Raw genomic sequence first — 106918 nt, forward strand, 5'->3', positions numbered from 1 at the left:
ACATTGCACTTATCAGTTCTACAAGAAACTTAATTTCCCCATATATGTATGATTATCATATGTATTCGAATACATACGCACGTAGCCCAAGCTGATAACAGGAGTCACCGGGCGCTTTCACCCATTTAAATGGCCGTGAGGAGCGATCCAAGTGGCCAACTGTCAATTCGACGGCCATTATGCAGGCCCATGCAATCGTATTTAATTAAATCAAATAAAATTCACAGCTGGCCGTCGAGTTCCGAAATAAATTCGGCCCCCGGGCGACAGGGGGATGTCATTACCATGGGATGATCTCGAGCACTGTACGAGTATGTAAACCCGGCGGTTCGCTGGGAACCACGCGCCCCTCAACTAATAACAGTTGCCTCAAAGGGGCGTACTGCTCTCCACAACTATTATTACGATTCAGAGGAGGCGAGTCCTTAACTGAGGGTTAGATGGCAGGGTTAAAAAACAGAGGGTCGCAATCGGAAACAGTGTTTATGCGAGTACCCCAAACAATGGTCATGATTACCATCTCTACCTCGCTATAGAGTTCTCAATTTCTCTCCCCCGGCATTCTGTTTTTGTTGTGTTATTAGGAAAATTATACAAACTATATATGTGTACAGGCTGTGTTGGGTGAAAATTATATTAACACCCTGAGAGCGTGTCAATGGCCAAAGTCAGGAACCGAATCTGTTGGGTATCTCAAGTTACCCGAGGGTTTGGGAATGGGAAGTGGCATTGGTGCTGGGACTTTGATAGGAAAACTGCAGTTAACGATTACATAATCGGCCTGCTCAAGGTGTCAAATGTATGGCTGCCGGAATTCGCAATATTGTATAAATTGTGAGCTCCTCGAGCCATTTATTGTTTGAAATTCGAGTTTCCGGCTGGGACTCGAAACGAGAATGTGATATGATGTGGGGCATTTTTTTCCATTTGGCGTGTGTCATATGAGAGGACACTGTAGGCCAAATCCTTTAAGGAAATATAGGCATCTAGGGATTTTATCTTGCATTGCTGAGGCCTTAGCAGTAGCTCAGAGTTATGATATTATCTATATATATTTAAAAAAAATCTTAATTATTGTCTGTTTGTCCCCAACTGTTTGCATCTGCCTGTGACACAACACAATTCTAGCAACTTGCCAGCAGAGATGTCGGCTAACAAAATGGCAGCCCAGCAGTCGCACACAAAGTTTCCTTGAACTTTTAACAAAATTTCACGTTTCCCTGGGTTTCCGGTCGTCGGTGCTTGCTTCTTTACTTGGCTTTTTCCGCCAGAGGAAGACTTCCGCCGCAAGAAAAGCAAAATGTAATTTCATGGCTCGCTGAACGAATCCGAATACATGAGACTTCAAAGTTTCAGCTTTTGGTCCTGCCGAGGAGCGAGAGAGACGGCGAGTCTCTGTCACAGGATGCTGGCAGGACTTGAAAGCGCAGGAAGTTATTTAATGAGATTTTCTTTGCGTCAAAGATAAGTCGAAGGAGCCCTGCCGAAGCCTGCAATCTTGTAAAACAATATGCAAATGGGCGGGCGCGGCGGTGGAGTGTTTCTGTATCTGCGATTGTTATTCTCGAGTTGGCTGAGCGAGACGGAGAACGCTGAAAAGGATAAGCGCAGGACCAAGGACCAAGGACGCACGACAATTGTTGCACACACTCGAAATTAAATTAACTTTTTTCGACCCTGTCCATTTTGGAGTGCCGCCGTCGCCTGCATTGTTCGTGGCCAACTGTCGCTGACAGTTCCAAGTTCCAAGGGGAGATTGGCCGGCGCTGGGGGGGGACATTCCGACCTGGCTAACCCATGAAAGAGCCACTCTGCGAGGCCTCCACACAGAACTAGAGACAATCGAGACTCCAGCGATTGCTCAAATATTGGCCTGGGGTCGCGGCACCGAAAAGAAACCAATCCAAAACCCAAAACCCAAACACAAAGCAAACAAATCGCAATCGAACTGTATGAATGGGGCAATGACGCAAGGAAATCTCATTAGCCGCATGTCTTCAAGTTTCAGTTTTAATTTTGTACAATATCTCCATCCGCATGTGTGTTTGGGTGAAAAGATCTTTCTCTGTATACACTTTTTTTCGGGGGTCTTGATCAAATAATTTTGCGGCCACTGCATGTTAAATATTTGTCAACATTTTAAGGCACTTTTCCGTTGTCCCCCCTCCAGGTCCTCGCCCTACCTTGCCCGTTTTTACCCACTGAATCAGAAGCAGTCGAGTTGGCCACTTGAGATGTCCACCCGTCGGAGTCATCAAAAGAGCGCTGAGGTGCCGAGCTGGAGGTATGTGGTGGCCGAGTCAAGACCTGGGTTAAGTAAAGTAGCAATGATCCCGGAGTGATTTCAACTTTCCTCGTCGAGGGCCCAGCCAACGGCTACTTATTACACCGCCGCCATGCGTATCTTCGATTCAGGCCCAAGACCAGCGTTTCCTTTACTCGATCAGGCAGTTTATAATTCTTATGGGACTACCTATATTAAATACCCTTCAGAGTATTTATTTCACAAGATTTTTTTATTATTAATAAATTACTAAAGGTAATCCTGAGCTGGATAATATCAAACCTTAGGGCCATTTCGTAATGAAATGATATAATATTCTAGTTAATACAAAGGAAATCTCGGTCCTTTTTAATGATTATCTGATTATCTTATAAACTGGTTTAGGTTAGTTTTAAGACTTTATAAAAGATTGTAGTTAACCCTTCTATACAAAGTATTGACAAGACTATTTGGTACTTAGCTTATCCCTTTTTTAGAATAATCAATCTGTATCTGTATGTTTTTCCCGCTCTGCAGAGCATTTATAATTCCTCCAATCTCAATTGATTGATTTCCATTTCTTGCTTTGATTTTTGTTGATTTCGTTTCCATTGTTGTTGCCATGCTGCGCATGTTGCCTTGGCTGTTGATTATTATTGTGTGCCACTGTGTGCGCGCCTTATATTGTTTGTATTGGACCGCCGCCAGTTCACCCCCTCTCTGTCGCCCTTCCCCCTACTCCACCCTGCGTACCGCCAGCCCCTCACCCGCCCCTTCCGCCTTCAGGGGCCGCTCAAGCGTGAAGAGAGCCAGCCAAGCCGACGACATAATGGACATGTTTCAGCTTTTGTTGTCGACACTGCACAGAAAACAAAAGGGTGTTGTAATATAAGTTTTAAATAATTATTTAATTTTTTTAAAGTTTACAATATACTTTCATTGATGAAATATTTTTCTTTAATATTTAAACCTACTTTTATAATAAAATAAAAGTCAAAAGCATTTCTTATAGATGGTATTTTTGCAAGTATAAAGCTCTTAGGATGTACAATTTTATTGTTCGATTTTTATTAAATTTAAGATGGTTTCTATACACTGTTATTTCTAAAGAAAATGTGAAAACGTTGTAGATATTTCGCTCTGTGCAGCAACAACAACCGAGTAAGTTGTCATCTCCAGCGCTGCTCAACTAATTTGCATATTTGGTCGCAGTAAAAACACTTTATAAGTGGCCACCCAGGGCAGCTGTCTCCGTGTGTGTGCGTGTGTGTATATAGGCGTACTTTAAACAAAGTTAAAATGCGAGAAATTGGCCCTGCGCAAAACACCAGTAGCTCCACGGTAGCAGCAACACCAACAACAGCGGCAGCTACATCAACGCACGGCAGCAACTTCTGGCCATTTACTGTTGCCAACAACTGTGACCGGGCCAAAAAGACGACGTCAGCGGAACTGGAACTGCCCCTATTTTCCGTAAGTGTGTGTGGAGGTCCTTAGGCCACTCACACAAGCACACAGCAGCACAAACACAGACAGACTGGAAACTTGTTTCTTTTGGCCAACTTGTACAACATTGTTGCCGCTTTATGTTCTTCTATTTTCCCAGTGTGTGTGTGAGCACTGTGGCTCCTCCTCCTTTGTGGGCGGGGTCTCTCACAGAGCGAGTCTCTCAGAGAGCAGCCCAGAGAAACTGAGAAACCGAGAAAGAGGCAGAGCATTTCCGGCGGATTCTGAAATTCCAGGCGCGCGCAATGTCGCTGCTCCGCTCGCACACGCGACTGTCTCGCTTGCTCGGCCCTCGTGCTCAGTTTGTTTCAATTGCAATTATTTTGTAACATTCCAATAGGTCGGGGCCGCCCACCTCCCTAAAAAAGGAAATATAACAAACCCCCCATTTCAACGCAGCGGGGAACCAACCACATTATATAAAGGACTCCTTAGGTAAAATAAATGTCTGCTTTTACATTATTTTTTAAATACTTTAATGTAACAAGTTTATATCGAAATGTAATTACTTATATTGTTTTCATTTCTTTATTTTTTATTGGTAACCCTTTTTTATTGCTTCCTTAAGCAGGATTAAAACAATAAACATAAGGTGTTCAGTAAAACTAACAACATTAACATTAAATTGGGAACACTTCATTGTAATTTTAGTGCTTGACAAGTTTAGAAATCGTTAAAATAGTGATTATTTAATAAATGTTACACAGAATAAAAAACTTATCGAAAGCAGAAACTGTTTAAAAATTTAATTTTTAATTCATTTTTCCAGATTTAATATAAAGAAAATATATTTTGGTTTCTTTCTACTGAATTTTTAAAACATCTTATTTTCTTAAAATCCAAATGCTTTTTAATGATCAATTTAATTGTTTCATAAAAATCTTTTTAAAAGCAAGTTATTATTTTTCATTAAATGAGTCTGCATTATAATGTAGGTATAATAAACAAAACTGGTATTATTTGTGCACCTGCTCTTGGAGATTTTATTCATGGGGATTTCAGCACGCACTTCAGACATTTTTGAGCGGCGGCAGCTGGAAATGTGCCAAAAAGCAAAGCGGAAATTTAGTTTGGCAAAGCCCTACATAGCTCAGGGGTCTGGGAACTTCAGGTAGTGGCTCCCCTTCCCCGAAAAGCCACACTACACAGTGTCAGTTGAGTGCGTGCAGAAGTGTGTGTGCGTGTTAGCCATGCCAACCAGCGGCGAGGTCGCAACAACAACGCTTTTGGTTGGCTATTCCATTAGCCGAAAGCCCAGAGCGCTCTCACATACAGCGGGGCAGAAAAAAAGGGAAATTGTGAAACAAAGGCAACAAAGAAAATGAAAGAAACCCCAAACAACCACCAGAGCACCACCACTGAGGCACTGAAGCAGCACCACCACCACAGCCGCAAGCACCGCACCACCACCAGCGCGGAGCCAGCCAGTCCGGAGTGCTCGCCCTCCTCCACATTACTCATACGCCGCGTCGCCGCCTCGAGTGCACAATTTTGTATACAGTACCAAATTAGATTTGAAACTTTTTTCTTAATTGCCAGCCCTCTGCCGCCGTCGGCGTCGGCGTTTTCCGAGGGGCAGCGCAGCCGACGGCGACGCCGACGCAGGCAGCTGCGCCACACAAAGGTGGTTGCAACACTCTCCGAATCCCTCGGTCCGCATCCTCCAGATACATGTGCGTATATACACACGGGCACTTTCAACCCTCGTTTGCCGAGCCGCTTTTGTATTGGTAAATGTTGCCGCTTGCCGCCATTGCTGAACGCCGCCGTCGACTTTGCCTGGGCCGCCGTGCGCTGTGGCGTTTTTGGCCAAAAAGTTGAATCAGTTGCAATCGAGGGCTCAGTGTGTCATGTCGTCAGCGCGCGTGGTTCCTAAAAGTATGTCTCACCTATAGGAAAAGCGGAAATAAATTGTTTAGAAACCAAAAACAAACCAGAAATAAAATACATCAAACAATTAAAAACTATATCCAGTGAAGTGTGTGCTTGAAAGTGCTTTAAAAACTCTAAATAAAACCTGAATAAAGGGTTCTTAGACCGTAAAACCCAATCTCCAATTATGAGTCTGCCGTCGGGTGTGGACATGCAGAACCTGATGTCCCAGCATCCGGTCCTGGGAGCACTGCCGCCTGCTTTCTTCCTCAGAGCCGCCTCCGAGCGCTACCAGAGAACGCCCAAATGCGCCCGCTGCAGGAACCATGGAGTGGTACGTTCCTCGAGGCCTTACCATCTGGAATTTGGAGATTACTAATCAATGGATTTCGCTTTCTTTCGAACCCTTGCAGGTCAGCGCCTTGAAGGGCCACAAGCGCTACTGCCGCTGGCGGGATTGTGTCTGCGCCAAGTGCACACTAATTGCGGAACGCCAAAGGGTCATGGCTGCTCAGGTGGGTCTCACTTAGATTTAGAAGGAATAATCCACAGGCAGTTGGAAAAATAACACACATGGGATAAACAAACTTAAATCATGAACCACCATTAAGAATAAAACTGAAATTTTTAATTGGCCTTTCATTATCCCATCAAAAACATATTTTAAACTAGTCAAAATCTCTCATTTAATAGCAAAAGAATATTTATCTAAAAGAAAGTGGATGGTGGAGCAGACATTATGCAATATTAATCGAGTTTCCTGTTACACCCAACTGATCAAAGATCCGTTTTCCGCCATTTCCCTCTCTCTTGCAGGTGGCCCTCCGTCGCCAGCAGGCCCAGGAAGAGAACGAGGCCCGTGAGCTGGGGCTCCTGTACACCTCCGTTCCTGGCCAGCAGAACGGCAGTGACAGTGCCACGCCCACTCCGCACAGCCCGAATCACAGCGGCAGTGGGGGATCGGCCAGCGGTGGATCCGGCCAGAGCAGCGTCTTTCATGGCGGCATTCCCTCGCCACCGAGCGACGGCTTCGAGGCCAGCTCCACGCCCAACCACCACCAGCAGTCGCAGCAGCAACAGTCGCACCACCAGCAGCCACACAACCACCAGCATCCGGCCTCCCAGCGGTTCAATGGCAATGAATCCGACACGGATGGACGCACCCGTTCCGAGCACCTCAGCGTGGGCTTCTCGCCCACGAGAACCGAGTTGGACGAGAGTCCTGGTAAGTCGACGACTTAGTAATAGAAACTACACCGAAAAAATCCCAGAAAACATATGCAAGTTCGCTTAACGATTGTGAAAAAGAATTATAACAATCCATGTTAAGATCTGTTAAAATATCTTAGCTTTGCGTCGGCATTTCAAAGCCATTTTTCCCATTTAACTAAAGAAAAAATTATATTCAAATTGTAAATGGGTTTAATATTTTTATTATTATTTTTGGACTTATCAATATAATCAAAATAAATCGCGTTGCAGTGCAGCCCCTTAAAAAGCCCTTTACGCGTGGCCTCTGCGAAAAGAGTTGTTCAAAATCTTAAAATCTTCAAGCAGGGGGCAAGTTAAAAGCGCGTTAAGAAAAATTTGTTTTCGATTGTTCAAAAACCAGCGGTGCATAAAGTGCCACACTCGCGGTTGCATGTGCATTTGGCTGCATACGTGCAAGTGGCGAAGTGGTGCTAGTGTGTGGGGCGTAGGTGTTGTTTTGACAAACATTTAGCCAGCCAAGCTGCAGTCCTGCACTTTGCCAAACAGCGCGTGAAAACGGCCTGGGGTTGCGATTGAGTTCATAGGGGGACCAGGACATTAAGGAGCTCAAATTGCAACAATTAAGTTAAAGTTAAAGTCCTCGTTAAGGAGTCAGTTCTTGACTTGCCACGCCATTTAAGAGGTGATTTTGAAGATATAAAATTAGGCTTTAAAGGGAAACCTAGGAATGTGTAGAGCTCCATTAAACAATGATTGTTTTGGGAATATCATACCATATTATCAAAAAAAAAGGGCTAAAAGAGTGCACTTGCGTTATAAATCTAAATGGTTTATTAAAATCATTCGGCAACATCAACCTTTCTTCTATTATTTCCCTCATAATAAACCCTCTCAATATCCCAAGAGCTGAACAACAAAGGTTATTGAAACATTATCCAACATTATTTGTTATTATCCGAACTAAGCCAATCAATTTCGACCAGATCATCCCAGCCAGATTGGCTTACCATCCCATCCAAAACCCTGCCCATCAAACGCCAAACAGTTACAAAGTCTGTCGAGGATATCAAAGACCTTCGGCCTCACCCACTCATTAGGAGTATCTGCTGTCCTTGGGGGTAAGACAACCCCAGGCTGAGGGTCCTGGCAGGCGAGTAACGTGAGATACTTTCCCCCTGCCTCACCTCACTTGTCTTTATTTGTTTGCCCTTTTAAAGGACGAGAAAGAAAAACACACCAGGATTCTCACGCGAATCAATCGGGAAAACCTGTCCGTTTAAGTACCAGACTCTTTATTTGCAATGAAATCCAAGACGATTTCACGCTTGAATTTTTATTTTCGGTTACAGGGAGTTCGGTATTGGGTATTGGTATCCACGCACCCTCGACTTAATTAAATTTTCACTGCGGCTTCGTCAACTGCAAAATCAAACAGACTGAAAAGGGAAAAATAAAGCAGAGGTAGCTGAAAACAAAAAAATATCATATAGCTTGTTTCATTTGTGAAAAAACAGCAGGTTGTCCCTTGTTGGCATGTCAACGCATCCTGATCTCCCCAAGCCATCCACCACTTTTGTTTGCCATTCCACTGATTACATTTTTCCCATTTCTACATTTGATACTTTTATTTGCTCGGAAATTTCAAGTGGAAAACCGCACAGTTTTCACTTGCTACCTGAATCACTAGCTGAGGGGAAACCGATATCAGAATTGGCGTAAATAATTACTTACTTAGAAAGGAACTACAAAGTAAGACAATGTAATAAATATATTTGTATGCTTATAATTGAAGTCCATTATTAAGTAGGGAGCTTTGTAACGGATGGAAAAAATACTTTATACTTTACTTGCCTAACTTATGACTAACTGTATACATTTCCTTCTATCTGTTCTTGCAGTTTCCAAGCGTGGAGCTGCCCTGTCCAACGAGACCGACCAGGACACGGGCTCCGAGTCGGGATCGCCGAGCAGTCCGCGGCCCAAGGTCGCAGGACTCTTCAACCTGACAGCCAGCTTGTCGCCCGCCCGCACAGGACCGCCCAGCTCGCCGGAGTCCGACTTGGATGTGGACTCGGCGCCGGATGAGGCCACGCCGGAGAATCTCAGCCTGAAGAAGGAGGACAGCCAGTCGCCGCCCAATACGCCCGCCGAAAACCTGCACCTTCTGCGATCCTTTAGCAGCAGTCATGCCCAGGGCTTCCTGCCATATCATCACACGCAGTTCCTGGCCGCCGCCGGCCTGCCCGCCCACCACCACCCACCGGCGCACTCTCCGCACCACCAGCAGCAGCAGCAGCAACAACAACAGCAGCAGCAGAACCACCTCCCCCAGCACCACCAACAACAGCAGCAACAACAGCAGCAGCAGAGATCCCCCATCGATGTGCTCATGAGGGTGTTTCCCAACCGCCGGCGCAGCGATGTGGAGCAACTGATGCAGAGATTCCGCGGCGATGTGCTCCAGGCCATGGAGTGCATGTTGGCTAGCGAGGATTTGGGGCAGACACCGCCCCAGGTGCCGCCTTCGCCGCCCTTTCCCATGAAGTCCGCCTTCTCGCCCCTGGTGCCGCCTTCTGTTTTCGGATCCCCCACCCATCGGTATCACCCCTTCATGCAGGCCCATGCCAAGAGATTCCTCACTGCTCCCTACGCCGGCACTGGCTATCTTCCGGGAGTGCTCAGTGCGGCGGACATCGAGCAGTCGGAGTCCAATGGAGCAGGTGGCATTGGGTTGGATCGCACCAGCAACGCCGGGGACTCCCAGGATTGAGGCAGCGAGGTGGAGGCCAGCGGTTCCGCCGTTTTCAGGCCTTTCGAGTAAGATTCTCCTCACCATCCTACACTGCGGGAAAATAAAACACTTTCAAAGCCAAGAAAAATATGTCTAAGTTGCCATTATATGTAATCCAACTTAATAATCATGGGTTTCATTAAAGATATATTTTCCATTTCAGTAAAGTATTACCTCCCTGATTCTTTTCCAGAAATAATTCTATTGATTTTTTAAAATCATTTTCCCCAGTGTAAGCCCCCAGTTTATCCTAGCTATGCCTAAAACTAAGTGTAAATTATATTTACCATTGAACTTCTAGCACAAGTATTGTAACATAGAGACCATAATAATAATATGTTTAATGAACTACAAGTTAAGAAAAACCACACAGTCGACCCCAGTTAAGAGCCATAAGATGTATTTGTTTAGCTGAAATTATAATGCAGACGATGAGATTATTGTGTAAGGGTTTGTTCGATTGCAACCAACTAATTGAGATATTCGTGTGTACCATATAAATACGAGCATATATTATAAATAATAAATATCATATTATGTCTTAGATAAAGTACATTTCAAACACTGTGTTAAAGTATTTAATAAATCAACAAAATAATTCAATAAAACTAAATGATGAAAATAAATTGCTTTGGTTTTAATCTGGGAAACTCTTGGGTGAATATTTCAGTTTGGAAAATTATGTTTTACGATATAGGAAATCAATTAATATCAGTCTCAACAATTTCATTTGGTATTATTGAAAAAGCTAAATTTAGAATACCCAAATACGTAATCCATGCTTTGAACAGCTTTATAATATTCCAATTGTTTGGCAAAACGCATAGTTCATCCCTTTATTGTTCTCAATCGCTAAGGGACCCAATTAAATCGTTTTGGCCTGACTAATCAGATCAATTAATAAAAATATTTAATTTAAAACTACTATTGTCTGCCAATCGCCCAAGACCCAAGGGATGGCTAAGTAAATATTTAATTTTCACAGCACGTAATTTATAATCGTGAGAAGTTCACCCGAGAACAATGGGCTACCCACAGACACCCCCAACAAATACAAACTACTGCAATTATAGAGGCCACCCACGAATCGAAATTCCCAATTGGTCATCACAATGGACGATGGCCGAAATAATAATGCGAAGCGTTAATCCGTATCATCATTATCTATTCGCCACTATTTTGAGGGCAATGCCACACGACCCCCCGAAAAACACCAGGGAAAACTATTCCGCATGGCCGTGTGCGGAAAAGTGTGAAATCCCTTTACACACAAACGGGTCGAGCTGTTTTTGTTTTCCCCATACGGACACACGACACGATAAACAAAATTATAATAAAACTAATGCCCACACCGCACACACATGACCAGTACTTTGCAGAAATTTTACAATGGCCAAAGGACTCGGCGACCCACACCCACGAGGGACAATAATATCGGTTACACACATGCCGAGTGCAAATTACAAAACTATTTTCCAACATGCGACTGAATGGATAACAAAATTAAATTATTGGATATCAATTTGTCCATTGTGCGCCTTGCCAAACTGGAAAAGTCAACAGCAACAAGGATGGCCAGGATGTGTGGCCGGCTATATCAGCTATACGATGCCGATGCCCATGCCCATGCCCATAGCATTTCCATTCCCAATCCCATTCCCCCCTGTATTTATGTGCCCAAGCCGAACAATAGCCTCTATGTACCATTGTCAGGGGCCAACAATGCCGGTGGGTTAGGATAGCGCAGCCACAGGATCCTCAGCTCGAGTGGACAATGGCCGGCACAAAGGCAGGAAGGACGAGCAGGTCGGCAGGGGAGTGCAGGACTCACTGGTGAGCCCGGCCAGTCAGTCAGCCGCTCGTTGGAGGACGAGCTGTCGATAATATCTTAGAGTAGCAGTGGCCCATGTAGTTATGGCCGAACAATGAAGCTGGAGGAGAGCCAAGAGTAGTGATGCTAGCTTGGATATTTTCTGGAAGATGTGTCCTCTTCTAAGCGTTTAACAAAGTATATGAAATTTGTTTTCTCCTTGCTTAAAATATTATATGTAAATGGACAAAAAAATATAAAGAGTACATAAATTATTCAACATTTTTTAATGGACAGAAAATAAATAGCTGTATTAAAAAGCCCAAGTACTTTAAATAAGATTAAAATTAAAAGAAGGAAGTATTTAAGATACGTGCTATATATAAAGATATACATTTTAAGAAAGCTTTTATGAATTAGTTGAAAAATGTTATATTTTTTATTAACTGCCGTATATTTTGTGTGCTAAAAAGTAGCCAAATCTCCGCTAGCAAAAGGACATAACTATCTCGTCGAGAAAACAGGAGCCAAACCAGCAGCAGAAGCAGCAGGCAACATGCATATGCTCCTCGAGTGGCGGCACAAAATGCATACAATGTCAGGCATGGAAATTCTTGATAATAGACAATGAATTAATAGCAGGCGATTACCAGAGGGGGTGACACTGAACCAACAAACAATCCGAACCAATTCTGGAAGCGGAAAATAGAAAACCGACTGGCAAATAGACAGATCGAACCTCAGATACAGCCCAGAGGCAGTGGGAACGAAGTACAAAAAATAGCAGGAGTTATGCCTAAAAAGGGGTTCCTCATTCCTTCTGCTGGCAGATGGCACATGCCTCTTGCGGTGCCCCAGAAGTGCCGTCAATTAAAAAGCAAAGAAACGCCCAAGAAGTGGCCCACCCCAAGGCCACTAAACGGTTTCGACCCAAAAGGGTTGCTTAACAGCTTAGGATTAGCCGGGGCATATGTTTTTCCTGGCTAATTCGAGGGTGGTCCACCGCAGATCTCCCCCCGAGCATTAGTTTCACTTATTTGTTATTATTTGCTTTTCCACATCTCGGATGTGGAAGACGCAGTCCCATGATCACAAGATGCAGCAATGAAACCCAACCTGCGGCTTGTCAAACGGAGGGTCAGAGGCCATATAGCAACAACTAATTTGGAAGCCCCCAAAAAATACAAACTCCTCCCCCAAAAAAAGAAAAAAAACGAAGCTGTTTTGTTTTTCCAACAGACAGCGCGGGGAAACAGCCGAAGGATGAGTGAAAAAACCTAGAAAAGAAAACAAATGCCATTTCAAGTAGCAAACGTGTAAAATAGGTGGCCAGACCTTTTGCCGAAACTCAAAAACACAGTGGAATTAAAATTAGAATTTTGATAAAAAATCTTTTCATACTTTAAAAATAATAAATGTAAAACATTTAAACAAAAAATAATGTATAAATGCCCATCTATTTCACAAAAATTGATATGGAAGCACCATTCAATAAAAAGATATAAGCAAATAAAGAGTGGCATCTCGCAAGCAGCAGACTTGCTGCATGCATCTATCTATCTCTCTCGCACGAGTATCTGAAAGTCGAGCCCTCTGTAAAACTCCTGTTTTTACCACTGTGCCTATTAATATTTCGGGGGCCGGGGCATTTTGTCAGTCAGTCACAGTCACAGTCGGCTAATAAGCAGAGAGTCCATCAGAAATAGTGAAACCTGCGCGGCTTGTTGGGCAACCGCCAAAACGATGAGAAATCAATTTTTTGGATTCGTTTTGGGATCGCCTGGGTTTGTTTTGCTTTTGATTTTCGGGTTGTTAGTTGTGTTTGCCGCCCAAGCAGCCAACACATGATACGACCATTGGATTTCCATGTGCGCAACTGTGAGTGCGGCATCGCATATGATTTAATACAGTAGCTGGGACGGATGCCTAATGGCTCGCCCCGAAGACCTGTTCTTTGATGCACTCACTGCGCGATTTGTTTACACAAAATTCATAATTTACATATTGTGTGTGCCCGTGTGTTTTGGTAGGTGTTTTTTGTACCGATGATTTTTTACATTTGCTAGGAGCTGTTCGATTCTTTTATCCCAGCCGACATGTCAAAATGGGGCCCCTCTTAGGGAAATATGTCTCGCTGATGGTGACGACGATGATGCCGATGGCAACTGTACCTTAGGATATTTTTAATTTTTTTCAGAACCCACCCAAACTGCGGGAGTTGAGGAGTGCTAAATGGATTTTAAATAGCGTGGGATGAATTCGGGGTTGTTGCACTCCATTGTTTGCATATCAACGATCCTCGTCAAACGTTTTGATTTTGGTTTTTCAACTGCGTAAATGTCACGTGTAGTCTGCGGTTGACATCGACGTGTGATTCTCGTAGGGAAGTGGCGGTGGTTGGGTGGTGCGGTGGTGCAGTGGTTCAGTGGTTCAGGATTGGTCTGGCTGTGTTGGGGTTAACCGAGTTAAGAGTGCGATAAATATCTAAATGCCGTGATTTGCCTCATCAAGGGGCGTTGATGTTTATCCAACAGTGTATTTGTTTGTTAAATTGACAACGAATTGGGCTGAGAGTGTGTCGAGTCCTTTGTGCAGGACACGCGAATAGCTGTGGTCTGCTCAGGAACGATCTGACTTAGGACTGCGAATAATTGGCACGTGTGAGCCAAGTGATATGTGTGCTGACATAATGCAGTTTGTTTGATGTTTTTATAAAGGCTTAACTTTTTAAATAAATAAAGCAAGGGGAATATAAGAAAACTGAATAATAATAATAATATAATAACATTTAATTAATTTAAATTTAAAATACAGCGAAATTATTATCAATTTTTTTTTAATATAGAAAAGAAAATGGTTTTTAATATCTTCCAATTATATTTCTCATCTTCGGCTACAATGGCGCCCAACCCCTCCAACACCTTAAAAAATAATTTACAATACAACAGAAATGGCCGACACTAAAAAGCAATTCTCTCCACTATATCCCTGCACTTGAGCCACAAAAGCCGGATAAAAAACAAACCAAGTACAATATGCAAAATAAATGCTCAAATAATAAAGAGCCAGGAGCAACCGGAGAGCACGAAGCACGAAAATGGCAACGTATCTCAAGAGCTACTCCAAAAAGCGAGTCCTGGAACAAAGGAGCAGCCCAAAATCAAAAAGGACGAAACAATACAGGCACAGATAGCTGACACACACGCATGCAAAAAGTGCAAAAAGTGTATTTAAAATAATATTAAAATAAAGCGTCAGCGTGTCAGCCAGTGAAAATAGTCAAAGGAAAAGCCAAACGATTTTAAAATTCGAAGGGGTGTAGAAAAAAAAATGCACCGAAAAAAAGGTATTCAAGAATATTTACGTACTTTATTTTTTAACCTTTTACTTATTTCGTATATATTTTACATAAAATCCCATTTTTTTCTGTGTCAGGGAAAGAGAAAAAGAGGAAGGATGGGGGCGTCAGTGAGGCGACAAACGGCCAGCGGACTAAATAAAAAATAATAATGGAAGTTATACATTTTATTTCACAGACGAATGGCAGCAGGACAGCCAAGGACTCGGTAGTCCGGACTGCGGACTACAGACTGCGAGTCCTGGCAGCCAACCCCTTTGGAATGTTGACAAGCAGCAGCGGCAACACAAAAATAAAAAATAATCAAATAAAACTGAAAAGGACTCGCTTTTGTGCGCTTTGTTGTTCGAGTAGTTTTCTGTTTCCCTCTGTGTGTGCGTGCGCTCAAAGGAAATAAATGTATTGTATTTGGAAGCGCAGCTACAAATAAAATTTTAATCAAAATGTAGTTGAGTGTTGAAGGGTTGTTCTGCGATTGTGTTCCAAGTTCTCTGTGGCTATATATACATATATATATATTTGTACTCTTGTGTTTCTGAGGATTGTTTCTGTCAATCAGCAGCTTCAGCTTCTTTTGTTGCTGCCGAAGGATACAACTGATATTGATTTCGAGTTCGCCGCAAGCACAAAGGACTCGATGCCCAGAAACGGCTGGCAGGCAGCCAATGGGAAAAGTTTCGAAGATGTGCCACACAATGGCAGCCGGAAGCGCTCACCAATACTCGTGCGAGGGGCACTTTCAGCATAGTTTCATAATTGCGAACAGCAATGGCGCCGAAATGGAAGTCCGCATCCTGACCACTTGGCATCACAACGCCCCCTTGGCCCGAAGTACACAACCATATTCCTACACATAGGGAGAAGGGCTTTAACTATCCACAGTTGTGATCGTAAGGTTAGCTGATCATTCCCATTTAATTCATTAATTACCTCATCCGTTTTTTCTTGAAATATCGTTGTTATATAGCTTTATGTATATTTAAAATCCAAGTTACATCTTATGGCCATTGAACCTTAAATTAAAATAAATATTTTAATTTAAACTCGTACTCTTTCAAAGAGATTTTTCTATGGGGAAGTATTATATACTATTTCAATAATATTAAAACCAGCTTTGTTAAATTTTGTATCTCAACAAGGTTAGAAAAATTTTTTATGATGGGATCCTATTTTTGCAATCCTTTCCTACTTATGCAAGAATGTTTATTGAGCTTTAAGATCCCGCAAAAACTTAAAGATAGATTGTCTCCTAAGTGCATAAATATATTATTTTCCCTTTAAAAAACTACAATTTTGACCTTATGTGCAGGGGGAGCACACTCGCACATAGTTTGCGTTGTTACTTCGCCCTGCGAGCGGCATGCGACATGTTTCCCTACCAGTGGCAGGATATGCAGGATATCCAGCTTCCAACTCTCCCAGCTGGTGGCAAATTTCATTTGAATGCCTTCCAAACTGCTTGTTGGCATTGCACACCAACGGGGGGTGACTGTGGGCTTTATATATATCTCCCCGATTTCCTCCCTGGCTGAAACTCAATTAAAATGGCATTTAAATCATGCGAACTTCTTGTTCTGCCAGCGCCCAACACCCCGGTGGAAAATTCTCCAGCAAGTTGCCTCAATCGACTTGACTTGCGGGCCTTTGTTTGGCACTTTTCGGTCTGGAATTGTTAATAATTTGTAATGACACGCGCAGTTAACCGAAAGCCCCCTGCTAATGGTTATCGCCTCTCAAAGCGTAACCGATTCACTTCGAGCACAAAGGATGCACTCCCAGGGACCGGGGCTGCATCCTTCGTCCTTTGTCTCTGACTCTTGCCCTGCAAATGGGCTCATGTCTGCGATTTACACAGATTTTTATTCAAATTTTGCTTAGTGTATAGATTGCTGTAGCAAAAACGATAAAAAAGCGGAGAAGAAACCCAAAATAAAAACGGCTGGGAACAGAAAAATATTTCATATTGAATTTCAATGCCGTCTGAGCGAGAACTGTTTGATTAAATCAAGTGAAGACTTGGAAATGCACTTCAAAATTTAAAAATAAACAAATTATTTGATATAAATAATTGTTTTTTCTGTATATCAGAACAAGATAAAATTATATTAATATTAAAGGTTGATATAGAACTTTAACGACTTGAATTATAACCCGGCCTATTATTTATAATTCAGACACTTTCACAAAGTCCTTTGAATTGAGAAATAAAAAGGATATCAAGGACATTAACGACTCTTCATATAGCGCCCGCAACTATGCCAAATGGCAGAATGGAAAAGAGGCAAGACAAGGAAAAAACACATTTGCATATTTATCTTTTTTCGGTTATAACTGCTGGCTGGTAGCTGCTATAACATTAGCATTTCTCAAAAGGATAATGTGCCACCAAAGGGCCCCACCTCCATTCCAGCCAGAGTCGTTTGGCATTTTTCCGCTGGCATCTCCAGCTCCACGTACTCCGTTCCTCCGTTCTCGAATCCATAAGGGGGACTTCTTATAAGGGCTAAAGTCGAGTGACAAGCATTTGTTTTTGGGAACGGGAACAGGCGTGTGCATGTGCTTAAGGGCCTCGTTAACAAAGTTATTTTGTCTTTTATCGCCCGCTGCTCAGTTCTCGCTTCTCGGCGATGTCAAAACATAATTTGCCATGTGCGGCATTAACTTCTCGGCATTATCAGGCATTTCGATTTGACGTCATGCGTGTGACATAGTACAATTTATATCCTGGCTCGTGCTGGCATCCCAGGCGTATGAGCAATGCCAATGCCGACTGCCTTTGCCTTGTCATTCTGTTGCAGCTGGTTCCCACTATATATATAGCACATATATGGAACACACTTAGTAAATAAAGGAACAATTCCTCGTACGGCCTCGCCCACACGCACAATTAATCTTTTGTCGAAGCACTTAATTGAATTGCCCCGTCAGGCCTGGAAATATCAATTACCACCACAATTATGCGCACAAAGGCCGTGGAGTAGGAAGTACTCCGCGTTTAATTGAATTACAATTTCATAAAAATCCCCAAGAAATAGATTCCCTGGAAATCGCTTAGCTTGGGTGCAGGATGCGATCGAATCGAGGGGAAATTCAAGATGCCGCGCCTGCGCAGAAAACCTCAAGACCCCAATTGCAATTGGCATCGGTTTCGGTTCGTTTCGGCTTGGTATCGCTATCGCCATTGGTATCGAATAATGAACAATGCTTACAACTTTTTAACACATTGCACAAAGGAGGCGAACAAAGGATCGATCTCACATACCACACAATAAATACTATACATACATTTAGCGCAGTTCTTTGTGGGCACTCGCGTGTTCATTGTGATTCCGATTATTGAAATGCGCACATAATGCCAACAAAACGAAGTTATGTGTAAAGTATACATGTACAATGCCCAAGTTTATACCTTCAAGTGATTCGCGCCGGTCCTCCATTGTGCCGGCTCCTCAAAACTTGAATCGTCGAATCGCCCCGCAACGCAGGCGCAGCCCTCGCATTATGGCCGCCGATCCCAAGTTAAAGATCACTGAGAAAAATACTACACATAAGAAACTTTGCTACTAATAAAGTCTAAATTTTAAAGAATAAAATATATTTTGTAACTGGTATTCTGACATAAAGCTATATATATCTATATTCTATTTAAAATTAAATCATACCTTTAAGTTTAACGAATACCTATTTTAGATTAAGAAAAGAGTTTTAAAAACAAGAACAAATTAAAACATATTTGTTTGGAGAATGATATTAAAAAAATACTTAATATAAAATCATAAATATTTCTCATGACATTTAAATCCTCAATCTTGACTTCTTGATTCCTGAACTTCCTTTCTGACTTTTTTTTTTAAATATTATTTCAGTGTAGAATTAACGGCTTGGGAGAGCGGGGGCTGGCAGTTGAAGTCGGAGAAGCTGAGGAAGCTCCGGGAAGTACACTCAATTCCAGGAAATTTAATCCTTAAATGCTGCATATAATATACATTAAAATCGTTTTCGTGCTCGAGTCGCGACCACTTCAGATGTGACTTGAAATGCAGGCAGATGGAAAGACGTTTTATGTAGCTAAATGAGAATCGAAATTGTGGAGAATAAGACCCTTACTTTAAATACGTTAAACAGTTTTCGCCTGCATTTTAATTGAATTCATTTTTGAGTAAATGTGAATATACTTAATTGGAGAGGAATAACCCTTGTGAGTGGTTTACTAAATTTGCAACAGCCTTAGAAAAAACATCTTGCCAAAATCGTATAAAAAAAATTTGGAACTGAACTAAAATTTTTAATTAATAAACTTGTCGCCCCATTGTCTTTGGATATATATCACTTTATTTTAATTACAACTCTGTATGAGGTATCTGAGAAGTAAATTTCCTATTAATTGATTATCTTCAACGCCCAAGGAGGCCACCTCCCCTATTTTATCCTCCGCATTTCACCACTGTCACATTCTACACTCAATAAATATAAGATAAATTTCAATTTTCAATGATACGCCGACAACCGCAATTTCCACCGCCCCCAATCGCCTGTTTTCCTCAACACAATAGCTCTCGAGCATAATTCAAAATGCCAGTAAAACATATTTTCCAAGTTCGAATTCAGAGGGGAGACAAGGCATTTGTGCAAAAGTATTTCAAGCGAAAAATCACACTTTGACATTGTCTGCTGGCCCATTGGAATGGAGGGGCTCGGAATTGGGGTCGCTCGAGGGTTGGCAACTGGTAACTTAACTGGGTGTTTGATCTGCCCGTGTTGTGGGTCAGACGTCGACGGCAGCCCGCCATAATTATTGCCAATAAACGTCTACCCGCTCCCCCGACTTTTCCGCATCCTCCTCAGACATTTTCCCGGCCAAATAGAACGCCCCCTTTGTGGGACGCGATGCCACGGGCGCAAAAACACTTTGTAATATTTAGGCCGGGAAGAGAGGTGGATGCCACTCGATTCTGGGATAGATGCACTGGGAAAAAGTCTAGGTTTCTGATAATAAATAATAATTCTGTTTGTATTATAAACACAGAAAAACTAGTTCATTTCAAATATATTTTTTAAACTTTTTTATCTATCATTTAGGATCCTACCTACGGAAACATTTATGCGTAATAATTCAACACTAGTTCACTAAGCTGTGTGAGTTTACTTACTTTAATGTTATCATTATTAACCATTATTATTAATCATTTTATTTCCAAATTGATAGTATTAATAAAACAATTATTTTATCTAATTTTTAAATGGTTATTAAATTATTATTAATTTCTTATCCCCAGTGTGGGCGTTCGTGTCAAAAGGCAAAAGCCAACAATGATTGGTGGGGTGTTTGTGGGTGTCTGGCATATTCCTGGTGGTGGATGGATGCTCGGATGTTCGGATGTTGGGATGCTCGGCCTCGTCGTCTGTGGGTGACATTCCCGAATTTCATTTGCCAACTCAGCTCAACCGCAAGCGCCCATCACATTTCGTCACGGAAAGTGTGTAAATAAGTTCATTACACACATTTGATTGAGAGAGAAAGGTGGAGCTCCCGCATTTTCATTCTCCGGGCATCCCAGTCCCTGGCCAGGTGTCTGCCTGGCAATTGGTAATTAAAACTCAAGAATGTATCTCGACTGGCAACACAATCATTTAATTCAATTTGCCCGCCACGCTCAACTGACTTTCCCTCAAAATACGAGCTGGAAAAACGTTTGAAAAGGTTTAAGGACCGAGGATGGGTTTGCGGTGGATTGGGCATTGTGTGCTCGTGCCCGATGGCCAAGGATAACTGTCTGTCTGAGGATGGCAAGACAAATGGGGGTGCGAATCGCCAACTCACTCACTCACTCATTGCTGACCCGAATCGCAGCCCAAAGCAGTTGCGGATGCATTTAATTTATTATTAGAATTATTTATGGCAATCGCTCGGGGAGGGGTGATAAAAAAGCGGTTATTGTTAAGTTTATTAGAGACGGCCGACTGGCGATCCGGAAAAGGGGTGCGGCCTCGCCAGGACTCTTGCACAGTGGTTGCCATTTCGCTTGCACATGGTCATTGGGAAATCCAAGGGCGCTTTGTAAATAATTCAACAGGAGATGGGAGAATGAGTATCAGTAAGTCAATAGATGAAATACCATGAAAGAACATATTGATTTTTTGGTTTTTAATCTTAAATTAAATCTTATATAATTTAACAAATTTCAAAGAAGATAAACTATTGTTTAACTAGCAATGATATAAATGTTATACAATTTTCCCACTGTAAAATATATTGTCATTTTTGGCAATCCACTGCTTTGGGGTAAAAGTTCTGGTTCGGTCACAAAAAATGATCAAAAACAGCCAAAACGCATAATTCATGCATCAGATACATGCTACTTCAGATAAATGGCAGGACCATCGAAATAACGAGCCAAACTGACCACCGACCGCAACAACAACAATGACTTGACGCACACTTGAGCCTCTGAAAGGATAACAATTTATCAAAAAAAGGAAAAAGGAAAATGTGTGTCTACACACAAACACATACCCGTTGTTGTATCCAGCAGCGGGTTGAATTTGTTTTCGATTTGTGAAAGTGAAATATGTTTTGGTGACATTAAGCTGACGGAATCAGGATTAGACGCAGCATCCTGCGAGGACAATGGGACATCTCCGGGCTTTATGTGCGGCACGTGCTCAACTTTCCACTCTCAATAAGTAGCGAATTTTTTAAACATTTGAAAATGTTGTTATCCCCTCCGCTGGAGAGTTATTTAAAATTTAATTTGGCATTTGATTCTCTGGTGCTGGCATATGCCAGCATTTCTGCCTGTAAAGGATTAGCGCCTGGCACCTTTCCTTCCCCGCAGGATCGCAGGAAAACCAAAAAACCATCACGATGCCAACTGGCAAATAACTTTCCTTTCGGCTACAAGGATGTGCAAGGAAACGCGACAAGTCAAGACATTTTTATGCAAATTTATCTCATTACGTTGCTTGGCTGGCACTTGCTCTGTTGCCGCTTGCAAAGTTATTTTCAGAGTGAATTTAATTAAATTAAATTAAATATTCAACACATGGCAGCAGAGCAAGGATAACTTTTTCACTTGCCTTCTTCTTCGCATTGACTTCAGGCTGAAGTGTTGGCTTCCCTGCTCGTTAATTAATATTTACGAGTATATTCAATATTTATGCATAATAACTACGTATCAAGAAGAGATTAGGCAGTTCGAGCACGTATATGGTGCCTGGGCTGTGAAGTAATTAAAATAAGGTGAACCCATAGATCATAACAATATTTAATAAAGCAAATTGGAAACCACAAAAGAAGCGGAATTTCAATTACTAGAGAATTTAACCATAGACGTAACCCTAGATGCAGCTTTGGGTTCTGTAGAAACAGAACATGAAATGAATTATCATTATCAATTATATGTACATTATAAGAGAATATAATATAATGTTCAGTTTACAGTTTACAGTTACAGTTTAAAGTTCAGATACTAATATTTATCAGAAATTCGAAATAATCGGTCAAAATGTTGACCATCGAATAAATGAAGATTAATGTAGATTGTGAGAGAATTGCACCACAAACTCATAGAGGTATCGCACGTCCAAATCGGGATACAATTACCAAAGTTATGGAATCTAGAAGTTCAGTTTTGGGGTCTCATATTGAAATCCAGGGAAATACGAAAAAATCGGACATGAAAATGGGCCAAAATTTTTACCCTCGAATAAAGTAACAATTTTAATGTAGATTATGAGAGAATTCCACCACAAACTCATAGAGGTATCTCACGTCGAAATCGGGATAAAATTACCAAAGTTATGGAATCTAGAAGTTCAGTTTTGGGGTCTCATGCTGAAATCCCCGGAAATACGAAAAAATCGGACATGAAAATGGGCCAAAATTTTGACCCTCGAATAAAGTAACAATTTTAATGTAGATTATGAGAGAAGTGCACCACAAACTCATAGAGATATCCCACGTTCAAATTGGGATACAATTAGCAAAGTTATGGAATCCAGAAGGTTAGTTTTATTATAGATTTATAGCTTTTCGGCTTATAGTTTTTCTGTTAAAAAACTGAAAGTGTTAATGGGTATGGCTTAGTTTTAATATTCTGTGATACCGGAAGCTTTGAGTTGTGGCTAAACCGCGATTAGAGCACCTAGCTCAAGTGCCAGCTGCCGCAGCCGTTTCCGCAGGACCTCTCGGGATACTGGAGATCCATTACCTTTCTGCCTCCGCGCATCGAGACAAAAGCCGCGGCGGGGCAAGGCCAGCAATTATTTGTGGCATTCGCTCAAAGCGATTGTTTGGCTTTTGCTATATCTTTTAAATACAATTTATAAAGCACGCGCCGCTGCACAGAGGCCGCCGTGGGAGGGAGGGAGAGGGAGAACCGCTGCACAATGGGCCAGATAAGAAGGCGGCCATTTTGTTTATGCGCCGCGCACAAAGAAATCTGAAATAACAGGAAAGTCAAGAGGCTGGCCACCGAAGGAGGAAGGGGGAAGGGGGCGTGGCGCCTCTTTCGCTTTTTAGTGCGAAAATAATTGTAAAATCTGCAAATGCAAAAGGTTTCCAGTGTTATTTCCTTTTAGCCGGGGCCACACAAAGGTGGCACAATGGAGGCCGGCTCTTCAGGAAAAACTGGCGAGGAAAACTGACGCCTTTGTGAGGAATCTCGGCCGCAGACGCTGTGTGTGTGGTAAAATTGCAATTTAATTGCAGTTAAATTGCTCGCAATTTGCTCAAAAACCCGGGAGTTTTCTCCTTTTTTATTGTACAAGAAATCAGCAAGGTAAACAAGCAAATAAAAATACGAGCGGGGGAGAAGAACTAGCAGTGGAGGAACTCGAGTGGTTTTTCATTTCGCAGGCGATTCAGTCGAGTGGAAAAAAGGTTCCACTGCATGGAGAAATGTATCTAAAGGATAGGCAGGCATCTCCTTTTCTCCGGGTTGTGTGGGAAGGTTGCACTTGAGACCCCGCCAGTTGATATCATTATTTGTTTGCCATTTGAACAGGGACATGCGAACATGTGTGGAAATGTCCCCGCAGCGTTTATTTTGATTTTCTGCCGGGATAAACGCAAATAAACAAATTGGATATCAAAACGATGGGCACCGGGCACCAGAGAAAAGATACGCATTTTTTCCCAGGCCCTTGTTGAGTTATGATCCGCAGATAAGTATCTATTAGTTGTTGTTGAGTACGCTAATTGCAGCTCCCACTCCGTAGTTTTTAACCCCTTCATCAGGACTCACAGTCCTGCCTGCAGGCAGCAGATTTATGGGCCTGGCTGCATCACCTTGGTTATTTAATTTGGTTATTGTATTCATTGACACAAAAGCCAAACCAGCCAGCCGCCTGCTGCGTGTTTTTTGGTGCCTTGCCAACTGCCAGCAGCAAATAAGGCCCGAAAAACAAAACATCCTCCCATTCCCCCATGCACTAAGCCAAAGGAATAATAAATAGCATAAGCCTGAATTAATTTCAGAGACTAGAATAAATAATATTTTGGGTTTATATCAAGAAAAAAATGTTTTATAATTTGTTTTACAAAATTGTAAATCCTTTTTACCTATATAGTTTAGAATAATGTGTGAAATATAATATTCTCTCTCATTTTCTACCAGTGCACCCATTCTCACTATCTCAAACACACAAACTCCTGGACTTAGGCAAAGCCTGCAATGTGTTCTAGTTGAGTTTATGAATAAAATTACACAGGACCAACCAACCAGGAGGTCAGAGGTTGGGGGCTTGGGGTGGCGTGCTTATATCAACGCTAGCCAACAATGCATATTAAGCGTATCCACTTAATGGTTGCCAAGGTGCCGAGGTGGAGCAGGCGGTGGGATTAATAGCATTGTGGATCTGCGAGTGCCAAACCCGCGGTCAAATGCCAGCGAACAATGCCCAGTTGTGGGTGGTGGTTTTCTGTGGGTGTGAGTACGTGTGTGCCAAAAATCCTTTGGCCGTAATCAAGCGGAAAATAGCACAATGACTATCTACAATATATCTGGGACAATGGAAGACACACTCTGCAGGCAGGAGGAAAACTGGCGATTGTCAGTTGGAAAACAAAAGGATTTTACACTCGCACTCGGGTTAATCAGTGCAGAAAGGGGTGGCGATTATTACTGGCGGAAGGGGGCGTGGCACGGCGTACAAGCAAAACAGATCAAACTGTTACAGGAAGACAGCCGGGCGGGGATTAAAAAAAATAATTATTAGATAGCTACTTTTCAGTTGATTTATTAGCTATTAAAATATTATTTCATATTTGTTTGGCAAAGGAAAAAAAGTGTTGAAAGATACATTTCATATACCCATATTTTGTGATACTAAGTCTTGATAAAACTTTAAAAGCTGTTTCATATTTGTATTACATTAAATATTTTTCTCTCTTAAATATTCTAACGATATCATCTTTTATCTATCATCTATTAAATTTGGAAATGAAATACGATGGCCTACCCTCTCAGTGTAAAAAATATCAATAAGTTGCAGGCAAATTGTAGCTATCTCTCTCGCCCTTCCGAAAAGCACCGCCACTTGTCTCCGATTTTCTACTCACATTGCGCATACGCCGCGTGGGTCTTTGAATATTCGTATGTGCAATGTACATATATTGCAGCCACATAAGTGTGTTTGCTTCTGACTGCAATTGTTGCCTTTGATTTGAAGTGCAGACATTTCAAGGTATATTATGCGGGTGCATAATTGATATGTGTTTAGCAAATAATTGGACTTTTATGCTGGAATAACTCTTTACTAAGATGGTTGGATATTGATTTTCCTTTATCTTTATTTGTTTCAAGTGTTTAGGGGGTATTTATTTTCAGCACACACATTGATTTAAATTTGGAAGTCTAAGGTTATTAAATAAAAAATTACATTTCCAAACAAACAAAGTTGTATATAAGTTTATAACCATCTCTTTATGTGGAAATAATATTGTTGATTAAAAGTAATTAAAAGTGCTAGAGACGAGATAAAATGTAAAGTTCTTCGCAAAAAGGGCTGCATTCTTGGAAAGATATTCCCGGAATTGCATTTCGCTGCCAAGTTCTGCTAATTGCTCTTCCGCTAATGACTCTAAGCTGAAAATACTGGCCGCTAACTACCGGCCACGCCCACCCAGGATCAGGCCCAGGACCGCGTTATTTGCCAACTGCCATTTGCGGCAACTAAGCGCAATTAATTAACAACCCAGGCGATTGAATTAAAACGGGACAAGGAATAGAAAAAAATTATACAAAATGTTGGTACTTCATAATGGAGAGCGTCCGCGACTGCCGCTGGTGGCCATGTCCCCGCCCACGATCACGGAGAGTTGGCTAAAGAAAATGCAGCTTAATGCTGAATTAATTCCAATTACCACATTGCCCCCGGTCCTCCATAGTCCGTCCCATATCCTCCCACCTCCATCCTCCATCCTGGCCCATCTCGACCAGTGGACGAGCGCACTCAGCGGACTGGCCAGTAATTTAGCCGCTAATTCGCGGAGAGCGGCCAACAAAAGCCACCGCACGCGCTGACCTCCAGCTCAGTCCGTGTCCAGCTTACCCGACACACTCCAAGAAAAATCTTACTTAAATCTAGCAAAATAAGCCATCAGATATATTCATGAAATAATTTAAAGAGTTGGTAGTTTACTAGTAAAGTAAAGTGCAATTGCCTTAGTTTTAAATGAGAATTTATGCAAAATTTATGAATGGTTTTACCAAAAAATGTTTTAACATCATTTTGTACCATACACAGATCTTTATGAAATTGTAATAGTGACTTAAATAAAACAACAATTACCTAATATATTTTCATAAAAATGATAACATTTGATTCATCAATTTAACTAAAAGTGTTCAGCCCTTTTGTGTTCAAAACGTTTACTTATCAGAGATCTTCGTCGTTTCTATGTATTCATAGATTTAATTTTTTTCAGTGCACCCACTCCACTCGCCACTCGGCATTGCCATGGCCTTTTATGCGAGGTTTTAACATGAATTTATTTTATATAAAAATTTTCCTTTTTCCTCCAGTCATCAGCCACTTGTTTGGCTTTCAGAAGATTCACTAATTAATTATTAATTAAGTTGGAAAAATTGCCAAACACCCCGCTCCCACCTCCCTCCTTCCGAGCGAACTGAAAGATGCCTTTGCATTCAGTTTGAAACTTTTGAAAGTATTCCAATTTTCTAGCATTTTTCTCGTCCGCTTTGCGCAGAACTTTGTGGGCGGAAAACTTTCGAGCAAGCTGGAAAAACTTTAGGCGCAATTTGTCGCCTACCCAAAAACCATGCCCCCGATTTCCCCAGAACCAAAAGTTTTTACTGTCGCATTTCTCCGACTCCAGATGCAAGTCGGCACTAAAGTGCAGGCCTTGAAAGAGCAAGAAGACCCCATCGTTAGCAGGTCCTTGGAGGGGATATAAAAACGGAGAAGGCCTGGCTCAAACAAAACACACGTGTCCTGTGGAGCGCCTTTCATCGTGCGAGCCATGGAACTCAACTGACCTTCAGCTGGCCATGTGCAAATTGTTAACTGCAAAAACATACAACATATTCAACAAAAAAAAACAGAAGGTACGCAGTTCAGAAAAGCGCAAACATTTATATTTAATTGGTGGCTGGTGGTCGTGAAGTGGCCGCCCCCTTGTGGCCTTGTGTCTACCCAATTGAGTTTCAAAGTTGCAATTAGAGCAGCCTGAACGAACGACTGACCATCTCGCCCGGCGATATGGAAAAGTGGGTGGTGGTCAGGTGGGCCGGTGGCTGCATTCAATGGAAACAGTTGAGATCGGCAGTCCTGAGGAGAGAAATGTGGAACAGGCAAGGGGACCCCAACGGAGAAACAAAGCCCAGTCAAAAGAAACAAGTCGCAGACCATTAAACCCGAAAAGCAGTTTGTAATGTAGAACGTTGAGTGTTTTTATGGTCAGTGGACCTCATTTGAAGGGATCCTGAAGTATGCTGAAATAAAGGATAGCAATGAAACACAAGGGGCGATAAACATTACCTATTAATTGAAGCCTTAAAGCTAAACATGCTTAATAGTGCTGAAAATTCTAGCATTTGTAATTTCAAAATCAAAGTAAGAAATATATTTATGCATTTTATAAGTACATTTTTTTTAGTTCACAGTCAGATTCTACCTTCCTAACAAGCCTTTTCACCAGAAAACAATCGCAGGAAAATCAAAGCTATTCAGTTTTACCACATCCGTTTATTTGAATTCACTCTTTTTTGATTCTTGGAAACTCTTTGAAACTAAGTACTTAATTCTGCCTGGCAAACTAACGCAATCTCGGCACCAGCAAAGCCAAATGGAAATGAAAAACCAAATTGAATTTACCTTACCTTTGACTATGTCGACACTTGTGCAATGCCACGCCCCCCCTTTGTGGATCAGGCAAATGTGCCAAGTGTTTATGGATGCACTGGGAAAAATATGTGAACAGAAAGAAAAAATAAATACAATATTTTGAATTTTAAATAATTATATAGTTTTAAATATTCTTGAGACATATATATTTTAGAGATCATATATATTGATTTGTATATTTTAAGAAAGTGGAAACATGAAATGATATTACATTGTGTTCAAAAAGATAAATAAAATATGAAAATATTTTTATAGGCTGTACTTAAATTTCTCTCCGTTAGCTGGTTGATGGCTTTTCCTTCCTTCAATGACGAATCCGACTCGATGACGACTTCTTTACACGACATTTAATTGAGAAATAATTGAATAGGTCGTGTCAAGTGTTTGTTTGGCGTTTGGCTGGCTGAGGTCTGGGATGCGGAACATGGAATATGGTAAATGGGCGGCACCGGATCTGGGGGGGATTGGGTTCCCAGAGAGGTCTGGCTTTCGGTGCGAAATTAGCTTTGTCAAATGCGGCTGACGTGGGCACGGGTTGAGTGGTGCGGAAAGGTTAGTGCAGCGTGAAAACGCCACTGCGAGTTGTTTAATGAAGTAGTCACAGTCGGCGGAGAAAGTCGAAGGCCCTTCGATTTCCGATTCTCGATTCTCGATTCCCGATTTCCCACCACTTGAAACAAAGCCCAGTGGCGCAGTCAAAGGAAAGGTGGAAAAAACACACGTCCATAAAGGGGAATTCACGTGTGATTGGAACGTTCAGCAATCGTCCTTCAACCGGGTGGAGAGTGGGCGGGACCTGGGAAATTGTCGCCCGGTGCAGTCAGCCGCGCACTTATAATTGCAGTTGCAGTTTGGCCGATTGCATTGTGGATTGCGAACTGGGTATGGGGTTCAATAGCATGCAAATTATTATAAATATTTGTGAGCCATCTAAAGGATATTTTTAGTTTAGAAAGCATTTGACATCTATATTCAAAATGCTATGGGTAGAATTGTTCCTATGATATAAGAATATAAATCTTCGCCTTGCCAGACGTTTTTTACCTTCTGTCAATATTCCCTAAAAAGAGCAAGACAATCATTTAAGCATCTTTAGTTTTTAGCCACAACGACTTAGGTATATTCATATTTAGGATGACTTCTCAGTTGGTTTTGTCTCTCATTTTTGTGTACCCGCCACTAAAAACCATAGGAAAAACACCTGTCATTAAACGCATTAAATATGAAACGTGACTCTTGATCTTAATTGTCCAACCAGTACGAACATGAGTCCGCATCCCAGTACAGATGTACTGGTACATAGTGGAGCACTTTATCTAGTGTTTTATGGAGACTCTGATTACGTCAGCAACAGACGATCCCGTGTTGACAATAATTACTATAGCACACCGGCCGGCAGACCCATTTTCCATGAATTCTAGGTTAATGCCATTGACGCTTCTAAAACTGGTTTTCTCCGCTGATTGTTCTATAAAAGAGCTGTGTTTATCTGGCCAGGCTCCATTTATAAACTTTAAGCCGCCGAATACACAATGAATCACTTAAGTCTGGAGATTATCTGCTGGAGCTGTCTGCTCATTACAATAGCTTCAAAAACGGAAGCAGCTTCGGTTTGGAGATTACCAACGTCGGAACAAGTTTACGAGGATCTGGAAAACTGTCGCCAAGAAAGCCAGGAGGAAGATGCAGCCACCCTGAGGTGTTTGGTAAAAAGACTAGGACTTTGGACGGATGAGAGAGGCTACAATGCCAAGCGCATAGCAAAGATCTTCGCCGGGCACAACCAGATGGAGGAACTGATGCTGGTGGTGGACTACTGCAATCGGAAGGAGCGGAAGGAAACGCAGTTGGATGACTGGTCCTTTCAGGCCTACAGGTGCGCCACTTCCGGCCAGTTTGGCCATTGGGTCAAGGATTTCATGACCCAAAAGGAAGTGCAACATTATTAAAGATACAAGTCTTTTTTTAAATAAAATTTAGAGTAGGCATTTCGTATAATTATTCTAAGCATTATAAGTCTCAAGTTCCTTGAACATAAAATAATGTATAATTATCAATTACAAATAAATAAAAGAAAAAGTGTAAATCCATTTATGTTTACTATACACTGGCGCCATCTGTGGACGAGTGGCTACGAATTTTATTTCTCACTGTAAGAAGCTGACAGCCATGAACCAAAGCGATTAGTTTCAACCGCCCGCAGACAGGTGGCGCCAGTGCTAAGACAATGAAATCAGTTTGAAATTTTGACACATGGAATTTGCCGAAAGTCACGTCATATTTTTGAGATAAGCCGTGATTCAGACCTGTTGACAACCGGGCATTCGGGATCGGGCATCTGGCCACTGCACCTACCTATCGTTGCCTGGCGACCCTTGCCCTTCGATAAGGGTAATCGTTGGGCCAGTCAATCACCCGCGAATCGGTTCAATAGAAGGTTAATGTCATCTCGATTGCCCAGAAGCGGGATTGGGCTATAAATACGCTTGCTGAGCTGGGCACAAAATGCAGTTGCAGTTGTGACAGAGTAAAAAGACATCGCCATGAACGCCCTCGTAGTCCTCCTTTTGGGTCTGACCTTGGTGCTCGCCGACCACGATCCCCACCAGCACCATCACCACGAGTCCTATGTGGTGAAGACCCACGACGACCTGGTAACCTACCGCACCTACTGCGCCGAGAAGGTCCACGCCAGCGAGGAGCTCGTGGAGAAGTACAAGAAGTGGCAGTACCCCGACGACGCGGTGACCCATTGCTACCTGGAGTGCGTCTTCCAGAAGTTCGGCTTCTACGATGCCGAGCACGGCTTCGATGTCCACAAGATCCATGTTCAGCTGGCCGGATCCGGAGCCGGGGCTGAGGTGAACCACTCGGATGAGACGCACCAGAAGATCGCCCACTGCGCCGAGACCCACTCCAAGGAGGGCAACTCCTGCGCGAAGGCCTACCACGCCGGCATGTGCTTCATGAACGCCAACCTCCAGTTGGTCCAGCACAGTGTCCAGGTCTAGAGGGACTCGTCCCGAACCATCTGATCGCATCTTTGCAGTTCAAGAGTTAATAAAACATTAAATAAAAAGCGAATTGTTGAGTTATTTATGGGGCTCGTTGGTTAACTTCATCGGGGTGACACAAACAACTATTGAATTAATTAAATCAATTTTTTAAATTAAAATTCCAATAATTTGATCAGTAATGTAGAAATCTAATTTGGTTTTTCCGTTGAATCTTAGTGTTATCATCATTAATTTGAGAAGCAAACATCTAATAAAAGCTCGACTGGGTCACCGGAGTTCGTATACTCATTATGCCTATCAAAACAGAAAAAGGGAAAGCGAAAGTTTAGCCGAAATTCAAGAGGCAGGAGATGCCGCCCACCAAGATGGTCTATCAAGCAGCCCCAGCAGATCTTCAAGTTTGTAGATTGACCCCGCAACACTAAGAAAACCCCACAAGTTGCAGCACGAGTGTGGGTGGAGACTGGATCGGATCACTCTTATCACCTCTGACAGTGAACAGTGAACGTGACTGCGGCAAACAAAAACAAATTATCATGCAGGAGATGGGGTATACACTCGGAAAAAATATAATTAATTGCAGAAAGAAATCTCAAACTTGAGAAGAGTTAATTTAAGATTAAAACTAAACATGTTTCTAGCCAATTTTTAGTTTTTTTTTTTAATTTAGATATACTTAAGAGTATAACTTCAAGCCAAATTTTGTATTTTTTGGATTTAATGGATTCCACATTTTCTTCCAATATCTAAGCATGAATAAACAACCTGGTTAACAACAAAGAGTTGAGGAGCTGACAGCTAGTTAAGATTGAGCAAATTCACAGCCGTTCTGAACTTGGCTTCGCAACGAAAGTGAAACCCGGTAAGCCCATTTGTTATGGCCGAGAATAAAGACTTGTTTTGACCGAAGCTGACAATTGCATTTGCAGAGTGTCGAGAGCTGAACAAATTCCTAGCCCAGTTGTGTGGCTCACTACGCCTCTATTCTACACTTTCGCCCGGTTTATTGCATTCATTTAATGCCACCGAGCAATTAAGTCGAAGCCAATGAAAATGCCGCCTCCAATGGGAAAGCATTCGGATTTGTTCGCATTGTGGCTCGGATTCATCTCATTCGAAGAGGGAATACCCTTGGAAATTAAAGATCTGTGGGACAGAATATCTCTTAAGCTCCAAGTAAACAATGATCCAGTTCGAAAACTAATATATTTTTATTAAAATAACCATCCATAAGCCATAAAATTATAAAATTCGCATTTCAGTTAACTTAAAATAATTGTATCTAAGGTGCAGTTATTAGATTAAACTAAAAGAATTATTGTAAAATGTTGTACAAGGCCTCTACAAAATATATGTAGCAAGGAGCTATTCATAATATATATCTTTGATCTATAATTATACCAAGCATATAATTCAATAAATTGTTTGGTCCTATGTAACAAATAATTACAATGATTTGATAGTAGAAAATGTCTTATTTTAAAGAGTATTATAATAGCTATTAGTTTTTATTATTAAAGTAATGTATAAAAATATTTGTATACCAAAGCAAGGCTAGCTGAAACTAGGCCAACTCCAAGAAGTTCCTGTCTGTCTGTACGCCCATAAAAACCCCAAAGCCAGCACAGATGTTTATTCGCAAGCCTTCTGACCAGCTTTTCATTGCCACTACTCCGGCCACTAAAGCCTCCACAACCACTGGCTCCACAACCACTGACTCCACAACCACCGAAGGTATAAAAGGTTGTCCGTGGAGCGCGCCCAGCGTTCGCTTAAAGTCCCCAGAAAAGCAGCAGAAAGCCAAGAAACGCGCGTGCGCAGCCGCAGAAAGAGCCAGTCGACCGTCGGCAGTCTCCGCGTAGAGTCAACTCAAATCGTGATCCGATCCGATCCGTGTTCTCCAGAGTGCACTGCATTTCCATATCGCCATACACAATATCATTTGCAGCAACTTGTTTTCAAAGTCATTACGTGTCGGCCAGTCGCTAAACAAATTGTGCATTTTTAAAGACAATCGCACGGAGCGAGTGCGAATCAGACAATTTATGCCATATTTTTGTGGCTTTTCTGGAGCTTCCTGACACAAAGTGCCCTCACCTGCATACGAAATCCAAGGAAATATAAGAAAAGGGAAAACCAAAATACACACGGTCAATATGCAAATGGAAAAGGTAAGCGGTGTCTGTGATAACTTAATTAATTGGTCCAACGAAATATATACCAAGTGATTAAGAGTCCACCCTTTTCTTGGAACTTTCACTTTCGTTTGCCAGACTCTCAATAAGATTCAGTTTAAGATCCAAGACTCAGGTTTAAGGTTAGGCCACTGCCATCTAATGCCTTTGAACTGGTCTTAGCCATGAATCCGACTCGACTGGCGGCTGAGTCAGCCTCCAACGAGCCAAACTGGCAGTGCTGGCCCCTAAAACCCAAGCGAATGAGATGAGGAGTGGATCGGGGCCAGAACTTTGGTGGCTGGAAGTGTTGTTCCAAGAATAACGAGGTAATAGAGTAGGATTCAGAAGGTAGCTTTGAGTACCAGGCAATTAAGTTATCTTAAAAAGAGGAAGTTACTTCAAGATGATAAAAGAGTGGGGAAGAAAAGCATTCTTCAAGGAAATGTAGAAACAGAAGCAAAAACTAATCTATAATTAAATAACATATAGTAATAGTTTTATTAAAAATCAAATAGATAATTGCAGTTTTCCTAGTCATCTGTGTAAGTTACTATATAAAGTTACCATATAAAGTGCACTAATCCAACACAGATACAGCAATTAAAATACAATAGCGACAATCAAGCAATTAGAAATCTGAACAAAGATCAAGGGGTCAGTCCTAGAAATATTATAGTTTTAATCTGTTAGATAAGGTAATAAGTTTATATTATATATATGAAAATACCAAATTGTTTGATGAATAAAACCTACTTAAAATGACATTCAAACACGCTTAACTACCTTTTGTATGTCATCAATTAGTTGAAGTACAAGATGATCAAGTGCGTTTTTGGGAATCACTGCAGGTCAATCCCCTTTCCAAGCCGAGTTCCATTGACACCTTTAAGCGACCACCCACCCAGATTTCTCGAGCCTATGGAAACACCCATGGCCACGCCAAGAGTGCGAGTGATCCGCTGAACCATTTTGGACTATCACTTTCGACGCGCGCATTACAATGGCACTCGAGGTGGCCCAATTTCTTGGAGTGGAGTGCACTTGATCAACGATTATTGTCTGCTGATTCGACTCAATTCACTCCGATTCGATCCGTTTAATTTCACTGCCCCGCCAGATGCCAGATGCCAGAGACCAGATGCCGATGAAATCGAAAACGAAATCACAGCTAGAAGAGAAAAGGAAAAGCGTCGAAAATTGCTCCCTCGAAAGCAAGATCATGGCGATCGAGAGTGGGTGAGTCCGCCGAGGAAAGTCAAAGTGAAATGCTTGGAAAGCAAGGCAAATTGCCAGTCAGTCAGTAAGTCAGTCAAAGAGGGCGGCGGCCCAGCCCGGCTTAAGTGTCTGGGTAATCCGAGAGCGGCAATTAGAGTGCAGCCCCGGGGATCGGGTGATCCGGTGATCGGGGATCAAGATCAGAAACGCGGTCACAGTTCCGCAGATCGCTCCAGTGCATTTCCATGCTCCAGTACCAAGCCACGACAATGGGCAACTCGTCTAACCGGACCTAGACTCCATCTCGCTGAGGAAAAGGCCTTTGCCACAGATCCATTGGAGCCCATGCACTGGGATAGTAGTTCTTATATCTATAGGGAAGACAATAGCATTAGAACTCGAAGAAAAAAGAAAAATCATCTATCGGTTTTTTAAATATCTATATTCAATCATTGTTTTTAATTTATTAAAAATGATGTATTAATTAAACAGATTTTGTATTATAGAAAATGGCTAATGATTTAATAAAACCAGATAAAAAGTGAGCTAAGGAAATGACATATCACAAACGTCTGGATAAAATTCTAGCTTAGAAAATCTTAATTTTCTAAGCCTACAAAAAATACACAAAATCAAGAACACAGTTCTCTATAGATCTTTTCCCTTAGTGTGGACTGGAGCCCCCGTCCGGTTCGATCGGCTACTCCGTAATCCAATTAAAGGAACAATCTACATTTCAATTCAAAGCTAATGAAGTGTAGAGAATTCGCAACAAAGGCTGACATGTGTTGATTGTTTCGGCGACTGCAGTGCTGGTATTTGAAAGTCTCGGTTTCTTCTTAGCCATTACTAACAAGCTTCCCTGTAGAGTAGCTCCAGCTTGGGGTCCAGCTCCCCAACTTCCGTCAAACACAAACACGATTGTGCGTAGTCCAAACAATTCATTGATTGATTGTCGATATGGCGATCAATTAGACAGATTATGGTTTTTCATTGATTTCTATCGCAGTAGTGACAAAATGCCAGGGACAGCTGTCAATGGTAGTAGTTCTACTTATAACTCTCGATTTCGATTTGTATTACCGGTAGCACACACTTTTGATTCTACTGCTCTTGGGAGTGATCTTGTCGACGGGTTCTACGGAAGCCGCCCGTCGTCTGAGAAAGAAGCCGAAGGTCTACAATGCGCTCATCACCACCGACGACAACCTGACCTCCAGCCGAGCCTATCCGGTCATCCAGCCCACTATCCACGAGCCTGGATACGCCCCCTTTGGACCCTACAATCCCTATGGCTTCTACAGTCCTCCGATCGTGCGGTTTGGTCAGCCGATTGTCCCTGGTCTTTCTCCCAATGAAAGGGTGAGTTTATAGAGTTTTAATACTTCTTAAAAATTAATTAACAAAAATTAATTTAATTCATTATATTTTCCAGCTCCCCTATCCCCTGCCATCTCCTGCCCAGTATCCAAGTGGCTTTGCACCGTATGAGCCCCAGCCCGTGGAATCTCCAGTAGAGCAGCAGCCCCAGTCGCAGCTGCCTCCTGGATCTGTCGAGCCACAGGAGATGCCCAAGGAGCAAGTGCAGCTTCCACTCAACCATCAGGGACTGCCGCCAGTACTCATCCCTCTGCCCTCCCAGTTTAGGGGACAGCCCATGCACCTGCCTCCGTATCCGTATAGCCAGTACCCAGTGATCTACGACCAGGCGGGTTACGTCAGGCAGAACTATCTGCCTCCTTACGACTACTACCCCAGCCAGGGCTATCCCATACGTGGGGCCACACAGCCAACTACTCCTCCTCGACAGGAGGCAGAGCACCAGCCTCAGGCCCTTAATCCTCCCCAGAGTCCTCCACAAATACAGCCACTACCATTGGAAAACCTGGAACCCGCGCAGCCCACCTTCGAGGACATTCGCAACGGATCGGAGAGCAAAAACAGTGCCGTTCCGGATGTTCCACCGCCGCCAATACCCTCTGGACCCAAACGTCCGCGACCCGCGGAACCCAAACCGGAAAACTGATCGCCAGCCGGATAATCCCGGATGCCGAGATTCCACACACGTATTTATTACCATTTCGCTTAGGTATAATATCGATTCGATTGTACAATGTCGCTTAACCCGTAAGCTAAAGTAAGAGTTCATTCAGAGATAACGAATAAATAATATGAAATCGCCACTGCGGTGAATGAACTTGGCTGGTTGACCAGCTCCCTTGGGAGAACTACGGGATGATTTCGCTTACTCCGGGGAATTGGCGTTTGTTTATCTCAGCTTGGTGGGGACTATATAAGCATCGAAGTTGGTGTAAAAAGTTACAGTTTGCACTGAATGAGCAGCACAAAATGAAGCTGACCCTACTGTTGATCGTCTGCTTTTGCCTTTTTGGGCTGGGTGAGCACACTTCCTGGTTTATAAGAGAGTTTTGAGGTACCAGTAAATAAAATTAACCATATTACAGCTCTGGGCAATACAATTGTGGCCACCAAGCCACCATTTATTCGCAGTCGCTACAGCTTGCGCTGGCGAAAGACAACCACCGTGGCTCCGGAGGCACCCACTGGATCAGCAATCCATGTCGTCACCACCACTGATCGTCCCAGTTTGGCCACCTCAACCGCCAATGTGGACTACGATTACTACGGCAATGGTGAGGCCGAAAACGTCGTACCCAAGTAAAAAACAATATGTAACAAAATTAAAATGAATGGTTGAATTAATCTATTAATAAATCTGCGTTGTAAAAATTCCTCTGATTCACAAGATCACTCCTGACACATCTTCCTAGCTAATACTTTGCCGGCAATACCGCCAAAATAATGATAAAGTAAAAAACAGGAACCTTGATAAATACCATAAGGAACATGTTATTTGAATTTAAATATAACGATTTTTATGACCGTTATTTAATAAAAGGCTTTTTCAAAACCAGGTGGCATCCCTGAAATCAATACCTCCAATGTTAACTCTATGTTAAGTTAACATGAAACACCAATCAGCTGTTCCCCGCCGGAAACAACAACAATAACAACGGCAAGCAACAAATGAGTTCTAAAACAAAATGTTATTAACAATTAAATGCGCTCAGAATGTGATTAAGCCGAACTTTCTGAAAGTGGCCAATCTGCTCGCCAGTCGCTGTAAATCTGGTTTATCCCACGGCACTGCAACAACAGCGACGAGAGGCAGGTGAGGGGTAGGGGGCCAAAGGGGGGCAAAAATACCAAACTCAAAAACTGAGCTTTACTTTTCGCGCAGCGGTTGGCAAATCTCAGTTCTGTATTCGCCAGCGGCGAGAGAAGCAGCAAAGGCAGCAACTGGTGGCTGTGCAAATCTCCGGCGATCCTACGGCACCCAAACCCCGGAGGCCCCAGCGACCAAAACCACACCGAAAAAGCGCAAAATGGTGGTAAGTACTGGGCAAAAGTTATATACAGATCAAGGGCAGTCGAATCTGAGCGAAATCGAGAGGTTTTCTTATCGCCTCGCAATAGAAACGAGCCCCCAAGGGCGAGTTTTGGCCTAGGCAAGTGTTTTGTACCCTAATCATAAGGGGTTCTACGAATTTGGCAAGTAATTCATCTCGCTTCAACATAAATCTTAGTATTGCTCGTCTTTGTTAGTGCCTTTTCTTAGGGTTAGAACAACTATATCAATCGAAAATGCATATACATTTACGAAATTACAGTTCAGTTCGCCTAAAACAAAGCGCTGCTATAAGTAGAACCAGTTTTACCTGAATTTAGAATACCATTTCCATTAAATTTACATTTAATACATAATATTAACTGAAATGGTTTATTCCCTGTACTAAGAAAGTCCTGATTAGGCATTCAGTATAAAGAACTGACCAGTTTAAAAAGATTTGCCATAATGAAACTCTAAACAAGAGCCCGTAAAAGGCATATATCGCAATATCCACTCACATACTTCTATCCTTTCCCCAGGTGCGACTAAACGAACAGGAGCGTGCTGAGAAGCTGCAACCTCTGCTGGATGCCGGCTGGACTCTGGTAGATGGTCGCGATGCCATCTTCAAGCAGTTCATTCTGAAGGACTTCAACCAGGCCTTCAGCTTCATGACAGGCGTGGCCCTGCTGGCCGAGAAGATCAACCACCATCCCGAGTGGTTCAACTGCTACAACAAGGTCGACGTTACCCTCTCCACGCACGATGTGGGCGGCCTCAGTTCGCAGGATATTCGCATGGCCAATCATCTGGAGACCACGGCCAGTTTGTTGAAATAAACGCATTGTTATACTAGTTGCTAGTTGTCTATAATCTCTGGAGTCCAATAAACACTCAACTCAGCATCGATTTGCTGAAGATTTGATAGTCTGCCTGTTCCAGCACATCCGGGGAGATCTCGTCCTTGACATAGCCCAGTTGCTTGAAGAAGGAAATGGAGGTTTCGTTGTTGTTCAGCACCGTCAGCATGATCTTCTCCAGATGCCAGAGACGGGCGCAGTCCTCCAAAATGCTCATAATGAACTTTCCCAAGCCTTTTCTTCGGTGCTCCTCTGCCACTTGCATTTCGTAGCTGTCACAGGGGGTCTGATAAGTAACTATCTTTGGAAAAACCTTAAGGAATACCTACCAATAGAGCACACAATCCCCGTGGTCCATATCAAAGCGAAACATGGAGTAGGCCACATTCTCCTTCTTCTCGTTCTGGGCCACCAAATAGCGAGCCCAGTTCTTGTTCAGTTCGGCTTGCTTGATCTTTGGCTGCCAGCCCATCTTGAGCTGTTTGTAGTAGGGACCCACGTTGGTTTCGGCCAGTTTAAAGGCCCATTTGAGCAATTTGGAATCCGCATCCGTCTTCGTTCGGCATATAAGCTTGAACTCTTCTCCGCTGGGCGCCTTGTAGCTCTGGTAGCTGAGGGATTCCAGTGGATTCTGAGCCCTGGCGGCAGTCTCCACAAGTTTCTGCTTGGCTCCTTGACTTAGTTCGTCCTGATTCGTCATTATGGAGGTTAAATTTCTTCAGGGAATAAAAAGTGTTAGCAAATTAGCGCGCAAATTAGAGATGACAAAGCGGAGTAAACAAAGGAAATCGATTTCCGATAACTAACAGTGACTTTTTGATGGTCACCCCGTGCCTTGAAGCTTGCGCCTAACAGCACTCTGTTAAAAATTAACAGCACGGGGTTAACCGTTGGACTTTAAAAAATTCCAAAAATATACCAAAAAGCTGGTGTCTCCACTACGTTAGCCAATACATGAACCGAAACCTCCAGCCAGATAGCAGTGCAGCCCTGGTTTTACAGTTATAACCGCGATCAATTTTTTATTCGGATTTTCACATTTTGCAAGTTTTCCAATTTTTTGCTATAAAATTACGCAACATGTCGGAGAAAGAAGAGGAATCAATTGAGTATCTGGTGGAAAAGGGCATTTTCCCCCGACTCCTGGAGATCTTGAAGCAATTGGTGGAAATAGACCCACTGCCCGCTGATCCCCTGATGTACATTTTGCATTTACTGGGCTGTCCGCTGATTCCGCAGGTTCGAATTTTTGGTTTTTTCCTCTAAATAATATAGAAAATAGTATATGTATATGGATATTTCCGATCTGCAGGCCCAAATGAAGGCCCTGGAGCGAAAAGTGTCACGTGCCCACGATGAATTGCGCTATTTGCGACGCTTGATCATCGATTTAGATGGCGACGATCAGCTCTACGACAGCGAAAGCGACGTGGGCGAATATGTGGGCGATGTGGAGGACACCAGTTCGACGGCCCACGAGATTTCCCTGGTGGAAAGCACTGAATCGCAGGAGGACTCCTCACCACCCGAATTCGTAGTCCTCTCTTCCAAGGATTCGGATTCCTCCAACTGAAAGATCCATCAATATTTATAGTATCACATTCGCCGTTGAGCCTCTATTATGTTACTCGAACATATCTTTGGCAACTGCATGTGAGTCCCGGCTTGTTTGCCCCTATATTACATTTTGTTTATTCAATGCATTGTGAGATCTATTACAACTTTTATCAGATAAACTTGTTAAAATACAGCTTGTAGAGAAACCAACTCTACTATTCAAAAATTAAACATTGTTACTTAGCATGAACCATACAATGATGATGTTTTAATAAGGTAACTTTGTTTGTTTAGAATCACTAATACATTTTATTTTTATACATTTCTTGATTAATAATTGTATTCCTCTAACTTATAGAATTATATTGATTTAGTAACATGTTACTGATATATGGTTTTATAACCATAAACATGTTCTAAAACCCATGTTTGCCCCACTATCTCCCATTCAGACAGTTGATTAAAACATGGGCCGAGCTTCCGATTCATGCCTTCTCCCACTTCGAGTTGATTGCCATTAAACCCCGCTACCTGTGGGAAATCAATAACTAATATATGGCACATGTTTGCCGGCAATATCTAGGGCCAAACAAAACAACAATTCAATTAACTCCAACATGGTGAGATGTGTAGCTGCAGTTTGGCCGCAAAGCGATGAAATTTCATTTGCTCCTGGTACCATAGGTTGTGAGCCAAAGGCGGGGTTTTCGGTTCAGGGGTGTTTAATTCATCATTATTGAGCTGTGGATAAGTGTAGCTAATTAAGGCCCGATTGTAAAATGCACTTAATTAATTTTTGAATTTGACAAGCAAACTTTGCTGAATTTCATTAAAAAGAACAAAACTTACACAGAATAAATTACTCAGAATGCAATGCTTCTGTGTCTAATGAGATTCAGCGATAACTGAAAGTGAAGTGCAATAATATATTTAATTATTATTAACAATTTGTTTATTAACTTAGAATTTTGTTTTTAGTGTTTACTTTATTATTTCTGTTCAATGATTGTTTAATTGCCTTAGCTTGTAAGTGTGCAGGAGTTTTTATATAAACTTTACCAGTTCTGACAGAGCCAAAAAGTCTCTTAGTTTTTTGGCCAATCGCACATCAAATGCACCTTTTCCTGCCTTAAATTCAACACTCGTGTTACACAGCTGCCTGAAAAAGCAGCCGGCCAAGTGATTTACACCGTATATTTGTCACAGTGCGATAAATCCATCTAATCCCCCGACATCTGCATGTCCGGCTTGACAAATAAACTGCAGCAGAGCTTACATAAATATTTCTCGCCCAAAAAGAAAACATATTTGCCACATAAAATAAACATGCACTTTTAAAGGGGGCGTGGCCGGGCAGCAGCTGCTTTTAATTGCTTTTGCTGGTTTTCCGAACGTTTTTGCCACTTTTTAGTTGACATTGAATAATCGCTGCGGAAATGGTCGCTTAACGGAAAATTGTGGTAAAAGCGAAGTGGACTCGACTTGATAATTGATTGGAGCTCTTTAAAATTGTTTGTTTGACCGCTGCTGCAGGCCATTCTAGTTTCCTTTTTTTTGTATTTGCCCGTTTAATCTGTGCACGCGTGCTGACTGCAAAGTGGCCAAAGGCCTTCTCTTCCTTGCTTTTTTTGGGCCAAATCTGCTTTGCATGTCAGTTGGTCCGGGGAACGTACAACTTTGGCCACGTAAAATACGAGAACCCCGGGGCTCTAGACCGCAGGCCATACCGATGGAAAACAAACACGAGATGGAACCAAATGAAGTGCAGACGACCGCTAGAGGATCTCTACGAACTGCACATGAGCTATGATCAGTCGAAAAGGGTTAAATTATATCAAAATTAAAAGAGTGTTATCAAAAATCATGAATACAAGCTAGGTTAATTAAATTTTTAAAAAATAATAATAAATAAAATCAGACTTATGTGTGCCAGGAGTTAATTCCGGACGGATCACTATTACCTTACCTATTGTTTCACACATTTTATTACTTACCTTACTAAATGTTTTTCATCTTTTTAAAGTCCTATCTGATCTTATCTTTATGTATTTTAAACCTGGCCAACCAACAGTACAAAATAATCTTGCCTTAAAACAGCTTTGCGTATCATCGGGAAATTAATTAAACCCCACCCACACCGTACTTTCATCACAAATTAATTGTTCAGTAAAATGCGTACAACCTGAAGACCTCCTTATATGTATTCCGCAAAATATAAATATTTATTAATGCTTCTGCTCTGATATTTCAGAGGGGACTGACTGCATTTGCAATCGGATTGAATGGATCCGCCAAAAATGAATGGGGAAAACGGAAAACGTGAAAAGGGAAAGGGTGGCAAGGAGCAGCTCTTCGGTGCCGCTTCAATTTCATGTCGAGTAAATTTTAATTTACTGCTCTTTTGTGACCGCATGCGAGCCAACAAAACTTTGGGTTACTGGGTTCGTTTTTTATTTTTCCCCATTTTTTGTGATTTTTTTTTCGGCTTGCCAGGACTTGTGTGTGAGTTTTGTTTGGCTTGTTGGTCAAATGATATATCTGGTCGGTTGGTCCGTTCGGCCCGAGGGCAAGTGTGGAATTTTTAAAGCCAGCGAACCGCCGAGCTGCCATTACTTTTAATGACCGCAAAAGGCAGTCGAAAAAAATGGAAAGTGCTCGAAAACAAAACAGAGGGCGAAATAAAAAATTTCAGCCATGGCTGGCAGGCTAATTGAAGTCTGTCTGAGTGGGCGAGGGCTGCCCGGGGGGGCGTGGCAAATCTCAAAACTATGCTTCATTAGCCGAGCTGCAAACTCTATTTGCCTAATGGGGCACAGCCCACCAGAAAGTGGAAACGAAAATGAAGAAATTTCAGCCATAAAACGTGCCCGGCTTAAAGAATGAACCTGCTCCAAAAAAACTGGGAAAATATATCCTTGGCAGCAATTGAAAATTCAAAACACAACAATTAAAAAGCAATTAACTATGCAAATTTCAGCGCTGTTAATGAGCCGGAAAGTATATACATCTTGTGTAGTATTTCGCTGGGGGTTTTCCCCATTCGGGCTACACAACATCCGACCCAAATACATCAATGTCTGGGAAATGTTTTGGCCAAATGCTACGCTCACACACTCTCACGTCCGAAAACATTTTATCATTTCCTGTCATTTTTCATGCCACGCAAAAAAGGGTTAAACAATTTTTATGTGTCAACAAGAATAATTTCTGTCACTAACACGAATACAAAGCGAGGCGACTTGGCTCAAATTCGAGGAGTGGAAAGTCGCTGGAAATGTGGGGTGTGCCGTATGGGTGGCGGCAGACAAAAGGCAGTTGGTGTATTAATAATGAAAACAGCACGACGAAAAACTGAGAGAGAACTGGCAGCGATACAAACTGGGACAAACAAGACAACAAGGTGCCACAAAATGTCAGCAAAAAGTGCTGCAAAAGAGTCAACAAGCAGCTTGGAAATTAATACTTTCCACCTGCATTCACACAAAGGTGTGAAATAGCAAAACTCGCTGGCTCTACGTGCAACTATTTGCCACGTGTCATTATGCTTGGCCAAAAGTGCTGGGATATGTGAGCTCACACTTGCCAGGATGGATGCCAAAAAGGATGTTCGGCAAGAATTTATGAGGGGCGACAGGAAGTTTGTTTGATCGAGACTATATTTATGTCCAAGTTTAGGAAAAAAAAGAAAAGAAAAATTTACTTTGCTCTCTGCAAATATACATACTATCCATACATTTTTCTTATTTACTCGAATCCATCTCTAAGTTACAATCACGATTAACTAAACCCTTGGCGATTAATTATAACCTTTACTTTCAGCACTATCTCAACTTGTAGGTACTTAGTCCCCCTCCTCGTGCAGCGCTTTAAGTCTAACAAATAAATAAGCAAATTTGCTTACAAAGGAGCTGAAAGAAAGCATTGCCTGGTAAAACAATGAGAGCAGGAACATAATATGGGGGAAAGTCCACAATAGAGCCCCCGAGTTCATTGTGCTAAGTTCGTGCAAAATAAATATGCTGTGAGCTATAAAATTGCAACGTTTATCAAGGCATTTGCACTGCTGAGCATGCCGATGGCAGAACTAAACTACTTACCGATGACCTTAACAAATTCTCTGCCACCCACAGCCCATTGTGCACTGAGAAAAACGGGAAGAAGAAAATTAAACAATTTGGGAATTGTAAATATTGTTTTATATTTTTTTATAAAATGCTTTCGAAAATATTGGTGTAAATATCTAATTATCGTAAGCATGTGTTTATTTGTTAATAAACAAATACATAAATCTTTTCTGAATTGCTAAACAACAAAATCAAAATTCTCGTAAGCAGGAATATTTTCTAAAAACAAATTTTACGTGTTTAATAGGCTTTCTAGGCTTATAATCTACTTTTTTTACATAAATCTAAATCAAAATATTAAATACAATTTTTTGGAAAATGTTCTCCAAGTGTAAGCCTTTCTCTCATCAACCCACAGCCACCCTTTTCCCGGCAGGTTGCACGGCAACAGCTTGGCCCTTGGTCCAGGATCATTATTAATACCAATTAAATGGGCTTAGGTCCGCCTGTGTGCCCAATCATTCAATGCTTATTACGCATACGCCCCGTGGCCCCGCGCAGCTTGGGAATTTATTGCGTAACCATGACAACGGCGAAACTTTTTAATTGAAAAAAGTGCTTGGAATATCGGCTGGCGACTGACTAGATAAGCCGGGGGTTAAGCAAGACCTCTAATTATTCGGCATAACGCTTCATTAGAAAACCGCGTTAAGAGAATGGCCTCTTAGACCGCCGTCGCCACTGCCGCCGCCTGATGAATGACTTAATCACCCAGAAAAGCGCCACACAAATCAACGGGCCCAACAGGATCCCACTTCTGCTGTCACAGAACTTTTACCGGCTAAAAGAACTCAGCTCGGCTCGGCTCAAAATTAATGGAGCCAATCAAACGAGCAAAAAGCAGACACCAGTTTGGCCGCAAAGTCCAGCTTGGGGTTGGGTTCGAGCCCAGGTCCTTTAATAATCACAAGATTTGTGTGGGCTGCATACAAAATTAGCAGGGAGCTATAGTCTTCGCAACGCATCGCTTAAAACTTTAGGTTACCATGGCCAGAGCTCATTTATTTTCCTCTGGGCGAACATTTCATGGCTTTCCCGGGCCTCAGTTACCATTTTCACTACTTCGTTTTCAGCTTATACCCTGTCAGGAGATGTACGATAGGGAAAACAATTATACAACAAATTTTAATTTAATTTTCTTTACTTTTAAGGAAATCAAAGTACTGCTTCGTAGTTAATTATATAAACATTAATAAAAATATTATTTTTTTATACTTATTAGAGTATTTCATAGTTCATAGATTTCTGCTTTTTCCGTTAAATTAAAGCCTGGCGAATTGCAAAAATATTAACTTCCTGTGCAACCAGCAAACAAGCAGCCGCAATGTCGGGTCATCAAGATTTTAAAACTTCATTTTTGCGGCGCACTCGGCGGCGTAGTTTAAGAATTAAGGCTTCCATTTTTGGCTCAGGTCGGTGGCTTTAATTAAGCCAGCGCAAACTTGAGTTTCCAGCACTTTTCCTTGGCTTCTCAGAGTTCAGAAATGCACATGGAAAATTCGCTGAATTGGCATAAAATGTAATAATAATTTCGCAGCATCTTCTTGGGCTTCGGCCGGGTTGTCTGTGTGAGGGGGAAACAGCTGTTTCCGGCGGGAAAACCGGATGGGGTTAGTCTGGGCCGGGGCTTTTCCCCCAGCGGGGTGGGGTGGAAAATTTTCGGAAAAAGCCTTTGTGGCATTGCGCGAATAAGCGTGTGCCGCAATTTGCTATTCATTTGAATTTTCAGCTGGCTGCCTGTTTCCCACCGCCGACCATAAAATGCAAGAGATTATGAAAAGTGCGCTTTTGGCCACTTCCTTGTGCTGCCGCAAAAATATTTGGCTTTATATTTTTCCGCCAACCGGCTTTCTTCTGCTGTTATTGTTGTGAGTGCGGCCACTGCCACAATAATAATCATAATGCAAATACGTGCTGCATTTCGGGGCGCTCATTCGTGAAATTTCAATGTGCCACAGCATTCATTTCGCTGTGCAATCATAGTTGAAATTTAATCAAGTCGTTTGTGAGTTTCATTTAAATTTTAGATTGTGTTTCCAGTGGCACGAAATGCAGGTGAGGGTGAAGTGAATTTGGAATCGGTCTAAAGTAGTTTGAAATTTAAAGTTTGAATAATATGGGATGAGATATACAAATCAAATAATATTAAAATTTCAGATAATACAAAATAACTTATAGCTACTTCTTGTTATCCTCTGATTTTTTCTATGTCAAGATACCTTTGTATAAAATAAAAATTGCTTAAAATGTAGATGTAATTATCTTCAAAATTGTACAATATGTGCCCAGTTTTCACATCAAAAATGTATTTCCATTTATTTAAAAAAAGCTTTGTAATTTCATGCTCGTCATCCTCTTTATTTCCCTTAAAGCCACTGCGTTCTTCTCTTTCGAGCCGCTGCCTTGTGACCAAGAAAACTGTGACATTTATTCTATCTTATTTCCAGTGCTTAGGTAAAGCCAAAGGATTTCAGGCCAGAGAGCTTTTCTTGGGTATTTATACGTAGCTCGCTGCCAAGTACAACCGAAAGCTGAAAACTATTACAATAATTTTTATATTTATTTATGAGCTGAAGGACCGAGGGACCTAAGTCCCATGATGATGTCGCTTGTGCACTTACTTTAATAATACATTTCTATGCCTGCATTCCGGCGAGAGGAGAACTTTTCAGCTTAGTAAGCATTACTTGAACCTCACTCGGCATTAGTTTTTGTTTTGGCCCAGGGAGGAATTCCGGTCACGTGGCTGTCATTGGATATCGAAAACTACGAACTTCCCAATGGGAATTCCGTAGGTCTAACGAGCGTGACAAATGCAAATTAAAGTATCAGATCCGAATTTCATGTTGACCCTGTGGACCTGGCACAGGCGAAAGGTTAAGAGACCGTGTCTAAGAGCCAAAAATCTAATCAAGTGCCTTGATTGCATTAGAAAGTGTTATGAATGCCAGTGAAAACATGAGATTTCCTGGGAGATAGACATTTGCAAGGGCAAAGCAATTGAGAATAGGTGAAATAAAACCACTTTTAGATTGTATTATGCTATTGTAAGTTTAGCTTGTCCATCATAAATTAAAGAATGTCTCGTTTTATAAATTGAAAAATATTTTGTATCACTATTTGGTCAGAAATCCTTTGCTCTTTAAGCTAAATAATAATAATTTCAATTTTATTTCCAGCTGAAACCTATTTATATAAATTTTAAAAATTCCTATCAACGCAAAACGAACACATACATTTCTCCTTTGGGAAACAGGAACATCAATTCTATGCATTTAAATGTTTGAATTATATCAACCTATCAAAAAACTAATTTAGATTTCATAGAAATGAGAAATTTTTAATTTCCTCAATATGGTAATACGAAAACATTAAATTCAGCATTAAATTCAGCAAACTGAAACATAGAGAATTTAAACCCAGAAAGATGTGCGATTTCCCTAGTCAACGTGTTATAAATGAATTTCGTACTTTGCCTTTTACGAAATTTTTGCAATTTTCCACATGCCAATTTTTTTGTTTTTTTCTCGGCTGACTGTCGTGTGGCCCCGAGGGTCCGCTGCAGTTGCAAATGCTTGAAATTACATTTTTCGCATTAATAAAAATGAAATAAAAATAAAAACCGAGCTCCTCCCGTGCACGAAATATGCAAATGGGCCGAGTGCAGCGCAGCAGATAAAACTGAGCAGCAGACCCATATGTGAGCTCTGGTCCTTCCTGCTCTATTTTTGCTGGGTGGACTTGGTCTGGAGTTTTTCGGCTGACACCCGTAATGTGGAGCAGCTGTTGCAGGCAGTGCCAAGAGTCACAATAAATTCGGGCATTAGTCCCTCAGCTTCCATTTTTGGGATTTCCACAGCCACTGGCCTTCAAATTGTTTTGAATATAAATAAATAGGGTATAAATAAATGGAGAAATTGCGTTTGGCATAATTAAAGCGCAGCATGGCTTAAATTTAATGATGCGAAAATATTTATTCAAAACTTGAAAGCGCCGCGAATTAGCCCCCCCAAATGCTAATAATGCGGGCTTAAATTGCCGCTGGCTATTTACTTTTGTTTTATTTGGTAACAATTAATTAGTTCTTCATGGCGCTATGACAACAAAGATGGGGATGGATTTGAATGGCCCTCGGAATTTATTATGAATATTTCAACAGACAATTAGTTCTGCCCGTCGTGAATCATGAATATAATGGTTTCGGTTTATTACATTTTAAGCAGATTGTTTTAGATGAAAACTTTGTCCGTCTGCTGAGCTGATCTCATTTTCTCTTTGAACATATGTTAATGGTTGGAAAGTAATTTAAATAATGTTTCTGCCAGTTGAAACCCATAAGAATTTTGCCATAATGAATATTCCATAAGTACTACCATTTGTTTTATGAGAACTTTTCATATGATTTATGGTGAGTAGAAAAAAGAAGTACAGTATATGTTTCACATTTAAAATCTACAATAAAATAAAAACAACGATTTGCATTTATTTCTAACTTATGAAGTACTTATCCCTAACTAAAGAGAAATTTAGAAAAATTTTCCCGCTGCTGCAAATGTTTTCGGGCAGTGTAACTTAGCCAACTTGGTGTAGGCGCAGTTATCCTTGGTCTGGAGCTTCCATCCCCGCGAGAACTTGTTCCAAACATGGATCACCGTGGACTTGGATATCCTCTTCATGGTTACATTGATTCTGTTGGGCTGAAAGAAGTCCTTCCACTGCAGCCAGTGAATCGCGTAGAAGGCCTTCGGATCGTAGACCTTAAAGCCTTTGCATCGCTTGGGATTGGTGATCATTTTGTGGATGCTGTCGGTGCTGCACTGCTTTTTGGCCACTCGGGTGATGACTCCGGGTCCATTGCTACCCCATTTATTGGCATCGAAGTTGGCCTGCAGATCCCGCAGACACTGTGAGGCCAACTTGTGGCCCAAACCGGTGGAGGACATTTTCATGACGCCACAGGCCAAGGAATTGTTGCTCTCGGCGCCCGTAAAATTCGGCGGCATCTTCTCAAGATTCTTCAGGACCACCACATCGAGATCCAGGTAAAGGCCACCGTATTTATATAGAGTTATATAACGCAACAGATCGGAAACATGTGGGAAAAGGTATTTCGACTTGAATAGCTTTCCGCCTTTAAGCCATTTCTCGATAGGAGTGCCAGCTGCATAGTTCCAAACGTTGAGGTGCCTCAATCGTATGTTCCTATATTGATTTAGGGCTTTGATCAGTGAATCTCCCCTGGAAAGGCGATGGGAGGCACCTGCGAAGAGCACAAATACAGTGAGGCGTGGATTGTGAAGGGCGGCCGATTCGATGGCACATGCCTCCCTAGGCGTCAATTGGATCAGCTGGATCTTCTCGTCCCTCCGGAAGTTGGTGGTCTCATGGAAGAATACACTTTGCCCTCGCCTGGGCTGGTTTTTGGCCTTTAATACATCCAACAGGGGAATTGCAGGTATTCTTCGTAACTTTGTCGTCCTGAATTTTGGTTGATGGGGGACTGGTTTAGCTCTTCTTTTGATAAAGCCTTTTTTAACCGGCTTCTGAGGCCTTTTGGCCTTTTTCTTTTGGGTGGTTTTTCTAGGTAGAATATGTTCTTTCTTGGTTCTATTCTGCAGTTTGGTATGTTCTTTGGTTATATCAGTGGTTTTTATTGAAACAAGGTTATGATTTGATGTCATCCACTTGTAGGTGAATACGATGCTGAGTATGAGGGCCAGAGAACCTACAACGGCTAGCGGTGGTGACACTTTCATTACGAGAATATTTTAATGCACTCCCACCACGTAATTCCTGTTACCTAAAAGTTGCATTCGATTCACTTGACATATGAGATGGTAATTTTTCTCGGTTTAAAAAAGACTTGTCGCGAAGCAAAGCACTCCCTAAGATATTAAATTTTTGACGAGCTCATCATTATTATATTGTATTATAATCTAATCCAAATAAGGGATAATAAAAATATAAAAATTAGGTTAATTATATTTTTATCCACATATCAACATGTCGGTAGATCTTAACAAATTTGAATATATATCCCTATTTATATATTTTAAACATCAATAAATTATTCTCACATCTAATTAAGATCGTAAGGTTTTTTTTATTTAAGAACCCCACGTCCCAAATGTTAAGCGTGACCATGTCGAAAATATGTTTATCTTGGCCAACAGTTTTCCTATATAAAGGGGCTTGAGCTGCCGCATTGCTTTCAATTCGCTTTTTCCTTGGCAAATATGAAGTTCCTGGCTATTTTCGTTACCCTGCTGGTTGTTGTTGCCGTGGTCCATGGCCAAGATTCAGGAAGGAGCAAGAACACGAATCAAAATGTGATCGTCATTGGACAAAACAAAGGTGCAGCTCCTGCTGCTGCTCCTGCCGACGGTGGCCTGGCAGATGCTCCTCCCCAGGCAGGCAAATAGAGCCATGGTCCTTAATATGTCTAGGCCAATTTATTTATAATAAAATGGATGGAACACTGTATTTTTATTAAAAAGGTCTTGAATATATAATGAACTTCAACTGCAATTTGTCTTTATCAAAGGACTTAAATATGCATTTGTTTGGCTAAATCTAAAGATATTTATAATGTTGAAACTATAACTACTTGCTGATAAAAAATTCAATTAAGTCTCTTAAGCAAAACCTTAAAACTATTTTAAATTTGGTTTAAAAACTAGTTTATACCAAATCGGAAAATCTTTGAAACTCTGAGCAGCTTTACTCCGAAACAAGGATAATGTATCTTAGTATCTCTGGCTTGCCACGTTCATTTTGTTGTTAATTAGTTTTATCACGGCTTATCATGGAATATTTTCCCTGATAATTCGGTTAGTATTGCTTATGCAACTCTTGGCTTATAAGGAACGGTCTCATCTGGTTCGGTATACATTTCTATCTCCACTGGTAGTCATGAAGTTCTTCACTGGCTTTTTCGTGCTGTTCATAGCTGTGGCCTTGGTCAAGAGTCAAGATGATCCCAGCAACAACCAAAACCAGAATCATATCTACATTAATAATGACGATCCCTCTGCAACCTAAATTCGCACAGACTTGGAATTCAATAAAAATTTAATAAATATATGCTTATAAGTTTTATTTAGACTATTAAATAGTTTAACAACTGATTCATTCAATTTATAACCAGTTAAAAAAGAAGCCAACCTTAAAAGTGGTTCGACTGAGAGGATGTCTCATTTATTTTGTATTCCCGAAAATGTATTGTTTTCAATTTTAATCGGTAAAAATATAAAAACAAGATTTTTGTAAAAGTATTAGTATTTTATCTATATCATTAAAAGAGCTTGAAAATAATAAAAAAAATATTCTTGAATTAGGAAATGCATTCTACAAAAACTATGCATTTTGCCTAGTTTTAAAAAGGTTACAAATGAGTCCCGCTCTAAGATTTTGCAAATCGAAACGATTTCGCTTGCTTATACAACACCTGCCATATAAATGGTTTCAGAAAGGGTTTCAGACTTTATTTTAAAACTTCCTTGGTAAACATGAAGTACTTCACGGCACTTATTTCCATGTTCTTCGCTGTTTCTCTGGGCTTGTTCGATGAAGGTGAAGTCAATGTAAACAAGAATGTAATTTCTATTAACCGTACAAATCTGTAGCCCTATGGAACATTGAAATTTTAAATTACAATGAAATAAAAATGCATTTTTAATTCAATAAACTAAATTGAACTAATTTTTTTTGAGTGCGTAGGAAAAAGGAGTAATTCAAATCTTGAAAATCAGTTTTGTTTTAAAGCCTCATTCGATATCAGCTACTTATATTAACATTAGTTATACCTCTGTATAATAGAAAGACTATTCACAATAACCTTTTGATAAACCTTCTTTATATAAACTGTTTGCTTGAATGTAAGCGTAACTAATCCATTTGTTGAAAAATTCTGACTAACACGGTATAAAACTTAAGCCAGTTGTTTGTCAGCAGTAAAGACTCGATAGATATGCGTGCTTCTTCTGTCGTGATTTTGCTACGGTGGAAAATAACATCCAAAAACCTGGCAGCAGCGGGGTCTTATGACCCTAAGAAGGGATCCCAAATTTGTGCCGGGGCATGGAAAGTGGAACACAGCCGCAACCGTGAGCTATTACAATTTTGTGGACTACATGAAAAGTTAATTGAGTCAGCCACATAAAATATAACAAATTATAAAATCTCCTCTCCCTAGGAAGTTATTAAAAAGTTTGGGAGCGGATAACTATTGTAATTGACTGACTGACCGTATAATAATCCATACCTTCCCTTTTGCATCTTATGTAAGTAACCAATATATTTATGTTAAGATTATGTTAAATGAAAAGTGCCAATATAAAGCTGAAAATCACTTTTCGTCAGCAGTAAATATTCCTCGTTTTTCTCAGTGCTGCTTTTTGAATAGTTAAATTTTGAGACAAAAGTATAATTATAAAAATTCAAATCTTTTTTTTATTAATTTTCTGATAAATGGATTATGTGTTTGTATGTGTCACAAATACAATAATTTTACATGTGATCTTTTTGTCACTGAATGAGGCAGCTTAGTTCCTATCTTATTCCTTGCATCTAGCCCTTTTTTATGGCGGCGTAGGGAGTTGTCCACATATACGAGCATCTAGCCTCTCTGTTTTCAACAAACTTTTTATTGTTGCTTCAAGTGGCATTGTTGTTCCAGTTGCTGCCTCAGATAACTACGTGCTAAGAAATGTATAGCGAACTGCACGGGCACAATATATACTAACTATATATTGTAGATACTCTCCTGCAGAGGGCGATAGAGATTCATGGAGAAGGCAGCCAGACAATGGCCGGCGCCCACGTCTCCATGGACACATTCTAATAAAAAGCCAGCGCAGAGAGTGCCGTCCTGCGAGCAGCCGCTTTTAGCACTGCCTAGGATGTTCCACTGTTCCTTCATCTTTGTGCCAAAGTTCGTTTGTATTCCCTGCGATAGAGATGGGAAAAGTGTATAGGTTAGAAGAAAGTGTGGTTAGATTGCCTATCCTTAAGATTTATTTTGAAATTTCATTGTAATATTGATAGAAATTTATAAACTAAAAATATTTATAGGTTGTTTATAAGTTCTGAAAAAGCTTAGTATTTTATCTTGATGCATCATAAGTTAACCTGAAATACTGATTTATATTCCCCTTGCTTTAAGATTTTTTACCTAAAATATATTGCGAAATATCAATATGATATTAACAGAACTGTATATATAAAATATATTTTTAGATGTCTTGATAAGTTTTAAAAAAGCTTATATACTTATAGGGTATTTTGGTATATATAACCTGAAATACATATTTATAGCAACTGAACAAAAAAATCTCTGCTCATCACTAATGCTCCGCCACAGTTGAGCTCCTGCTGCTGCTCTCGAGTTTTTAGGCTTTTTGTTACTTGGGCAACATTTGAGTTATAAATGCCGCACTACTTGAATGAATCTCCTGGGCGTAATAGTTTTCAAATGGCTTTCCGTATATGACTGTCTCTGCCCTCCATTCAGAGATTCGTTTTCCGTCTTTGTTGCAAACGTATCGCACACAAGTGGCCCGCTGTCTTTGGACCAGAAGCGCTTGCCAATGCAAAAATGGCCCTATGAATCTGTGGAGCTGACCAGAGTGAGCTGTTGGTGGGCAGCAAATTTGGCATTTTATGCCATTAAGTGGCCGAGACTCCTTCAGGCCCATAAATAATTAAAGTTTCCCTTATTTTCGATTTAATGCCAGTCAAAATGGGTAATTCTAGTTGATTGGTCTTGGGCTTGTTAAGCGTTTGCTGGCTAAGCAAATGACAAAATTTCATGGAATAAGGCAGGCAATTGATTTTTGGTATTAACCTAGTAAAATGCTAAAATGTCTAAATATAAAATTGTTAAATATTTGTACTTTGCTGTTGTGCTAAAGTAATGAGTTATTATTTGTTTTTCTATTTGCCAAGTATTTATCGACCCTGCCAGAACCGTTTAATTTAGATAAATGCTTTGCCTAATTTATAAATTGCCCGGCTTACGGAAATCGGCTTTCGCCCAATCAATCGCCATTGATTATGTGCCCGCTTTTATCACAGCAATGAGTTCGTGACGGCCTTGAGCCAAGGCAAATAAATCAATTTTTCTCGTTTCCGGTCAATTAGTGGCGTCCGAATGGATGGCCAAAGGTTGAGGAGTTGAACTAATCGCCTGATGCCGAGCAGGGGGCAAAGCAAACAGAGGGCCAGCGAAATGTTTACACTTCTCCTCCGATCCAGTTGGCATTTATTCTTTCAGCTGCTTTCAACTTGTTGCAGCTGGCTCTTGCCTTGCAGTGAGCCGAAATTCGATTTGCTCGGCTGGCCATTTCCCTTTGAAGACACTCGGGCGTATTAGCAATGTTAATAATGCCCGTGGCCCTGTGTCCCATATTAAATGCTAATTCGCATCCCAAATGGCGAACTCTACTCCCCAGCTTACTTCCATTTTTTCCTCTTTTTTTTGTGGATAGGGGACTACGGCCACGCTACATGACATTTACAACTTATTATTATGCAAAGGACACGCTATGGAGTCTCTTTTCCGTCGGCACTGCCCCGCTCTCCGCCAACGAGCGCTTTTCTTTCTCATATGTTGCAAAATCTGCTGCGGCGTTGGCAAATTTGCATTTATTCATGGCATAAATAAAGCATCCGCAGCGTAGTGGGGCTGCCGAAAAAGGGATATATTTAATCTGGTCACCCCGCACTGGCGACGAGCTTGTGTGGCGCTCAGCAAAATCATGACAGCACTTCGTGGAACGGATGTGCGGATGGTGATGTCGATGTGTTTTATTTATAATTTATTTGCCCGGAAGTGCAGCTCACGGGCGAGGAAAACACCTGCCGCTGACGGCCGCAGGTGCAGCCGCAAAAGTGACGCAAATTTTGTTTGCCCAACGCTCCTCTATACAACAATTACATGCATTTAAAATCTGGTTTCGGTTTAGAGATCCGCGGTCTGGCACAACTCACGCCATTAATGACTGGTAAAGCAGGGCTGCAAGATAAGTTTCCAAAGAAAATTTAGTTTTACAAGTTATAATTATATTTGTAATTTTAAGTGTGACCAATCCATTTTTTATGCAATCTATATATTGTAATGTAACAAATGAAAGTAACACCCCATTACAACACTCAGTAATATAAATGTATTTTTAGCAGTTGATTGAATATTCTGTTTAATGGAGATGTTTGGGAAATTGGTTTAATACTTTTTCTGTTAAGTGAAACTCTGAAGGTATGATGAGCAAGGTTGTCAGTCAGTGGAAGTTAAAAGAAGACAAAGCACGAACAAGGGCAAGCGCCAAAAAAAGATCTTGGCGACCCTGGATATGAAAAAATCTTAACTCTTTTATGATTAAATATTACAAATCGAGGTAAACGTCAGGTAGTAAAGTGCATTTTATTTTTCGAAGTTAAAAATTTAAAAATTCATTAAAAATTTGCTAAATATGTTGAGTGCAAATCTCAATTCGTTACGCATCCCGGGAAAAATCAGCGTGTTGAGCAGTTTATTCTGTGGCTGCAACATCGCTGATTTGCATGTTCAATGCCAAAATCCCAGATTGAATTGCCGATAGCAGCGAGTTGCGAATTACGTTCCAATTTGTTAATGGGTCCAATCAACGTGCATTGTTGACAACAGCCTCCGTTGCTAATGGAGGCCCCCATTTTTGATCAAGAAAATAGGGTCACAGAACAGCGCATATTTTATTTGCCCGCAAACCTCAAAATACACGTGGGCAGCAGCTGCTTCCTGGCCAGGCTCAACCCCAAAAACCGGAACATAATAAAATAATCTCATAATGTGGAATTAGAGAAGCGTAAAATTAGCCCCAAACCGATGTGGGTGCTTCACCTCCTAATGCATGCATAACAGAGCGGAAAAGTTGGGTTCTCCCAAATAAAGTGAAGTTGAAGCAGAATACATTTTACAAAACATCAAAATTACATAGGAAGTTTAAGTCCACATAGTGATAAGCTCTTAATGTTAAAAGTTTAATTTAATTTTTTGATTAAATAAAAGGGTGCATATTAGTATTTGCTCAGTTGTTCCTCATTTCCCAAGGACTTCAGCTGGCCATTAATCTGTTGTATTTTCCATCCAATATTTACTTCCCTTGCACCCTTCACGCTTTGCCTTTCGCTCATTACGCTTTTTCGTGTTCCCGTATACGCCTCCTTTGAGCGCGGCTCATTTTCCCCGGAAAAGCGTCATCTTTTGTATGGGCAACGATTCCTTTTCCATTAGCACTTTAATATTTAATGACTTCTGTTTATCGCACATAATTGAATTCTGCTGCGGTCTCGGGGCCGTCGAAGCTATTTCTGCAGATGGCCTTTATTATTTGCCCTTGGCTTATTGCTCATTATATTATTATCTTTTGTTTGTAATATCCGCAATATTGCTGGAGCCCCGGCATTTTTATGGGGCTTCATTTTTTGGTTTTTATTCTTATAAATAATGCAGGCCTGGGTAAAATCTCTTCGCTTCCCGGCCTCTCTGGCACATAATTCTCAATCAGAATTCAGACACACATGGCCCAGCATGATTTTCTTTATAGGTCTCTCTCGGTTTTCGCCGCTTTTCCCCTTGAGATGATTACCGCCTCGAGCTCGTGTGCTAGTGAAAGTTACAGTGCCTTTTTCAGTTTCCTCTTGGCCGACGGAGGGCATTACCAAAAATTTAATTAATGTATTTTCTTCGTGTTTTCGCATATTCATGCCTCAAAAATTGGGTGTATGCATGTGTGGCACGTTTTGCTCATTAGCCATTTAGGTGGTATAAATATGCATTAAACCATCCTTCCGCCGAATCCTTCCTATCCCGAGACGTTAGTTACGATTTATGGCCAGGACATGAAATGGACAAAACAACAGCACACACCCTCTCGCCCGTGGAAAGAAACTTTGGTGGAAATTCAAGTGCAAGGCAAACTTAAGGCGGCCGAGGAGGGGCCAAGGACACTGGCCTTTTGTCCTAATGAAAAGACAACAAAATGAGAGGAAAAGCGAGTGGGGGGAAAGCTTCCACCCAGCCGTTTTCCTTTCCTTTCAAAGCTTGGCCCAAAAGCTTTGGCCCGCAATTGTCGAAATATACATTTGACAGGCCCATAATTGCCCCTAAACATGGGCTCGGTCCTGCGAAAAAATTTGCAAATTTAACCTGCATAAATTAAACCGGCGCAACCGTTGTAACCAAAGGGAAAAAATACATCCACAGTTATTTATTATGCGGTGACCCACAAGAAAATATATAAAAAAAAAGCAAAAGAGTTCCGTTGAAAGCTAAAAACGGAAAAGGAAAAGGTATAAGCCGCCCACAGCCATAATTCAAATTTGTATATAAATTTTTGCGTTTTTCTAGAGCGCAGTGAAAGCCACAAAATGGCCAGCGACACGCCGTCCCAGTTAACTTTGCCTTCAAACATCATTTGTCAAGGCGAACAGCACAAACACACAAGGCTGGGGGGAAAATGACCCGCAGGGAAATAACTAGCAGAGCAAAAGCGAATTTTCACGGCTCTTTAAGCGGCCAGACTTCGATACAAAAATGTGTTTTGCTTATTAGATGAGCCAGGCAACCCTGGCCATCCATCAGGCGCGCAGCAACTCTGACGTTGATTGCCCAGCCATCGCTCCACTCCACATACATAAGTAAAAGATCACACCAGAGCAATCTAATCCGGTGCCGGGCAAATTGTCCCCTCCTTTCTGTGTTGTGTCTTGCGGTTGACAGGCGAGCGAACATTTTGACAGCCCCCAAGCCCGGGGAGAAAAATTGGAAAAGGGGCACAAACCAGAGATGCAATGCGGTTCGGTTTGGTTAGGTCGTTGTTGAAATATTTTAACCACCCAGAGGTTTTCTCATTGCCAATTAAAACGTTTTTGGTTCAGTTAAGTGGTTTGTAAATTATAGTTTTGTAAAATAATTTATTTTATCAGTATGAAAATTCTCTGTTATATCCTAGTGCCACTTGGCATCACTGCACAGAATTGTAGTGCTGCCAGCGCACTCCGAAATGTATGCTATGCTTTTTGCCAGACTTCTCGTACACTTCCCAGCTAATCAAATGCAAGTGTGGACGCCGTGAAGTAGTTGTGCCAAAGCCCCATAAAATGCACACGTGTTGTGGATGATGAGAAGTCGCCAGTGCCACGCCCCACCCCGGGCTCAAAAGGAAGCCTTGACATGTTTAGCATACATTTTGCTGATGACCTCAATTCCGGGGCTTAAAGGCAAAAAGCGAGAGAATATATTCTGCTTATCCGTCCGTAAGCTCGGAGCAATTAATGGCGGGCAGCATTTGCTTGTGCATTTTAATAAAATGATTAAGACTTATTTGCCAGCTGACAGCTCAATTTGTGACCTCTGCTCAAAGGCATTTTCCATGAGGCTGACCTTTTCGACCCCTCTGACCCCTGCGACCCCCTGAGCTCTTAATTTGACCCTCGGGCGGATGGCTGGCGGCGATGGCAGCAACAGTCGGTGCCATAAATAAGGCCCAGACCCATGCAATTATGCGCTTGAGCTGTCACTGCAGTGGCCCTGCTCGCTGGTGTGAAAATTGCATATTGGCATAAATTAATCAGCAGCGACAACGCCTGCGATTGCGAGGCCATCAGGCATCGGCCATCAGCTATCAGCTGGCCATGATTGCAGTTGGCCATGTGTCCAATTGGCCAACTGACGCCGCCGACCGACGGATCCGCTGGATGCCTGCAGGCTTTATTTTACGCACTGGTAACTGCGAAATGTGGATAAGAAATCCGCGTTCGCATTGATGACAGATTGAGTTGTGTTTGCTTTGATTCAATCAATGCATTAATCACGCCCTCAGCCACCGCTTTGACGAAACTGCACAAACTGAATATTTGATTGATACAATTAAGCCATGGCCACGCGGATTTGTCAACTTGTCTCTGTGATACAAGTGTTGCCTTTGATTTTTTAATTAATTTATTATAACAGTTAATGTTTTATTTCCTTGAAATTTGTGAATATTGTTATAATAAAATAATACAATTTATACTTTTCCGCTCGGATTAATTGAAATTAATTTTCGTTTTGCGGTTTTTGCACAAGCCATTTTCTCGCGGTTTTTCACACATTTGAAACTAGCTACATGCATATTTTTTCGTGTAAATAAGTCTTTATTAAATGTGTGGTTATTACATTAATGATTAACAATTTTTTTTCTATTCATAGTTTAATAATGTGTTATTCATATGTTATATTTTAGCAAAATAGCAAAAAAGCCTTATTTCAAGGGACGAATGAAAACAAAATATTGAATGAACATTAACCTAATAATGGTCATAGTTGGGATACCTAACCCATAATCCGATTTAATCGTTTTTTAGATTATAAATATTGACAAGTTTTTAACATATATTGAAATTTTGAGAAGGTTTAAAAATTGTTTATTCCTGTGAATATTTCCTTTGCAACCCTGCCCATATCAACGTTTACCCAGATTGCCTACGCATGATATACGCCTTCTGAAATTTCAATTTCCCCATCGACGACAGTTACACTCCGGCAGCTTTTCTCTCTTCAATTTGTGGTTGGCTCAGCTTAATTGATTCGCTTTAAGGCCAGGACAAAAAACTAGTTGCAGTAGGCAAAAAGCAAAACTTTGCCCCGACGGAAAGAAAACGGCAGACAATTAAGCCAGGGGCTTGTGTGAAAAAGGGGTTGGATTTTCCGGTGGCGGTGGGGGAAAAACGGGGGAAATTGAGAACTGCAGCAATTACTTACTCGAAATCTGTCTCGAGACTCGGTTCTCGGCGCTCGACTCTTGTGGCTGCGGCGTGAAAGTGAAATACTTTGCCAAGGACTTTGCCATTGTTGCGGTTTGGCTGCTGCATCTGTTGTTTGTGCGAAAAGATTGTGCCATCTTCCCCAGAGCCACCGTCACCCGCAGCCATCGTTTATCGTGAACTGTGTCAAGCATTTGGTTTCGTTTTGATTTGCGATTTTAATGGATATTTTTTATTCCTTTTTTACGGTGTCGGTGGAGTGCAAATTGCGTAAGGTTCTTCCGTAGCATCCGGTGGCTGTGGCTTTCATTTATAATTACAACAATGCCACCGAAAGTGGCCTGCACTTAAAACCCTTTTACCCCCTCTTTCAAAATGCACATCGAATTAACAATTTTAAAACGAGGCGTGGAAATTCCATCGGTTAAGTACGCAAAAAGCACATAACAGCCAGCTACAAAAAATGGGGGAAAAATCACTTACAAATGTGTGAGAAGTTAATTGCAATTGCAACCCGAATTGGATAACCACAGACAAAAGCGCGGAATGGTCCATTTTATTGTGTGGTAAGGAGCGAAAAAATAACATTTGGCAGGCAAAAAATGTAACTCAACCAATTGAAATTATGGGAGACAGTTCGATTGCAGTTATATTGATGATATCGAGCTTATAGAGGGTAAATGTTTATTTTTATATAAATTTTACAAAATAAAGGAAGACTTATTTCAAAAGATGTCAGCCTCTTATTATGTTTAATAAATTGGGTGGATATATCTTACAAATTTATGAGAACGTCACTTAAGGTGGCAAATTGGCTTAGTCTCACTTTAAGAGATTCTGCCGTGTAAGAGATTTACCAGCAATTCAACATTGTTTATTTATGGCATCAGTGGGGCAACGGAAGTAATTTGAGTTAAGCAAACATCCAGGCCACGTTTATGCAAACGATTTCGAATCAATTTGGCCGCAGATGTTTTTAAATGGCTCGATGCCATTAGAGGGCTGCCATTCCATCGACCTTTTGATCCTTTGGCATTCCGCCAAGGAGTGGCTGTCGAGTCAAGTTCCTGTCTTTTAAGCGCCTGCCGTGCAATCACTCAAAGTTGTCCGCATTTGCATAAACACTTCTAATCCTAATGCCCTGCAAGCTGCAGCAGCCCGGATCCTGAGACCCGAGTTCCCCCAGTCCTTTGCCGGTTCAACATCCGGCTGCTGCTCCTCCACGGGTCCTGCTCCTGCTCCTGGCTACTTACAGTCAATTGCCTCCGCCCCCTCCTTGGAAGTTGAAGTGACATCGCTAAACTGACAGACAGCCAACCGACCAACCAACCAAGTGGTGTGGCTCCTGCTCCTGCTCCTGCTCCTCCACTTACTACTCCTCCAACTCCTGCTGCTCATCAACGGAATCGCTCTGCGGTGGGACCAATGTTGCGTGCCAGGACACCGTTGCCATGTCCCTTTTCCTTTGGCCTTGCCACTCGGCTGCGATTTCGTCAAACAAACGTCGAGTGGGCTGAATGGATCACGCACACAACAGACTTGCATGTCATTCGTTCTCAGCAGGACGGAGGACCTCAGCCGGACTCAAGTCAGGAGCACACTGGGGGAAATCACTCAGGTTCTTTAGGGATCAGTTAGAAAATTCTTATATAATTAATAATGTTTGAATAGGTAATGTCATATATATATATATATTCCATTTTCAATTACAATGTTCCCCAAAAAAACAAAGAGTAATGTAGTATCCAAAAGATAGAGTACACTCTAGGGAAAATAATTTTGAAGTATTATTCATATAAGAAATTGTTTTATGGCATTCCTTAAAAATATCTTTGGAAATATACTTAAAATATTTACACAACTAATATAACTCATTATATATTCAAAGTCTAGGGAAATATAGTTATAACATATTAATAGCATCTTTTTGTTCAGTGCTTGGAGCAGGACCAGGAGCAGGACATCCTGGCCCAGGAGCAATTGAAGCTGCGAGCTGTGGCAGCGCTTAGGCTGTCAGTCAGCGTGTCAGTTGGGCGGCCCTTCATTGGTTTTGGCTCCCACACGATGGCCTCGGCCGAAAGTTGCGGACAATTGACAGCTGGGCAAGCCCCTCCAGAAAGTGTCCTTTCTGGGCTCTCACTTTAATTTCGACCCTTCTGCCGGGTCCTGACTTAAAGTGTCAAACTAGCCCGGTTTTTGCCCATTAGCTGGCCTTCATCTGCAGCTGCTGTGCTGTTGCAGCTATTTGTTGGCTGCTTATTAAAAAGTTTGGCGCAGCTGAAAAAATTTGATTAAGTCGGGCGAACTGCGGTGCATTTCCCATGGTTATACCCTTACTAAAACTTTATATGAAAGGGGAAGTTTTATCGTAGCAGGTTAAAAATAGGAAGAATTTATAGGGAAAATAAAATTTAAAAATCTTAAATAACTAAATAAGTTTGTATAATATAGTTTGCCCTAGTCTAACAACATTATTATATTTTTTTAAGCTATTTCCTTGTCAAAAATGTATTATAATATCTTAAATAATATCAGGTTACCTTTACAGAGCATATGGACTCTGCCTTGCCGACATCCGTTCGGCCTAATTTTTTATGAAAAACTTTTCCAAATAATTCCAGTTAGGGTTCGGAATTCGCTTTCGTCTCTCTCGACGAGCTCGCACTGAAATTACAATGCATTCGAAGTGCCCTGGGTGGGCGGAGGGGCTCAGAGGTCGCCGTGGAGTTGGGGTTCCACTGGCAGCTGGAGGACTTGTCCCCTAAACTGGCGCACTTTGCATAAATTTCAACTTGAAGCATTGCACTTACTTGACACATTTCGTTTACCCAGAACCCCAGCCACTGCCACCTTTCGACCCCCGCTCACCTCATTCAACATTGTTGTAGTTCATTCGGAAAATGAAAAAAAAAAACGAGAAAAAGGAAAAGTTTTGTCTTTTGGTCTCTGGGTTCTAGCAACAATTTACCGTTAAAAGCTCAACATTGTTACACTGGTTTTTCACTTTTCACTAAGTACCGGGTTTGTGTTACCCATAAAAAAGAGGTGCATGAGCGGAGTGCAGCCGCGAGGGGAATGCGAACTACAATATATACATCCAGCCGAGCAAGTGCGTTGAGTAATCTGCTCAAGTTTTGCCGGCGTCTTTTGTGCAACGTGCGAAGTTTGTCACTCCGTCAGTGAAAATGGCAAAGGCAGAGGCAGCCCGGCCACACTTTGTCCCTGCATCCGCCCATCCGCCCATCCGCCCACCTTCATCCACCTGCAGTAATCCACTTTCCCGGGGAGACATCAGCATATAGCACACCTGGCGAAGGATCTCCGGATGGACCGAGGCGAGGGCGGGGCAGTTGTCGTGTCAACACAAGTTTTGCATTTGGCGATGTGTTTTTCCTCGGTATCTGCCCTTTTTTCTAGTTGTTTGTTGCACCCTGCAAGTTGTTAAATGAGTTTTCATAGTTTTTCGTGGGTGGATGTGGCACACCCTTTCGCTGTCTCTGTTTGCGGAAAATTAATATTTTCCCTTAGCCCATTTCACTCTTTATAAAGTTCAGCACTGCCACTGGGGTGCATTTGCTTAGCGTCAAAGTTTTCCTTTATAGCGCATTTTTATTAAAACCCCGAGAAGAAGTAACGCTTTCTCAGCGAAAGTTTTTCAAACATAATGGAAGGAATAGTTGCCAGAGGGACTGGCAGTTTATTAGGAAGGGTGAACATGTGTTAGAAATGGTATCCATATGGGAATGGCTGTAAAGTTAAAGTTATAGCTTTTAATCAACTACCTAAATGGTTTTGAAATTGGACAAGTTTTCCCATTCAATGGTTCATTTATAAATCTGGTAGAGCAATATAGTTCTAGCAAATTTTCATAAACCAATCATTGTTTTAATTTGGCAGGGATCAGTCGGTAATTAATCAACATATTCATAACCTGTAATCAAGCTAATAGCCACCACCAATGTTCATCATTGGCCATAATTAATCAGTGGCAATATAATAACCGTCATTAAACTAAACAAACACATTGTGCCAGTCGGAGTCCGCCGTTCGCATAAATTTCAATATGCAACCAGGTACAGAACACTTAACCCATGACACCCCCGAAAGCCGCCCCCTCAGAATACATTTCCAATTAACTGGGGAGCACGTCCCTTCCCCCAAAAGCCCCACCTTCCCATAGCGGAGGGGTACTCATTTCGGTAAATAATAACACCCGGGCAAATGTTTAATGATATGAAATTAATGCGCAAATATCAGAGGCTTCCCTGCCATTAAAGCGAATAGTAAATGGAATACGATTTCCCGGATGGAACCGTTCGAGAATTTTCACAGCTGCGTTGGCACCGCCAGGTGAAAATGTAAATGATATGCGATGATATGGCAGGCCCAAAGCAGAGCGGAATAAATTGACTCTTTGATGACTATCCCAAGTGTTTTTCGGTTTTGCCACCCGGTATTTGTTCAAAAGTCAATTTAAGACCCAGAAAAATTGATGCCATTGTCGATTTTCATTTGCATGCCAGTCACACAATCAGAAAAAAACGCTGGGGGAAATGCGGGGACTTGCAACAAATTATGTTGTTGCCTCAGATTTTTATGGTCTTCGCCATGCACACACACTTAACGCCTATTTCCCACAGCTCCAACCCAGCAAAATCAACCATAAATACAATATTTCCCGCAACTTTTCGGGGAAAACAACAACAGATTTGATTTTACTCAGTTTCGGTTTCGAGCGAAGGCCGAAAATTTTTATTGTCCAGCCATATTGAGGCGGGAAAATGTAGGAAAAGCGACGGAATACCCATGAAATTTGATTTGCTTCATTGATTTGATTTCATTTCATTTGTTTTGATTTGTTTCGCCCCGAAAAACGCAAGAACGCAAATTGGAAACCGGACCCTGGATAACAAAAACCGGCACCATCTGAATTGGTGAGTTCAGGCGCCGAAATGAATACATTTCGGTTGAGTTCGAGGCGTGTCTGGGGGGCAGGCATTTGGATTTGGATCCGTACTCCCCCATTCCGACTCGGATTCGGATGGGGGGCGTGGCAGCATTGTGGTTTATGCTGATACTGTTGACTGACATCGGGGTCTGGGCCTGACTTTTAGTAGTAGTTTATTTAGTTGTTGGAGCGATCAACACTTGCCAGATTGCTTTGGCATTAAAGTGTCAGCAAATATTCCGGATTCTGGACGCTGGATGCCTGTGGAGTGGAATGTGGGCCCGGCATCTGGCAGCTGAGTGTCCGGAATGGGGAGAATGGTCCTGTTCCGGTGATGATTTGGCCACATGCGGCTTAATGCCCTCTAAAAGCCTGGACTGCGGTGTGCAGAGGGGGAAATTCCATGTCACAGTAAAATATTTAGAATATTATTAAATAGAAATAAATTCTAAAAATTTAAAACCTTTAAATTGAGAGAAATATGTTAGTAGATGGGCAACTAAATGTCCAAATATAAGCAAAAAAATATTTTTAAAAATTAGAAACCATATTTATTTATGTAACATAAATATTTGTATATATAATTTATAATTGTTAATATAATATATATATTTCTTGAATTTTCTTATTTTCTTTCGGTGCTGCAAAGGGGAGGGTTCGCAAAATCCCTTGCCAAGAAAGACAAAACCTGCCCCTAAATTGAACCCTTTCTGTCTGCCTCTCAACGCCGAATGGCAAAGGCTCTTAGCCCCTAGCCAAACTATAAACTGTGTAGTTATTTGGGCTCACTTTGCCATCTTAGAGATACATTTTATTGGGCCAGATCATAAATCGAACTGGCGATAGCTTCCTGGGATTGCCAGTTGATGCCTGATAACTCTTGTCTCAAGTACCAATCGCTGTTTTTGTCTCGTCCTCGGGGAATCGGTGTCCAAATAGACGCCACAAATAACCGAGAACCCGCATCGTTACTTTAACCGCTCCCCGGCGAGTTTTTTACGGATCGCATCCTTTGGCTTTCGGGGCAACTTTTACGATTTCCCAACTGATGACCCAATTAATACGCTGACAACCAACATTTATTTATTGCCATTTCATGTGAGCCAACTTTTCGCAAGGCGAGGACTGAAAAACTTTAAACTTAATGTTCTCGGCTCATCCTTTGTCAATTCCCCCAAGAAAAGCCCGAAACTAATCATTATTGAAAACGTGTGGTGCAAACTTTTGTAATGCCCCCCATTGTGTCACGCCCTTTTCCACTGTCACTCTCCCTCTGCCAAAAAGGAAGCGAAAAGTGAAAGGCAAAAAAGGGAAACAGCAAAAAAACTGAAAAGTTATAACAAAATAGCTTTGGTCAAATTGTTTTACAAGCCAATTGGGTTTGGTGTCCCTTTTTGGCACTGTCATGTTGCCTTTTCGGAGTCCTGCGGTTCCTAACGCTTCGATTGGCGCACCAAAGTCCCGGAGGCGTTTGGCAGAGGAAGTTCGTCTCGCTCTCCATCCGAAAGAGGGTTGCACCGCTGATAAACTTTAAAATAAAGTTTATGACGGAATGGTATTTTTGGTAGGGTGATTTGAATTTGTGGGGGATAGAATACATATATTTTAAAGAGAAATCTTGAAAACAAATTTAGTGTTTTATTTTAAACAAATACTAAAACATGCATATTTACTTATAAAATATTTTATTACAATAAGTAAATATTTTTAATAACAATTTAATGCGCTTGAAATGTATCTATTTCATCAAACTAAATTTAAATCTAAAGCAAACTTTAATTAGAAAATATAGCTCTGCCCTGCTCGTTGTACTCCCATTCTGCAGCCTGACCCTTCACCGCTTGCCCCTTCTCTAGCTCCTGGTTCTGGCTCTGCAGCATTGGCTGCTGCTGCCCGGAAGTGCCTTCGATTTCCATTTCCTCCCCTGGGGATCTCCGATCCCGCACAGCCTTGTGCCGGGCTTCGGAGGCGGCACAGGCGGCCCTGTAGGCGGCCTTCTTCGTATTCGTGTAGTCCAGCTTGGCGGAGCGCAGCTGCTGCATTAGCATCTCCGCCCTCTGGCGGGCGGTGTCCACCAGCTGCGTCTTCTCGCACAGCTCCTGCTGGGCACCGGATGCAGCTGCCTCCGCGTTGCTCAGAGCATCCTCGGCGATTTTCACCGAGTTCCGCAGCGATTGCAGCAGCGTTTGCGTCTGCTTCGCAGTGGCAACAGCGGCATTGAGATTGGTCTGGAGTTTAAGGTTAAATTGGCTTAGGAAAAGTGGATAAACTATGGCAAAATATAGATCAAATTTATGTTTTTCCACAAATCATACCTGCGATCCCACCAGGGAGTAGCTCTCCTCCTGGACAATGATCTCGGCCTCGTGCACCTCATCTTGCAGCTGCTCGAGGATCTGCTGCTTGCCGGCGAGCGCTGCCTCGGCTGCCTTGGCGGCGGCGACGGCCTTCTCGGCCAGCTGGTGCTTCACCTGGCGGGCGGCGGCCAGGGCGGCGGGTGCCTGGGTGTCCGACGCCTTCTTGGCCTCCTGAGCCGCCTTGAGGGCGATGTTGGAGGCGGTCTGCTTGGAGTTGCCGTGCCGCAGGCCCATGGACAGCTCCCCGGACTGGTCCTGGGATCGGGACTGCTGCTGCTGTTGCTGACAGCTCGACGTGGGTCGCTGGTAGCTGGCCGAGAGGCTGGGCGAGATCAGGAGCAGGTGACAGAGGAGGAGGTGGACCAGGATCGACGGCGATGCAATGCGCATAATTATGTGAGCCTTCAAAGTTGCTGCCAAGTTTGCCTTTCCAGCGCCGGCTTGAACATTTTTACATTTCAAGTAGTTCCGCCTGGCCAACGTGGCGAGCGTTCGGGGGGAATAAAATGTTTAGCAAAGTTTTTTTGTTAGAAAAACTCTGGGTAGCAGGGCCGCATAACTTTTCCGCGCAATTTAACTTAACGTTCACGAGTTTCTCATTTTTATTTTCTTTTGTACTTTATTCACTTAGTTTTTCGCCCCCCAGCCCTCCTGGTCCTTCTTCGCTTTTCCTTGACATGAAAAGTAGACTAACAATGCATGTGGCAACATTTTTTTCGGCCTGTTGTTGAACAAGAATTAATTGGGTCGTCAAAGTCCTTCAGCCCCGATAAGCTTTCAGCCTTATCGAAATGGCAGCTTAAAGGGAAAAAAACAGAGGGAAAACAGGGCCGTGGGAACTGGAAACTGGGAAAACCCAAGACGATTGCTCGGGTCATTTGTGCGTTGATCTGTTAATCCGAAAAGGGTTTTGGCCGGCCTACCATGACGAGAGCCCCGGAATTTCCACACCCATTTGATTGAGGGCCCGAGAAAGCCTCGGCCATCATGCGGGCAAGTTTGTTAGGACCCACAAAAAAGGACAGCCACTAGGCGTATGCGTAATAAAATCAACAACTTAAAATTTAAGCCCCCAAACACGCACACACATTTCTCTCTCAATTAGAGATAACAGATAACTTTAACAGTTTAAACTGTGTGTACTTGTGGCCAGGACCACAGACCAAATTTGACCAGGGTATGGCTGCTCACCAAACTCGTCCTCCGGCGCAGAGTCCGCATTTCGAGCAGGACACACTCGTCCTTGTTCATGGACCTCGTCACTTGCATTCGCCTTTTTGCGTATTCAAGTGCCTGTGCGGAAGTGTTCCACACCAATCCCCATTCCCCAGCTCCCCAGTGCCCATTCCCCAACCCCCAACCTCCAATTCCCATGCTCCATCTCCTCACATACCAGACAATCCCATCGCCACCCAAAAATGACACTCTGAGTGCGGAACGTGGGTGGTAAACCGCATAAAAAGAGTCTTCCCGAAGAAATCGATGTGCATGAGCATTCAGCCAGCAGAATGCCTGCTCTTTTGGAACACTGAAATAAAAGAATAATGTTTAAAAAAATAAAAAACAAATAAAATATTAAGGTTAAAGCTAGTTTTATGTCAATTTTCTTTCCTTGAAAGAGTTAAATGATTTTAAAAGGGTATCATATGTTCGCTTAGAGAACCTCTCCATCAAAAAGCATACATTTTGTTTCCATTTTCGTCAGTGTTCAGAATGATTCAAGCAAATCGAAGTTGAAATGCCCTGATGAAAAACACACTGCATAGTCTTGGTGGAGAACTTTATGGAATATGACGCTGAAGGGACTGCCGGAATGAATGAAAACAAACACATCCATTTGCTGAATGTCTGGTCCTGGTCTTCAGGAAAAACACATAGATCAATACATAGATCAAACTCAGGGAAAACTCTGGGATCCGTTGTGATTTCTTTCTTATTTCTGATTTACTTGCCACTCAAATATCCTGGCCCGATATTGCAGTTCCCCTCACCCGCACACCATCTCGGATGAACCAGATGCACCAGGGGGCGGGAGTGGCATGGGAGGTCCTGCCCACAAATTCAATTTCCTTCGCAGCCAGTCCATCGAACATGTCCTGTGCCTCCTGCTAACTGAGAACTGAAAAGCGAGAGTCGAGAATCCAGACCGACCCGTCTATGCGGCGAGGTGGCGAAGTGCCGATGTCGTTCTGGTGTTTGAACCGCATATAGACACATATATTTGCCAGCTCTCGAGCACACTATATATAATATTTATGCCACTGTAAGTGCTTATTGATGTCAGATCTGAAATTGGAATCTGCTTGGGCTTTTGTTCTTATTCCATGCGGATGCACACTGCAGTTAAGGTCTCGATTCGCTTCTGCTTGTTTTGTGGACTCTCAATTAAGCAACTTGGCATTTTGACATGTCTGAGCTGAAACCGAAACTTGTAGGTTCCCCAGGAAAAAAACCCGAACTTAAAATTGGAAATTCATATATGCGTGTATGGAATACACACGAAATATTTATAAAACCCAACGCAAGCCTCAGCCCCCCAAGAGGTTCGCTTTCGTTGCAAAATTGAGAACGAAGCGGGGCCGTTGAGGCCACAGTAAAATTTAATTTTAATGCATAAGCAAATTGAATTTAAGCAACAGGAAAATTGTTCGTCTGGCCACAAAGGTGCCGTGCCGCATGTGGAAGCAAAAACCACTTGCCAGGGCAACGAGATGGAGGAGGTGGTGGACTAAAACCACGCAGAGTGCTCCGTGCTCAAAGTTTCCACTTGGAGGCGGGCGAGCAGAAAGAGCTCGAAATTCCTTAAACCAACCACAATTACGGAAATGCGGTGCTTTCATCAAATATTTTTGAGAGTAGGACATGCTCGAAAAATTCTTGGTCTCCAAATTAGGTCAAAGGATTAACTAGCACACCGCACAATTAAGTGGAAGAATTAAGCAGGTTCTAAAAGGGTTTCCAAAAAGTAAGTTGCACACTTTAACCTTTAAGCTGACCGTAGAAATTCCCCTCATTTATAACAGTAAAGCAACAATTTCTCTACTTTTTGCAGTGACCCCATATGCGATGTAATTTATTTTCGTAGAATCAATAACCAACATACTACTTCTGGCTGATCATCCAGACGAACTCCTCGTAGTTGATCATACCGTCGCCATCGAAATCGGCCTCGCGGATCATCTCGTCGATCTCCTCGTCGGTGACCTTTTCTCCCAGATTGATCATCACAAAGCGGAGCTCAGCCGGCGATATAAAGCCATCCCCATCGCGATCGAAGATCTTAAAGGCCTCGCGCATCTCCTCCTCGGTATCGGTTTCGCGCATCTGCTTGGCCATGATGGCACAGAACTCACTGAAGTCCAGTAGCCCCTCGCTGTTGTTCTCGACCTCGGCCATCAGGTCCTGCAGCTCGCCCTCCGAGGGATTCTGGCCAAGGGTGCGCATCAAGGTGCCCAACTCACGGCTGTTTATCTTCCCGGTTCCGTCCTTATCGAACTGCACAAAGGCATCCTTGAACTCGGCTATCTGCTCCTCCGTTAGCTCGGACATCTTCAAGTAGTTTCTGGGGTTTTGGTTTCAGAATATATTCAGATTTATCGAGATGATGTCAAGGCTACCGTTTGTTAGATTTTGAATGCCGAAAATGAATTGAGGCTGAAAGGTCCAGATCCCAACCCCCAAAGCCTACTTCTAAAGATCCTCATGTGGTGGACATCATGTTGACAAATCGCACATAGTCTATGTTGCCCTCGTTATCCGAATCTGCATCGCGGATGATTTCCTCCACCTCGTCGTCTGTCATCTGCTCCCCCATGTTCTTCATTATGTGACGGAACTCCGACTCGGAAATAACCCCGGTTCCGTGCTTGTCGAAGACCCGGAATGCTGCTATAATCTCATCCTCGGTCGTCATGTTCTCGTACCGCTGAGACATAATATACAAAAAATCGCTGAGATATAGTTCCCCCGATCCATCAGTATCGATTTCTGCATATATATCCTGCAGTTCGGCATCACTGGGATTTTGGGCCACAGTTCGCATTAGTTGCTTCAGCTGCTTTATGGGTATGACCTTGAGGTCTTGATCGTCGAACAGGGAAAAGGCCATCTCCAGATCCTTTAACTGTTCTTCGGTCAGATTGTTAGTGCGTATAATCCGCTCCTCTGGTGGTGGAGTAAGGAAGTCGTAGTCCATGGCCAGAAAAGGGGTTGGAGCAGGAAATTTTGGGGATCACTGCAGCTTCACTTCGAAATTTTTAAAAAATTAATTTCAAAACTTCATTTTGAAGTTTAAATGAAAAAATGAAGTCTAAGTCAAGGGGTACAGTTTTTTATTTTACACTCATTGTTTTTAATACAAAATTGATTTACAAATTTAAAGAATTATTCAGGGAAAGTATAATGCTTAATCCGATATTTCCAAGTCCAAATTCCAGGTGATCATGAATTTTAAAAACATTTTTGTTATGTTATTAAAATCATAATATAGATTTCTATGTAGTTTGAAAGAATTCAAATCCATTTGCCAGTTCTACATATTATTTATAGTTTTAATTTAGAAAAAATAATTCTTAAATACGTACCGTTCCATAAAACACCTACGTCTCCATCATCATGGTCACAAATCGAACGTAGTCAATTTTCAGTTCCGTATTGGCGTCTGCATCCCGAATCATTTCCTCAATCTCATCCTCGTCCATGTCTTCGCCCAAGTCGGTCATGATCTGGCGGAACTCCGTCTCGTGTATGAAACCAGATCCATCCTTGTCGAAGACCTTGAAGGCCAGGATAACCTCATCCTCGGGGGACGAGTTCTCGTACCGCCTTGACATGATCCAGAGGAAATCGCTGAGATACAGTTCGCCCGATCCATCAGTATCGATTTCGGCGATGTAGTCCTGCAGCTCATTCTCCGGCGGGGTGTGGGCCACGGCTCGCAGGCAATCCCTCAGTAACTTGATCGGGATGACCTTGGTGTTCTCGTCGTCGAAAAGGGCGAAGGCAGCCTCACAATCCTTGAGCTGCTCCTCGTCCAGGGTGTGCGTATGGATGGTTCGCACCTCCGGGGGTGGGCTACTGAAATCATAGTCATCCATGGTTGATACAAACCGTTTCGGGGGATAGAAATTTAAGAATTTTATAAAATTGCACTTAAAATTTAACTTCTCTGAAATTTAGATATTCTTAAAATTTGGTCTTCAAGTTAAAATCTTTTAAATGTGACTGAATGTATTTTTGAACAGTAAGGCAAAGAAAGTTTGATAAATCCATTTCAAGAAATAGGGGTTATAGATTTTTAAATGTAAAACATTCTCTTTAAATTTTACTTAAATATTGGGTACTTTTGTTGTAATGTAAGAAGATTTTTAAAATAACCCAGGCTTATTAGTATTTCAGCAGCCAAATACAATACAATTTTGTTTTAAAAAAGTATTTTGTTTTTCATTTCTATTTAATATGAACATGTCTATTTTTTTAAAAAAAAAGTATAACTTAAAATTTTTGTTACAAATCCAGGTGAAAAACCTTCTCAGACAAAGGTTTTCTTTATCATAGCCATGAACTCGGTAAAACTTATGCGACCATCTTCATCCGAATATCGGTCCCTGAGTATGTGCATAACGATTTTTTTGTCGCTCTGGAAGTCCGTGATCTGTATTAACTGAATCAGGTCGCTTTTGGTAATAAAACCGTCGGAATCTTTATCAAATTTTTTGAATAAATGGCACATTTCCAGCTCCTCTTCATTTTCAAAACGAGCCATAACGAAGCAGTAATCGCGGAAGTCGATCTCGCCATTGCCGTCCACATCGGAGGCCTTGAAAATGTCCTCCACTTCCCGTTCCGAAGGACTTTCACCCAGGAATCGAATCATGGACGCCAGTTCCTTTTTAGTTACAACCCCTCGCTCATTTCTCATAAGCTGGTTGTAACTTTGTTTATAGTTTGCCAACCTCGGTCCACTCATCTCATCCAGGGAGATGACATCTTTTCGTTGATCCATTTGGAATTTTAATTTTTTTAGGGTTTTTTCTGCCAAAATGTATGTTTAAGAAAGTAAAGTAAAAATCATAGGAAAGTTGTTCGAAATACTATATATGAACGAAATTATTACTTTTTTAACTGAAAATACAATTTATGTATGTAAGAAATAAATATATTAAATTTTTGTTTAAAAACCAAAAAACATTTTTGAGTGTAAGTTAATTGTAGAACTGACATGGTTGTTAAATTCCTTTCTCCAGAGCCCAAATTTGTGACGGCGGAAAAATTGCATGTGACCACATCGCCGTAATATAGTAACACCCCAGTAAAATAAAACAGGATTTAACAATTAAATTTGCAACCATTTCTCGAATAATGTTTTTATAGCCCTTGGCCCGGGCTTCAAGCGTTGCGGCTGTTGAAAAGCACGGGTAATAACATTTTTAATTAAATGCGACGCAGTTTGTTTCGTTTTTATATTATTTTCATTTGTATTTTTGTTGGTGCATTTATACAACTGTTGAGTATTTTTTCTGCCCAGCCATTTTATGCCATCGACGGTCCCTCGGGGCATAAAATGTTTACTTTTTGTTTTGTTTTTTTATTGTGCGTTACGGGCAAATAGGAAAATTATCCAATGCAAAATTTCCAGCAATTTGCATAATTTGGGGAGCGGAGAAAGCGAGAACCGAATTGCACAAACCCATATCCCTGGCCATCCTTTCGCACACGTGCGCTCCCCAGTGGAGCCAACAATGGCAACTTCTTGCTTATGAGAAGCAAATCCTGGCCACGAAGGACACGAAGGATTTAGGATGGGGGCCAAAGTTGAGCCGCAAAACAAGGCATTGTCAAGCGTTTCTCTGCATAGATTACGACGGAATTTTCGGACCAGAAATGCAGAAATATAAAGCTGGGCTTAAAAAAAATGTCTAAATGTTTAGAAGGTGTTTTAATTTTTTTATAGATCTGTTATATTGATTCAAAACATAGAAATTCATTGAAATAGGAAAGGAAAAAATTACTTTTAAAACACTTAACATTTATCTTTTTTCTACTAAAGGTATACAAGGACTTGAAGGATTCATTGAAAGGAATTTTGTTATCAAAATTATATCAAACTTACCCATTTTTATGGTCACAATTGTGCTTACATGCTTATGCGATTGTCTGGTAATGCAGCTCGGAATATGTTTGCTGTTTGACTTTAATCAGGCGTAAACAGGACGAAAGGGCAACAGCCGAGCCGCAATCGAAATGGCAACAGACCTCTGGGGGATTTGGATAATTTGCATTTCTCCAGTGAAGTAGGACACACAATCAAAGGGTTTCCGTGTGCAAATCTCTTAATGTCTGAGTTGGAGCAAAGGCTCCATTTGATATTAAGCCCAAGCGGCTGCTCATGGTAATAGTATTTGGAATGGAAATGCAGATGAAGTTCCCTAACTATTTCAATCAGAAACTGCATTACAAAGTCATTATATTTGTTAGTACCTTATTTTTATGGAATTGTGTATATCTAAGAATCTTAATAGCATTCCTTTCAGTACAGAAGTCATAGATGAGTGGGCGTATTAAATGATTTCCGTGTTCATCTACACCAAACTGACTTTTCCCATCCGCCATTTCAATTAGGCTTTTGAAGACCGTCCCAGGGCAATGGATAGCACACAATGAGTGCCTCTGAAATCGAATTGAGTGGCCACTGGCAGATGGGCTTCCCATCGACCAGTGGCAAAGTAAGGCCATTCAATCACCGCGGCCTGCAATTCGAGGCGCATATTTGTCTATGCCAAAGCGTTTTCAATATGCGGATCCCTAGTGCCGGGACTCGAACCCGGGTCACAAGTGCAGCGGCGGAAATGAATAATGGCCACCGGTTGCAATCAGTTGTGGCCCACAATGAGCAGAGGCATTTGCGAGAAATGAATGAATGCCCGAGGAGTTTTCTTTTGTTTTGCCGGCTTCAATCTCGTGCGTTGCAGCTGTCGCTCTCCATCAGTGGATACACTGGGAGTAGGATGGAAGAGCGAGGACCAGGTCCTTGTTTATGGATATCAGACTGCCTCTCACCTTTGGCGCTGTGCGGTCTATGTATACGCTGGGCAAACAACGTACTTAAGCCAGACGGCAAAGAAAGAAGTGCAGGACAACCCCGGCTCCCCGGGATGGGTCCAGATCCCAGGGGATCCTATGGCCTCTCCTGTTTGTTTCTATTTCACTTTGATGGCACGTGCGTGGGGTGGTCTTGGGCTTCAGTCCAGGTGAGTTGGCTGCTGGGTTGATTCGACTGGAGTGGAAAGGCAAATATGCAAGTCAATAGCAGAATGTGGCCCCCGGCGGAGTGACGGCTGGGGGTATATTCTACAACAGGTAAAAGCCACAGGAAAAGCCGTCCTTAAATCGAGAGTAAAAGGAATACTTATTGTCTATGACTCACATTCCTGAAAGTCTCTGGCATCTCATGAAAGTAAATAAAATAAAATGTAAAACACATTTTAGAAAGGCAGTATTTGAAACTGAATATTATATAAATAAATAGATATTTTATTATTTAAATAAATTACTATATAATTTAAAATGTTTATGTTTTAATAAAAATACTTTAGACTTAAAGAAAACTGTGTATAAAGGTAAGCTATAGCTTAAGTATACTTAATGAGATTTTAGGGTGTTGATTTTCAAAATGTTAAAATATTCCTCAAGGAAAACTTAAGATTTAAAGTGGCTCTTAGCTAAATTCAGCCCTGTTAAACCTATTAACTTCTATTAAATTTGAATAGAGCAGGAGTTTCAAGGACTCAGCTTTGCGTAGGGGTTGTGAAGAATTGCAGCGCTCGGTAAATATTCCCACTTTCCTGTTTCGCCCTTATTATGCTGAAAGCATCTGCAGAGCTGCAACTAATCCAAAAACTTAAAATCCAATCTGGAATATAACTTTGTTTGACTTTTGTTTGCCGCCCTGTATTTTCCCCCATTTCCCAAGATTTTCTTTGTTTGCTTTTGTGGCGCAAATTGCATTCTGTGGGTGTCAACAAACGCAGCTCTCTGGACCGCCTTCCTTTGGCCAGGACAGCATGAAACATGATTAAATTACTCATACGCCTCGTGTGTGCGCTTGGACAACAAGTTCTATGGCGATTTTGCCATCGCTGTTGTTGCCCCTGCTCTCATTTAGTTAATTAAGTTTTACAACAGCTTGCCACTTGCCCGTCCGTCCGCCCCTTTAATTAGTTTTTAATTATTTCAGAGTTGAGCGTTTTCCAAAAATTTTCCGGTGGGCTTTCGGGCCAAACAACAAGAAAACAACAACAACAACGGATGGGTCTCGGCCTGTGTTGGACTTTGGTTCAGAGTTTTGGCTTTGAGTTTGAGTTTTAGTTAATTTTATTTGTATTCTGCAAGTATTTGCACGCCCCCTACAAAAAGGGAACTGGGGCTTTGTTCATTTAGCACATTATTTCTACACGCTTTGTTTTTACTGCAGTTGGTTTGTTTGTTTGTTGGCTCGTTTGTTCTGGGCTGGCCGAAAGTTTTGTGCAAGCCCATTAGCCTAATAGCCCGAACAGAAGTCGCCGTCAACCTCAGTTTGTTTATATAGTGTAATTAACTTTTGTTAATTAATATGGTCAGCAACTAAACATGGCTCCACACATGTAGAAAAAATTTGAAATATTTTTGGAACTCAATAAGAAGGTATACAATCGCAGTACTTAACCAATTTACCAATGAATAATTTCATAACTTATCATTTACTTTTTTCAACAAATAATAATATTTTTTTTTCTATAAATATAGCCAATCTAGATATTATAAATTTAAAGAAAAAAGGCATAAAATCGTATCAATTAACAGAGTTACCAATGCATATTTACATACATAAAAATTCACTTTCACAATGAATATTAAGCAAAGAAAATTCACCATTGCAAATTGACCGATTACCTTTTATTTTCATTCCATTCCATTTATTTATTTTTGTTTAACAACAATTTCGCAGGCTTATTATTCACTCAGTAAACAATCTGCCATATTTTAAATGTGCGTTTACTCTGCATTCGAGTCAGAAAACACAGTGTCAAATTAAATGCTCCGACCAGAAGCACACGTTGCCTTAAATCAAGTAATCTGCATGGAAATTGATGATATTACAGCACTCACAAGCCTCCTTTTTATAGTTCGGTCATCAGCATAACACTGATTGAAATGGGCCGGCAAACATTTCACTTTATCAACTTGTGCATATTTAAGCATGTTTGTATCCCCGGGCCTGTGTCTGTGTCTGTGAAAATTGGCTCAAAGGAAGCCCCATGCAGAAAGGGAAATATACGGCCTAGAACAAATATTTACACGGCTCGGTGTATGGCATTTGCCATAAACTACCGTAAAACAATAAAATTCGCAATAAACCAAATGGAAAGCGGCAACTGCCGGCTCATGTGAAATGCATGCAAAGCAACAAGGCAAACAAAAGCCACAATGCAGCACAATTCAACAACAAAGCCAAACGAAACGTTTTTCATAACTTAAATTGCAAAATGCAACGGGGGGTTAAGAGCAGTGAAAAAAGCGGAATAAAAAACAAAGAGTGCCACTGCCTGAAACGTCAACAGAACAGTTTTGAACAAAGCCGTTGAAACAATGGGCCAAGACGAAAAGGAAAACTTGACTCTGATATATCCTGCAGAGGCACAAAGCCATTTGGTGAGGATCTGTTGCCAGAAGTGCCTTATCGCATTTATTGGTTGAAGTTTATCCAAATACTCAGGACCTGCCAGATAAACTTCAACGCCTTAATTATGGTTTGCAGAAAGGGTTCCTGAACTTCTGTGTTTGGCTTTTTCACTTCCTCCTTTGGGATAGTTGACACCGTTTCAAAGGGCTCGTCTTCAATGGGGTCCAAGGGATCGTCTTCATCTTTAGTTAACTGGGGCCGACTGCAGGATCCTTCATCCACATCCGTTTCGTCTTTCCAGCGATGGGCACTACAGTCAGCTAGAAGATCGTATGGGTTACATTATAAACTATTGCTAGCTAAAATATTTTTTTGTAGTGAAAGATTATAGTTATTCATAAATCCTGAAAGTAGTTTCTTCATAAAGTCATAAATGGCACTTACCACCGGCCTGATGCTGACCTAAAAATACCAAACCAAAGAGAACCAGAATAGTAAAGAATGTTAACGACATGATTATTATAAGTTAACTGTGGGCCCTAGTTATATTTCACTTCTACTTATAGCTTCGTGACATATGATTAGTTGCACTGTTTAAAACTGTAGCTGGAACCAATTGTAATGCCCCGGTTTTCGACACTAACTACCTAACTACCAACTTTATCTAACTTTCTGAAAACTGCATAATCTTGTTAGCCTTCCGCCTGGCAACATTCTATTTTTAGCTGCTCATCTTGATGCTGATTTATCTGTAATCCAACTTACGTTTCAGCCACTTAAGGCCACAATCTGCCTTTTGCCACTTGCCAACTTCCCTGACCCCTGACCCCCAACCTTCCCCGGGTTACAGGTGGCTTTGTAACAAACTTAGTTCAATAAAGTTCGCCCTCGTCTGGAGCCCGGCGCTTTGATCATCGCATCACATGCGTCTAAAGTGGCTTTCCCTTTCAGCCTTACTTTCTCCCGCCAGCACTTTTAAAGCCTTTTCTGCGCAGCCCTCGCCACCGGGGCAACATATTCAGACTTAGCGGCTTACTCTCCCGGGCAATCCCTTTGAAGTGGGCTTTAGCCTTGGATTGGCACAGCCCCGTCTCGAGGGTAGCAACTGTATCAGCTGTTTGTATTTAGGTTCCTTAATTTATTGCCTGTCAAGCTGCTGGTCAGTTCGGTTGATAAACGGCCTAAGCCGCTGACCAGGATTTCTCTCTTTCATTTGGCTGCCTATTCGACATTCGATAATTTGCCTTAGGTCAGAGATGCACTAGGAAAAATAAGATGTAGGTAGGTAGGTACTAGTTTTTAAGGGGGGAAAATCATATCAAAAGTCTTTTAGTTCCAGTTAGAGTTTTGAAAACACCAACAAATCTGACTAAAAGTACGCAAAGATATATTTTACAGAAACAAGTAAACATTTTTTTTTAATTTTTGCTTTAACAAACTGCTCTTTGTATTTATTAATGTTATATAAACTTAATATTGTTACTGAGAAAATAAAAATAAAAAATAATTTGAGTTCTGGATGAAATTACTATATTTTCCTGGGATTTTTATATAATTTCAGTTGTATCGTGCGAAGCCAATATTTTTGATGTAACGCCAAAATATATTTTTTATTTGATTGATAAATTTATATATTTTACTAGGATATTTTGTGTGATATATTTTCTCTGTGCCTTGCTTCCATGTGAAACTCGCCTGCCTCTGCAGAAGTTAAAGCCATGAAGGCCCCTCTCCATAAGCAGGAAGTTGTTAGTTGCTGGCAACATGAGAAACAGCAAGTGCAGCAGCAGCAGCAGCAGCAGCAGCAGCAACAGCAACATCCAACTTGTAGTGCACTCGTTGTTGCTGTTGTCGAGTGCACGACGCCGTATGCAATTATCACCCGAAAAAATACTACAGGGCCAAGAGTGCTCCTACCGGTCACAGGTAGCAAAAATAGAAGGGGCAAAGAAGAAAAAACTGCTAGCTACAAATTCTGCCAACATTATGTGCTCGAAATGTAAATGTCATTTGTGTGCCGAGCACGGTGCCGTTGCCCAAGTGTTGCAACATTTGAGAAATGTGTGTTGCCAGTGAAGTGGCACCCGAACAACCAGGACAACCAGGACACGGTCCAGCGTCCACTTGCCCACACTCCATGAATAAATGTTAAAACACAATCGAGAGCCGTAAATTCTGAGCAGTCATCAGCTCCTGAAACAGGTGTGAGCAAAGGCAAGGCGAGAAAAACCCGGGGATACAAAGGGGCCAGCGCAAAGGAGAACTGGAGGAAACGAGAAAATTCCATCCGGAGGGAACAATGGACCCCGGGAAATGTCTGTCACGAGGCTCGGGCATGAAACAATGCAAAGGAGCGCAGTCTAATTGGTATAATAAAATGTCATAAGACGAAAGAGCAATGCAGTTCAGGCTCGGGCTCCAATAATTCGACGGGGACAAAGGGAATAGTTATCTGTATGGATGTGATGCTCCCTGAAGGACCAATTCCGACTGATTGCAGTTGCTACATATTGATTTGTCTCCGATTAGACAGCTCGGCACGGAGGTAACGCAGGTAATTTCACTCGATGAGAACGAGACAAAGAGATTTCAATCAATTAGAGATAATTTCACAACAGCTATATTTTCTACGAACATCTCACTTGACAGGGCGCACAATGAAATGGGATTACCAAGGGGTGGTGTATGAGACTATGGAATACCTAGTATTTCAATATATATATTTTTAGATCTACAGCTAAAAAATTTTTATGTTTTTAATTTTTATACAGTGCTCTAAGAATTCTGGCGACAAACAAACCGGAAAAATATGGATTTTACTCAGCAATGGTATATAAGACTATAAATAACATATTATTTTGATTTCGAATTCCAATATTTGTAAATACTTACACTTCGAAAAGCACTCTTTAGAGTATTTTAATTTATATAAAAGGTTTATCAGGCTTCTTGGGGAAAAAAACGTTATCTACCCATAAGATACCTACTAGATGTGCGAAAAAACGGCAAAAGATTGCTCTAAACTGGCAGCAGCCACTAAAGCCCCACGCCACGCCCCCAACCGCCCATATATCAACTGTCGATGGCTATAAAGCTCCGCATCCTCACATCGGAATCTTCGCATCTGCTGGTGCTCCATTCCGGCAGCGCGAGTGTACAATCAACAAAATTAGTTTCATTTGGCCAAATGGCATGGCCACCAGTCGCAGCATTTCGACCCACATAACAGACTTGGCTTAGATAGGAATTTTGGGGGTGGGGCCGTGAGAAATGGCAGGGCCCCCTACTCCATATACATACATACTATAGCATACTATACATCCCTGCTTTTGATGGCTGGCCTCGCTTTTGATCTTCGCCGGAAGCTGATAAATGATAAGATGCCGGAGCTGAAAGAAAAATGCTGCAAAGTGTGGAAAATTACGCCGCAGGTGTGTGGCCCATCATCAGTTTCCATCGCGCTACTTCGAGTGTACTTGCAAAGCAGATAATTAAAAATTTTCTCAATCTTTAAAGGAAAATGTAATTCAAAAGAAAGTAAGCCATTGCCAATTAGCGGTGGAAAAAGCGATAAAAGTGCGGTGAAAACGGTCTAACCTGTGGACCGCCCCCCACAGTTCCGGCAGACCTGGTGGAAAACGAGGACCCTCTGCAAGCTCTGGGAAAACGGTTGGCGGGAAAGGGGGAAAACTGTCTGTCAACCCATAGCCATAAATAATGGCCAGCTGCTGGCTGCTGCCGGCAATTTATAAATCTGTTTATTGTAACATCCTGTGAGTCGCGACTGTAATTTATGTATCTGGCATCTAGTTAAGTCCGTTGAAAATCGGCTAATGAGCCTCCGATTGCAGCTCGGCTGGTCTGGAAAAATATTTACATGAAAACCAAATGACTATATGTAACCTATATATATGCACACTGATGTTGTTCAACCAAATATAGCTCTTTTGTCTTTGTCTTGCTGTTTTTTTTCCCCCTCGTGTTTACACAAAGTTTTCCGTTGGCTACGTTTTGGTCAACTGACTGTCAATATTTTATTGGCTGCATTTCGCTTTTTATATTGCATCCCATGGATGCACATGTACATATGTACACCTTTTAGTGCAGAGAGGGCCGAAATACATATATGTGTGCAAATTTACAAGCCCCCAGAACCGACCAAATGCGCAATTTAATTTATGTCATGCAAAAAACGGTCGAAAAATGTGGGTATGCGAGGAAATGCAAACATATTCGCAATATACGACGCTCAATGGGGCGAAGAAGGATATCGATGATCAGGATAATTTTGGGGCTTAGAATATTTTAGGTTTAATAATATATCTTAAAATAATATCACATAAATTTATATTTAAATGTTAATCTTTTTTTTTGTATTATTTAAGATTTTATTATAGAAAGAACGTTACTCCTGCCAATACTTCAAAATGCTAGAGCACATTAAGGGAACTTTTCCACACATTTCCCTTTTCCATTTTAACATTTTCCCCCAAGTTTGCGGATCCTTCCGTTTTTTGTTTACGTTTGCTCTCTAATTGTATATTTTTTCCGTATTTAAATGAAATACGTCTTCTCCCCGCACCCGTTTCACCCACAGTCTAACCCAATTTATTTTTTTTCGGTCCGTTTTTCTTCCACGAATTTTCCCGGCTTTTCTTTCGGTTTTGCATTATCTTCTGCTCGTTCTGGTTCTACGCTTTTGTCGAGTGCATTCCCACTTCGAAGCCCCTCGTTTCCGGTGTCCTTCGTCCTTGGTTTCCATCAACACTCTCATCATTTCCTTTGTTTTGTGCTTTTTTTATGTATTTTTAGTCATGTCATTCAGTAGGGTTCTTCTTTATCACCCAACCCCACATTTTTTATGTCCTCTCATTGTCCTTTTTGGGTATGGTGGAAAAATAGGATGGAGGAACTGGAGCACTTTTATATGACAGTACCCCGGTTGCAGCTTCTGTTTTACATTGGCATACATATTTGCATTTTTTCGAATGCTTTACAACCCTTTAACCCTTCGTTTCCCCGATCCCTTTTTTCTGAGAACCTGCTGCTTGTTTTAATTTCTTTCGCCGGAGTTTTATTCCTGTTTGCCCTATTTTTTGTTTCAGTGGGCGGGGTTTCAATGACTGCAGAGCCAAACTCCTTTTTGCAGCCCCACCCACCGAAGTTGCATTTCAATTGAATTGTCAGCGTTTTGCACTGAAAAATGTGTCATAAAATGTTGGCTCGTTAGGGTTTCAATTTGTGTACATTTTATTTTCGGCAGGGCAAAGTTTTTGTAAATGAAAATTGAAATTGGCTGATTAAGTATTGGAATAAAAAGTTGCCAATTTATATAAAAAACCTGCACATCCCTATAATCCAATGCTATTGTTTGATTTTTCGTTTAACTCATAAATGAATTAGTTGTCTAAATGTAAACAACTGTTCCAACAGTTTTATAAAGTTCTTCCGCTGGTTTTTATTCCCGGCTTTTTTTTTGTTTATTGCAATTGCCCTTCAGAGCCACTCAATGTCCAATTAATTTATAATTTAAATGCACATTGTGCGGCTTAATTATGCTCATTATAGAGTCATCGCCGCCATTGTTCGCCGGCTGTCATGAAAGTTGGTCGGATTGGTGTTACAGCAGAAATAATTAATGTTTTCATTGGCGAATGCTAGTGGGAGTGCTGGGAGTGGAGTGCTTATCTATATAGACCTGCATTGAGCTGTCAGTTATTGGCCAACTTTTCGGGGGCGAAACTTTCGAGCAATTGAACACCAAACAAACTTCCTCACAAATCCCAAGTGCAGCTGTCAAATCTTCCACCCCAAAAAATCGACAGCAAAAATGCTATCTCGCAAAAAAGGAGCAGCAAAAAATTGGCAATCCAAGTGTCAAGTTGAAATAAACTTTAAGACAGACTTGACATATTGCCAGTTGCTCGCTGCCAGCTCACAACATAATTTTCCATTAGTTGGATAACTAGCAGAGGACATGGAAGCCCGGCAGAGCCGAACTGACACTCGCTGGTTTTGCCAGCACTGACTGGCTGCCACATAAATAAGTTAATAAGCGCCAGTTGAAAAATGGTCAGGACTACCGGACCAGGTGCTTCTGCCCACTTCAACGTGGCTAAGACGCAGACAAGTGGCGACCGCAGGCGAGCTGGCTAATCAGGGAAAATAGAGGAAGTGGCACTCCTGGCGAAGTGGAATTTTCCACCTGCTCCCGGCGAACGCCTGTCAATTTCAGGCCAATGAATTAAAGATTACATTGCAGTTGCATTATGGATCATTTCTAGGGAGAATTTAGCTTTAAGGTGTATGGTTAGGTATTAATTAAGGTTGTTTTCCTTATAATAAATTCGTAATAAATCTGTAAAAAATCCTTAGTTTTAACATATAACAAATTACCTAAATATTTATTTGTGTAAAAAATAACACTTGTTGTAAAAAATAATGGTCTATATCGTATTTTTCAACTGGTTAGTGATGGATTATTAATAAATACAGCAATCTTATCCATCAATAAAATTTACCCGTTGACAGGCATATCTTAAAGCCGCCCTTTAAGTGGCATGTGAATGGAAATCATTTGGAAATTTCACACAATTGTCAGATGTAAAACAGTTATTCATCCACCGAAGCGGACATGCACAAGGCCCACACACACACCCACGCACTGGCATAAATCACGCCAGTATTTGTGCATTTCCGGTCAGCGCACGGATGTTCCGGTGATCAATTTTCAAATGCGCTGTGTCAGTTCAGTTCAGCCACCGGCTCCCGAGCCCTGGTCTTCAGCCCGGTCCAACTGGACAACTGGACGGCTGGACAACTGCTCAACCTGTCGGTGAATCTTCACCATCCACTTGGCTGCCATTTTTGTGGCTGCCCGCTTGCAGAAATTGAAATACAAATTCACAGTTTTTGCATATTTGCCTGTCCGAGGGAGCGGACATTTCCTGGATCCTAACTAACCCCCTCACTCGCACCACCCGGTTTTTCCGACTTGCATGTTACGTGGCTTTTATTTGTGAATTTTAAGCACAATTTTGTTTTTTCCCCCCATCGCTATCGTGTATTTTTTTATTTGCCCTGCAATTTGTATGCTCTGGGGATTACTTTTTTTCTACCTCGTTTTCGATTCTCTGACTGTGCAATTTGTAGTCCGGCTTTTTTGTCTATCGACTTCGATTTTCGGGGGAAGGAAACCGCAGACTTTAGGGTTGTGGGCAAATAGCTTTAAAAATGTATAGCAATCATTGTTGGGGAAATCATAAGCAAATAAATGTAAATTACAAGAGCGAAGCTCATTTGGCAATTATGGAGCAAATGAATTATGCAATGAGGTTCGGCATTAAGTCGGCATCAGTAGCGCTTACTTTCCGGGATAACGCACTGGGAAAAAATAGATTAGCTATAGGAAGATGGAAAATCTTGAAAATAATATTATTAAAAAAACAGCAACCATCCAACAAGTTTGGGTTAAATTTTTTAATCTTTAAGGTTACCTTTAAAATGTTTATTAAAAAAATGGAAAACTATAATTTACAGACTGTGGTCCTTCCGTAAAAATGTTTAAAATAATGATCTTTATATGGTATAATAATTGGTACCATATATTATTACTTATTTCAAGGATATTGTTGTAATTTTTGGCTGTACATAGCACTCTTTTTTCCCTCAGTGCATGTATGCTTCTAACAGAATTTCTGACAATTTCCGTTCGCAACTGTCGGAAAGTTCGGCGAACTAATTGCGATGCCCCCGCCCATCGGCTGATTCCCGATGCTTTGCCCTGTCTAATAATGAAATTAATTAACGGTTAATCAAATTGGCAACTAGAAGGAGTTGGCCAACTGCCATTTGAGAAGTCTAGCAGCCCGGCAGCCCAGGGAGCGCCTTCCTCTGTCGCTGGCAAATTGTTTGGCTCAACTTAATTAGCCTCATTTGGGCCATTTGCTATTTTTAGTTGCTTTTAAAATGTTTGCCAGCATCTTGGGCGCTGGAATGTGTGTCAGCATTGTGTTCCATTTGAGTTGGCTAAATAGCAATTTTTCGAGCAGCCATTTAGTTAAAGTTGCGCCCTCTTCTTTGTTTTGTTTTTTACTTTTTTTTGCCGGAGGCCCACAGACCCATTTCGCTGATCACCTCTGTCATTGTGCCAAATGAACCTTTTGTTTGCCCGACAGCCCACCGGCTGCATACGGGGAGTTGCAACAATTCGCCTGACAATTGTTTAATTATGCAGGACAAACATTAAGCAAAGTGCTGGTGGAGGACTGCAAGTGAACTTTGCATAGTTTCCCAAGGCATTTGGCCAACAAAGGGAAAAGGTAAATAACACTTTTGGCTGGCCTCCGGCGAGACACAGAAGCAGACGACGCACAATCCACATTCTGCATTCCGAATTCCTCATTCCTCATCCCATCAGCGCCGTTTTCACCGGCCAAAAGAAGAAAACTTTGCACTAAGGAACTTGCTCAGATTTATTTCAATGCTTTCCGTGGCCCCAAGGCAACGAGAAAAGCGGCAAGGACGAGGGAAAAAGGAAAGGCGGCATGAGCCCGGTGGAAAACTATGTCAGTCAGCTGCTGGGTTTTCCTTGCCAGGCGATTTTCTCTACATTTTCTTCGGCGCTTCTTGCCAAGTCTTTCTTTCACTTGGGCTAAGCGCAAAGAAAAACACATAATAAGTAAAGTGTTTGGGGGAAGGAAGCGGAAATTTATGTTATTTCACCAAGTGGTTGTTGCATACAAGACAGGGAAGCCAAAAATAAGTAAAATATAAGTCATCAAACAATAGCATCTCAGGGTTTACATGGCGGTGGGGCTACCATTTGATAGCACACCCTTTCAAAAGTCTATAAATATTACAGAGAAAATATTTAATAATATTACTTATTGTTTGTAAAATAAAGTTATGTATTTAGATATATTATGATTGTTTTCAGGGTTCCCTAAAATAACTTCTTGAACTTGTTTAGTTTTCTAAGTATATAGATAAGAAGAGAAATTGCCACTATTACCTTTTTTTATTTGTACTTTATTATTTTCTTTGTTAATAAAAAACTTATTTGAGCTGGTTTAGCGCTTTCAGAGAAATTTTAAAAATATTTATAACCAGCAAAGGGTGTACCCCAGGCAAGGGCTAACAGAGAGAGCCTTTCGCTGGGCAGCCAAGTTGTTTATGGAGCTACAAATTGACTTAAAGTTGCATTCCCTGCGCTCCGTATCTGGCAAACATTCAATCTGCAACAGGAGCTGAGGAAGCTGAGTCACTAGATCCCGCCAGCTTTCTCTGCTGGGTTTCTCCTTGGTCCCCTGGCTTTCGTTCAGCTCATTTGCATGCAACATGACAACAACATTGAGTCACCGTGACTCGCTGCTTATAAATTATGCTCTTTAGTGTCGCTATCACAACCGCTCCCTGCCCATGGGGCATTCAAAATTAAATCCAGCGCGATGGATCCACCAAAAAATTTGCATCTGCAGATGAAATTACAATTTTTACAAATTTTACTCTCGCTTTTTATTGTTGTTGCTGTGCCTCTCTGGCAGCAGACAAAGGAATTGACTTTTAATTAGGCAACTGTCAACAGTTTTCGGGACGGCTGCCTCTCAAACTTCTATCAAAATCTCATTAGCACAACGCGTGGCACGAGACCACAAAATGGCTTCTGTGAGTTTCCGCTTCCGGTTTGTGTGAGTGCGGGTGTGTGTGTGTGCGTTCCGGGTGCTGTGCTCTCTGTTTTCGGTTTCGGTTTCGGTTTTCTGTGGTATCCATTTCGCTGTGTGTATTTATTTAGCCCAAAAATGACGCGGCTCCGAAATGAGAAGGCTGTCAAAAACTGGCAGGGAAAAAAGTTTTTTTAATTAGTTTGCCTGCCTTGTTATTGTTGAACCTTTTCACCCTTGTTTTCACTGTTCTATTTGACTCCCTCACACACACGGACCTGCCCGTAATTTTGCATCTAATTGCATTAACTAGAGAGAACAAAGTTCGACCAGGTGCCAGTTACAATATTGCATTACTCATTCGCCCTGTTCACCCGATCGAGTTTGTCGGTGAATAATTTTCAGTTTTCCCTGCTTGCTGATTTTGTGTGTGCTTTTCCGGTTTTCTGCTGAAGGTTGTGGCTCTTCGTTTGCTGATATTGTAAACCAGTAATTATCGCCAGTACTTCTAGAAAAATTAAACGATGTGCAGGGGCTAACTATGGGGAGTAGATAATTGCTCAGTTTTTCCGTAAACAAATTTTTAAATACCTGAAAATATACAAGATGTATTTTAATCTTAAAATAATATATTTATATATATTCAAGGCATCAATTTTCCATAGCCTATTAAATTGCCAAAACGGTTTACCAAGTTTTCTTTGAGCTCGCATATTTCTGAATAAATTTTGAAGAGGACTTTAACTACATCCTAGTTATCGCTGTTGTTTCGACCCATTTTTTTATGATGCGCAACGAAATTAAAAATTAAATTTGCTTTTCCCGCGCTGATATAGATCTCTTTGGGGGAACGTCGGCTCTGGTTTTGCCTCAAAAAATAAGAAGAAAAAACAACTAAATGCGGCAGTAACAACAATCAGAGTTTAGGGAAGCTGTGGAAGGGGGCTCAAGGGCCAGGGGTCAGGGGTCGCAGGTCGCATTCCCTTGGGCGATGCGGCAGTGGGAACAGCGCAATTTGCGAGCCGCAAAATGTCTAAGGTAATCACTAGCCGCAAATGGTTGTTGTTTCTTTTGCCCGCTCCTGTTTTCGTATTATTATTGTGCATTATACGGAAATTGACAATGAAATTTTCCTCTTATTGTTGCTGCCGACTTGAAAATGGCAAGAGCAAAACAGCCAAAAAGGCCACACGAAATTCGACTTTCGAATGCCACTTGAGAATTTAATAAAAGAACAAAATAAAAAGAGGAGCTGGAGGGGATGGCAGAGAAACGGAAGATACGACCAGGGAACTTGGAATTGTTGTGCACAAGTGCCGGTTAAATATTTTAGGCAAATGCCTCAGCCCCTGGAGCTGAACCCGAAACCCCGAGAAGCCCGGAACAAACTGACGAGTTGCCAGGGCAAAATAAATCAGCTGGGGCGTAGGCACTTGAGTTGATTTATGGCAATGACTGGAGGAGGCAGCATCATGGAGCCTCATCATGGCGTAGAATCATCAGGTAGGGATATTCCACTTTTTCAAATTGCCTCTAGGCCAGCTAGGGAGCTGCCTCAGCCATTGACAATAGATATATACACTCGAGAAAACGGATGAGGTATTGTAAGATCAAATGTCAATATCGTTTGTATCTAATAATCCTTTTCTAGTAATCAGTGGGCGAATAAAAGGTATAAACTACATTGTAAAATATTTTAAATTAATTAAAAATATGAATTTACACTGAATAGCAATCTGTTAATAATAAATACAATAAAAATGTTTAACAAATATATAACATTTTTTATTGCTGAATAGCTAACCTTTGTTACCCAATTTATTCTGAGTGTGCGAAAGCATGAAAAGGAAAACCATTTTGCCCTTTTTTGAAGTTTGAGTCTCCACGACTTTTCAGGCTGAGACGCAGCCAACTCCCAGCCCAACTGCAGTTCATCAGCCTGCTTGAAAGTCACCGAGTCAGCCAGTTTGTCAGTCAAGCAATGCGACATTTAGTCAATCACAGATCTCGTCCTGTTTTGGCACTTGAAGCCTAAAATTGTCTTTGATATTCTGTACCCGATGCTGCAGAGGCTTCGTTTTACACACTTAGAATCCGGCTTCCTTTATGTGCCTCACCTTTTCAACAATTCTGGCACTTGGCCTTCCCGTATTTTAATTACAGAGCCATTAAAAAAATAAAACAAAACAGAATTACCTTTTGCAGCAGGCCAAAAAGGTGGCCAGGTGAGCTTACAAGCTTTCGGCACGTGGACAAACTTGAGCCGAAGTGGAATCGAAGATTACAGGGGGTATAAACGAATTCTAAATACACTATCAAATTTTAAATTATATTATGTTTTAGTAAGACAAAATAAAAATTTAAATTGTAATGTATAAAATACTTTATTACAAAATATATAATTTTAGTAAATCCTTAAACTTCGGATAGCTGAAATACTCATTATAAAGAGCAAGAAATGTATTTATTGCCGCAATTAAACTTGAATGCCTTTCGAGGGCCACCTGAAAGTAGGCAGCACATTTTAATGAGCCCTGATCCCCTGAAGACGGAGGCCAATATAATTAAAACAGTGAGTTGTGCGGCAATTCAGTGACCAGGGCAATTGAGAATTTGTGCCAGCCAGTCAGTAAAACCTTTATGGGATGGAAACGCTCGAGTGCTAATATTAAACCGGGAAAGAGGGGAAAACCAGAACCCTTTTTCGCTGGCAGCAAGAAACATGAAAAAATTTCATTAGTCTAATGTGTTACACGTCGCATCAATGTCAGACGTTGCACTGTGTGCAAACTGCATGTGGCAAATGCGAAAATCCGAAACAAGCTGGATGCAGATGGCCAGGACATCGCAGAGCCAAGGATCTCCATCTAGACCGGGGTGAGTGTCGTCTGCTTCTGTTTGTGGCTGTCGCTCTGGCTTCTTCCCAGCTTGTTGTCACTGCTGGAAGAACAGGGGAAATACAAGGGGTTCACCTGCCATTCCCTCACACTTTCTTTCGAGAATTTCCCTCAGCTTTGTAGCTATACATCTTCGTCATTTCATTGCAGTTGTCAGCCCTACAATGCTATGCAAAGTACCACAACCTCCCACCTCCGAACGGGTGATACATCCTTGTGCTACATTTTTTATACCCTGCATTGCCTAAGCACACTGTTACAGGGTTACTTCAGAGGCACCCAGTTATTACTCTTTAAATATCAATTGATTTATATCTGAGGAAATAACGCAAAACTAGAACATTAGTTATTAGATGTAACATAAGCTAAAATATATTTTCTATTTATTACATTTTATTTCTGCATTGCCACACAATTTTATTCGCCAAGCTTGCTGGTGTAATTAAATGGTCTATACTGTAGACAAGCAGGATTCGGGGGATCACACACATAAATAAATGGAATTAATGGCTTGGAGCTAGCACCCATAATTCCCGCGAGGATGACAACAAAATATAGATTCATTTCGGTAACGTCGGGATCAAAGAATGAGTCTAAACTAATTTTTAGTGCAGGTAGCGAGGCAATAAAGATTTTGTGCAGAACTATTCGAATTTACAGGGGTGTAATCTAATTTGAAATGGCTATTACCCACAATAGATATGTACTAGGCGTACTAGACTTAAAGCCATTGGGCAAACATTGGGACTCTTTTTAAATGTAGAATAATAATAGGGACTTGAACCATCAACTCAAAGAGGTATGCTTCCTCTAAATCGGATTAAAAAATCACAAGTTATGCAATCTCAAAGTTAATTTTTGGGTTACCATGCTGAAAGCATGAAATGGGTTAAAATTTAGGCCCTCCGCAAACATAAATTTTTAGGTGTATAATATAAGGGAATTCAAACACGATCTCATAGAGGTATCCCACCTCTAAATCGGAATACAATAACTCAAGGTATAGAATCAAGAAGTTCAGCTTTGGGTTGCAATTCTGAGAGCCTTCGGAATTACGAAAAATCTAACATGAGATTGTGTTAAAATTTCGACCCTCCGCAAAACGGAATATTTAAATGGAATGCGTTAGGGAAACTCACAAACACAATTCATAGAGGTATCCCACGACTTAATCGGATTGCAAAAACTAAAGTTATGAAATCTTTAAATGCGGTTTTAGGGTCCCCATTCAGAAAACTACTGGACTTTCAAAAAAAATTACACATGAAAATGAATAAAAATTTCGACCCTCGCAAAAGGAGATTTTAATTTAGACTTTTAGAAAATTCCACCACAAATTCATAAAGGTATCCCACGTCTAAATTGGGTTCCTATTATTCAAGTTATGAAATCTAGAAGATCAATTTTAGGGTCCCCTTCTGAAATCCATTGGGTTTACGGAAAATTCGAACATGAAAATGGGTTAAAATTTCGACCATCGCTAAAAAGAAAAAGTTTAATGTAGACTTTTAGAGAATTTCACCACAAATTCATAAAGGTATCCCACGTATAAATCGGGTTCCTATTACTCAAGTTATGAAATCTAGAAGATTAATTTTAGGGTCCCCTTCTGAAATCCATTGGGTTTACGGAAAAATCAAACATGAAAATGGGTTAAAATTTCGACTATCTCTAAAAGGGAAAATTTTAATGTAGAATATTAGAGAATTCCACCACAAATTCATAAAGGTATCCCACGTCTAAATCGGGTTCCTATTACTCAAGTTATGAAATCTAGAAGATCAATTTTAGGGTCCCCTTCTGAAATCCATTGGGTTTACGGAAATTTCGAACATGAAAATGGGTTAAAATTTCGACCATCGCTAAAAAGAAAAAGTTTAATGTAGACTTTTAGAGAATTTCACCACAAATTCATAAAGGTATCCCACGTATAAATCGGGTTCCTATTACTCAAGTTATGAAATCTAGAAGATTAATTTTAGGGTCCCCTTCTGAAATCCATTGGATTTACGGAAAATTCGAACATGAAAATGGGTTAAAATTTCGACCATCGCTAAAAAGGAAAAGTTTAATGTAGACTTTTAGAGAATTCCACCACAAATTCATAAAGGTATCCCACGTCTAAATCGGCTTCCAAAAACTCAAGTTATGAAATCTTGAAGATCAATTTTAGGGTCTCTTTCTGAAATCCATTGGATTTACGGAAAAATCAAACATGAAAATGGGTTAAAATTTTGACCATCGCTAAAAAGGAAAATTTTAATGAAGAATATTAGAGAATTCCACCACAAATTCATAGAGCTATCCCACGACTTTATCGGGTTGCAAAAACTCAAGTTATGGAATTTTGAAGTTCAGTTTTGGGCCCATTCTGAAAGTCATTGGAATATGGAAAAATCGAATCGGAATATTTGAATGGAATGCGTTAGGAAATTCAAACACAAACTCATAGAGGTATCCCACGTCTAAATCGGATCCAATAACTTATGTTATGGAATCTAGAAGTTCAGTTTTATTGATTCTGTTTAACAATGCACGAGCAATAAAATCAAAACCAATTTAAAACAATAATTTGACACTTTTTTGCGAATAAACCGACTTGCTTCTCCTCAAAATGAAAACATGATTTTTTGCTTTTAGCTGGAGCATTTCGCTTTGATCAATTTATTGCCGGCACGTTTCCGCGCTAACTGACTCTAAACAATTTCGGGAGCACACGTGTTCGGGCTACCATGACGAAACTGAAACTAAAACCAAAACCAATTGAGATCCCGGGAAAACCGGGGAAAATGACCGCAGCTAAAACAAAAGCGCCTACCTGCAGGGGCCAGCAGGTGGCTTCAATTTTGGGATAAAAATTCTGGATGGGTTGCTCCCGGTCCCGAATCCCTGTTGTCTTTATGGACCCACGTGCTCCGGGTTGCTGGCAGCCGATGCTCACTGGCCGGGAAATTCATGGCCACTTAAATGCTGTAAAATGGACCAAGCTGCCGGCACTAAAAACCAAAAGTTGCTCTAGCAAAACTTTAGTTTAGCTTCCATAGACACACAAACCCACACACCTTGGTCGCTTTTATGGCTCATCATTTTCTTTTTTTGCTGCCCCTCGCCATTATTTTTTCTGTTCGGGTCAGTCATAAAAAGTTAAAGTTGAACTTTTCTAGCTGAACGGGTAGCCAGCGGTAAATCAGTTTTTATTGTGCATAAATTAAAAATGTTCAATTAAAAGCAGAAGAAAGAACAAGTTTCTGGTTGCTTTTCGACCAAGTACACGTGGCTGTTAGCTAAATTTGAGCTCAATTTTTCCAAACCAACTTTACCGGGCTTTGTGAAACAGAAGAGTGAAATTAAAACAAACTTCGAGCACAGATCAAATAGATGTTCAACAACTTAGTTTCGCAAACATGTTGAAATTTCGTGGATATCGAAACATATGGCATGCATACACGTCGTATGCGCAATATTCCATGCACGCACAATTGTCCCACCAATTATTTATACATTTGTTGCGCATTAATGCATAATTATTGCCAATAATTAACACAATGGAAAAACCCATGAATTCTGCTTCGAATTACAATTTTGTCTTTTTCAATGTGCGTTGCCATAATCAGTTGCAAACACATTACGCTTTTTATTATCTTCATTAATAATGCAGGTCGAAATCCTACTCTGGCACTTAATTTTGTTTATCCTCGTTCATTAAGTGGGATGAGCTTAAAATGGATGCCATTTCGTTGATTAACAAAAGAAGAGCTCTATCTGTGCAATAAAAAATTCAGTAACACGGATTTCCCGTCGATAAATTGTACATGCATTTTGTAAAAAGAGCAGTAACAAGAATATTTTAATGCCTGTGTAGTGAAAGTTACGATAATTATTGGGTTAAATAAACCTTTTAAACGTATACTCATGGGAATAATAGCTGCAGTCAACTATATTCCTTTGCCTTAATTTTTTGAATTTAAATTTAAAATAACAGCGACTCTTATCTTAATAAAATCATAGAACTATTTTTTTGTCCCCAAGTTCTGGGGCTATCTTGAGCCAACATTCTTTTACAAAGTCAATTCCAGATAAATGCTGTCAGACATGGTAATTAGAAAATGTATAGAAAATTCATGTTCCTTTACAAAGTTCTCTAAGATTTTTTGACATTTTCGGGCCGAGACTAACAAACTATAAAATGCAAGCTGAATATCTGTCAACGAGTCGAATGCATGTCCCCAAGGCGATGAAAATCAATTTGCAATGCAGCGTCTCAGCAAAAAAGCCGATGGCAAGAGGAAAAATATCCAGACACATGCCGAGGCGCACAGCCTTTGCATTTGAATCTGAATGCGAATCTGAATCAGAATCTGAATCTGCCGCTGAATCCGAATCTGAATCGGATGGAAGCAAGGGGCAGGAACCAGCGAGCTGAAGGAATGTCAAGCAATGCAAATAGCTCTAAATGCATTTGACGATGCTGTGATTTGATTTCGATATTCCTCCCCTGTGTGTGTGTGTTGACTTTCAATTTCTGTTCGCTAGCGCAAGTTTTTCGCCTCGGTTTTGCCAGCCTTCCTTTTGCCGGATTTTCCCCATCCAACCTGATTATATTTCGAATGCAGCGACTTCTGGCTCCGGCGAAAATGCCATTCGAAAGTTGGAAAACTCAAAGCTGCTGCCTGCCAAGTTCCGCTTCCGTTTAATCATTTTCCTCACTGTTGTTATGCCGTTGGGCTGATTGCCGTCGTTCACTTAGCTGATTGCAGTAGCTATCAAAAATTCGCTGCGACAACGTGTCGTATGCGTGATATTATGCCAGGTCGTGCTCATTCGCACTTGTCGCGCTGGCATCTTCATTCATATTGTGAGATGCACTGAGGAGAATGTTTGTGTAAAGATTAATTTACAAATGTTATATTTCGATAAGTTTATAAAACCTTTTTTAGTTTTCGAAAAGCTTATAAAGACTACAAAGTTAACCTTTAATATACTACGTTATAATATAATCTTCAATATATTTTATTATATTATAATATTTAATATATTTATTATATTATTGAACCTTGTTTGGAAGAAATAAAAATTATACATAAAGAATGTTATTCTCTTAGTTTTATAATAGAATCTGTAAAACAGACATTTCAATGTTTCTTAAGTCGAAAGATATCTAAAAGCTGAGTCTAATTATTTTAAATAATAAAAGGTAAATGTTTAATTAACTAGATTTGATTTAACCAGTTTAAGAATTTTTGAAATTACTATTTTCTTTTTATTTTATTTTCAACTTGTGTTTTTCAGTGTCTGCGATGGAAATGCCAAGAAGAAAAAGTGAGGAACCTGGGGGAAAAACTTTGTTAATTTTCGAGCAGCTCACGCAATAAAGCAAGCGCAGGCAGCGCATCACGTGCGCATTTAAGTTGCAAGTTACAACGGCAACGTGCCGCATCCAAAGATACACAGATACCGTGCAGCGTGCTCCGTACCCCCGGTGAAACACACACAGATACTCGCACTCACACCGGCATACATAAACACAGGACTAGTTAGCTCATGTCAGTGTAAATTTTACACACAGGCGAAACCTGATGCCGCATACAAAAACCCAGGCGAGCGGAGCTCCTCACCTTTTTGCGGTTTATATTCAAGCGCGCGTGTGCAATAAAAAGATATACCCATCCCGAGCCGGCATAACGGAAGTCGAGGCAAGTTTTTGGCATCCACGGCGGATGCAGGCGGCCCCCGGGAAAGTGGAAAGCGGGAAAACACATAGCTGGCTGCGCTGCATAATCAGGCAAAGGCGACGGCGACAACGACAACATTTATCAAATGAAATGCACGTGCCAAGCGTTTGCCTGGCCCGCTTCCGTGGGCCGTCTCCCCGGCCGGGATGAGGTCCTCCTCGGAGGTGCCACGGCTCCGGGGCCAGCTTGTGCACGAGGTGTGCCAGAGAAGTTGTGCTGGGTTCCCCTGGGAATTGCCCCTCAGAATATTTATGGGATGTTTAAGAAGTCCCTGGAGACTTGGAATCACTTAAGAGGGTGAACGAAAGTGTTTTATTTACCAGTAGCAAAATAAACTATTTAAAAAATGTAGAAAATATGCATGCCTACCAATATAAATAACAGAATTCCACTATCAAATCCAACTGTCTTAATTTTTAGTAATACTTTTCCCCTAATTAATAATGCTCTTTTCTCAACATTTCCCCCTACCTTAAAAATAAAGGATCGATTATTTTTTAATTGTTAAATTTGAGTACCATATTTAACGCTCTTTAATTTACATATTAAAATAAAAGAACAACTTTTATAGAGTCTATATTATAAAAAACGACCAATATATTTTTAAATAATTAGCCGGCCCTCGTTCTGGGAGTATCTATTTCTTTCCATTATATGTAAGCGAATCTATGGTGCCACTCGTATATATATGAGCGAAATCAGCTGCCAAGTGCACTGCGTCTCTGTAATTATAATGAGCAAACTTACTGGATTCAGTTTCTTTTCAATGAATGTGAGCCTTCAGAATGGGTTATGGTAGGATGGATGAATGGTTCGCCGTTGAACTCTCTCGGGTGCATTACGCAAATATGAAAACCTCAGATATAAATTCCTAAGTAAACATAGGTAGTGTTTGTTCTTGCGACGTTCTCTTAAGCAACTGAATGGGGAATAGCATTGAATGCCTTTAAGATTCGATTATAATCCCTTCGACATGTCCCGGGTGCACCGATGTCTGCCACCCTTTTTTGGCGCCCCTCCAGAAATTGCATTCTGCTGTCGTGGAAGTTCCTGCACCTTGCAACCGAGCATCCAAGTGGCTGCCACAGCTCCTTCAGCTGCTTAAGTGCCATGCATTGAGATTGAGTTGTTTTCCTTGTAGCCACATCCCCGCACACCCTTCGACCTTCGAGCCCCGGGGCGCATTCCACTCGAGAAAATCGATGATGTCTTGGGTGCTTTTGTTTTTGCAGCCGCACTCCAACTTGAAAATGTTTTGATAAACTAGCTCTCTGCCACTGGCTATGCAAAAAAGGGAAAAGTGCAGCAAAAGAAATATACAAGAAAAAATGGTGTGGGGTAGAAAAAAAGCAGCGGAAACTTTAAGCTGCAACAAATGCAGAAACAATGGCAATTCAACCAACAACAGCTTAAGCAGTTGTCAAAACGTTGCTGCGAACGGAGGGAACAAACTTTTTGGCCAACTGTCGAAAAACAAGCGAGATGAAATTGGTAAAACAATTGTCAATGCGTCAATTTGAATGGATTCCAGTTGCAGCAGAAGAATCAGCGGCCCCAGCAGATAAAAGCATCAACAAGAACCAGTGCGGAAAGTTTGGCCAAGAAACTTTCCGCAAAAATAGTGCACTGAAGGAAATAGTTTTAAAAGGTGTCCAAACTTCAAAAATAAATAAAATAAAAGCTCGCCAAGAAATTATTACAATATACATTTTATTTTTAGTACAATTTAAATCAGAACATATAAAGATGATGATGGAAAAGATGGATAGAGGAAGGGGGTTAAAAGCTGTGAACATTTTTTTCCCCTATTTTGTAATATTATATAATTCTTTTTATACTTTACCCAAATAACTAGCTGTGTTGACGCTAACTTAAGAACATTTCTTTATCTGTAACAGCAGTCCTTGACCCAAATATCCGTACATAAATCAACAAAACCGAGTGAGATATTCGACGAGCAACAAGGTAAAATATGAACTGGAATCTTCTTATTTGCTGCCTGCTCGGCCACTCTTTCGGTAAGTGGACCTGAGTGCTCTAATTAACCCTCGACACCCCCACGGACTCAACCCCATCCAATCCGAGCAGTTATAGCGATCGAGGCCAACTGCCTGCGGGGCACGGGCCACATGTGGCAGCTGAAGCCTCCCACCGGCTCGACCAGCTGCAATCGACCGTCATTACTGCCCAGAAACGCAACGGCAAGGTCTGCAGTCGACACGGCAGGAGATTCAATGGGCACAGCAGTTCCGGGGGTCGGAGGAACCCCCGCTGCCCGTCCTGCGCTGGTGCTGGCCAACTACGTCTACGAGTGCGCCAGTCGCCGGGAATCGAGCAGTTGCAGCAAGCAGCCGGAGCCGGAATCGAAGCAGGAATCCGAATCCGGACCGGAGCCGGAGGTTCCTAAGCCCCGGACTGTGACACTGGCAGCCGGCGCACTGGAAGGCCCCGGGTCAGATGGGTGAGATGGGATTTGCAGGGGATTAATGCAGCCGATGCGATGGGTTTTGCAAGCCCGCCATATACACATTTGCATATATTTCATAGAGCAATAAAGTTAGCCAAGCCAATCTCACTTGTCTATCCGAGCAGGGGAAATTGAAAATGGTGGATAATCAATACAACTTATTTAAACAATTACATTTAGTTTACGATTTTACCCTATATTTTAAGGTATTCCCTTTTTCTTTTTTAAAACAATGTTTTGATTGAGGTATAAAGACTTCTGTTACAGTCTCTGTATTAAGAAGAATAAACAAAGTCACTGTAAACATAAAGCACACTTGCTTTTCAAGCGATAAGAAGTGTAATTATTATTCAGTTGTAAACTGGGAGCTTTTCGGTTATCAGTAACAGCTGCACACCTCTGTGATTAGGTTTCGGAAACCCCAGTCCGCTTAGTTCAGTCATGGCAGCTTGGCTCACCTCTGAATACCTGGAAGCTGCACTGCGTCGGCACTACGAGAACAATGAACTTCAAATGGAATCGCTGGATTTGAAGCCCGCCCTGGGAAAAGGCGAGAATTATGGCGCCATTTTAACTCGTATTCGCCTGGTGTACAGCGATGGCCTGGGCAGCAACGTTGAGGAGCATCTGATGGCGAAGACCCTTTTGGAGGACGAAGATGCGGAGACCAGGGAGAAGAAGGCCCCATATGACATCTACAACAGGGAGCTGGAGATTTACGAGCAGGTCTTGCCCAAGCTGCAGAAATTAGCTGGTGAACAACTGTGTCCCAAAGTCCTACACATAGATCGTGAAAAAGGAGCCCTAATAATGGAGGATCTGAGCCATAGAGGGTATGTGATGGCCCCGCGACTGCAGAGATTGGATGAGCAGCACGTGAGTGTGGTACTGAAAAAGCTGGCCAAAATGCAGGCAGCTTCAGCGGTTTTGGAGGAGAATTCAAGGGAAAATGACTGCTCCCTAACCAAATACGATCGGGGTTTTTTTAATCGCTATACGGATAGCTTTAGTGCCTACTTTTTGGGCTGTTTAAAGTCCTGTGCCAGTTACCTGCGAACGCAGGCAGGCTATGAAAACCAGGCCAAACTGCTAGACCAACTGGCACCCCACTATATGGCACTGGGACTTCGCTGTTTTCAGCCCGAGGAGGCGCACATTAATGTCCTCACCCACGGCGACTTGTGGACAAACAACATGATGTTCAAGTACGAGGCGGGCGTGCCGAGCGATGTCCTCCTGATTGACTTCCAGTACGCCTTCTGGGGCTCGCCCACCCTGGACATCCATCATCTGCTCAACACGTCGGCCGTGGAGGCGGTGCGGCGCGAGCTGCAAATTAAGATGAGGTGTGTCTACCACGAGGTGTTCGTGGGGGAGCTGCGGCGGCTCGGGTTCAGGGGTCAAATGTTGCCCAGCCGGAGGCAGTTCCACCTAGAGTCGGAGCAGAAGCGATTCTACGGTAAGTCACAGAAAGTCTACATTTTGCAGTCATTAGAATTAATATCAAATTGGAGAATAAACTCCTTCTTTTGGCGAAAAACGGATATATTTGATCTTCTTTTTTGGTGTAACTTGGTCAAAAATGGTCCGAAACCTAAAAGATAAATTGTTTTGGACAGCTAACAATCTAGATAATTGAACTGAGTCATTTTCTGACTGTTTCTGAAAACTAAACAATTTCGTAAATTTTGACTTTTTTACAAGGGGTAGCATCGTCTATTTTTGCGAAAATTGGTCAAAAATAAAATTTTTTAGGTTTGAATGCCAAATGATGGGGAATTTTATTGCGAGTTCAACAAGGTATGACGCTCTTTTTTTGGACAAATACTTTTCTTGTTTCGCCCAAATTACAGATTATTTTTGGGTAACAAATTAAGACTTGATTTTTGGCGAAAAACTGATATTTTTCTTTCACTTTTTTTGGTGTAACTTGGTCAAAAATGGTCCGAAACCTAAAAGATAAACTGTTTTGGACAGCTAACTATCTATATAATTGAGCAGAGTCATTTTCTGACTGTTTCTGAAAACTAAAAAATTTCGCGTATTTTGGCTTTTTTACAAGGGGTAGCATCGTCTATTTTTGCGAAAATTGGTCAAAACTAAAATTTTTTAGGTTTGAATGCCAAATGATAGGGAATTTTATTGCGAGTTCAACAAGGTATGACGCTCTTTTTTTGGACAAATACTTTTCTTGTTTCGCCCAAATTACAGATTATTTTTGGGTAACAAATTAAGACTTGATTTTTGGCGAAAAACTGATATTTTTCTTTCACTTTTTTTGGTGTAACTTGGTCAAAAATGGTCCGAAACCTAAAAGATAAACTGTTTTGGACAGCTAACTATCTAAAAACTAAAATTTTTTAGGTTTGAATGTCAAAAGATAGGGAATTTTATTGCGAGCTCAACAAGGTATGACAGTCAATTTTTGAACGATTACTTTTTATGTTACGCCCAAAATACTGATTTTTTTGGTCTGTCTAAAGCTACAGATATTTTTTGGCGAAAACACGGTATTTTTCGTTGACCTTTTTTTGCGAAACTTGGGCAAAAATTGTCCGAAACGTAAAAGAGTAACTGCTTTGGATAGATGACATTCTCGATAAATGTATGCAGTAATTTTCTGTCTGATTCTGAAAACTACAAATTTTTTCATATTTTGACTTTTTTCGTTTATTTTTGCGAAAATAGGTCGAAAATAAACATTTTTAGGTGTGAATACCAGTTGATTGGAAATTTCAGTACGAGTTCAACAAGGTATGACATTCCATTTTTGGACCTTTACTTTTATAGTTTCGTGCAAAATACTTTTCATTTTTGGTCTAAAATAACGATATTTGTTTTTAAGTAAAAAACATCATGTTTTTTTAATTTTCTAATAAAATTTGTTTTTTGTTCTAATTTTTTACTAAAATTTTTTTTAAACTTAATGAATTATTATTTATTATTTCGACAGCTGTTCACTGCGGCCTGCTGCTGCAGCCCGTGTTGCTAAACACCGATGAAACCGATGCGGATTTCGCGGCCCTCCTCTCGGATCAGCCTCGTGGAATGAACATGAAGAGACGGCTGTACCTCAACCCTGGCATCCAGGACTCCGTCAGGCGGCTGGTGGAGCAGTTCGAGCTCGAAGGAGTCCTGGACCCGCGGCAGTACGAAGGTCTATAAACCTGGGCGGAGCGGATTTTCAGCTTTTTCATAAACTCCCCCATTAGACATTTCAATTAGACGAGCTAATAAACATAAAACATGGCAGCCACAGCCGCAGGCATTTTAAAGCCAACCGTCAGAGGCTTTTTGAATTATGAGCCGAGTTGGGAAAAACAGGAGAAGAAAAAGAAAAAGGCCAGAACGAGAACACATTCAGTTGGCCAGACAAAAGCGCAACACATTTAGCTGCTGCCAAATGGGAAAATGGAAAGTCGGAAAGTCGGAGGCGGCGAATGGAATAGTTACACACATTTTTTGAATTGTTTAGCATTTCGAATGAGTGAATGGATGGACGCCATGCCGAGCTGTGAGTGCGTGTCTGCCGCAGAAAATGAAAATGCGAATAAAAAGAAATGCAAAACGTGAATGTTGATGTGGGTGTTAAAGGGAAAGTCGGGGCAAATGGGGCATCCTGCACGTGCCTCTGGCCGCTGCTTAATTAAAACTTTAGTGCGAAATGCCGGGCCAAGCTGTTGGAAAATTAACCAAATTATGACGTGTCTGCCGCTGGCGCTGCAGCATTCAAAACTGCATTAAAGCCGAGTGCAATTAGGCTAAGCTGCGCCATTTAGCAAGGCCCGCGCCTAAAACTAGGCAAGAGTTTTTTGTAGCAAAAAGAGGAGGTGCAAAACAGTAGAGATTCCATAACAGGCAAAACTTTTGGTTTTTTTATATACTTAAGAATTTGATAAGGGAAACATTATTCAGTAACTTATGTAGCTGTTACAAAACCTCTGGCTCAGAAATAGTAAAACAAACAATTCAAAAATATATAGCACACTCTGGGGCTTAAACAAATTTTTTAATTCAAAGCTATCTACAAAATGGAATAATGCAGGAATAATATTCTGAAACTATTTTCTATGCCAAAAAGTTTCTGTGGAAAATTGAAAAAATGACTAAGAATTAAAATTAAATAATATAGGAGTGAGCGTGTTCCTTAAATGGAGGTTCCACTGTGGTGTAGCACAGGAGGATACAGAATCAGAATAAAGGACCGAAAAATAACGATGGGGAATTCTTCGCCATAACATTTCGAAAATTCCAACTAAGCCTAATGCATGCCATTAAACGATTGTCTTTGTGTGCAAATGTGCGAGTGTGTGAGTGGGCTTGCACAAGTGTGTGTGGCTACTTGTTTATGTGTTTGCTATCTCACTAAGAGACGTCCTCGAATGCGACATAAATGTTGCGCGTAAAAAGCATCCGGATTCCACAGTTTATTGTCCTTTTTTCGCATTTCCCCGATTTTATTTACCTTGTTTTTATGTCTGTCGGGATGCCTTTGCTGCTTCAAACTCACAGTAAAAATTACATTTCGTAAAAAACGCATCAATGACATTTTTGAACTATTTTATTACACGTCAAATTAATATTTAATACATTTTTATTTGGCATATTTGGAACCAATCAAAAAACTGGTACCAGTGTTTTTTCCCCCACAAAAATGTTGATATTGATTTAACTTAATGGAACTTTGAGTACTTACTTACTTGCTTTCACATAGTTTTCATTATTAGCAGTTGTTACACTCCAATGTGTTTCACTTTTTCCAAATGAAAAACAAGCTTGTTGCATTTTCCTGAAAAACAAAATGCGAGCGCGTCAACATCATGAATTGTTTATGAAAAGCTCTTTTTACTCGTTACCAATGAGAATTATTTGATTTATCTTTTTACGTGGCATTGCATTATTCTGACTGGCAAAATGGGTGATTTTTTATTTGTACCTTGCTTAATTGTATTTCTGCTGAAATGACAAGCTCAGGTTGGAAAACTTTCTAGCACAGAGAGCTGAAATTTGATTTAAGCCATTCCATAGATTAAAACTTTGGCTTGCCAGGGCACACCCAAAAAAGTATAAAAACAAAACAAAATGAAAATCAAAGTTTACTGGCCAGTCGAGTGGGTGTGGGGGGTGGAAAATATTAAAATTGCTGTCCAGCCAGGGCCAGGATTTATTTTCTTAATCCAAATAATGTCAAAAAGCCACAAACAAGCGACAGCCACATAAAACAACTTAGCAAATGAGAACACACACACAGTCGTACTCAAACTCAGGCTCACATAAGGGGGAAAACCCGAAGAAAAATGTAATTTATTGTTATTACGAAAATAAATAAGAAAGGCAAGACACAGCCAGGAATGAAATGAATCAGGGGGCGGGTGAAGGGGCAGGACCACGCCCACTTCACACACACACACACACTGGCAAACAGAAATTGTGGCAAATAAAAGCGAGGAAATTAAGCAACTGACCGCTGGCAAATAAACCGAAAAAGCGAACTCAGACAAAGAAAAAGCACAAGAAATGGCAACGGCAGCCATTTTATATGCCATTACATTGTAAATAAAGTATTGTTTATTCCTGGTGTCGCCCCTATATGTACGGCTAAGTTTAGTGAACTATAACAAGTGAATTTATGTGGAGCCAAAGTTAGCCCAATGCCGCATTTGCTCAATAACTCACTTCGGGATTGGTATGCCATTACATTCCGGTACTTAATAAGCTTGTGTTTTAATCTAATCAACTCGATAGCACAGATAATACCGGAAGAGGTAGAGGTTTTTACCAAAATTGCAAAACTTCATCAGTTGCAACTTGTGTTGCACATTTGGGTGGGGATTCTCCCGGCCTCACTGTGCCCCAGAAAATTTCAATTTATCTGCAGCCAGCTGAGCCATCGAGTTGATTTCGCCCGCCCTGCGGAAAGCCCTTCGGGTCAAGTGTGAATAATTACCGCAGTTAGGCCGATCCGGCCGAAAGGAACCTGAGCAGGCAAATGAAATTTCCATGAGTCCAAGGGCCAAGCTTTAAAAATAGCTGCCTCCTGGGGAAAGTGGGGGAAAGGGGGAAAGCGCTTGTTTTCGTACGTATTTTCTGCTGCTCAGTTGAGCATGCACACACACCCAGGGTGTGCTTGGGTGTGTGTCTGTGCAGGAGGTCAGGCAACACTTGACTAAACATTTTCATTTTGGCCCAGGGTGGCCAGAAGTCAATGAATTTTGCCACACGGCGTATGCTTGATATTGCGTGTTGTGTTTTTCCAGCGCTAAATGATTTCATTAAGTGCGAACTCCAACACGCTGCGAAATCGATAAAACAGAGTTCCAAGGCACTTGGATTTATTGGAAGATGCTATTAAAGGGCATTTTAGTGTTTTGTTGATTTTTTTCACTTTCACTCTAACATTTTTTCCTTAGGGCGCTTTAAAATTCTTAAGTAAATGTTGCTCTAGTTGCTAGGTTGCAAACAAAGAGAAGAAGTCAAACGAGTCATTAGAATTTCCATACCATTGCAATTATCATTTTAATTGCAATTAAATATTTATAATGCATTAGGTAAACTGCCCCTGCCGGACGCAGTCAAAAGTCTTGACCTTTCCATCAAAAGGCGGTGTCAATGACACATGGAATGCGACTTACATGTCGAACAAAAATGTAATTTATTCAGTGCCCAAAGCTGGAGTCGAAACAAAGACATTGCCACACCCCAAAAGGACCCCGCATAATGAAAGACAAACAAAGCCTTCTTTTAGGCGCCGCTGCAGCTGTTTGACACGTACAGTAGTCGCCGTTTGTGTGGGTCTCTGAGTGTGTCAAAGTTCAAAGGACGCGGCGTAAGAATGAAAATGGATTAGTCGAGCAGTGACACACAGAGCAGACCGTCCGACAGCCAGCGGCCCCGATCCATCATCTTGGCACCAAGGGGTTAATGCCCTAATTGCATCAACGGTGTGCGTTCGAGTCTCCAGATAAATCCATTTTCCCAGACAGTTATTGAAAACTTATTAGCCTGCAGGCCGAGCAAATTGTGTAAGCACAAGGACACTTCTGTATTCCCAAGAAAGTTGCACACATTTGTTGGCTCACAACTTGGCGATCGAGTGGAAGGAGGACCAATATGAAATTGACTAAATGAATGGCTACTGATACTAATTGATTTAGTCGAGATGGATTTTAATTGCAGACAAATATCTTAAGGGTCTAATGGGAGATGGGCTTGCGAATTAATAATTGAGATGCCTAGCTGGCTTTACAATCGCTGTAACAAGTATGCCAGATAATAGGCTCTTAAGAGTAAGTCAGTAAACAAATCGGTTTAAAGAGACGGTTTTTCCCGCACTCAGAGAGGGTTTTTCCGAGCACGAATTTCTCTCACATGTTGTTTGCAACTCTCTCTCTCTCTCTGCAGGAAAAGCTTTCTCTCGCAGCTTTTCGCTCTGCTCACTCAAAGGATGCTGGGCGGAAAAGGCTCAAGCTCCCACCGAATGAGTCCTGGCATTGAGTGCCTATTGAGTTAAGCGCTTTTCACACTTGATATCCTTTCGCAAGGATATTCCACTTGGCTTAAATTTCGTTTTCCCATGTCTGCAGCATTAGCCAGCACATTCCTCCTTTCTTTGCCCACAATTCTGTTTTTGTTGCCACTTCATTTTGGCCCAAAGGAAAGGGGAGGAGGACCAGGACTTACCGAGCCCTTTTTTGTTTTTATCCTGCTGTTTGCCGTGCCTTGGGTTACCCGTTTGCCTTCTGCTCCTTATCTCTGTCCTTCCCTCTTATTTTTTTGCCCTGTTTTTGTTTTTATTGAACAGCGCTTTCATTGTTTGATTTTTGTCAACGCTTCCCTGGCTCGGCTTCACTTTGCTTACATAAGTGCTCCACCG

General features: G+C 41.3%; 17 protein-coding genes and 1 long non-coding RNA gene across 20 annotated transcripts; 11 read left to right on the forward strand and 7 right to left on the reverse strand.

The window, feature by feature from the left end:
• Nucleotides 1-5613: 5613 nt before the first annotated feature.
• On the forward strand, nucleotides 5614-10207 carry LOC108026066 (doublesex- and mab-3-related transcription factor A2). Its single transcript, XM_017096761.3, has 4 exons — nucleotides 5614-5975; nucleotides 6055-6156; nucleotides 6458-6866; nucleotides 8752-10207. The coding sequence occupies exons 1-4, from the start codon at nucleotides 5829-5831 to the stop codon at nucleotides 9621-9623; spliced, it is 1530 nt and encodes a 509-aa protein (XP_016952250.1). The 5' UTR covers nucleotides 5614-5828; the 3' UTR covers nucleotides 9624-10207.
• Nucleotides 10208-29698: 19491 nt separating this feature from the next.
• On the forward strand, nucleotides 29699-30264 carry LOC108026052 (uncharacterized). The gene has a single exon (XM_017096746.2). It carries the CDS (start codon nucleotides 29713-29715, stop codon nucleotides 30127-30129), a length of 417 nt encoding a protein of 138 aa, XP_016952235.1. The 5' UTR covers nucleotides 29699-29712; the 3' UTR covers nucleotides 30130-30264.
• Nucleotides 30265-30675: 411 nt separating this feature from the next.
• On the forward strand, nucleotides 30676-31259 carry LOC108026045 (general odorant-binding protein 99b). Its single transcript, XM_017096740.3, has one exon. It carries the CDS (start codon nucleotides 30724-30726, stop codon nucleotides 31189-31191), a length of 468 nt encoding a protein of 155 aa, XP_016952229.1. The 5' UTR covers nucleotides 30676-30723; the 3' UTR covers nucleotides 31192-31259.
• Nucleotides 31260-33001: 1742 nt separating this feature from the next.
• LOC108026018 (uncharacterized) lies at nucleotides 33002-36772 on the forward strand. Of its 2 annotated transcripts, none has more exons than XM_017096708.3 (3): nucleotides 33002-33368; nucleotides 35679-35951; nucleotides 36025-36772. In XM_017096708.3, the coding sequence occupies exons 1-3, from the start codon at nucleotides 33354-33356 to the stop codon at nucleotides 36613-36615; spliced, it is 879 nt and encodes a 292-aa protein (XP_016952197.1). In that variant the 5' UTR covers nucleotides 33002-33353; the 3' UTR covers nucleotides 36616-36772. The 2 variants fall into 2 exon arrangements, with proteins under 2 accessions (XP_016952197.1, XP_050744955.1); XM_050888998.1 differs by lacking the exon at nucleotides 33002-33368 and adding an exon at nucleotides 35223-35404 and having other exon boundaries at nucleotides 35458-35951.
• A 59-nt stretch (nucleotides 36773-36831) lies between these two features.
• Nucleotides 36832-37524, forward strand: LOC108025987 (uncharacterized). Its single transcript, XM_017096680.3, has 2 exons — nucleotides 36832-36987; nucleotides 37055-37524. The coding sequence occupies exons 1-2, from the start codon at nucleotides 36939-36941 to the stop codon at nucleotides 37270-37272; spliced, it is 267 nt and encodes an 88-aa protein (XP_016952169.2). The 5' UTR covers nucleotides 36832-36938; the 3' UTR covers nucleotides 37273-37524.
• Nucleotides 37525-37617: 93 nt separating this feature from the next.
• Nucleotides 37618-38910, forward strand: LOC108026001 (pterin-4-alpha-carbinolamine dehydratase). Its single transcript, XM_017096691.3, has 3 exons — nucleotides 37618-37782; nucleotides 37852-38002; nucleotides 38541-38910. Exons 1-3 carry the CDS (start codon nucleotides 37655-37657, stop codon nucleotides 38838-38840), a joined length of 579 nt encoding a protein of 192 aa, XP_016952180.1. The 5' UTR covers nucleotides 37618-37654; the 3' UTR covers nucleotides 38841-38910.
• LOC108026000 (N-alpha-acetyltransferase 40) lies at nucleotides 38855-39630 on the reverse strand. Its single transcript, XM_017096690.3, has 2 exons — nucleotides 39191-39630; nucleotides 38855-39133 (listed from the first exon to the last, which is right to left on the reverse strand). Exons 1-2 carry the CDS (start codon nucleotides 39559-39561, stop codon nucleotides 38896-38898), a joined length of 609 nt encoding a protein of 202 aa, XP_016952179.1. The 5' UTR covers nucleotides 39562-39630; the 3' UTR covers nucleotides 38855-38895.
• A 215-nt stretch (nucleotides 39631-39845) lies between these two features.
• Nucleotides 39846-40676, forward strand: LOC108026079 (uncharacterized). Its single transcript, XM_017096778.3, has 2 exons — nucleotides 39846-40100; nucleotides 40174-40676. Exons 1-2 carry the CDS (start codon nucleotides 39942-39944, stop codon nucleotides 40432-40434), a joined length of 420 nt encoding a protein of 139 aa, XP_016952267.1. The 5' UTR covers nucleotides 39846-39941; the 3' UTR covers nucleotides 40435-40676.
• An 8236-nt stretch (nucleotides 40677-48912) lies between these two features.
• Nucleotides 48913-50298, reverse strand: LOC108026080 (lactosylceramide 4-alpha-galactosyltransferase). The gene has a single exon (XM_017096779.2). The coding sequence runs from the start codon at nucleotides 50296-50298 to the stop codon at nucleotides 49069-49071; it is 1230 nt and encodes a 409-aa protein (XP_016952268.1). The 3' UTR covers nucleotides 48913-49068.
• Nucleotides 50299-50757: 459 nt separating this feature from the next.
• Nucleotides 50758-51064, forward strand: LOC108026110 (accessory gland-specific peptide 57Da). The gene has a single exon (XM_017096809.3). The coding sequence runs from the start codon at nucleotides 50779-50781 to the stop codon at nucleotides 50962-50964; it is 186 nt and encodes a 61-aa protein (XP_016952298.1). The 5' UTR covers nucleotides 50758-50778; the 3' UTR covers nucleotides 50965-51064.
• Nucleotides 51065-52478: 1414 nt separating this feature from the next.
• LOC127011577 (uncharacterized) lies at nucleotides 52479-97053 on the forward strand. Its single transcript, XR_007764660.1, has 3 exons — nucleotides 52479-52681; nucleotides 52737-52824; nucleotides 96136-97053. It is a non-coding gene; the product is annotated as an uncharacterized LOC127011577 (long non-coding RNA).
• LOC108026088 (uncharacterized) lies at nucleotides 66964-68131 on the reverse strand. Its single transcript, XM_017096786.3, has 2 exons — nucleotides 67586-68131; nucleotides 66964-67498 (listed from the first exon to the last, which is right to left on the reverse strand). Exons 1-2 carry the CDS (start codon nucleotides 68015-68017, stop codon nucleotides 67046-67048), a joined length of 885 nt encoding a protein of 294 aa, XP_016952275.1. The 5' UTR covers nucleotides 68018-68131; the 3' UTR covers nucleotides 66964-67045.
• On the reverse strand, nucleotides 70662-71315 carry LOC108026035 (calmodulin-related protein 97A). The gene has a single exon (XM_017096727.3). It carries the CDS (start codon nucleotides 71174-71176, stop codon nucleotides 70730-70732), a length of 447 nt encoding a protein of 148 aa, XP_016952216.1. The 5' UTR covers nucleotides 71177-71315; the 3' UTR covers nucleotides 70662-70729.
• Nucleotides 71307-71838, reverse strand: LOC108026034 (calmodulin). Its single transcript, XM_017096726.3, has one exon. The coding sequence runs from the start codon at nucleotides 71820-71822 to the stop codon at nucleotides 71328-71330; it is 495 nt and encodes a 164-aa protein (XP_016952215.1). The 5' UTR covers nucleotides 71823-71838; the 3' UTR covers nucleotides 71307-71327.
• Nucleotides 71942-72862, reverse strand: LOC108026083 (uncharacterized). Its single transcript, XM_017096782.3, has 2 exons — nucleotides 72211-72862; nucleotides 71942-72158 (listed from the first exon to the last, which is right to left on the reverse strand). Exon 1 carries the CDS (start codon nucleotides 72721-72723, stop codon nucleotides 72226-72228), a length of 498 nt encoding a protein of 165 aa, XP_016952271.1. The 5' UTR covers nucleotides 72724-72862; the 3' UTR covers nucleotides 71942-72158; nucleotides 72211-72225.
• LOC108025985 (uncharacterized) lies at nucleotides 78324-78815 on the reverse strand. Its single transcript, XM_044095514.2, has 2 exons — nucleotides 78732-78815; nucleotides 78324-78607 (listed from the first exon to the last, which is right to left on the reverse strand). The coding sequence occupies exons 1-2, from the start codon at nucleotides 78799-78801 to the stop codon at nucleotides 78351-78353; spliced, it is 327 nt and encodes a 108-aa protein (XP_043951449.1). The 5' UTR covers nucleotides 78802-78815; the 3' UTR covers nucleotides 78324-78350.
• Nucleotides 97054-98457: 1404 nt separating the features above from the next.
• Nucleotides 98458-99148, forward strand: LOC108026115 (uncharacterized). The gene is made up of 2 exons (XM_017096815.3): nucleotides 98458-98596; nucleotides 98667-99148. The coding sequence occupies exons 1-2, from the start codon at nucleotides 98551-98553 to the stop codon at nucleotides 99041-99043; spliced, it is 423 nt and encodes a 140-aa protein (XP_016952304.1). The 5' UTR covers nucleotides 98458-98550; the 3' UTR covers nucleotides 99044-99148.
• A 326-nt stretch (nucleotides 99149-99474) lies between these two features.
• On the forward strand, nucleotides 99475-102619 carry LOC108026029 (uncharacterized). Of its 2 annotated transcripts, XR_007764659.1 has the most exons (3): nucleotides 99475-100504; nucleotides 101734-101799; nucleotides 101999-102078. XR_007764659.1 is itself a non-coding variant. In XM_017096720.3 (2 exons), the coding sequence occupies exons 1-2, from the start codon at nucleotides 99487-99489 to the stop codon at nucleotides 102208-102210; spliced, it is 1230 nt and encodes a 409-aa protein (XP_016952209.1). In that variant the 5' UTR covers nucleotides 99475-99486; the 3' UTR covers nucleotides 102211-102619. The 2 variants fall into 2 exon arrangements, 1 of the variants encoding a protein (XP_016952209.1); XM_017096720.3 differs by lacking the exon at nucleotides 101734-101799 and having other exon boundaries at nucleotides 101999-102619.
• Nucleotides 102620-106918: the final 4299 nt, after the last annotated feature.

Source organism: Drosophila biarmipes, chromosome 3R (genome assembly GCF_025231255.1).
Source record: "Drosophila biarmipes strain raj3 chromosome 3R, RU_DBia_V1.1, whole genome shotgun sequence".
Taxonomy (NCBI): Eukaryota; Metazoa; Arthropoda; class Insecta; order Diptera; family Drosophilidae; genus Drosophila; species Drosophila biarmipes.

Excerpts from the sequence above, each read along its gene's own strand:
- LOC108026066 (XM_017096761.3), top strand. The coding sequence starts at position 5,829 with ATGAGTCTGCCGTCGGGTGTGGACATGCAGAACCTGATGTCCCAGCAT. Across the intron at positions 6,157-6,457 it reads AAAGGGTCATGGCTGCTCAG|GTGGCCCTCCGTCGCCAGCA; the intron begins GTGGGTCTCACT and ends TCTCTCTTGCAG. Across the intron at positions 6,867-8,751 it reads CGAGTTGGACGAGAGTCCTG|TTTCCAAGCGTGGAGCTGCC; the intron begins GTAAGTCGACGA and ends CTGTTCTTGCAG.
- LOC108026052 (XM_017096746.2), top strand. The coding sequence starts at position 29,713 with ATGAATCACTTAAGTCTGGAGATTATCTGCTGGAGCTGTCTGCTCATT.
- LOC108026045 (XM_017096740.3), top strand. The coding sequence starts at position 30,724 with ATGAACGCCCTCGTAGTCCTCCTTTTGGGTCTGACCTTGGTGCTCGCC.
- LOC108026018 (XM_017096708.3), top strand. Across the intron at positions 35,952-36,024 it reads GTCTTTCTCCCAATGAAAGG|CTCCCCTATCCCCTGCCATC; the intron begins GTGAGTTTATAG and ends TATATTTTCCAG.
- LOC108025987 (XM_017096680.3), top strand. The coding sequence starts at position 36,939 with ATGAAGCTGACCCTACTGTTGATCGTCTGCTTTTGCCTTTTTGGGCTG. Across the intron at positions 36,988-37,054 it reads CTTTTGCCTTTTTGGGCTGG|CTCTGGGCAATACAATTGTG; the intron begins GTGAGCACACTT and ends ACCATATTACAG.
- LOC108026001 (XM_017096691.3), top strand. The coding sequence starts at position 37,655 with ATGTTATTAACAATTAAATGCGCTCAGAATGTGATTAAGCCGAACTTT. Across the intron at positions 37,783-37,851 it reads ACAACAGCGACGAGAGGCAG|CGGTTGGCAAATCTCAGTTC; the intron begins GTGAGGGGTAGG and ends CTTTTCGCGCAG. Across the intron at positions 38,003-38,540 it reads CGAAAAAGCGCAAAATGGTG|GTGCGACTAAACGAACAGGA; the intron begins GTAAGTACTGGG and ends TCCTTTCCCCAG.
- LOC108026000 (XM_017096690.3), bottom strand. The coding sequence starts at position 39,561 with ATGACGAATCAGGACGAACTAAGTCAAGGAGCCAAGCAGAAACTTGTG. Across the intron at positions 39,134-39,190 it reads GGGGATTGTGTGCTCTATTG|CTACGAAATGCAAGTGGCAG; the intron begins GTAGGTATTCCT and ends CCCCTGTGACAG.
- LOC108026079 (XM_017096778.3), top strand. The coding sequence starts at position 39,942 with ATGTCGGAGAAAGAAGAGGAATCAATTGAGTATCTGGTGGAAAAGGGC. Across the intron at positions 40,101-40,173 it reads GCTGTCCGCTGATTCCGCAG|GCCCAAATGAAGGCCCTGGA; the intron begins GTTCGAATTTTT and ends TCCGATCTGCAG.
- LOC108026080 (XM_017096779.2), bottom strand. The coding sequence starts at position 50,298 with ATGAAAGTGTCACCACCGCTAGCCGTTGTAGGTTCTCTGGCCCTCATA.
- LOC108026110 (XM_017096809.3), top strand. The coding sequence starts at position 50,779 with ATGAAGTTCCTGGCTATTTTCGTTACCCTGCTGGTTGTTGTTGCCGTG.
- LOC108026088 (XM_017096786.3), bottom strand. The coding sequence starts at position 68,017 with ATGCGCATTGCATCGCCGTCGATCCTGGTCCACCTCCTCCTCTGTCAC. Across the intron at positions 67,499-67,585 it reads ACTCCCTGGTGGGATCGCAG|ACCAATCTCAATGCCGCTGT; the intron begins GTATGATTTGTG and ends CTTAAACTCCAG.
- LOC108026035 (XM_017096727.3), bottom strand. The coding sequence starts at position 71,176 with ATGTCCGAGCTAACGGAGGAGCAGATAGCCGAGTTCAAGGATGCCTTT.
- LOC108026034 (XM_017096726.3), bottom strand. The coding sequence starts at position 71,822 with ATGGACTACGACTTCCTTACTCCACCACCAGAGGAGCGGATTATACGC.
- LOC108026083 (XM_017096782.3), bottom strand. The coding sequence starts at position 72,723 with ATGGATGACTATGATTTCAGTAGCCCACCCCCGGAGGTGCGAACCATC.
- LOC108025985 (XM_044095514.2), bottom strand. The coding sequence starts at position 78,801 with ATGTCGTTAACATTCTTTACTATTCTGGTTCTCTTTGGTTTGGTATTT. Across the intron at positions 78,608-78,731 it reads AGGTCAGCATCAGGCCGGTG|CTGACTGTAGTGCCCATCGC; the intron begins GTAAGTGCCATT and ends ACGATCTTCTAG.
- LOC108026115 (XM_017096815.3), top strand. The coding sequence starts at position 98,551 with ATGAACTGGAATCTTCTTATTTGCTGCCTGCTCGGCCACTCTTTCG. Across the intron at positions 98,597-98,666 it reads CCTGCTCGGCCACTCTTTCG|TTATAGCGATCGAGGCCAAC; the intron begins GTAAGTGGACCT and ends CAATCCGAGCAG.
- LOC108026029 (XM_017096720.3), top strand. The coding sequence starts at position 99,487 with ATGGCAGCTTGGCTCACCTCTGAATACCTGGAAGCTGCACTGCGTCGG. Across the intron at positions 100,505-101,998 it reads GGAGCAGAAGCGATTCTACG|CTGTTCACTGCGGCCTGCTG; the intron begins GTAAGTCACAGA and ends TTATTTCGACAG.